This window comes from Bos mutus, chromosome 17 (genome assembly GCF_027580195.1).
Source record: "Bos mutus isolate GX-2022 chromosome 17, NWIPB_WYAK_1.1, whole genome shotgun sequence".
Classification (NCBI taxonomy): domain Eukaryota; kingdom Metazoa; phylum Chordata; class Mammalia; order Artiodactyla; family Bovidae; genus Bos; species Bos mutus.
Window position 1 is genome coordinate 8168344 of NC_091633.1, and position 142048 is coordinate 8310391.

Genomic DNA, 142048 nt, shown 5'->3' on the forward strand with positions numbered 1-142048 from the left:
GACTTGGCAGTGAGGATTGCTGCCGGGAGGGCGGGACAGGGGCCGGGAGAGATTTACGGGACGCCCGCAAGAGAGATGGGGGTGGCTTAGCTCATTCTTCTGCCAACCCCAGATTTACACGCTCCAGACCTAGTTCACTGCCCGCCACGGGACCTCCGGGGCCTTTCAGCCTCTCCTCCTGGCCTTGGGACGATTCGTCACACAGAGAGGAAGCCGAGTGTTGTGTATCATTGTGGGTGAGAGTGTGCCTGAATATGTGAGTGAGTGGGTGAGTGTGTGCTTGAATGTGTGTGTGATTTGTGTGTCTTTCTGTGTTGGCATCAGTATGTTTGCGTATCTCTGTGTATGCATGCATTCGAGTTTCTATCTGTGGCTCCATCTTTCAAATATGTATCAGTATCCCTTAATTTTTTAAACAAATTTTCTGGCCATGCCATGTGACATGTGGAATCTTAGTTTCTCTAACCAGGAATTGAACCTGTGCCCCCTGCGTTGGAAGCACAAAGTCTTAACCAATGGACAGCCAGGGAAGTCCTTGTATCCCTTTCAAACAGTAGCCTACTGGGAATTTGCTACAAGGTCCCTCCTCTAAGGAATATCCTGAAGCCTCATCTTTCCTTCCTTCTCCTCTGCTAACTTTAGCACAAATCTTGAAAGTTGTCTCTGGTTATATTTGGGGATAAATGAGAACCTGTGTTGTGACATGCCAAGAAAAGGAGCTGGGTGGTCCCAAGCCCCTCGCTGGTGAATACCCTTCTCCTTCCTTCCTGCTAGTTGGTTCTTGTTTAGAGCAAAGATGTTTAGATCCTGTGTCTATTGTCATTTTTTACAGCCCATACAGCCCCTTGATTCTCTTTTCCCTGCTTGAATGACCTGGAAGCTACACAGTGAAATGGCAGCATTACAAAAATCAAAGCAGCCTGAGTCCTTGAACCATTGCACGGAAGACCACCACCCTGGAGGGCCAGCAGACCCTCATCAGAATTTGGGGAGAAAAGAGAAAACTGTGTTGCATTAAGCCCCAGCCCTTTCTGGGTTGGTTTGTTACTGTAGCCTTAATGGGCTTACCCTGACTAATACAACACCTAAATCATCTTATATATCCCTGTTGATAGGCACAGAAACACTGGGATATACTGGGCTTGACTTCTCCTGAGGTCCTGTTCATCTCTGAAACTTGAAGATCCTGACCTTTTCTGATGGCATAATCCTAATTATTCCCCCAGATCACAACCTTGGAGTCTCTGCAAACATCAACTCTCATCTTGACATTGCCACCCAACCTCTGGAGTCTAAAGAGATAAGTCTAAAGATGCTGTCAGGCCCTCCAAGAATGGCAAAGCATGACTCCAGAGGTTTTTTTTGTTTTTGCTTTTGCTGTAACTGTGAGGCTTCTATATTTACTACCTCTGGACTGAGCCAACATCATGTCAGCCTGTGCTGGGTCACTGTTCCAAAAGGAACCCAACCCAAACCCCTTTTTCCCAGACACCTTTCTGTCATCCCAAATCCTCCTAACTATGGAACCCACTTTGAAATTAATCACAGCAGAGCCCTAGAAGGACCCTTAGGCTTCAAGCAAGCAGAGTTTCTTGAAGGGTTTATCCTGGCTTCTTGCCAGTTGACCTGGACACACACGTCCAACTGGAGTGTTAGTGCATGCGTGCGTGCTCGTCACTAAGTCGTGTGCGCAGACATGGGTTCAAATCCCAGCTCTGGCATTTCCTAGCAGTGTGAGCTTTGACAACCTCTCTGGACCTTGCATTCCTCACCTGCAAAATCCTCATAGGGTTGTCCTGAGGATATACAGAACAGTTCTCTAAGGGAATGTGAATAAGAGCAGCCCTTCGTGTAAATAGAGTAGGGAAACGCACCCGTGTGCAAAAATTCTTTTCCTCCATCATCTGGCAAAGTGTCAGTCCTCCCACTGGCATTGTTACTTTAAATTAGGATACTGCCTCCAGGAATAAACTTGACCTGAGGCAATAGCTTTTCGATTCATTATTGTTCTCAGGCTAAGATTGGCTTCTTAGACGTGTCATTGCCAGTGATGGGAGTGAGTTAGACAGGGGACTGGTGGATTTGGATGAGGGAGAGGAGAGTCAGTGCTTGGACACCGCTGGAGAAGTCCAGTCAAGTGATGAGAAATCCCACACACTGCAGAGAGACAGCATGAAGGTCATATATGAGTCACTTCTCCACATGAGAGCCCCATTTCCTCCTGAGTAAGACCCATGGATTGTACATATTGAGGGTCTAAAGTGGCTGCCACAAGTTTTAAACCATGATGGACATGTGAAATGTTATCAATGCTATTGCCTTTTGTTTTTTTGTTTTTTTTTTTTGGCTGCACCATGCAACATACTGGATCTTAGTTCCCCAGCCAGGGATCAAACCTGTGCCCCCTGCAGTAGGAGCACAGAGTCCCAATCACTGGGCTACCAGGGAGGTCCCTGTGACTGCCATTCACATTATTATGTAGCCTCCTTGTGAAAGTCCCTACAAAACCTCCCCTCCCTCCATGCTCTCCATGCCATCTCCTCCCTGGAGCCCCACACTATGTGGCTGAGTGAATGAAAAGCCTACACTCTCCAGTTTCCAGCATCCTCCTGGAATCATCATTTGTTCTCCACGAGGGTGGCTTTTAATTCCTCTGTAGGTGAGAGCCAGGCTTTCAGTTCCCCCCTCTCTGCTGTCATGGAAACCAGCGCCCTGGCAACTTGGCGTGGAAACAAGAACACTGTTTTCTTCTCTCACCAACGCAGAGGAAGAACTGGAACAACTTCAGGGCAGGCGGAGGAGACCTTCACGTTGATTCAACCTCCTTTTGTAAAGGAACAGCAACCCAGAGGATGCCAACTGGGGAAATTTCTACAAGAAAACAAGAAAGTTAGTCCAGGATTGACTTCAGGACCATGGAAAGCTCCCTGGGGAGCTAAAGGTTGAGTTGAGAGGGAGGAGGAAAAATCAGGCTAGTTCCTATACCATATCCTCAAGGGGGACAGTATGCTGTATTTAAGAATGCCAAACCACAGGGAGGAAACTTTATTGTTGATTTCACAGCTCCTCAGAGTGTGTCCCGAGGGCTGCATCAGGCTGTACCTGGAGCCTCAGTCCTTCCAATATCTGAATCACTTTCTGCAGAGCCCTGTATTGTGTATTTTAACATCCCCACCAAAAAAATAATTCTGATGTACATCAGGCTTGAAGCCAACTGATCTCACCCACATTTGGGGGGTGAGAAAATGGATTAGGCAAGATGATGGACATTTCCCAAGTTTAAGAAAAACATAGTTTTGTTTTGTTTTTTTTTTCTTTTGGCTGCACGAGGCAGTGCATGGGATTCCCTAACCAGGGATTGAACCCTGTGCCCCCTGCATTGGAAGCATCAGCATGAAGTCTTAACCACTGGACCACCAGGGAAGTCCCCATGTGCCAAGTTTAAACAGCAAGTTGGAACCAGAACTGGACCCATGTCTCCCCACTCCAAGATTTCTCTAAATCCCCCAGCATCACTTTGGATCCTACCTCCGAGACCTGTGTTGGAGGCCCGAGAGTCACAGAGACAGCCGTGCCTTCTATCATCTCTGAGTTCTCTCCTATGATGCTTATTCTCCTTGGGAGAGGCAAAGCATCTTGCTCCCTCATTCACATCCTTGGATCCTAACACACACAAATACTCGAAACATGTTGATGAATTAACTAATCAGTTCATGGACTGATGAACCAATGAATCAGTGCTGTTCACCAATGCAGGGTGATATCTCTTAGTGGAGCTATAATAATAATTCACATTTATTGAGCAAGTACCATATGCCAGTTACAGGACTAAGAAACTGACATTCATTGGCTCATTGAGTTTGCGCAATAACCTGATGAGTCAGAAACTATTATCATTCCCCCATTCAAAGATGAAGAAATGCAACTTGGAGAGGTTTAGTAGCTTACCCCCTGGGCACACAGCTCGTGTGGCAGAGCTGGGATTCAGACCTAGGTGTGCTGGATCGAAAGGCTAAGTTCCAAGCCACATTCTCTGCCTGAACCCAGGAAAAGTAGCTTGTCCTTACAAGTGGCTCTTGGGTACCAGGAAGAAGGTTAAACAAAACAAACAAACAAAAATTCATTCATCTGTGGTATATTTGGTCAGTAGCCAGAGCCTCTGCTTGGGGTTTACCAAAGAGAGGTAAAATTCACCCATTCATTTGTTCATTCAGTCATTTCTTCATCCTGCAAATACTTGTTGCCATTGTTATTCAGCCACTAAGTCACGTCCAGGTCTTTGACACCCATGGACTGCAGCACACCAGGCTTCCCTGTCTCCTGGAGTTTGCTCACACTCATGTCCATTGAGTCAGTGATGCCATCCAACCACTTCATCCTGTGTCATCCCCTTCTCTTCCTGCCTTCAATCTTTCCCAGCATCAGGGTCTTTTCCAATGAGTCAGCTCCTTGCATCAGGTGGCCAAAGTATTGGAGCATCAGCTTTGGCACCAGTCCTCCCAATGAATATTCAAGGTTGATTTCCTTGAGGATTGACTGGTTTGATCTCCTCGCTGTCCAAGGGACTTGTAAGAGTCTTCTCCAGCACCACGGTTCAAAATGTTTGTTAGTTACCTGGTATGTGCCAGACCCTGTTCTAGACACTGTGTACAGAACGGAGCAAGATAGACAAGGTCTCTGCTCTAGTCGAGGGAGATGATCAACGCGTAATGAACTAACAAATAGGTATTAGAGTACCAGGCAGGGCTGAGTGCTCAGAAGAATACAGCAGGGTCAGGAGCTAGAGAGTGACAGGTGCTGCTGCTGCTGCTGCTGCTGCTAAGTCGCTTCAGTAGTATCTTATTCTGTGCGACCCCATAGACGGCAGCCCACCAGGCTCTCCCGTCCCTGGGATTCTCCAGGCAAGAACACTGGAGTGGGTTGCCATTTCCTTCTCCAATGCATGAAAGTGGAAAGTGAAAGTGAAGTCGCTCAGTCGTGTCCAACTCTTTGCGACCCCATGGACTGCAGCCTTCCAGGCTCCTCCGTCCATGGGATTTTCCAGGCAAGAGTACTGGAGTGGGGTGCCATTGCCTTCTCTGAGAGAGTGACAGGGCACACAGGAAAACAGCAGAGTGCCGTTGACACAGAGCAGCTGTGTCTACAAGAACCCCAAACCACCAGCTGAAACATAACATGTCAGGCAACCCACTGTTTGGCATCAAAACCACCAAACCTTCTGAGTGATCTTCTCCACTGGCCTCATCTATGTTGTCTTATTTTTCTCCTCTCTTTTAACACAATTGTCCCTGGGTAGATAGGAATAGAACCTGAGGGCTGGAGGCTATGACTGCTGCTCCGTTCCCTGGCCCAGCCTGGGGCTTTCTTCTGGTGGAGACTGTGGCTCTTTGAACAGTGCAGATTGCCAGGAATGCCCGCTCAAGTCTCAGAAGGAAGAACAGACGCCTGGCTGTTGACAGCTGTGTTAGCTTTGGGGCTCTCTGGATGCAGGTAACAGAGGCCTTCTACATCTAACGCTAGGAATGAAAGGGGGCTTGGGTACAAGGATACAGAAGTGTTTCAAGGAACCCGAGGTGGGACACGCCAGGACCCAGGGGAGGCAGGAAGCCCTCCAGATGTCCAGATCTCAGGCTGTTTCTCTCTCGGCCCCTGGGATACCCAGTTTGTGTGATGGAAGAGCAGATAGCTGCCTACAGCTCCTGAGTTTTCTAGTTTTGATCAAAGTCATCCTCTGACACTGGACCTTCTTAGTCCTGATGCCAAAATCCCAGGGAAGCTTCATGCTCTAATTGGCCCATCTGGAGCTAGGGGTGCCCCACCCCCTTTGGCCTGCCAGCTCTGCCCAGAGAAGGTAGAACTTCACTGAATAAATATGGCTACTTCGCTCAGTCGTGTCTGACTCTTTGTGATCCCAGGGACTGTAGCCTGCCAGGCTTCTCTGTTTATGGAATTCTCCAGTCAAGAATACTGGAGTAGGTAGCCATTCCCTTCTTTAGGGGATCTTCCTGACCCAGGGATTGAACCCAGGTCTCCTGCATTGCAGTCAGATTCTTTACCATCTGAGTCACTAGGGCACTAGGGAAGGATACATATCCGAGGGACCCTGTGCATCAGAGGAGCAGCAGGGGAGTGGTTTTCAGGAAAAACGGTATCACAATCAGAAGCTATGCAGAATCGCATGCCCTTGCCATGACAGTGATACATCCTGGAGCCTAGAAACAGAGAAAATGTGTGCTGTGAGGGTTGAGTGACTTGGTCAGGGAAGAGTATGTTGTCGGTCCTACATGGAAGCCAGTGATGGGGGTGAGAGAGTTCAGCTAAACCCGTGAACTCTGAAAAGTACCCAAAACTCCACTCAGGAGTCATTGAAATGGCCTCCATAAAGCTGTGAGGCAGAATTATAGATCATCATTTTAATTGAGTGAAATTGGCTATACATTAATATTCATGATTATTAGCGCAGCTAATTTTCCTCTTTATAGAAAGTGAGTGGGGGACCATATCAGCTGCTACTTGCTTTCCCTCCCCTAGATTTCTGTGGGGGAGGTGAAACAGAATAAAAAGCAAGGCTCTTGGAACCAGCCATCAGTTTCTGAACACTGGGTAATTATGAAGGATTTTTAATTACTTTGACCTCTTAGCGGGGGCTATAGAGAAGCATCTTATGAATATAAAAGACAGGCTCCCATGAGCCTCTTGGATGGGCTCCTTTGGCCAGATCAAAGCAGGTTGTCTCAATGGGAGCAGCCCCCATCTATTCCTCTGTCCCATCGACCTACTAAGGGTGATCATAACAACAGCAATAATAATAATTGCCGTCGGATCCTAAGCAGGACGAGGAGGGCATTGGCATGAGGTTAGGGTGACCAGGACATCCATGCAAAGTAGGTGTGGCGGCTGTAATGGGAGAATTGTTTTGTTGATCAAACAATACATTGAGGATAAGAGCAGTCAGATTTCTCACCACCAGAGAAGAAAGTTACAAATACAGAGAGAAAACCAGCGTGCACTCCACAGTGATGGGTTAGAATCAGAGGTATTAATGTGACTTCACGGTTTTCAATACATAGGAAAAAAAATCTAGAAACACAGGTGTACGTAGACATGTACACACGTATATGCATGTGTCTAGAATGTGGGTTTGATTTTAAATCAACGCAAAAATCCTGGACATGGTCTAATTCCTTTTTTCAATGTTATTGATTGATTTTGGCTGCACTGGGTCTGCATTGCTGCATGGTGGTTTTCTCTGGTTGTGGCGAGAGGGGGCTACTCTCCAGACGCGGTGCCCCGTGCTTTTGCGGTGGCTTCTCTCGTTGCAGAGCGCAGGTTCTAGGCTGCGTGGGCTTCAGTTGCTGCAGCACGCAGGCTCCGTAATTGTGGTCCATGGGTATTGTTCCTTGTAGCATGTGGAATCTTCCCGGACCGGGGATCTGACCCAGGTCCCCTGCATTGGCAGGTGGATTCTTAACCACTGGACCACCAGGGAGGTTCAACCTTCCCTTTTGCTGTTATTTCAGTGTCTTCCATCGTAAGCCTCCCTGACAGTTGACACCACAGTTACCCAACAGAAACTTCTGCAGCGATGGCGATGCAGTGGGTCTTGTGCTGCCCAGTAGGGGAGCCACTAACCACACGTGGCTACTGAACACTTAACATGTGGCTGGAGCAGCCGGCTGACTCAAGTTTTCATTTTATTTCCTTTTACCATTCAGGTATGACCTCAATCAAATCCCTTATGACTATACAGTGGAAGTGAGAAACAGATGTAAGGGACTAGATCTGATAGATAGAGTGCCTGATGAACTATGGACGGAGGTTCATGACATTGTAAAGGAGACGGGGTTAAGACCATCCCCAAGAAAAAGAAATGCAAAAAAGCAAAATGGCTGTCTGAGGAGGCCTTACAAATAGCTGTGAAAAGAATAGCGAAAAGCAAAGGAGAAAAGGAAAGACATAAGCATCTGAATGCAGAGTTCCAAAGAATAGCAAGGAGAGATAAGAAAGCCTTCCTCAGTGATCAATGCAAAGAAATAGAGGAAAACAATAGAATGGGAAAGACTAGAGATCTCTTCAAGAAAATCAGAGATACCAAGGGAACACTTCATGCAAAGATGGGCTCAATAAAGGAAAGAAATTATATGGACCAACAGAAGCCGAAGATATTAAGAAGAGGTGGCAAGAACACACAGAAGAGCTGTACAAAAAGATCTTCACGACCCAGATAATCACGATGGTGTGATCACTCCCACTCACCTACAGCTGGACCTCCTGGAATGAAAAGTCAGGTGGGGCTTAGGAAGCATCACTACGAACAAAGCTAGTGAAGGCGATGGAATTCCAGTTGAGCTATTTCAAATTCTAAAAGATGATGCTGTGAAAGTGCGCTGTGAAAGTGCTGCACTCAATATGTCATCAAATTTGGAAAACTCAGCAGTGGCTACAGGCCGGGAAAAGGTCAGTTTTCATTCCAATCCCAAAGAAAGGCAATGCCAAAGAATGCTCAAAGTACTGTACAATTGCACTCATCTCACACACTAGTAGGAGAAGGCAATGGCAAGCCATTCCAGTACTCTTGCTAGAAAATCCCATGGATGGAGGAGCCTGGAAGGCTGCAGTCCATGGGGTCGCAAAGAGTTGGACACAACTGAGCCTCTTCACTTTCACTTTTCACTTTCACGCAATGGAGAAGGAAATGGCAACCCACTCCAGTGTTCTTGCCTGGAGAATCCCAGGGATGGCAGAGCCTGGTGGGCTGCTGTCTATGGGGTCGCACAGAGTCGGACACGACTGAAGCGACTTAGCAGCAGCAGCAGCAGCACACACTAGTAAATTAATGATCAAAATTCTCCAAGCCAGGCTTCAGCAATATGTGAACCATGAACAGATGTTCAAGGTGGTTTTAGAAAAGGCAGAGGAACCACAGATCAAATTGCCAACATCTGCTGGATCATCAAAAAAGCAAGAGAGTTCCAGAAAAACATCTATTTCTGCTTTATTGACTATGCCAAAGCCTTTGACTGTGTGGATCACAATAAACTGTGGAAAATTCTGAAAGAGATGGGAATACCAGACCACCTGACCTACCTCTTGAGAAATTTGTATGCAGGTCAGGAAGCAACACTTAGAACTGGACATGGAACAACAGACTGGTTCCAAATAGGAAAAGGAGTATGTTAAGGCTGTATACTGTCACCCTGCTTATTTAATTTATATGCAGAGTATATCATGAGAAACGCTGGGCTGGAAGAAGCACAAGCTGGAATCAAGATTGCCAGGAGAAATATCAATAACCTCAGATATGCAGATGACACCACCCTTATGGCAGAAAGTGAAGAGGAACTAGAGCTTCTTGATGAAAGCAAAAGAAGAGAGTGAAAAAGTTGGCTTAAAGCTCAACATTCAGAAAACTAAGATCATGGCATCTGGTCCCATCACTTCATGGCAAATAGATGGGGAAACAGTGGAGACAGTGTCAGACTTTATTTTTCTGGGCTCCAAAATCACTGCAGATGGTGATTGCAGCCATGAAATTAAAAGACGCTTGCTCCTTGGAAGGAAAGTTATGACCAACCTAGACAGCATATTAAAAAGCAGAAACATTACTTTGCCAACAAAGGTCCATCTAGTCAAGGCTATGGTTTTTCCAGTGGTCATGTATGGATGTGAGAGTTGGACTATAAAGAAAGCTGAGCGCAGAAGAATTGATGCTTTTGAACTGTGGTGTTGGAGAAGACTCTTGAGAGTCCTTTGGACTGCAAGGAGATCCAACCAGTCCATCCTAAAGGAGATCAGTCCTGAGTGTTCATTGGAAGGACTGATGTTGAAGCTGAAACTCCAATACTTGGGCCACCTGATGCGAAGAGTTGACTCATTTAAAAAGACCCTGATGCTGGGAAAGATTGAGGGCAGGAGGAGAAGGGGACGACAGAGGATGAGATGGTTGGATGGCATCACCGACACAATGGACATGGGTTTGGGTAAACTCTGGGAGTTGGTGAAGGACAGGGAGGCCTGGCGTGCTGCAGTCCATGGGATCGCAAAGAGTCAGACACGACGGAGCGACTGAACTGAACTAACAAATTTGAGTGCAAATAGCCACATGTGGCTAGTCGCTGCCACATTGCACAGCTCAGCTCTAGCAGCTGGAACAAACGCAAGGGCACATTCCTCTGGAATGGACACTCTCAGCCAGCTGTCCTTTGCCATGTGAACCGAGCCTCCCCCACCCCCAGTCCCCAGGGTCACCCACGGGGCTTGTCTCTCTTTGGTCCTGTTAAAGCAGTCCTTCACAAAGATGCACAGTCATTTTAATGAGAACATACAGGGCTAAATTGCATCTCTGTCTTTCTCGTCTCCTGACACAGTTATCACTCTAATAAGATTGTCCCTGGCTAACCCATTTTCTCGGCAGCTGTTCTAAAAAGCCATTTTCTGATGGAGTCGTGTCTTACACAAGGCAGTGGTGTGGGATGGGAGAGCGCGAGGCACAAAGCCAGAGGGATTTAGGCCCATTTTCTCACCTCTTTGGGGACAGCCAGATAATATAATCAAGCCAAAGTCCATTTCCCTAACGCCTGCTGCGCGGCCAACTGACCAGCACCTGTCATGCTCCGTTCTAATCGGCGATGCTGCCAGCCAACAGCACCGTGGCTGTGAGAGGCAGGCCTAGGCCCCTGGCCCCTCCAGAGTGAGCTTTCCCTTGCCTTTTATGAAAAGTGAAAGCAGAGACCTGCTTCTTAAAAGGTGAGCAGAATTCATTCTCTAATATGAGAATGTGGGAGGAATCTCCAGCCCAATCCATGGCCTGGAAAGCCCTTCAAGTACAGACACAAGTAAGCCTAGCAGAAGTAATTCTTTCTTTTATCCCTAATATCCATTCGCATGCCATGGCCTCTTAGCTTCAACCTGCAACTGACTCATGCCTTTCTCCTCAACTGAACACTGCTATTCCATCCTCTCTCACCTCCAGGAATGAAATAACCTTCTCAAAAGTCTCTTTGCTTGCGTTGTGCTCCCTAGCAACTCCCTTCCAGACCACCAGGAGTAACTGTAGCAGGCAGGACAGGCCACATTATGCTGCAGTAACAGTGATCTCCCAAATGAGTTACTTCTAATAGTCGGTTTATTTCACAGTTGTGCCCCCATTCAACTAAGACCTTGGCTCCACCTCCCCACTTGCAAGACGCAGTCTCCACCTCGAGGCAGAGGGAAACTGCACCTGGAGCATGGTTTACCAGCAATCAGATGGTCCAGCCCAGAAACTGTGACTGCTGTCGTTTCTGTCCTCAACTCATTGGGCAGAATTGGTCACGTGACCCTGCCCAGTGACAAGGGATTGGTCAATGCAGAGGGACTAGGAAGTGAAGCCCTATGCTGTACCCTAAGTGCAGAGAGAATCTTAGCACTGGATGACATCTTGGAGATGATCGAATTCGACCTGCCTTTTCCATGAGCAGGGAAACTGAAGCCCAGAGAGGAGAAGTGGATTACTGACGGCCACAGAGCAGGGTAAAGCAGACACAGAGCTTCTGCTTCAAATCCAGGGCTTCCTTCACCCATCGTTAAACATTTATGAACAACCTACTAGGTGCTGGGCACTGCTGGACAGATGGAAATTGAGGAAGACTGGCTGAATGTCCGCTCTCACCAAGCTTCCAGCCTGACCAGGGAAGCAATAAGTAAATGGTCAGTTTCAGCCCTGTGGGATAAAGCTGGGCATACACAGTGCATAACCCTGTTTATTACAACAGTGTCATCATTTTGCCAAGGATCACATGGCCAGTTCATGGACATTCCCTAAAAGACACACAGCTCAAGGCAAGGAGAAACTACACAGTGACCTCTGTAGGACACCCGTGAGCGATCTGATCTCTTCTTTAGTTATTTCCGGCTGTGCTGGGTCTTCAGTGCAGTGTATAAGCTTTTTCTAGGTGTGGCGAGCGGGCTCTACTCTCGAGTTGCGGTGCTCGAGCTTCTCATGGCAGTGGCTTCTCTCTATTGCCGAGCTCGGGCTCTAGGGCACTCGGGCTTCAGTATTTGTGGTGCACAGGCTCAGTTGCTCCATGGCACGTGGGATCTTCCCAGCCCACGAATTGAACCCATGTCCCCTGCATTGGCAGGTGGATTCTTAACCACTGGACCACCAGGGGAGTCTCTCTCTGATCTCTTAATACCTAGAGTAGGGAGAGGTCCCTACGAACATCTCACCAGCCAGGCAGGGCAGGGCTAATCCAGCTTTCCCTTGATCTGAGAAAATAAAGAACCCAGGCATTCTGTGTCACAGGGCCAATCTACATTCATTTCCAAAGTCTGGGTGACTCACTTTCTCTTCTGGGGTTAAACAAAGTGCTGGGGTGCAAGAAGAGGATCACCCCACATCCATCAGCACCCTTCGGTTGCTGGCAGTGGCTTGCCGGGGAACATAGTGTATGCTCAGTAAATCCTGGTGAATGAATGAAAATAGAAGGAAAAGCTGAAACTCCATGTTCCAGAGGGCAGCTCAGGGAGACAGAGGGGACATATCGTAAGTGCAGAAACTAATGGGACACATTTGGGTCATCTCCCTGAAGATGAATGAACTCTGGTTGGTGGTGTGTTGTTGTTTTTTTTTTTTTTTTTTTTTTTTTTTGGTCTTTGTGTTCAAGATCTAAATCCCAGGGAGTCGGCCCCTGTTGCCCCACCTCCAAACCAGTATCCCCTCTTGTCCTTAATCGATGGTGACAGCGGACACTCTCAGTGGCCAGCACAGGTGGCCTGGCCCCTGCACGTGTGCGAGGCTCCGCGGCTGTCTTCCGTCATCTGCGTGCATTTCTTCACCTCGGGGGCCTCTGGGCACACACGCAGCAGACAGAAGTACTGAGACATTAGCCCTCTGCCAGGTTCCTCCCACAAGAGGCAGTTAATTTGCCCTCCCCCACCACCGATCGTGAGCTTGGTCATGTGACTCTCGTGCCAACAGGATGCTAGTGAACACGCCACAGGCAAAGACTTAAAATGAGCTTCAGCCATCGGCAGGAGAAAAGAACGCCCCCGATACCCTGCTGGTGCCTGGTGGCCAAAGGCGTGGAGCAGCGCAGGCCAGCCGGGCCACAGCTGACTGCACCACGGATAATCGGCTTGAGTGAGACGTGGACGGCCAGGTGGTAACCACCGCTTTTCAGCGTGGTTGCCATGGATATGGGACTGATGCTTCAGGACACCTGCAGCGGCACATCCAGGCTTCCTGGAAGATGGGGGCCTTCCATCTGGATATCCAAGCTCTGCCCACAACAGCTGGAACCCCCAGAGTGGTCTCCGAGCTTCAGTCCTGCCAACCCCTCATACCCAGCAGCCCAGCCAGGGCGGTGAGGGCAGGTTTCTGGGGCAGCAGTGACCCTCTGTGCCTCTTGGCAACATTGCATCTGGGTCTCCTCCCACCACCTGCCAGGATGGAGGAGACAGGAGGCTGAGAAGGGCCACGCGGCTTCCCTTGAAGACTGTGAGACAGGCAGGAATCCGAGTGCACGACCAATGCTCCCTAGGGCCCATCACTGTCCCAGGTGAATCTGACAGTGAAGGGGTGAGGACCCTGCAGTCAGGACGGGTCAAGGCTCTCGAAGTCCAGAAGGCAGGAGGCAGCTGCCAAGGGTTTGCTGAACATGAGCCCTGGCCACACTGAGCTCTGGGGCACATTAGTGAGCAAGAAGCATCCGGAACCACACCTCCTGGAGTCTGTAGTCCAGTGGGGAAGAGTGACCACAAACAAGAAACAGCCAGGTCCAGATTTTGATGAGTATGACATCGTTCCCAAGAATACAAGCTCTACAACCAGTCGGCTTGGATTCAAATCCCAGTTCCAACTCTTATGATCATGTCACCTACACTCTCTATGCCTCAGTTTCACAGTCAGTAGAATGGGAATTTAACAACCATGAAAAAATAGTATTTGTCCCCTAGCAGAGTTGGAAAAATTAAATGAGATAATACATGTAAAGCAGTTAGCAGAGTGCATCAGACACAGTGAGAGCTATTTTAGCCTTAGCTGTTCTCATCACTGCTATTTTAAATGCTGTAAGGGAGACAAATTGATGAAGGGAGGAAGAAGGAAGGAGGAAATGCATTTAGTTAGAGTGATCATGAAAAGCTTCGCCAAAAATTTCCTTTCAGCTGAACTCTGAAGGATGAAGCAGATGGGTCAAAAGCCTGGAAGAAAGAGGGAACAGCAAGTGCAGAGGTCCTGAGGTGGGATAGAGTGGGATACTTCTGAAAAACTGACAGAATGGACAGGAGGGGCTGTGGATGGAGCACAGTCAGTTCCTCCAGCTCAGGGGCCTTTTCACATGCTGTTTCTTCCCAAAACACTTCTCCCCTCCATGTCACCACCCTCACCTCCAACTCAAACCCTTTCACCACTGAACTCCTACTTAAACTACATTTGCCAGCTCAGAAGTCACTTCCTCACAGAAGCCTTCCTTGATTTCCCAAAGCAGGTCATAATTATGTTATACCTATATTAGTTTGCATGGGTCATAACAAAGCACCCCAAACTTGATGGCCTCAAACAATAGAAATTCAATCACCCACAATCCTGGAGGGCAGAAGTCTGAGATCAAGGTGTCAGCAGGGCCCTGACCTCTCTGAGTCTCTAGGCAAGAATTCTCGCCTGCCTCTCCCAGCTTCTGGTAGCTCCAAGTGTCCTTTGGACTCTGCCTGCATCACTCTGTCCTCTGTCCCTACCCTCACGTGTCCTCCTCCCCTTCTCTCGTGCTCTCTCTGAAATAGTTATTTATGTATGTATTTATTTGGCTGCACCAGGTCTTAGCTGCGGCACTCAGAACCTTTCGTTGTGGGATGAGACCTCTTAGTTGCGGCATAGACATAACTAGTCCCTAATTGTGTACTTTCCTAGGCAGGGAACCAGATGTCTAGGAATCGAACCTGGGTCGCATTGGGAGCTCAGAGTCTTAGCCACTGGACCACCAGGGTAGTCCCTCCCCTTCTCTCTTATAAGGTCACTTGTCATCGGATTTTAATACCCACCTGGAAAATCCAGGAAAATCTCATCTCAAGATCTTTAACCTGATTCCATCTGCAAAGACCCCTACTTTTTCCCCCAAATACATTCTCCTTCAGAGCTTCCTGGGGTTAGGACATGGACATATCTTTGTGGGGTCCCCTATTCAACCCGCTCTTCCTTTCCAGATCATCTGGAACGTCCCCTCACTCCCTTAACCACGGTTTGCACTTGTGTGTTTACTTGCGGAATCATTTGGCCATGCCAATGAGGAAGCTGGAGGCAGCAAGAGAGCAGGTCTCCCAATCTGTGCTGCTCACTCCCAGCACCCAGCACACAGCAGGTGCCTGCCAGGGGTGGTTGAACCCACGGGCCGCTGAGCCCCCCAGCTCCTGGCGGATACCTCTTGTCAAAGACCCAGGCTGGAAGCCATCAGAGAGGCCTCCAGCCCGCACCAGGCTTAAAATTTTACAGCCTCATAAATCCCATGGCTGGCGGCGTGATTAGGATTGAGTCAAAAATGCAAGAAATTTAATTTCCCGATGCGCAGCCTACAGCGCCTTGTAAACTCACCCCCCAAACCAATAGCCATAAGTGTTTGATAAAACACCATCCAGGTTCCCATTTCCCAGAAATGGTTCCTGGGCCCAGGGAAATAGCCACATTCAGCCCCAGCTCAATGGGACTTGGGCGTCGTGATTCATGTTTGGTAGAGCGCTTCTTAACGGCCTGGGCTCTTTGTGGCCATATCAATACCGAAGACGTTCACCCAGCCATTGCAGCCAGCAGCAGTGGGTTCAAACAACACGAGGTCGAGGAAGGTGGCGGTGGGCTTTGTGGCGCTTCAGGCTCTCATCCTACACCCACGTCCTGGATCTCACTTGACCATGGCACTGGGTCAATGAGAACAGCAAAGCAAGAACTGCTGGCTCCGTCTAATGGAAAGTGAAGCCTGGAAGGGGAACTTTGCCAGCTCAGGGAGCTCATCAAAGCCCTAGGACCCCACCCCACATAACACATTTGAGAAGCCAGCAGCAGCATTCCCTGAGCACGCGCCAAATCAGAATGGCCTCCCACTTCCCATCACGCTGCCTGAAATGCTACCAGAGAGACCCATTTCTCTCTGTCTTTCTGTCTCCAAGATGCGTCTTTGACAAACGCATAAAGCCGGGGGAGGAATTACAGCCGGGCTTGTTTATAGATGGGTACAGCTAGAGAGGCAGTGAACTATCACTGGGTAGCTGTACAGACAGGGAAACTGAGGCCAGGAATGGAGCCGTGACCGACTTTTCTACTTTTACAGGGGGATTTGCTGACCACAGCCTGATCACAGAGACGACTTGTTTGGGGAATGACATCCAAAGGGCAACAGGACCCAGGCTCAGAGAGTGCCAACTTCCCCAGCTTGCCTGAACTCGGATGAGCCAGCAGGAGCCATGAGGACCACAGTGTGACCGATACTCTAGCCCAGACCCCGCTTCCAGTAAGCATCTAAAGGTTTCAGCAAGCCTTAGGCATCTCACTGGTGAGAAGGGAAGAGAGCCTCGTATTTCGCCCTTAAGAAATGGGCGTTGACATCTCTTCACGGTATTAGAAAAAAAATGCCCAGCCAAAAAATAAACCACCACTTTTATTTACAGTGTATTTCCCAGAACTCAGAGAAATGCCGGGCTTTTCTGCATAGACCTCGGACCAAAGCGTCGTTTATCACAATACATCATACTTTATCGTGCATAAAACTCTCCCTACCTTATAAAAAAAATACAAGGAATTGCTCACTCTTTACATAAATTACTTAAGAGCACCCTGGTTGAACACATCATTTTGAAAGGATTTCCATTACTGGGAAGAACTGTGTCTACCAGTGGTGGTCTTTGCAGAGGCTTGGGGACCAATTAAAATGGGTACGAGAGAAGGAACAGACCGCGCTGTGAGAAACAGCCCGTCCCAGATCAGCCCAGAGCAGAATGTGTTGTTCTGAGTACAAGATAAGTCACCTTCTTACTGAGTTCAGTCTTTCAAGGTGAGTGACAGAAATGGGAGCAGTGTTGTCAACTACCTAAGGGCAAGGACTGTATCTAGTTTTGCTCATCACTGTATTCCTGCCACTTTACAGATGCTCAGTAAATATGAGCTGAAGGAGGAGGGAGGGAGTCTGTACAGAGTGCAAATATAGCTGTTATCTACTGCTATAGTAATGCTGTGTAACAAACATCCCCAAACCCCACTGACTGAAAACAACTGCGCTTCCTGTTACTGCTCACAAGTCTGCAGGTTGGCTAGCAGGTTTGACCTCAGCCGACCTCACCCATATGTCTGGTGGTCAACTGGTTGTCGGCCTCAGTTGGTACAACCTGGCGCTCTCCTATGTGCCTCTCACATGCACGTGCCTTTCACATTCTGGCCTGGACACATTTCCAGCTAGCCCACACATGTTCTCATGGTGACTACAGGAGCCCATCCGAACCATGGAAATAGGCAAGCACTTTTTCCAGTCTGTTTTTGCTTTCTGTTTGCTAACATGCCTGCCAGTGCAGGAGATACAGGTTCGATCCCCGGGTAGGGAAGATTCCTCTGGAGAAAGAAATGGCAACCCACTCCAGTATTCTTGCCTGGAAAATCCCATGGACAGAGGAGCCTGGCGGGCTACAGGCCAAATAGGGTTGCAAAGTGTGGGACACGACTTAGCAACTACACAGCAACAAATGCTAACATGCTGCTGGCCAAAGAAAGTCATATGGTCCAGACCCAGAGTGGGAGGGGACTGAGCTTTAGAAAATGAATTTCATAAACACAGGTAGAACGTTAACTGGGACCATTAGTGCAACCAGCCTACCTCAGTCACGATGCCTGATTCCCACAACCCCCACCTCACCCACATTCAGTGATCTTACGCTCATTAAGAAATTGAAAAAGAAAAAAACAAATAGAAAACAAGACTGTACTGATCCTAAGCCCCCATCCCACCCTGTGTGCACAGAGGAAGGAGAACAGAGCTAGAGGACACCGTCCACAGACGGAGGAGAGGGCTGTCACCAGGAGCCAGCCCTATCGCACCCGGAGCTTGGATTGCCAGCCTCCAGAACTGTGAGTAAGATGCATTTCTGTGGTTTAAGTTCCCCTTACCTCCTCCACCCCCAGCAGTCTGTGTCTTTTGTCGTGGCAGCCCTGGCAAACTAACATAATACACAATTCCATTCGATTTAAAATATCGAACAGAGGCATGAAATAGAGAAATCCTTAACCCAGAGAAAGGCAAACATCCTGCATGTGTGTCGTGTTTTACGATTTGCCAAGCCCTGGGCGGCTGGGGAGAGGGACAGACGATGCCTCCATCTCTCACAGGAGAAGGCTGGGGCTCAGAGAGGCTCAGGGACCTGCCCGAGGTCACACAGTGACAAGAGAGCACCAAGTCAGTCTGGGGTTTGAGAGCAGCCTTTCCAGTCTGTCCCAGCATCTCCCACCTTCAACCGGGTCTGTACCCGAGGAGGTGGGGCCCTGCGTCTATCCAGTGAGACCCACCAGCCAGCCCCGGGGCCTCTTCTTTGCAGCCCCGCCCTCGGCTGCCGGAGGCTCTCCTCTGCTGCTTGCAGGGGCCAGCGCTGCCTGAGCGCGTCTCCCAGGAAGCCCTTAGCTGATGTCAGGGCCATAGTGTGGAAGCCCAGCTCTCTTCCTGGGATGTCACTAACCCGCCCGGGCTTCCCCCCCGGGGCTTTGCTGAGATTACACCTTGTCTGGTGTCCTTCCTGTCCTCGCCCTGCCTCGCTCACTCCCCTGGGACACACAGATCCTTGTCTCTGGGCCTTCTGGAAAGCCCAGCCCAAGACCAAGTCCCCTTGGCTTGATTGCCACTTGGGTGAAAGACCTCGGCTTTGGCCCCAGTCGTTGTTTCGTATGTAGATTCATTTGTATTATTTTTTTTTTAGATTCCACAAGTAGGGGATATCATAGAGTATCTGTCTCTGTCTGACTTGTTTCACTCAGCCTAATAATAACCTTTGGGTCTATCCATGTCGCTGCAAATGGCAACATTCCATTCTTTTTTATGGCTGAGTAATATTCCATTGAACACACATATATCACATCTTCTTAAGCCAGTCGTCTGTTGATGAGCACTTGGGTTGCTTTCGTGTATCTTTTCAAATTCGTTTTCTTTTTTTTTCTGGATACATATCCGGGCGTGGAATTGCTGGTTCATGTGGTAATTCTGTTTTTAGTTTTTTAAGGAAGCCCCACACTGTTTTCCATGGTGGCTGCACCAGTTCACATTCCCAAAGACAATGTACAAGGGTTCCCTTTCCTCCACATCCTCTCCAACACATATTATTTCCTTGGAAAAATATCTATATAGGTCTTCTGCTCATTTCTTGATTGAGTTGTTTGAGATTTTTGATACTGAACTGTTTGTATTAATGTATTCTGGAAATTAACACCCTCTCAGTTGTGTTGTTTGTAAATATTTTCTCCCATTCTGTAGGGTTTTTTTCATTTTGTTGATTGTCTCTTCTTTAATATTTATTTATCTGGCTGTGCCGGGTCTTAGTTGTAGCATGCGGGATCTGGTTCCCCGACCAGTCCAATTAGATTGCATTTGTTCATTTTTGTTTTTATTTCTTTTGCCTTGGGAGGCTGATCTAAGGAAATATTGCTACGATTTACGTCAAAAGAATGTCTTGCCTCTGTTCTCTCCTAGTTTTGTGGTGTTGTCCAACATTGAGGTCTTTAAACCATGTTGAGTTTGCTTTTGTGTACAATGCAAGGGAATCTTCACATTTCACTGTGTTCCCATAGCTTTCCCAGCACCACTTGTTGAAGGGGTTGTCTCTTCTCCATTGCATATTCTTGCCACCTTTGTCAAAGATTAACTGCCCGTAGGTGCATGGATTTATCCCTGGGCACAGTCACACGGAGGGTAGCCTGCACTCGATCCCCCAGGGAGGACTGGGGACACTGCAGCTGCCCCAGGTCAGAGGCGAGGGAGCTGAAGTATTTACGCCCCGCCCCCGACACCACACCTCTGTGTCATTGACTAAGGGCTGCCTGGGGAGTAGGGAAACCTAAATTCCCAGCAGAATGGATTCTGGCAGCATGAGGGTAGTGTGCCAGTAAAGGGCACAGGTGCTGGTCGTTGGAGACTTCTGGAAGGCAGTGCGTGTGAAAACAGGAAAGGGACCAGGGAGGTGCACAGAGCACTGACTGCGATGGCTGGAGGCATCAGGAAACGTGCACAGGGGTTTTGGGGTTGGCAGTGATTGGGGTTGGTGGTGGGGGACTGTTGGCCTATGACACCCAAGGACCAAGGATGCTAAACGCTGTACAATATCCGTCCTGGTCCCACACAGTGAAATGTTACTTCCAACCCCTCATTTGACAGGTGGAGAAACTGAGGCCCAGAGAGGGACAGTGACTTGCCCAAGGCCACACAGCCATAAAAGATGCAAAGCTGGGGAACCAGAACTCTAACTCGCTTCCCAGTAGCCCTTAAGTCGTAATTCCTCCTGAAATGTAAAAGAGAACGTTCTAAGCCCCAAGTGCAGAAATCCCTTCTGGAATTCTCGCAGGGGCAGCCAACCCCCTGTCCTGCCTGGGCACAGTGAGGAGAAACGAGACTTGAAGACCTCAGAAGCTAGTGCCCAAAGCAGATGTGCAAACACAGATAAGGGAGACAGAGTTTCCACCAGACAAATTCACACCCTGCTCAGTTTAGACATTAAAATGAACTAACTTAATTTCATGCCATATGCAAATCCTTACCAGCTGTCGGCTCTGTAATCACAGGAGACTTAATGTAATAACTAAACAAGAACAAAAACGCAGCGAATGCAGGCTCTGGGCAAGTCCATTGACAGCGGGTTTTATGTTCCTGGAAACCCAGTGAGCACACAGCATTCACGGGGGACAGCTGGAAGCAGTGATGTGCCCGAACTCCTGCCGTCTCTTTCAGAAAAGTGCCTGCAACGATAATAAATAGTGGCCGAGGACTGGTCTGGCCGCTGTGTACCCTGAGCCCTCGTAGACCGTGAACATCTCCATCGAGATGTCATGGCTGCTCTCCCGTTGTCAAGGTTCAGCTCAGTCCAGCCATCCAGATCGAGGACTCAGAGGAAACAAAAGTTGTCTTGGGTTCAGTGGATTTGAGTCCCATCTCCTTCCCCCGCTCACCAAAGGGGCAGGAAGATGGCTGCTTGGGGGCTGGGGGCAGGGCAGGTGGGCTTCCTGCCAAGGACCCCGGTTCCTCTGGCTGTCCCAGCTCATAATCATTGTAGCCAACATTTATCAAATGTTCACCGTGGGCCAAAAGCCAAGCACACTTCCTATGCATGGTCTCCATGTTCCCCAAAGCACGGAGGATGATTTAAGGTCATTGGTTCATTTATTCATTCAACAAACCTTTGCTAAGCATCTGCGGTGTGCCAGGCACTGGGCTGGAGCTCTGTCAGAAAGCAAAATACACAAAAATTCCTGGCCTTGTTTAAGAAATTTAATTTCTGGGACGATCACTTTTTAAGTACCATTATAGTGTATGGAGAAGGAAATGGCAACCCACTCCAGTGTTCTTGCCTGGAGAATCCCAGGGACGGGGCAGCCTGGTGGGCTGCCGTCTATGGGGTCGCACAGAGTCAGACACGACTGAAGTGACTTAGCAGTAGCATAGTGTATGTTAGGGAAAACCCCTTTGAATCCCATGATGTCACCAATATCACTGCCTTAGGATGAAACTCTGTGTTTAAAGGATGAGAAGTCCAGTGGTTAAGACTCTGCCTTCCGCTGCACGGGCTGTGGGTTCAATCCCTGGTCAGGGAACTAAGATCCCACATTTCATGGGGTACGGTCAAAAACTGGAGGGGAAAAAAGTAAATCATAGAACAGATGATTTAAGATGGAAGGCAGGAGGAGAAGGGAGCGGCAGAGGATGAGATGGTTGGATAGCATCACTGACTCAATGGACATGAATTTGAGCAAACTCCAGGAGATAGTGGAGGACAGGGGAGCCTGGCCTGCTGCAGTCCGTGGGTTCACAAAGAGCTGGACACGACTTAGTAACTAAACAACAACAACAAAATCATAAAACAGATGATTCACAGATGGGCTAAAAGCATGATGGGGTTTCTTCTCCGGTGTGTGCATGTGTGCGTGCTTAGTCGCTCAGTCGTGTCTGACTTTTGCAACCCCATGGACTGTAGCCCACCAGGCTCCTTGTCCATGGGATTCTCCAGGCAAGAATACTGGAGTGCGTTGTAGTTCCTCCTCCAGGGGATCTTCCCAACCCTGCACGGGCACACAGATTCTTAACCACTCAGCCACCTAGGAAGCCCATTCTTTTCGCATGCAGTCCTGATATAGGTGTTATTGTTAGCCCCACTTTACAGCTAGAGAAACAGGCTCGGGCAGGTGGAGTCAGTCGCCTGAGTTGCATAGCTGGGACATGGTGGAGTTCAGATTTGAACCCAGGTCAGTGTTCACAGTCAGTGTTTTATCCACCAGGCTGGGCCAAGGCCATCCATCTGTGGCCTGTGTCATTCTGACACTCAGCTCCCTGCTGCCAGCGACCAAAATTCCCTTCACACATGGTTTGTATCTCTCGAAGGGAAACCTCATGGACGAACATGAAGGGCCAGGGTTTGTGGCCTCAGAAGAACCTGCCTCCTTCCATCCATCTCCAACCCCGGTGGCTAATTTGGCAGCTGTACCTCCAGACATAGCAAATTGTTCTTAAAGAGAATGGAGATGCCTTTGTCAGAGAAACCATGGAGAAGCTTAAGGAAGCAAAGAAGAATAAAAACACTGAAAGGAACCAGTCACAAAAGACCACGTATTGTATGATTCCATTTCTAGGAATTGTCCAGAATAGAGAAATTTACACAGACCGAAAATAGATCACTGGGGGCTGAGGAAGGACAGTGGGGGAGAAATGAGAGTGACTGCTGAAGGGATGGGGGTTTCTTTTCAGGAGGAGTGATAAAAAGTCCTAAAATTGACTCTGGGGATGGCTTTACAATTCTGTGCTCAGTCACCTCTGACTCCCTGCGACCTAATGGATTATAACCCACCAGGCTCCTCTGCCTAGGGGATTCTCCAGGCAAGAATACTGGAGTGGGTTGCCGTGCCCTACCTCCAGGGGATCTTCCTGATCCAGGGATCGAACCCAGGTCTCTGCATTGTGGGGATGGCTTTACAATTCTAAGTGTATTAAACAACCATGGAATTGCATACCTTTAAATGGGTGGACTGTGCTGTGCAAATTATATCTCAGAAAGCTTTTTTTTTTTTTTTTAAGTTGCCTTGGCTCTAAGCTGATGCCTCTAATTCCTCTAAGAGCTCCAAACCCTCCACCATCTCCCTGATTAGGGCTGCACTCATTTCACAGTAATTTTTAACGAGCATTTCCTCAACACCTGAAAAAGAGGCTTTGATGTCCCTCCAAACGCCTCCTAGGAATTCTTATCTATTTGAAAGAGAGGAATGGGTTTTAAAAGCTTGGTTTTCTTGGCTAGCAAGGGACCCATGTTAATTCCCATGTCAACACGTTACTATGGCAACAGGAAGCTTTCACGGAGAGTTTTTAGGATGCACCCAAAAGGCCTGCTCTCTGCACCCAGGTGGTCTGCAGCCTTCTACCCAGCATCTCCCAGGCACCAGATGCCTGGCTGATGGACGTGGCGGGAAGGGCAACCTGGAATCAGGTGAGGCAGGGAAATCTGAGGATGCAGGCGGTGGCACCTCAGGGTCCACACTCCATGCTGGTTAGTGGTCACCCTGAGTCACCATCACCGTGTGGGAAGAGGAGCGGGTTTTAGCCACACCTTTTAGAAGCTGTGATCCAAAGCAGGGTCTCGAGTATCAGAGCCGGTCTCCACATCGACATGACCATGTTTTCAGGCAGGAGTAGGCAAGGCAGCTCCTGGGGCCAACGAGAGTAACATGGCTAGAAAGCTTTCATTAAACAGCTGGAGGAACGGCGGTTGGTGACTGGGATCCCACTGTTCTCACAGGGGGAGAAGCTCACACCTGCAAAGACTCCCTGCCGGGGAACCTGCAGTCCAAGCTGTCGGGCTGTTGGGCAGACCTCTTGGAACCGAGGAAGGGCAGGGGCCGTGGGTGTAGGGTCGGCAGCTTCCGAGATGGTCCCCAGTGATCTCCACTTCTCCATTAACCTTAGGTAGTCCCCTCCCATACTTTTTACCAAGTGTGGTCTGTGTTGTGACCAGTAGAGCTTGGCAGAAGTGACAGTGTGTGACTTCCCGTGTCTTAAGCTGCTAAGTTTAGGGGCTATTTCTTACAGCAATGGATAACTGAGATGGAACGGATCCAGAAATTGTCTTGAGAATAAAAGATGGCTTTTAAAGAGTTTTCCCTCCTTGCTCCTCACTCCTTTTCCCAAAGTACTTTTACCTGAGAAAGTGTTGTGTTGGTGGATAAGGAATCTAGAAACTTGGATTTGTGTCATGGCCCCGTCTTTCCTATCAGCCTCGGCTTCCACCATAAAATTGAGGAGTTCAAGTGTAACCTGTTGGCTCTGAAATTGTAGGGTCTCCTAGTGGTTAAAGGGCCTCCCTGGTGGTTCAGATGGTAAAGAATCCGCCTGCAATGTGGGATACCTGGGTTCAATCCGTGAGTTGGGAAGATCCCCTGGAGAAAGGAAGGGCCACCCAGTCCAGGATTCTTGCTTGGAGAATTCCATGGACAGAGGAGCTTGGCAGGCTACAGTCTGTGGGGTCCCAAAGAATCGGACACGACTGAGCCACTTTCACTTTCACTTTTCACTAGTGGTTAAAACTGTAACTTCTGAGTCAGGAAGACTGCTTGCAAACCTTGACTCTGCCACGTGCTTGCTGTGTGACATCAGGCTAGTGCCCTGTCTCTGAGCCTCCGTTTCTCCTTCCATAAAGTGGGTTTAAGGATATCTACTTCATGGCATCATTACAAAACTCCATTAAAATAATACATATAAACCACTTAGCACAGTCAGTGCTTAATGAATGGTAGTTGCCACTACTAACAATGAGATAATGTGACAGCTACAATTATTTCCTCTTCTAGTTAAGATGAGATGATTGATGAGATGGTTGGATGACATCACCGACTCGACGGGCATGAGTTTGAGCAAGCTCTGAGAGTGGATGATGGACAGGGAAGCCTGGCGTGCTACAGTCCATGGGGTCACAAAGAGTCGGACATGACTGAGTGACTGAACTGAACTAGTTAAGATACAGAGAGTTTGAGTGGTTGCTTCTGGTGGGGGATAGGAGTAGGTACAGCGATTGGCAGCTTGAGAGGGAGTTCCAGTAATCTCTCTCTCTTAAGGAGCTTGCATTACACTAGAAAATACATTAGTCAAAATCATCAATGGTAGGCCTAAAGATTTGTAATTTTATTGTATTTTTTAAGTAAGCAAATATTGAATCCTAGATAATAATAAAAATCTGTTAAGAATTAAGGGGAGTTTTGGAGGACTTTATTGGTCTGCATATTAAAAGCAGAGACATTACTTTGCCAACAAAAGTCTATCTAGTCAAGGCTATGGTTTTTCCAGTAGTCGTGCGTGGATGTGAGAGTTGGACTATAAAGAAAGCTGACCACCACAGAATTGATGCTTTTGAACTGTGATGCTGGAGAAGACTCTTGAGAGTCCCTTGGACTGCAAGGAGATCCAACCAGCTCATCCTAAAGGAAATCAGTCCTGAATATTCATTGGAAGGACTGATGCTGAAGCTGAAACTCCAATACTTTGGCCACCTGATGCAAAGAACTGACTCATTTAAAAAGTCCCTGATGCTGGGAAAGATTGATGGTGGGAGGAGAAGGGGTCAACAGAGGATGAGGTGATTGGATGGCATCACCGACTCAATGGACATGAGTTTGAGTAAACTCCAGGAGCTGGTGATGGACAGGGAGGCCTGGCGTGCTACAGTCCATGGGGTCGCAAAGAGTCAGACATGACTGAGCAGCTGAACTGAACTGATTGATCTGGAGCAGGCCAAGGTAGGGGTGCTATTTACTTATTTATCTGGCTGTGCCAGGTCTTAGCTGCAGCATGTGGGATCTAGTGCCCTGACTAGGGATGGAACCCAGGCCCCCTCCACTGGGAGTGCAGAGTCTTAGCCACTGGACCACAGAGGGATCCAGTCCTAGTAGGGGTATGTCTTTAAAAGTTCCCCAGGTGATGCTTTGAGAAACTGCCAGAGAGAAACTTCAACATGTGTGCCCTGAAAGTGGTACAAGAATTCCACTACAGTGCCGCTTGTAATAGAGAAAGATTACTTGTAACAGCAAAAGATTAGAAGCAATCCAAGTGCCCATGGACAGGTAAGTGGAAAATTGCTGAATATTATTTAGAAATACATACCTATGAATGAAGGCAAGAGGCCATGCATGAGTATAATAAGCTTTGAATTCAAGATAGTAGTTCCCCCTGGGAGGGGAAGGGTGTGTGGTCGGGGAGGGCCTCCATGGGGCTTTGCACGGTGCGTTTGTAATATGACATGGTGTTTCTTAAACTGGGTGGCAGGTATGCAGGTTATGCATGTGTTATCCATGCATTCTGGGTGCCTGAAATCTTTCTTAATTTAAACATAGGTGTGCCTAGAAAAATATCAAGGGTAATTGTGCATGGGTGATTTTCTTCTTATTGTTTTTAACTTTACCAATTTTCTTACCTACCATCTTTCTCCCTTTATTTTTTTAAAGTTTATTTATTTATTTGCTTATTTATTTATTTTGGCTGGACCAGGTCTTAACTGCAGAATGCGGGGTCTTTTAATTATGACAAGTGGGATCTAGTTCCTTAACGAGGGGTCAAACCTGGGCCCCCTGCACTGGAAGCATGGACCACCAGGGAAGTCTCTCCTCATTGTTGTTTATTTGTGCCTTCTGTTACATCTATAATAATCCCATCTCGCTTTTAAGAAATAGTGTCATTGATTTGTTAACAAGAAAAAATAAGTTTAATTTTTTGAAAGTAGGACCTATGGCTTCCCCAAGAGACTTGCTCTGAGAACACTTCCTCGCATGTCTGAGATCCATTCAGTGGTGAAAATCAATCCAACACCGGATGATATGAGAAGCGTCCTAAATCCAGGGCACGAGCCATCAGCCCAGGGACACCTACACGGGGTTTTCAAACTCCTGTCTCTGGGGTAGGAGGGGAATGCCTCAGAAACTGGGCCTGACCGCACTGAGCTTAATAAGAAGGACTGATCAGTAATCAGAGAGAAGGCCTGCTGGGGCCTCTTCAGCCTCAGGTTGTGTTAATCACTCAGTCGTGTCCGACTCTTTACAATCCCATGGACTGTAGCTCGCCAGGCTCCTCTGTCCATGGGATTCTCCAGGCAAGGATACTGGAATGGGTTGCCATTTCCTTTTCCAGGGGACCTTCCCGACCCAGGGATTGAACCCAGGTCTCCTGCATTACAGAGTCTTTACTACCTGAGCCACAGGGAAATGAAAGAAATCCAGGCAAAGGAGTAAGAGTGAGGAAAGAGTCCCAGCGCAAGAGAATTTTCTTTTAAATGAAGTCGAGTCATTCGGATTTCACCTCTGCCAGGAGGAAGCATTTGACTGCTGTTTCTTAAAGATGCATAAGGGCTTTCTGTTTTGTTTTGTTTTGCATAATAGACACATCTCCCAGGCAGCCACTTCCCAGGTTCTTTGTCAAGAGTCAAGGTAAGCGTTTATAAAACCGCACCATGGACCACGGGGAGGCAATTTCCACCAAATACAGAGTGCTTAAGATGGAGAAAGCCCACTTTTCAATACCGCTTCAGGGACCATATTTTGTGCACAGCTGAATGTAGACAGAAAATTGAGTGGGATCTCCTGACGGGGGATTGAATGGAAGAAGCGATGACAAGTGAGGTGCTGCCCCCTGGTGTCCATAGACAGTAGTGCCTCCATTTGCTAAAAAGGTCTTGTGTGTGAAGGAAATGGCAACCCACTCCAGTGTTCTTGCCTGGAGAATCCCAGGGACGGGGGAGCCTAGTGGGCTGCCATCTATGGGGTCGCACAGAGTCGGACACGACTGAAGTGACTTAGCAGCAGCAGTGTTACCAGTAATTCTGTGTTCTCTACCACTATCTCCGCATACGTTTTAAAAGCCTACAACAGGGATTACAATCTGGCAGCCCTCTGTAGCCAGTGGGCAGACAGACCAACTGTTTAAAATAAATAAGGACATTTTGCTTTAAAATCTAGGCAAATCTGTCAACTTTGGGGCTGCACCCAGCATAATCAACGTAGGCGAGATGGGATCTCCCTAGTGGTTAAGACTCCCAATGCAAGGGGCCTGGGGTTCAGTCCCTGGTCAGGGAAGTAGAAGGCTAGAGCTGAGAACCGCTGCCCGCTTTGGACTACTGTTCTCACTTTCTCCACACTCCCCACCTCTCCCTCGTGTCTCACTCCCAGGCAGTATTTCTCATTATTGGTTCTTGTATGGCTTCCAGATTTGCTACCACGGTCCTAGCTCATTGAAGAGTTTATACTTGGTGTTCCAAGGAAGGGAGAGAGGATGATGTCTTTAAAAGCAGGTGATTACATCCCCTTATGCCAGGCAGGGGATGGGGTTCACAAGCTCCGTGATACCAGCTCAGCAACAGGGTCAGTGTCCTGCTCAAGATCGTCCAGCCAGGACGTGAAGGACCCTGCACTTGAATACATACATCTGTCCAGCCCAGAGCCTCACCGCTTTCCACTCCATCCGCTGTCCCCCATAATTAGCTGTCTGAGAAGGCCCTCCTCTGGGGAGGGTTTCTTACAAGGACGTCACTGCACCATCCAAAGTGAGATTCAAGGGGAAGTAATAATGTTCATGGCCTTTGTTCAAAAGGGAGAAACAAGAAATAACCACCATCCTGATTGTGCTTCCTAAACACTCCATGGTTTGTCCTGCTTCCGATATTTCTTGTTCAAGTCCACAAGATTTCTCAACCTCTGCTAAGTGCTCCACCCCATGCCAAGGGCGGGGAGTTGGTGGAAATGGGGGCCAGTTAGCAGATATAAACAGGGACCCAGAGGGCCAGGGTCAGAGCTGTTGGGTCCCTCACCTTGCTGTGTGCCCGCTTTGTGACAGTGACCTGGACGCGTCCCTCTGTGCTCTGGGTCAATGGCTTCGCTAAACTAGAAACAGGCTGACACCCACCAAAGCACAGTGGGCCCTGTCCCCACTGACTGGAGTGGCCAAAAGGGAAGTCCATGGGGCCAAGACAGTAGCTTAATGCAACTCAGTTCACAAGTAGTAGAGCTGGAATTTGAACCCAGGGCTGTTGACTCCACTGGTGACACAGCCACTGCTGGGAACTGGTTCCCAGGGGGAGTGTGAGTCACAGAGGAAGGAGGTCGGATCTTAAAGTGTCCAGCCTACTGCAAATCCCAAACTCGAGGGTAAAAGGAAGGAAGGTTGCCTCCATTTTGCAGATGGAGACACTGAGGCTTGGAGTCACTTGCCTAAGCTCACATGGAGCAGAGAGAACACAGTCTGAATTTGAGCCCAGGTCTCCCTGACTCCAGAATCTGTACTGCTAACAACTACTTAATGCCTGGCACTTTGGGGCATGTCTTGCAGGTTTGATTTTAATATTTGTGAGTTAAGATGGAGATTTCCACTCTCTGCTGTCAGATAGGAAAGTCTAGATGCAAGAGTTAAATAACGCTATTCGAGGACACTGCTTCCTGAGGGGGTTAAAAATTCCTCCCACGAAGTTTGGAGAAATTCTGGCAAAAGATTTGAGGCGCCTTCCACCAAAGGAGGGAGCTCTGCTCCAGTGCTGTGGACAATCCTCTGATGTCCAATAAAACAAATGCCTCAGACCAGAATATAGTATCAATTTTGAACTTTTTTGATTGAAAGAGGCTGTGGCGGTGGAGGGCGGGGGGGGGGGGGGTGGTCCAAGAGAAAGGCAGAGTTCTCAGCCCTCTGTGAAATACTCGGTTCTGAACTCTCACAGGGATAGAGAGACTTGCTCCCGGACAGAAAGGAAGCTCTAGACTAACGGGGAGTCCTGGGGGGATGGCTGGGTTCTGCCACATTCAGATCCCCGACTTTGGACTCATAGCGAAACTCATTTAGGAAGCTCTTAGAGGAGACAATGAACCTCTAGACTGAAACCTTAAAGGATAAACATCCGGAAAACCAGCTCCATCCTCTCTGGATCAGACCTTATGAAGAACATGATGGGGAAACACAAACCATGCTTGCCACAGAAGAAAAACCGGGACCAAGATCATCCAAACCTTGGCTGGTTCCAGAAGTTCCACTGACTTCTGCAAGGGGGCAGGGAGCCCCTTATGGAATCTCAAGTTTCTTCTCAGAAAGAAGCTGAGAGAAAGAAGTTGAGGTGAGCGCAATTGCTGCAGAGGTGGCAATTGCCTTCTGGTAATCCTCAGAAGGCAATTTGCTTTTTTCCTTAATATCTGTTTGTTTATTTGGCTGCGCCAGTCTCGGTTATGTCATTCAGGATCTTTCATTGTGACCCGCGGGCACAGTAGCTGTGGCACGCAGGCTTAGCTGCTCTTAAGCATGTGGAATCTTAGTCCCCCGACCAGGAATTGAACCCATGTCCCCTGCATTACAAGGCAGATTCTTTTTTTATTTTTATAGATTTTATTTATCATTATTTTAAAATTGTATTTCTTCATTTATTGGCTGCACTGTCTCTGTTGATGAGCACCAGCTTTCGCTAGTTGCTGCAAACAGGGGCTACTCTCTAATTACGGTGCATGGGCTTCTCACTGCGGTGGCGTCTCTCTTTTTGTTTTTTAATTAATGTTAATCACTTTACAGAATTGTGTTGGTTTCTACCAAACATTAATATCTCCTGTTGCTGAGCACAGGCTCTTGAGCGCACACGCTCAGTAGTTGTGGCACATGGGCTTTGTTGCCCCGAGGCATGTGGCATCTTCCCCAAGCAGTGATCAAACCCATGTACTCTGCGTTAGCAGGTGGATTCTTAACCCCTGGACCGCCAGGGAAGTCCCAGAGTGCAGTTTAATTAATTTGTTAGTGATAGCTTTCAGTGAATGATGTCAAATTCGTTATCTCCAAAGATTTAACTTCGGGACGAGGGACCAGGCTTGATCACTCAAGAGGTTTTGTGTAGCAGAGTTTTATTAAATTATAAAGAGGGACAGAGAAATCTTCTGACACAGACAGCAGAAGGGGGAAGGACAGTGCCCTGCTTGCCAGTCTTAGCAAGGCCTGATATACTTTCACCAGACCCACTCCCACAACAGACATCTTAAGACAACAGTATTAGTCAGAAGTTTCTTGTTAAGAAGGAGATATGTGTCCTTGAGCAAGATACATTGTTGTTACATAATCATTAGTCCAGTTCAGTTCAGTCGCTCAGTCATGTCTGACTTTTTGCAACCCCATAAATTGCAGCACGCCAGGCCTCCCTGTCCATCACCAACTCCCGGAGTTCACTCAAACTCACGTCCATCGAGTCGACAATGCCATCCAGCCATCTCATCCTCTGTCGTCCCCTTCTCCTCCTGCCCCCAATCCCTCCCAGCATCAGGGTCTTTTCCAATGAGTCAGCTCTTCGCATGAGGTGGCCAAAGTATTGGAGTTTCAGCTTCAACATCAGTCCTTCCAATGAACACCCAGGACTGATCTCCTTCAGAATGGACTGGTTGGATCTCCTTACAGTCCAAGGGACTCTCAAGAGTCTTCTCCAACACCACAGTTCAAAAGCATCAATTCTTCAGTGCTCAGCTTTCTTCACAGTCCAACTCTCACATCCATACATGACCACTGGAAAAACCATAGCCTTGACTAGACGGACCTTTGTTGGCAAAGTAATGTCTCTGCTTTTTAATATGCTGTCTAGGTTGGTCATAACTTTCATTAGTCCAGAGCTTAAGGAAAAACATACCCTTGAGCAAGATGAGTTGTTTTGTTGTGTAATCATGAGCTCTGGGCTTAAAGCAAGTTAGTCTTAAAGACTATTGTCATAACAACTCAGAGTTTAAGAAAAAACGCTTTATGTGACTAAGACAAAAGTGAAGTGAAAGTGAAAGTCACTCAGTCGGGTCTGACTCTTAGCGACCCCATGGACTATACAGTCCATGGAATTCTCCAGGCCAGAATACTGGAGTGGGTGGCCTTTCCCTTCTCCAGGGGATCTTCCCAACCCAGGGATTGAACCCAGGTCTCCCACATCGCAGACAGATTCTTTACCAGCCGAGCCACCAAAGAAGCCCAAGCAATGTAGGGGGGAAAAAATGTCCTTTTCTCCTCTTTGAGAACCCCAGACCCCTTTCTCCTCCTCAAGGGCCCTGGACTCCTTATCAACCTACCTTAAGAATTAACTCTCTCATTAGGTTACCAGGATGATTCTTCTCTTGTTACACCTTCTCTTGGCTTCTACCCTCCCAGGTCTGGAAGGACAATTCAGCGACTACCTACTTGGGCCAAAGTGTGAAAAGTGCTCATCTCTCTAGCTATTGGACATGTCATCCAAAATCTTTTTTCTGCATTGGATCATGCTGATTCCTTGATTGTGCCTCTCATTAATTTTCTGACTCTCCCTAACTTCACTTTGTCTTAACAAGCAAGGCTATGCTAAGTCGCTTCAGTCATGTTGGACTCCTTGTGACCCCCATGGACTATAGCCCTCCAGGCTCCTTTGGCCATGGAATTCTCCAGGCAAGAATACTGGAGTGGGTTGCCATTTCCTTCTCCCTCCACAAGCAATATATTGGGCTAATAAGAAAATTTCCTGTCCCCTGGTTTTTTCTTGACTAAGCTGAAATTTGGTCCTCTCCTTGTGATCTTAGATTCTAAAGTCATGTTTTGTTTTTTTTTTTTTTTGATGTTTTTTTTTTTTTAAGTCTGTATTGAATTTATTATAATATTGTTTCTGTTTTGGTGTTTTGGCTTCAAGGCCTATAGGATCTTAGCTCTCTGACCAGGGATCACACCCACATCTCGTGCATTAGAAGGTGAAGTCTTAACAAGTGGGCCACCAGGGAAGGCCCTCTGCTTTTTTTTTTTTTTTTAAGACCCTGATGTCTGGCCCCAGCAAGGTTCTACTTGGTCAAGATATTGTAGAAACTGTACTCAGTTTTCCCAGGCTATGTTCCTTCCATAAGAACTTCAGTTCAGTCGTTCAGTCGTGTCCGACTCTGTGACCACATGGACTGCAACACGCCAGGCTTCCCTGTCCATCACCAACTTCCAGAGCTCACTCAAACTCCTGTCCATTGAGTTGGTGATGCCATACAACCATCTCATCCTCTGTTGTCCCCTTCTCCTCCTGCCTTCAGTCTTTCCCAGCATTAGGGTCCTTTCCAATGAGTCAGTTCTTTGCATCAGGTGGCCAAAGTATTGGAGCTTCAAATGTCTGGCATTCTGTGTTCCCCCTCAGGCTACATCTTTGCGGTTTCAGTTACCAATCTTGGGCCTATAAATGCAGACAGCTGGTATGTAGGTGGTGATTGTTTATTGGGATCAAAATGTTGACTCGAATCTGGGAACAAGAGAATATTTTCAAATGAATGGTGCTACATGGTTTGATTCATCAAGCTATACCCCTTCTCGGCAAGAAGGAGCCAGAACGGTTGTTGCCTTTATTAAGATTAAGGAATGATCCAAAAATAGGGGCAACCGTGGGTCGAATCTATTTCATCTGCCTCCACTAAGGTCATTTTAAGAGTTGTGTGTCCCCCAAGCGTAACTCAACGTGGAGCATGGACTGTTCGCTGCTCAACAGCTGATAAAGAAGCAACACTGATGGAACAAAAGTTTGCTTTATTTTTGTTGCCCGCAACCAGGGTGGTGGAGGAAGGGTTTCAGCCCACAGGCTGACTTCTCACCCCCACCCGCCACAAACAGTGGGAAAGAGCTTCTACAGGTGGAGGAAGGGGGCTGCACGTAGAAACAGCACCGTCAGCTCTGACAGTCATCTTGACACTGGTTGTATGGCAGTCTGACCAGCATCATTTTGATTGTTTTAGGTACAATTAATCTTCAGGTCCAGGGTCGGTTTGTCCCCATTTTCTTGAGGCCGGTTCTTGGAACCGCGGCAGCTTATGTCATGGCTATTTGGCCATCAGGCCGTTAACGTCTTCCACTGGTGAGGCTTTCAGTATCCACCAGACAGCTCATAAGACATGCCTTACAATATTATCTATAGCCCACGAAAGGTCCTTGACTGTGCATAATGACAAAGCTATTATTTAATCTGTTGGACTCTCTTCCTCTGTGTCTGCATTTTCTCACTTCTCCGATTAAACTCATTCTTGGTGAAAGTTTCTCCACGGACAAAAGGCAGGCAGGGGGCATGGGGAGAAGGACCATAGGACTCTGCTACGTGTCACAAGTGCCTGTAGCTAAACAATAAGATGTTTACCAGAGCCGGAGTCAGTTGTGTCTAGATTGAACTGAGCTGGTTGAGATGGGTTAGGATCACCCACCCTTCACCTGGGCATGGTGAGGGTCCCTCTGTGACCTTTTGAATGTGTGGAGGCCTGGAGCTTAGTTACGCCTGCACAGAAACATCATTTTCACGCCTTCTTCCAGTTACCTGCCCCATGGTCCCCATGCCTCCAACCACCCAGCAGCTTTATTCATCTCGTAAATACCCTGAAAGTGAAAGTGAAATCGTTTACTACAGATTGGGACTTAAACCCACATGCTGGGACTCGAACCCAGTCTAAACCCAGTTTGGGACTCAAACCCATGGGGCTGGGACTTGAACTCAGCCAAAACCCTGCTTGGGACTTGAACCCACATAACTGGGACTCAGTTCAGTTCAGTTGTTCAGTCGTGTCTGACTCTTTGCAACCCCATGGACTGCAGCACGCCAGGCCTCCCTTTCCATCACCAACTCCTGGAGTTTATTCAAACTCATGTCCATTGAATCAGTGATGCCATCCAACCATCTCATCCTCTGTCATCCCTTTCTCCTCCTGCCTTCAGTCTTTCCCAGAATCAGGGTCTTTTCAAATGAGTCAGCTCTTTGCATGAGGTGGCCAAAGTATTGGAGTTTCAGCTTCAGCATCAGTCCTTCCAATGAATATTCAGGACTGATATCCTTTAGGATGGACTGGTTGGATCTCCTTGCAGTCCAAAGGACTCTCAAGAGTCTTCTCCAACACCACAGTTCAAAAGCAACAACTCTTGGGTGCTCAGCTTTCTTTATAGTCCAACTCTCACATCCATAGATGACTATTGGAAAACCATAGCTTTGACTAGACGGACCTTTGTTGGCAAAGTAATGTCTCTACTCTTTAATATGCTGTCTAGGTTGGTCATAACTTTTCTTCCAAGGAGCAAGCATCTTTTAATTTCATGGCTGCAGTCACCATCTGCAGTGATTTTGGAGCCCAAGGAAACAATATTTGGGACTCAAATCCAGCCAAAACCCTGCTTGGAACTTAAATACACATGGCTGGGACTCAAACCCAGCCAAAACCCATGGTACCTGGTTTCAGGACCTAATGAAGCTCGGGTTCTTGATGTCTCATCACAGAAAGAATTTGGTAAAAAAAAAAAAAAAAAAGAATTTGGTGAGAGACAAAATGATAGGTAAGTAGTGGATTTATTTAGATATAGAGATAAGCACACTCTGATAGAGCCCAGCACAGACAGAGCATGGGCCGTCGCAAAGGGCGAGTGCGGTGCAAAATGTGGCATGGTTAGTTTTTATAGGCTGGGTAATTTCATATGCTAATGAGTGGGAGGATTATTCCACCCATTTTTGAGAAGGGGCGGAGATTTCCAGGATTTGGGCCACCGCCCACTTCTTGGTCTTTTGACAGTGCCTTGGAACTGTCTTGGCACCTCTGGGTGTGTCATTTCACTTGCTGATTGAGGATCAAGGGCTAGTTTTGTCTGCCATCTTGGTCCCACTTGATTCTAATTGGTTTATCTTGTGTCCTTGGGCTATGTCATTCTTTCAAAAGTTGTGCCCTACCCCTTTCCCTCCTGTTAAAAAAGTCGCTCAGTGTTTGCAACCCCATCGACTATACAGTCCATGGAATTCTCCAGGCCAGAATACTGGAGTCGGTAGCCTTTCCCTTTTCCAGGGGATCTTCCCAACCTAGAGACTGGACCCAGGTCTCCCACATTGCAGGCAGTTTCTTTACCAGCTGAGCCACAAGGGAAACCCAAGAGAAACTCAAGTAAATACCCTGAGCCCCTGGCTTTCAGAGAGAAGGATCTGAGATTTGTTCTCCTGTCTCCTCACTTGGCTGCCTTTTGAATAAATCCTGTTTGTTGTAAACCTCAGCTTCTCAGCATTTTGTCATGCTGTGCAGGGGATAAGAGGAGCTGATTTGGTGTCAGGGCTTCTGCAAATCCCAAACTTCAGGGCAAAAGTGAGGCAGGCTGTTGCCCCCATTTTACAAATGGGGGAACTGAGACTTGCCCAAGGACACACAGAGTGGAGGTGACAGAGTCTGAATTTAAGCCCAGGTCTCTCTGACTTCAGAATCTGTAGTAGTAACAATTTTTTTTTAACCTCATGTACTTAGAGCTTAGCATTTCTGGATACATCCTGTATGTTTAATGTCAATATTTGTGACTTAAGATGGAGGTTTCAGCTCTCTGCTTCAAGGAAAACTTCTGTCAACTGAAGAAAAAAAAAAAAAAACAGAAACCATACAACTTCAAAGCTGTTTTCTTTGGGCACATTACTGAGGACTATATGGCCCAATGCACAGTCTCTCAGCTCTGAAGAACTGTTCCAAACAGGTAAGGAAGGAGCTAGGATGAGTTTTTGCTGGGGCCGTGTGGAGGGGGTGGTGGGGGAGAGATGCAGTTGAACATCCAAACATGACCGTTAATCACAAAAACAGACACCTCAAGTTAATGATTTTAGTGCTCTCCTCTATATGAGAAGGTGGAAGAATCTAGGCTCGTTGAAATTATTCTTTTGATTGCATCTGAACTGTCTGGGCCCCCTATCCTATTTTTCCCCATCCTGAATTCCCCTCAGGACACACCCTCTGGGCAGCCGGTTGATGGCTTCTGGGATGGCCATAGTCTGTTGTTTACAGGAAAGGCAGCAACATTCTTTGTTTACTAAAATGGCAGGCAACATTCTTTGTCCACACCGGGCGGCAGGAGAACCAGGCTGGCTCTTCTCAAGAGTATGTAAACTTAAAACTTATGAGGAAAAGAAGGTGAGAGAGAGAAGCCGGCAGCCCTGGTAGCAGAGACCAGGCTGTGAATGCGGGCTGGGAAGTCAGACACAGGTTTAAACCATCAGCCTCCTCATTCTACACCTAAGGAAACTGAGGTTCCCTCCTTCCCAGGGCCCTTTTTCATCCTCCCCTGGGCCTAAGGGAAAGGCAATCGGAACATCGTTTCCCAGTTGCTACCCAGAAGGCCCCAAAACCGCCTAGGCGGGGGTTTTCCCCGCGCCCAGTACTCCCGCTGGTCGCCCTGGCCCCGCCCTCCCTGTTGCTTATTGGCTCTTTCGAGCACGAGACCGATACAGGAGTCAGCCAATGGGAGTGGCCCACGGCGCGTCTTTCCCGGGAAAGCGGAGGCCGACGCAGGGACCCGGAAATGCGAGACGCCGACAAGTTGAGAAAGCCAATCCGCTGCGAAGAGGCTGGCGGGCCGACCAATGGCGAGCCGCCGAGGGCGGGGCCACGGGCCGGCGGCGGAGGTCCTGGGAGCCGGCCGCCGGCCAAGACTGCGAGCGCTGAGAAGGCGGCAACAGGGCCCCGCAGCGGCGCGAGGTGAGGGTGGGGTGCGTGGGGTGCGTGGGGAAGGGAGTAGCGGGGCAGTGAACCCTGGGTGGGATTCGGAACGGGCGGGTCCCCAGGATGACCTTAGTTCAGTGTCCTCTCAGGTCCTCAGTTTCCCTCTTCCTAGCTAGTGAGCATTGAGATTTCTTGCCTGCCAGGAACGCACTTCCTCCCTGGCAAGCTGCAGCCCGGCCGGAGAGCCCCGACCACCTGGACGGAGCAGTGACCCGCAACCTCTTCTGTACCTCCCCATTAGAGTTTGTACCAAGCCTTTCAGATGTGCTGTATCGATAAGCCAGGCCCCCCTGAAACGTCATCAGTTCTGGGTCTTGGTCTAGTACCACGAGCAGGTGCTTGGGCCCGGGTTGTGAGTTAAGACCTAGGTACTCTAGACACAGATGCACTGGGGATTCCTTCCTGATGCCTGTTTACTTCCTGTGGGTCGTCTGGGTATTGACTTAATCAGTGTGCTAGTTTTCCTCAGCTGAAAAGTTAATGCCTGGGGCAGCTTACCTCCGTGGGATGATGAGGGGGGAGATAAGGCGCAGCTGGTACTCAGCTCAGTACCCAGCACACCATAGTTGCCTAACAAATGCTTATTGTTAGCATGATGGTGCTTGCAGACTGGACTCCTCCGCTCCCACTGCCAGCCCCAGGCACCTGCTCATTGTCACAGAGGGCAGTCAGGGTCTCAGACCCAGAACCTGAGTTCCTCTTAAGACTGCCCAAACTCTAGGCCAGATGCCTGCTGGACAGGCCAGAAAAGGAAGGCCAAAGCGGGAAACAGTATTGTGGGTAATGTCAGGGCCAGAGCAGGGGGAGGTGGTTGCCCAGGTGGCACTAAATCAGGCCCCCAAACAGCTGTACTCCTCAAACGAGCCTCAGAACTGCCCTAGTTGTTCTGGACGTGTCTTCTGTATCCAGAACACCCAGTGTCGGGTCTGAGGCCACAGAGATTTGTGCCTAAGTGGGGAGACTAGATGGGTTCTGCACTCAGGTCCCAAAGCCCTCACTTGCTGTCCAGGTGCCTCTGGGCAAGGGCCTTCACTTCCCTGAACCTGTCTCAGCTGCAGAGCCAGGCTTCTGCTTGAAGACCACAGGAGAGATTACATGAGGCTGCCACCAGGGTTCAGCACGGGGTCTGGCACACAGCAAGTGTTTAGTAAGTGTTGAGCGGCAGCAGCGTTCCTTTTCAGTCGCACCACCCTGGACGTGGCACCCATCTTCGCCTTGCCCCTACCCCCGGTCGTCAGTTAAGAGGCGTGGGGGTGAGGGGGTAGGTCTCTGAGACTCTGCTGAAGCCAAACCTGTGTCCTGAAGGTGTCGTTCCCCTGCTTCACCTCCTGCAGGTCCCGCTCTCCCCCAGGCCCCTGTGGATGTGTGCAAGGGGCCTGCCCCTGGGCCCAGATGACCCTCATGTCGATGGCTTCGGTGATGGCAGTGACTGAACCAAAGTGGGTCTCAGTCTGGGGCCGCTTCCTGTGGGCGATGCTGCTGAGTATGGTGCTGGGCTCCCTGCTGGCCCTGCTGCTGCCGCTGGGGACCGTGGAAGAGCACTGTCTGACTGTGCTCAAGGGCTTCTACCTGCTCAGGAGCAAGCTGGAGCGGGCACAGCCCGCTGTCATCAAGTGCACCAGGCCGTCCACGGAGCTCAGTCTCACCTCCAGGGGTGCGGCGCTGCTGGCGGTCAAGACCAAGGCCTCTCCAGGTAAGACTGACCATTCAACAACCATTGATCCCACAGGTGTTCAGCAGGCCTGCTATGTCCTGTGTGCAGGGCACATGGTCGCCCTGAGCTCCAAGCTAGACAAGGTGATAGGTGGCCAAGATTTGGGTAGTGCTATGGAGCACAGGGAGCCAAGGGAGCACGCCAGGAAGGCTCCCTGAAGGAGGGGACGCCTGCAGAGATCTGAGGAAGATGGTATGAGAGGAGAGTGATCCAGGTGGAAAGGGTAGGAGGGTGCTGCACCCTTGAACTAAAAGCCAGCCAGTAGATGTGGCTGGCACTGAAGGTGGGAGGGCAGCAAAGGGCCAGGTGTAATGGAGGGTCTGGTTGAAAACGGTTAGGTCAAAAGGTCCAGGGATGAGGAAGCCCCCCAGGGCCTAGCAGCCGTGGGGAGCCCCTCACAGTCAGGGTCTAAAGGGGCCGGGTGGATGCAGGGAGAAGGGTCCGTACCTCCAGAAGTCACTAGAGTGGCTGCGAGCTGGAGCAGCTGTAGGGGAGGGCCTCCTGATGGGCACTGCGGCCTTCCAGGAACATGACCGCTCAGAGTGGGCCAGGGCACCCAGCTGATGCCCGCATGGTAGGGAGTGGCTTGGGGACTGAGTGGACAATGACCAGCCCAGGGCCCCACAGGGCTGCAGAGAACAAACCTGTCTGCACAGGCACACGAAAGGGCAGGTACAGCCTGGTTGGAGGGGGCCCTGAGGCTGTGGGGGAGACAGCCCAGGTGATATACCCCCTGAACGTCCTCTGCCTGCCCCCATCCTCCCTGACCCGGGCCTCTGGCTCTTTTCTAGCAGGCAAGTTGGAGGCCAAAGCAGCTCTGAACCAGGCCCTGGAGATGAAACGGCAGGGCAAGCGGCAGAAGGCCCACAAGCTCTTCCTGCACGCCCTCAAGATGGACCCGGGCTTTGTGGACGCGCTCAACGAGTTCGGCATCTTCTCGGAGGAGGACAAGGACATCATCCAGGCGGACTACCTGTACACCCGCGCGCTGACCATCGCGCCCCACCATGAGAAGGCACTGGTCAACCGCGACCGCACACTGCCGCTGGTGGAGGAGATCGACCAGCGCTTCTTCAGCATCATCGACAGCAAAGTGAAGAGGGTCATGTCCATCCCCAAGGGCAACTCCGCGCTGCGCCGGGTGATGGAGGAGACGTACTACCACCACATCTACCACACAGTGGCCATCGAGGGCAACACCCTCACGCTCTCGGAGATCAGGCACATCCTGGAGACGCGCTACGCCGTGCCGGGGAAGAGCCTGGAGGAGCAGAACGAGGTCATCGGCATGCACGCGGCCATGACATACGTGAACACGACGCTGCTGTCCCGCGTGGGCTCCGTCAGCATTGGCGACGTGCTGGAGATCCACCGGCGGGTGCTGGGCTACGTGGACCCCGTAGAGGCCGGCCGCTTCCGCACCACGCAGGTCCTGGTGGGCCACCACATCCCGCCCCACCCGCAGGAGGTGGAGAAGCAGATGCAGGAGTTCGTGCAGTGGCTCAACTCTGAGGACGCCATGAGCCTGCACCCGGTGGAGTTCGCGGCCCTGGCCCACTACAAGCTCGTCTACATCCACCCCTTCATTGACGGCAACGGCAGGACCTCGCGCCTGCTCATGAACCTCATCCTCATGCAGGCGGGCTACCCGCCCATCACCATCCGCAAGGAGCAGCGGTCTGAGTACTACCACGTACTGGAGGTCGCCAACGAGGGCGACGTGAGGCCCTTCATCCGCTTCATAGCCAAGTGCACGGAGACCACCCTGGACACCCTGCTCTTCGCCACCACAGAGTACCCGGTGGCACTGCCAGAGGCCAGGCCCAACCACTCTGGGTTCAAGGAGACACTGCCAGTGAAGCCCTAACACTATAAATCCCTCCTTGGTGGCAAGGGATGTCCCAGTGGAGGAAAAAAAACTCCACATTTCTAGAAACCTAGTCATCTCCTAGAGCAGGAGGAGATGGGTAAGAAACTGAAAACATTCTTTACCTCCAAATGTCTCTGTAAAGAAGAAAACTAAATTATTAAGCCTTGCCCCCAAGATAACTTATAACTGAGCCAAGTTATTTATTTTCCTTTGACCTGGCACACGTGTGGTGTTTGCTGGTGGCTCTGACCCCTGGGGTGGTCCCAGCAGCTTCAGGGGCATCCATGCTCGTGTGACCAGAACACAGGTTCTGGAGCAAAATTTGCACTAAGGTGAGGAGTGTGGGCTGAACCCTGGAGGAGTAACTCCTTCCAGCACTTTCTGGAACCGGCTGAGAGGGTCTGTGCCTCCCTGAGACGCACGGCTGAGGAGGACCCGGTCGCAGTTGAGAAAGGATTGAAAGCTTTCTTGCTTACAGGCGTTGGCTCCCCGACAGAGAGCTTAGTATAGTGACTAATCTCACTGGTAGAGCAGATTTCTGAGACAGGAAGTGAGCATTCACCATGTCTCTAGTTAGACACCTTGCTTAGTCCAAGGAACATGCTTTGAGCCAGTTTCCAAACTCTGGTCCTAGAGGTGGCTGTTTCTCTAAGAAGAGGTGTGGCTAGCCTGGTTTCTATTGATGTTTCTCATATTTGCACCAATTCAGACCAGATGTTTTAGTCTAAAGGTTCTCTGGGTTTGTCACCCGACAGTTAAATCCTGCTGCAAATCAAGTGTTAGGACACATCAAAGAAGACAGATGCCAAGTCAGTGCCAGACAAGCGTTTGTGATGAGTTAGGATGCCGCTCTGTGGGAACCAAGAAACACCCTCAGCCACAGCCAGGATGCGTCCCTCTCGTCTACTTAGCGGCCCCACGGCCCCTGTCCCCTCGGGGGAAGCAGCATAGATTGTCTTGGCGTGGCCTTATTTTTCTAGCAACTTGTAAAAAGATGAAATATTACATGTAACACACCCACACTGTCGTTACGGAGGCAGAGTCTTTTCGGTCATTACCTGACACAGATGCCAACACAACTGCTGCTGTTCAGTCCAGAGGCTGGACACCATCGAGCCCCTTTCTGGGGACCGAGCTGGTGATGTCCAACACTGGGCTGTCAGCGTCTGAATGAGGGTGAATGCCCACCGAGTGTTGGGTGAGGAGACAATTCAGATCCTGACGGTAATGAAGACCCTCTTCTGATGTAGTAAGTGTTTCTACAGTTATTTACTTGTATAACAAGCAGAGTAGTTTTCTAAAAGATAAGTGAAAAGATATATGAAATGGCCCCAAATGAGTTATTCAAACCTTGATAAAAGATATTTTTCTATTTGTATGCCATAAGATATTTCTTAAACCTTAACTCTTCTACCGTTTTGCTTTTTGTAAGCACACCAAGGAAGCCTGACTGAAGGGCTTGCCTTGTACTAGAGGGAGAAATTTGCACTTTAGCTATATTTGAAGGGTGTTATTTTAAGAAATTACTAATAAAGTATTTTGTTACATAAATGCCTAAGACCTTGCTACCTTCCTCAAGAGATGTTCCCATCTGTCCTAGGGATGAAGGAGGGACTCTTTCAGAACTTTAGCCCTGTATTGTTGAGAAAGAAAAACAAGAAAGACCCAAGACGGTAACGTCACGAGAGAGAGACAGAACTGGTTGGTATGCCACCGGGGATGAACCACTGCCCTTGCACAAAGACTGAAATGACTGAAATGGTTTTTCATGTATCTCTTCACCATCAGTTCCTCCTCCACCCCACCCCCCTCACCCCCTGCCAAGCCGGGGACAACACAAACCCACTCCTATGTTCCTGAAAATCTGTTTCTGGAACAGTCGACAGCCTGCACCTAAATGAGGTCCGGCTCAAGTCTGAAAGGCCCACCTCTAACGAGCTCTGTGTACACCCGAGGACGAAGTGAGGTCAGAGGACTGGAACAGCAGGAGGACACCACCGTCACCTAGTGCCCTGTGACCTGGACCGAGAGCGGAGGCTCACGGCCCCCTGGTCCCACCTGACCCACAGCCTCTCACCCACAGAACAGGCCTCTGCACGGAGCGGACGGCCAGCCACCCCCAGAGAACACAGGCTCTTCCGACAGCTTTAAAGCTGCTGCCTGAATTCAAAAACACCTAACAAGCGTTCTGTGTAAAAGATGAGGTACAGAGAACCTACAGATTAAAAGGGTTATTATGAAACAATAGGAAATTGGCAATTTGTCTGGATGGCTGACATTAGCACTACTCATGTTTCTAGAAATAACGATAAAACCATGTCTTTAAATCCGTAGAGACAGGTGCTCCAGTAGCAGGGGCACTGTGATGTCTGGGGTCTCCCTGTGGGACCCGGGGGTACAGGAGAGAGGTGGAGACGAAGACGGGCTGAGCAAGGCTGAAGCTCGATGGCAGGCGTGTGGGGTTTAGTTTACTATTCTGTCCACTTCCCTGTTTCAAATGGTCCATTAAAAATGTTACACTAAAAAGTACAGTAAAGCCTGACTGATGCATAAAACCTTGAAAAACAGATAAATGAGCCAATTTTTCATCACCAAGGAAAGAATTCCAATATTTTTCCCCAGAGTGCCTTTATAAAGTCAGTTTTCCTACTGAACTGGCAACGTCACTTTCAAAGGAATAAATGCTGGATAAAAGAGGAGGGGTAGAAAAGCTGTAGGCGCTGAACTGCTGTAAACTGGAGGTCTCACAGCTGAAATGGTTTAAAGCAGAACAACCGGATTTGACGTATAAAAGGTCTATTTACACATCTATCAGGTAAAGCAAGGTACACCCATTTCAAAGTACATATTTGAACACACATCTGAGTACCTTTTTGCAAGATGGTTTTAAGAGAACTTCAGTTTAATAAACAAAGCTAAATGGAGAGAATTTAAGTTTGCACTTGACATGGTATTTAAACAAAACCAAAGGGCTGAAACTCAGTATTTAGACAAAGAACACAGCTCACTAGTCACTAGGCAAAGAAAGTGGGCCACACAGATGGCGCGCAAAGCTCCTACACAAAACAAATGTCACAGATATTTTGCTTTGAGGCAAACAAAACAATGGGTTGACAAGTCATTTACAAATACATAATATAAAAACGCACAGCCCCCGTGAACAAAACTCCATCAGATGTTGTTTAAGTGACGTCCCCTCCCCACCCCTTTACTAAAATAGGCCATTCTGGTGAATTACTAGCATCTGCCATTTTGTCTTTTAAAAATTAAAAGAGTGACGGGCACATGTGCTGTGCAGGGTGTACAGAAGTGTCTTATAAAAAGGGACCAGAGTTGGCCAAAAATACTTGGACAAGTGGGTCTCAGAACAGTGTGTTCGAGTTTCACTTCTGTTTCTCAGCTCTTTCAAGACACACAGGTATCTCAGAAAACTGCACCCTGCACCCAGCCTGTGGAGTGGTGGTTTTCGTCCTTTTGCCCTCAATATGAGGGAGCACTCACAGCCTCTTTGCCTGGACACCCTTTTCCAGTCCTGCCTAAACCAGAGGAAGCGCGTGGCCGCGCCCTGCACCTGGCCCTGCATGGCCAGGGCCCTGCTGGGCACCAGGTGTCTTCCCGGCCAGCGTGAAGTAAGGCATTTCCCTTCTCGCACCGTCCCACTCACTTTCTCAGAAGCAACTTGGCGAAGTCGGCATTGGACATCTTGGGAGCCTCAGTGGTGGCCGGGGTGGCGGGGCCATTCTCAGCCTGGGCGGTGGCGGCGCTGGGGCGCTGCAGGGCGCGAGGCAGCAGAGAGAGCTGGGTCCTCCCCTTCCCCCGCCTGGAAGAGCAAACACTGCATGGACCTCCCAAAGCGACAACTGGTGGCGTGAGCCAGGACCACCCCAACACAAGAGGTGAAAGGCGACAAACAAGGCTGAGACGAGCCCTGAGCTCCCCGACCCCGGCTATCAGGTGACAGTGACTTTAACAAACTCCGCCTTTTCCACAACTGTTTGGCCAGGGCCACACCTGTACAACACCGTCACACGTAGGGTGGACAGAATGGCTGTGACCGTACAGACCTCACCAGACAACCTTGCGACCTCGCTGCCTCATGCCCATGGGCTGAGGACACAGCTCTGCTGGGGTTACAGTTGGTGAACACCCAGCTGTCAGGTTTGGGACTCACACGTGGATCCACCTGCCAAAGGGGACTTCAGAGTGACCACCATCTTTTAAAAAACTTTTTAACACTTAAATAAACCACTGGTGTAAACCAGTGTAGACGAGGGAGGGCCCACTTCTGGGCTGGCCCTCAGCGTGGACTTGCTGGGGAACCCCTGCCCCGGGACGGAGCAGGCAGGCCTGACCCTCTGTCTAACTCACTGCCCTAGAGGGAAACAGGGTCACCGTGGCGCCACCACAAGGCCTCACCAGTGCGCACGACACTTACGCCCCGTAGACCTGCCGCGGCAGCAGGGCACTCCCTGGGGCCTTCCTCGCCTCAGGCTTCTCTGGAACCTTCCTCTGCGGCGGGTTGCTGATGGCCACTTTGATGACGTTCTCTCTGATGGTCATGCCGTCCATCTTCAGGACGGCCTGCGATGCCTGCAATTCATTCTCATACTCCACGTAGGCCAGGCCCTGAGGGTGAGGAAGGCCCAGCCAGGTCAGCGCTGCAAGCCAGGACGCGGCTCCCCACTCAGGCCCCCGGGCCAGTTCAGAGAGCCCCTCCCTTGGGTTTCCCTGCCCCACCGCCACCTCCCTTGGCCTATAGGTTCCTTCCCTGCCCTAGTCTCCCGTATTTCTGCAACTGACTGTAACTTCAGACAACTCTTCAAGTTCTATGCACCATGTGCCAGAGATGGGCCAGCATAAACCCAGTAATGCCCATATATTCATCAGCTCTCAATTAACCTGGACAAACATGAAGGGGCCTCTCTTAAACCAAACTCTTTTAAACAACTGCTCAAAACGTGGTCAAGGATTTCACAGGAGGTTGAGGAACCAGAGGGGAGAACACAGTAAGGGGGACACCAGGGCAGGGATTCAGGGAGATGCCGGAGGCCTCGTGAAGAGGGGTCCGGGCAGGAGGGAGGAGACTGCAAAGGGAGGCACCGCACCCCAAGGCCCCACAGCCTGGGGCCACACTGGAGCCCCTGCTAATTTGTGGTAACGTTTCTTGCAACACCTTTTTCTTTTCAATGTAGTTATCTACATACAAGTTAACCTGACTCCAAATGCAAAGAGCCTAGTTCACCTATCCTTCTGTTAACTTCTTGTCTGTTTCTTAGCAGACAAACCAGAAACCACTCTAGAACCAAGTAATCTGAACAGAGGCTCCCCCGGGCTCCAGGCTCAGACACCGACCTTGGGTTTCCCAGCCCGGTTGGTGACCAGCCGGATGTCTTTCACGGTGCCGTGGGCCTTGCAGATCTCCTCGAGTTCCTCTTTGGTGCAGGAGAAGGGCAGGCCCGACACGAACAGCTTGTGTTTCTCCAGGGCAGTGCTGTACCTGAACACCTACGGAGGAGGGAGAGGACTCACACCCCGGGCCCAGCCCAGCTCCCCACACGGCAGGGTCAGGCCTCATCCACAGGCTGGGCCAAAGCTGGCTCTGGGTGCGAAGAACTGCTCACTCGCCCTGGGCAAGTCCCTCACTTCTCGAAGCCTTCACTTCCTCCTCTGGAAAATGGCCAGAATAAAGGCCACCATTCTCCAAGTCTGGGTGAGGGTCGAAAGGTAACACAACAGACGCTGGGCGCAGCCCCGTCACTCTTAACCACCCCACGGCGAGGAGCTGTTACACGGTGCCTACTGCTACCATCACTTGTCAACACCAGCAGCTCAGTGACCAGCCCCGCGTAGAGACCTCAGCGAACCAGTTCTGAACGGACCCAGTTAATTCAGGCATTTCACTCCGAACAAACGTTCCACTTAGATTCTAAAGACGGGAGGCTGCAGCAAAGAGCATTTAGTCTGTCCCACTGCAACCTATGGAAAGGCAGGCTTACCCCCCAAACCAACCTTGAAGTCAGGGTTTTTGCTCTTGTCCACACAGGGGGAGACGAACATGGGCCGGCCCTCGACACTCTGCCGGTCCAACTGGAGCGCCTGCAGGGCCGCCGCCTCCTCTCTGAACTCCACGTAGCAGTAGCCGCGGAAGTCACCGCGGTTACTGAAGATGGGGCGCACCTCAACCACATCCCCACAGGCCTCGAAGAGCGGCCGGAGCGTGGCGGCCGGCTCCCCCAGCCCGTAGGGCAGGTTGCTGACGAAGACGGTGACGCCGTCCTTGCTGCTGTCGTGCGGCACCTTGGGCACATCCCTCCGCCGGGCACCCCCCCGCACCTCCTTCAGCTCCGAGGGGGGCTCCGTGGCCGCGGGGGCGCTGCTCCCGGAAAGGTCTGCTTCGGAGCCCGGCTCCGCTTCCCCGGCAGGAGGAACGCTATTCTCCACCCTCCTGCGCTTGGAGGGCTGCTCTGTGGGTCATCAGGGCAAAGGATGGTTAGGTAACGGTCTCCTGGCACTGAGCTGAGCCAGGGCACACCAAGCAGGGAGACAGCTCTCCCCACCAGACGCCTGGACCCATGCAGACGCCAGGGTGCATGCCCCCAACCTTCTGGCAGGTCTCTCCCGACCCTCCAGGCACATCCCACTCCTTGCCAGGCCCCAGTGACATCCAGGGGAGGGGACAACTCAGGTGCAAGTGACATCCTAAATGCTCATCGTCCATGCTCAACCATACAAGAGATAGAGGTTGGGGGTCTCCACACTGTCCCGGCAAATCCCTAGGACCCCTCCCAGAAAGCCCAGGGCAGAGAGGAGGATGGAGCCCAGGGGCACGCGTAAACAAGCACCTCAGTGACCCGGAAGTGCATACTCCCTGGGCCACCCTGGAAGTGGTACAGAGAGCTAGCTCCTCCCCACATTCATGACTGTCCCATGTCCTTCCACAGAGCTTCACAACACCACTCTACTCCAATCAACACTCCCCAGTGCTGCCAGGGGGACAAGACTGAAACCAAGCAGCATGGGCCGCCTGTTGCCAGACCTTTCTGTCAGTTCCCCAATGCCCTCCAGGTGGGGCCTGCCCTCAGCACTCTGCATTAGAGACCACTGGTGGGCGTGCTGGCCTGCCTCACCGACCCCAGCACCCTGCCCCGACCAGGGTCAGGCCCAAGGCTGCAGAGAACAGCGGGCCACACTGTGCTCTGCAGGCCCCGGCCCCCTCTCCCCCTCTCTCTGGACACTCACTCGCCCTCCCCTGATGCCCAGGTGCAGTGCCACTGCCCCACAGGGGCGCCACCTCACCGTTTTGGGCAGCCCACTGGCCCCTAGTGCTTTCCCCAGCCTCCACCATGACTCTCACCCACAGCTCCCCGAGTCCCCATGACATGTCACTGCGGTCACAGGTCCCCTGTGCCTTCCCCTGCTACACCAGGACCCCGAAAGGGCAGTGAGCTACCCACGATCATTTCTGAAGGCCCCAAGAAATGAACAATGACTCCATCACTTTTGACTCTGGCTGATAGCTCTGCACTTGGAAAATGCTGAGCCTCCTTTAGCATCTAGAGACCACTCTTTACCTTGACTGAGTTTGATGAAATAAATCTGACCCACACCTGCCCACACGTGAAATGGCAGGGGTGACAGAAACACAGTCCAGAAAATTCTACAACTCAAACCACCAAGGGGGAGTCAAGTGGGGGGGTGGCACAGTATAGGCGCAGAGCAGGGCAGCAGCCAGGTGCCAGGGATTGGGGGTACAGAAACGTCCACACCTGGTGAGGCGGGGAGGCAAAGTCCGCAGCGGGGGAGAAGGCAGGCGCCGCTCAGGAAGGGGACAGTGGGGGACGGCACGCCGGCAGGGGTGGCGCCTGGGGCAGGCCTGGGAGCCGAGCAGGGCAGGGGGGCGCCACCGCGTGGAAGGGAGGCAGTGACAGGGAAGGCGGCGGGCACTTCGCGTATGTTACTTGCTCTACTGTGTCCCACTCTGTGCCACCCCATGGACTGTAGCCCGCCAGGCTCCTCTGTCCACAGGGTTCTCCAGGCAAGATACTGGAGTAGGTTGCCATTTCCTTCCCCAGGGATCTTCCTGACCCAGGGACCAAACCAGCGCCTCCCGCACTGACAGGGGAATTCTTTATGGTCTGAGCCACCAGGGAAGCCCTCCGGGACCTTATCCTCAAATGGTTCCAGAAAGAAATTCTCTGTGCTGTTCGGCACCCTGTCTGGAAGTCTAGGATGTTCCAGGTATGAAAGTCCTGCCAGATGCTACCTTCCTCATCGTCGCCCCACTCCTTTTCATCGTCCTCGTCGGCTCTGTGCTTGTCCGCCCCTCTGGTCTTTTGCTTCTTCTTCAACGCTTTCTTCTCGGCCCGAGCCCTCTTCCGTTGCTCCACCTTTTCTTCCTCTTGCTGGGCAAGGGCTGCTTCCTTCTCTGCAGCCTGGAAGGCCAGGACACGGTGCGTCAGTGGATGTGGCCGCTACACGAAGTCCACTGACTTGTGACGGCAGAGGTGAGCACACCAGAAGGTCGGCCACCCCCAGGAGACCAGGAAGGGTGGGCTGGGGGGGTGCTAAGTCCCACCTTTTCAGGCCCTTAGGGAGCTGCATCTCAAGTCTATATTATGTCTCCCAAGATCCCCAGGAATGACTTACCAGTAAAAAGGAAAACATCTATAAAACGGGCCCTGAGTCATCTGGGGGCGCTCACGCGCCAACCACTAGGCTATGTCAGTCAGGCTCCTTTTTTATCTTCTTCGTCTATTTCAGTAACCTTTAAGTACTCCACTACCTAAAGGATTTACTATTGGGGCTAACATTTTAAGCCAATCTAAAAAAAAACATAGTCTTAAACACCAATCTCATAGTTAACACACTGAATAAAATACACTTCTTAGAGGATGACCCCAAAGGTTTTAACAAGGACCATTCATACCAAACACAGTCAGAATTACTATCAGAATTTTAAACCCACTATACTCCAATAAGAAATTAAAAAAAAAAAGCTTTCAGAGGTTCAAAGACTTGAAACAAAGAGCATCGTTACCTTAATTCTCTGCTCGTTGACTCGAGCTAGTCGCGTTTCGGTTTTCTGAACAGCTATATCCCAGTCTTCTAAAGTACCTTGAGAGGAAGGAGAAGCAAAGTTTCACTTCTCTGGATTTTAAAGGATATAAAAACATAGATTGTCTTAATTTCCCCACACCTCTGGAAGAGAGCTCTTCATCAGCAGTAGCACCTGGAGAATCGGTTTTCCATTTTAAGATCTCATTTGCACAGGTTCCAAGTTTCAGAACTCAAATAGTTCTTCCAGGCGTGTTTACATCACCTTCTCTTTTAGAAAAGAGACTTGAAAACCAGACTAGGTTCTATTATAAGCTCTCTGTGGCAAAGATTATTGAAAACATTCTAATGCAAAAGGTACAAAACGTTTGTACTGAGATCAAAAGATTTTAAGAGCTCCTCAGATGATAAATACTGGGGTGTTTTTCTTACTGATGCTGCTGTTTAGGTGTCTATTTCCAGTTCTAAGGGACTCTTAGTACCCAAAATCCAGACTAATGCCTGTGGAAACTGTATACGGAGGCTCTGAAATTCACCAGGGAGGCACACGTGATCAGAGAGCAGTCTCGCCGTGGGCCTCGCCGCGCTGTGCTGGAACACAGGCTCTGCTGATCCAAGGGAGCCCTTGGCAACGTCCAGAGACGGTTCTGCTCGTCTGGACTGGGGGTGGGAAGAGCGTTCCTGGTACCCAGCGGGAAGAGTGGGCCCAGTGAAGCCGCACACGACAGCAGCGCCCCCATGCCCGAGAGGCCTGTGCTAGAGCCCCGCCACGGGCCCCTCTGCACGTGCAGTGTGAGAAAGGCAGCGGGACTCCCCTCTCAGTGGCAAGCACCGCACGATGGTCTCATCGCAGAGGCCCCTGGGGCGGGCTGGTAAACACATGTGTCCTTACGCCTACTGCCCTGAGACCACACTGGCCTCAGGGACAAGCCCCGAGCCCGAGGCAGCACCGAGGTCCCCACCTTCTGTCCTCTCCATGGTGAGCAACACCTCACAGACGTGCTCCGGGTAGTCGCTGGTACACTGGACGGCCCGGTGCAGAGCCTTCCTGCAGTGCTGCGTGTCCCCATGGGCCCTGGGATGGAAAACACAGAGTTGGGGCCACAGGGACCCAGCAGAAGACACGGTGGGGGGGGGCACCTCACACAGCTAACACCATGGCAGCAAAGCCTAGCGTCACCTTCAGCGCCGAGGAGACACCGCGCTCTTCGTGCCAATAGTTTTAATGCTTCCTCCTTGTCTCAGAAAGCTCCCTAGTCAAAAGTGAAGGCTTTCTTCTAAACCACTCTTTCCCTCAGAAGCCAGTGCTGGTGCAAGAGGCACCTGGGAACAGCGGTCCACAGCCAGGCCTTCTGCTTTTGCATGTGCAAGGTGTGTGGAAAGACCCAAGAGCTGGGGCGACAGGGCAAAGTCCCCAGAGAGATTCTAGGATGTCACCCCCTTGAGGGGAAAGCCACCAACACAGCGACTAGCAGGTTTCGTGCCCAGGGTCACACAAGTCTTCCCACACTGACGTGAAATGAGATGCTGCTCGACACAATAGTTACAAAACAATATTCTGTTCATCCCAACCGTTATAAAACACTATATTCTCCTGTTTAAAAAGTTTTTATAAACATACATAAACACTGTAAATACACATTAGGACACTAAGAAAAAATTTAGGGCAACAGTTCTCAAAGTATGATCCATGGACAGCTAAGGGTCTCCAAGACCCTTCCAGGAGGCCTGCAAAGTCAAAACTACTTTCATTTATACACCGACATACTTATTGGACTTTTTCACTGTGCTGACATTTGGACTGAGGATGCCACAGCTACAGTGGCCCTTGGCACAAATTAAGACAGTGCCATCTTGGTGATATTCTGGGTGACAAACGGAAAGCACACATCAAGCACCTCTTCATACCCAAGTGCAGGGCTTGGAGCAAAGAAATCTCAGGTTACTGTCTGAGCTGCAAGCTGAACTGCTTCCTTTTTTTTCATGGGACATTATTTTCACTTGAGAGGACAGTTGAGTGACAAAAACTACAGTGACTCAGACGTGTGTATTTGGCAGACGTTTTCAAAAATTAATGAAGTGAGGCTGTCACTTCCAGAAAAACCTCTTAAGAGTTTTTGTTGACTGATAAAACTGGGGCTTTCAAGTGAAAATCAGAACTTGGAAAACCTGCATCTGCCACTGTGAGTCTGACAGCCTCCTACTTTAAAGCCCTTTCTGTGAAGATCAGTGCAGATACAAACAAATGGGATAATGAGATGCATCAGTATTTAGAAGAGCTGCAGTACTTGATGGCTCAGCATGTTCCACACACAAGGCATGTCACGGAATCCTGCGTGGGTAAAGAGGTCTGCTCGGTGCAAGACACACCACTGGGTGTTAACAGAACAGTCTCATAGTCTCCAATGAAAACGTCGCCACAGAGAGGGTGCAGAACCAGACAGGGGAATCCAGCTGTCTGCTACTGAGCCAGATTAGAGAGTTTGTAAAAAGTATAAAACCAGGCCACTTTCTCACTATGTTACTTTGGAGTCTGGAAAGCAGTCCTTTCTTATAAAAATACGTTATTTTTGTTAAATGTCTTCACAGTGAATTTTAAATGAATAGGTTTTGGGTTTTTTTTTTAATTTTTCAGTTTCATTTTCTAATATGGTAAATGTTAATAAATATACCTCACATAAACAAAAGCTCTTGAGGTGGACCTGAGACCAAAACATTTGAGAACCACTGATCTAGTACAATACTCAACAAGCTTTAATTGTGGTCACCTCTGGGGAAGGATTTTAAGTAACTTTCTATCTCACATTCTGTAAATGTTCTATTTTAACTTGAGCACATATTATTTTTTTAAATTGGGGAGGGGCAAAATATTCAAAACAGAAAAAAAATAAGTTTAGTGACATGCAATACCCAAGATACCCCTTCAAGGATCACCTGCCTTCTCGTGGCAAAGGGCTTGTGTAACTCAGTGAAGCTACAAGCCATGACATGTAGGCCCACCCAAGACGGGGCGATCATAGTGGAGAGTTCTGACAAAGCGTGATACACTGGAGGAGGGAGTGGCAAACCACCCCAGGATACCTGCCACGAGAACCCCATGAACTGTGTAAAAGGAAAAGAGACATGACACGGAAAGATGAGCCCCCCAGGTCAGGAGGGGTCCAACATGCTGCTGGGGAAGAGTGAAGGACAGCTACTAACAGCTCCGGAAAGAATGAAGCGGCCGGGCCAAAGCGGAGACGGCGCTCAGCTGTGGACGTGTCTGGTGATCAAAGTAAAATCTGATGCTGTAAAGAACAACACTGCATGGGAACCTGGAATGTTAGGTCTGCGCATCAAGGCAAATTGGACGTGGTCAAGCAGGAGACGGCAAGAGTAAACATCGACATCTTAGGAATCAGTGAACTAAAATGGATGGAAAGGAGTGAATTTAACTCAGATGACCATTATATCTACTACTGTGGGCAAGAATACATAGAAGAAATGGAGTAGCTCTCACAATCAAAAAGCATCTGAAATGCCATACTTGGATGCAACCTTAAAAGCGACAGACCTCAGTTTGTTTCTAAGGCAAACCATTCAACATCACAGTAATCCAAGTCTATGTCTGAACCACCAGTGCCAAGGAAGCTGAAGATGATCAGTTCTATGAAGACCTAGAAGATGTCCTAGAACTAACACCAAAAAAAGATGACCTATTCATCATATGGGATTGGAATGCAAAAAGTAGGAAGTCAAGAGATACCTGGAGTAATAGGCAAGTTTGGTGTTGGAGTACAAAATGAAGCAGGGCAAAGATTAACAGAAATCCACCAAGAAAACACATTGGTCATAGCAAACACCCTTTTTCAGCAACACAAGACATGACTTTACACACGGACATCACCAAATGGTCAATACCAAAATGAGACTGATTACACTCTTTGTAGCCAAAGATGTAAAAGCTGTATATAGTCAGCAAAGACAAGTCCTAGAGCTGATTGTGACTCAGATCATCAGCTCCTCAGAGAAAAACTCAAACTTAAACTAAAGAAAGTGGGGAAACCACTGGCCAGTGAGGTATGACTTAAATCAAATCCCCTATGAATCCCTTGAGCTTCCCTGGTAGCTCAGCTGGTAAAGAATCCACCTGTAATGCCGGATACCTGGGTTCGATCCCTGGTTTGGAAAGATCCCCTGAAGGGGGGCATGGTAACCCACTCCAGTATTCTTGCCTGGAAAATGCCCACGGACAGAGGAGCCTAGAGGGCTGCAGTCCATGGGGGGGGGTCACAAAGAGTTGGACACAACTAAGCAACTAAACAATAAAACACAAATGAATACACAGTGGAGGTGATGACAGATTCAAGGAATCCGATATAGTAAACACACTGCCTGAAGAACCATGGACGAGGTCCACAATATTGTACAGAGGCAACAATAAAACCATCCCGAAGAAAAAGAAATGCAAGAAGGCAAAGTGGTTGTCTGAGGAGGCTTTACAAGTAGCCAAGGAAAGAAGAGAAGCGAAAAGCAAGGGAGAAAGGGAAATTACACCCAACTAAACGCAGAGCTTCCGGGAATAGCAAGGAGACCCAAGAAGGCCTTCCTGAGAGAACAGTGCAAAGAAGAAGAGAGAAACACAAAGGGTAAGACCAGAGATCTCCTCAAGAAAACTGGAAATATCAAAAGACCATTTCATCCAAAGATGGACACAATAAAGGACAGAAATGGTGAAGACCTAACAGAAGTAGAAGCGATGAAGAAGAGATGGAAAGAATACACAGAAGAACTGTACAAAAAGATCTTAATGACCCAGATAACCACAATGGTACAGGCTCTCACTTAGAGCCAGACGTTGTGGAGTGTGAAGCAAAGTGGGCCTTGGGAAGTACTGCCGTCAATAAAGCTAGAGGAGGTGATGGAATTCCAGAAGAGCTATTTAGAATCCTAAGAGATGATTCTATTAGCTACACTCAATATGTCAGCAAATTTGGAAGACCCAGCTGGCCTCAGGACTGGAAAAGGCCAACCCTCATCCCAATTCCCAACAGATCAGTACTAAAGAATGTTCAAACCGGACAATTGTACTCACTTCCCATGCTAGTAAGGTTACACTCAAAATCCTCCAAGCTAGGCCTCAGCATTATGTGAACTGAGAACTTTCAGATGTTCAAGCTGGGTTTACAAAAGGCAGAAGAACCAGAGATCAAATTGTCAACATTGACTAGATCAGAGAAAGCAAGGGAATTCCAGAAAAACATCTACCTCTTGTTTCACTGATTATGCTAAAGCCTTTGACTTGTGGATTATAACAAACTATGGAAAACTCTTAAAGAGATGGGAATACCAAACCATCTTACCTGTCTCCTGAGAAACCTGTATACAAGCCAAGAAGAATCAGTTAGAATTTAAAACCCTCTATGGAACAAGGGTTCTGGTTCAGAATCAGGAACTGGTTCAGGATTGAGAAAGGAGTACAGGACAGTTTACTGTCACCCTGTTTATCTAACTTATACACAGAGCACATCATGATAAGTGCCAGCCCAGACCGAGTTACAAGCTGGAATCAAGACTGCTGGGAGAAACATCAACAACCTCAGATGCAGATGATACCATTCTAATGGCAGAAAGAGAAGAGGAAGAACTAAAGATCCTTTTGATAAGGCTGAAGAAGGAGAGTGAAAAGGCCGGCTTGAAACTCAGTTATTAAAAAAAAACTAAGGTCATGGCATCTGGTCCCAACACTTCATGGCAAACAGAGGGGGGAAAAAGGAAGCAGTGACAGATTCCCTCTTCTTGGGCTCTGAAAGAAGATCACTGCAGATGGTGACTACAGCCATGAAATGAGAAGCAGCAGCTTCCTGGCAGGAAAGGTATGACAAACCTAGACAGTGTGTTACAGAGCAAACTCATCACTTCGCCGAAAAATTAAAAACAGTCAAGACTATGGTCTTTTCGTAGTCATGTACGGATGTAAGAGCTGGACAATAAAGAAGACAGAGCACCAAAAAATTGATGCTTTTGAACTGTGGTGCTGGAGAAGACTCTTGAGAGACCCTTGGAAAGCAAAGAGATCAAACCAGTCAATCTTAAAGGAGGTCGACACTGAATTCTTTTTGGAAGGACTGAAGCTGAAGCTCCAATACTTTTACCTGATGCAAACAGCTGACTCATTGGAAAAGCCCCTGATGCTGGAAAAGACTGAAAGCAGAAGGAGAAGGGGGCAACAGAGAATGAGACGGTTAGATGGCATCACGGATTCAATGGACATGAACTTGGACAAACTGCGGGAGGTGGTCGTGGACAGGGAAGCCTGGCATGCTACAGTCCATGGGGTCTCAAAGAGTGAGACGACTAAACACTTGGCAACGGAACACCACCACCATCCAAGATACACTGAATTAAAAAGCTGATCATATTCTTTATATCTTCCCTCATGTTATAAATATCATTTAAAATAATTTTAGAGATTTAGAATATGTATACTGTAATTACATCACCATTTCTTAAAAATTTAAGCACAGGAAAAGTCTCAAAAACATACCCAAACCATTAGCAAACAGTGGTTTTATGTGGGTCTGACACTGCAGAAAATGTGGGGGTTTTTTTCTCTTTGCTTTTCAGTATTTTTAACTATTATAGACAAAGCAAACATGAAAAAAAATACAGCTCCCCAAGAAGTCAAATAAAATATTCATGTCCCCAAATCAAAACAAACCAAAATAAGTGGCCAGTAACACATGGCCATAAGAAGAGCCCAGGCACAGAACATCACGTGTGGTTCTCTAGAGCCCTGCCCAATAAGCCGAGGCACTAGAGACAGGACCATAAAGGGAGCAGCGCCCTGTGAGCAGCAGTCTGAGCTGTATGGGCGGGGTTCGAGCACCAGCGCCGAGGCCGGTCACACCTGATAAGCGCCTCCCCTCACCCCGGGCTGTTACCTCTCCAGGTTGTAATACTCGAGCCACATGTTGGCGAACTTAGCGTTCCCTCTGGTCATGATGCTGTCCCAGAGCTCTCGCGCTTTCTGCATGTTGTTGCAGAGTCGAGCCTGAACGCATGAACAGACCAAGTTAGGAAAGGACTCGGGCCTGACGACGTCAACACCCGTTACAAAACACACTTCAGACACTGTGCTGAAAACCTCCCACCCCAAATCCGTGCTACTCAGCCGCTCAGATACTGCCAGGCGCCCCGCCCGCCCCCCCGGGTAACAGCCTGGCCCAGGGACCCGGCCTTTCTACAGCGTCAAGCCTCAGGCTGTCTGCCCATGTTCACCCCGAGAACCACACGAGCGAGCACACAGGCATGGAGGACAGTGCTGGCCAGGCATCTGATTTTATTTTTATCAAGCCTTAACTCTAAGTGTTTCATCCGAAGGCCAAGGCAAGGACAAAAAGACCACCAGGAGCCGACGCTGCCCTTAACCTCTGCGCCTCGGCTGCTGCATCCTTAATGTGGTTTCAGCACAACCATCCCATCCACCAACAACCCGACACCGGACTCCCCTCAGAGAACAGGACACAGGGGCAGAGTCCACGTCTGACTCACCGTGGGGTCCACGATCCAGCAATAATATTCAACTCATCATATCCACTAACTATCATCTGTCTTCCACATTAAGTTTCAAGTCTTTCTAGCACAGGGACAGGGTTTATTTCATCCCCAGCCCACAGTGAAAGGCCTGGCAAACTGCTCACGCCTAGAACACGCTCATCACTGGGCTCCAGAGCGGGAGAGAAGTAACACACGAGTGAGCACCTGGAACGCAGACAGCTGCTGCGCAACCTGGCTGGGAGCCCGGATGCCCCCAGACACCAACAAACACGTGTCGAGCGAGGTAAACAACGCAGAGCCCTGCAGAGCCTAGGTGGTCATCTGGGACCCCGACTCAGCTTCAGCCACGCTATGGGACAAAGGTCCCGCAGAGGTGGGTGAAACTGACAGGTCTGTGAAAACATTTACCTCGATCCGAGCCCAGTTCTGCATGATGAGGCAGCTCGGATCTCCACTTTCACTGAAACCTTCAAGAAGAGTAGTAGACAAAATTAGAAAGTAACCGAGGGACTTCTCCCTGCTGGTCCAGTGGTTATGAATCCACCTTGCAACGCAGTGGACATGGGTTCGATCCCTGGTTGCGGAACTAAGATCCCACATGCTTCAGGGCATCTAAGCCCGAGGTCCACAACTAGAGTCTGTTGTGGACTCAACACGTCATGCAACACAACGTGTTACAACTAAGATCCAACACAGGCAAATGAATAAACATTAAAAGCAAAGAGAATAGCGGAGAGGCAAACCGCCTTGGTATGAAAAGGCCCCACGACCAGAAGAGGAAGCACAGGCAGGCAGGGCAGGAGAATGCACTTACGCTCCTCCACCTCCTGCTTCAGGTACTCCAGGGCGCGGGCAAACGCAGATCGCAGCTCCTCCAGCTCTTTACTCGAGTCTGTGAGAAAGCACAGGGCAGGTTCGACTCTCGGACATCACATACCACGTCTTCTAAGTGCTCTCCAATCCCACACTGACACCCCCTGGGCTCACGCCGGAGACGCCAAATACAACACTGCCCGTTCCTGCCCTAATCACACACGGTGGGTGGGGTGGGGGAGGCAGGCAGACCCAAGACAGAGCACGTCACAGACGGTGCAAAGACAAAGGGGCCAGGGAGCCACGTGGGGCCAGAGCAGAAGGGTCTTCCCCGAGCCGGCAAAAGAACCAAAATCCACCTGCATGCGTAACAAGCACCAGTGGGGCGGCGGGTGGGAGCACGGCGGGGCTCTGGTTGCTCTTTATTTTTTTTTCCGGGAGGGAGGAAGGCAAGGGATCCCATGAGGTGGAGGGTCAATGACTTAAAGGGAACACAGCTGTCCCACGTAAAAAACTATTCAGGGCACACAGAAGGGAGAAAAGAGGCTGAAGAGGTTGGCAGGGGCCAGCGTAAAAGGTAAGGACCATTCCTCTCTCCCTTTAGCATCTGCGGCGTGACTCCCTACAGACTGAAGCGGCTACAACGTCCACCAGAGGCTGGTCTGCACCGCTTGCCCCGTCGTGAGGTACCTGGGCCACTGCCTCATCCCACCAAAAGACAAGCGAAGAAACAGCTCAGTTCCAACAGGAAACACGGGAACTTTAATACCTTGTTTGAAGTCGACCCTTCTCCTCAGGTAATCAAGGTATGCCTGCCAGATCTCCACATAGTCGGTGGCCTGAATGAAGCCAGCGCTGAGAGCTTTCTCAAAGGTCACTAGAGTTGAAGAAAAGGCCAGGATTTGTTGTCAATTCAAAAAGAAGCTAATATAAAATTATCGAGATCATTATAAAAGCCTCTTATAAAATACTTATATGGCTAACAGTAATAACGGGATGCAACGAAGTAAAATGAGCTAGAGAAATATTCAGAAGAAAGGCTACCACAGTGGTGCACAAACTGTGTTCTGCAGAAAGGGCAAGTCCCACAGGGGGCCCTGCGGGAAAGTGCTCCAGGTCAACTGGGCTGGAGAAAAGCCGACGACTCCCAGGAAAATCATGACTAGTAAAACATTAAAAGGTTTTAAGAAGTCAAAAATACAACTAGTTTATCTCTCACTTAGAGCCCTTTTTGTCACTAACACCAAATATTCCAAAATAAACCCCCGGGGAAGGCTGAGTTAATGACTCTGTCACAGCCCAACGTTCTTGACTTGGGACAAAAAGCTTAGACATCTTCCCACAAAAACAATCCGCACCCGAAATCACTCGGTGTTCAACTCCATGTCTCTCCAGGGCCAGGAGGTACCGACTCCACAGGGCAACCGTCCACGGGCAGTTTCGAACAGCGCGACTGTGCGCAGACAAAACCAAGTCCTTTACTTTCAGCTGCCGGTCCTATGATAAAGAATGCCAGGGTCAGCAGAGAAAGTTTCATTCAGACGTCACCATTCACAGACACTCTCAGCAAAACCAACCAATAAAAGAAATTTCCTTAACATGACTGGTGTCTTCAACAAAGAAACCGCCAGGGGTTTGAGGGGAGAACAGAGGTACAGAAAAACCTACAGATCAAAGAGCTTTAAGAGACATCAACCAGTCCTAACGTATGGACTTAGTTGAGATCCTGAGTCAAACCTCTTAATACACATGAACTGAAACAGTTACCATCAAAATGGGATCTCTAGATTTGCTTCAGAATAACATGGAAGGGGGGAATAGGTAAGGAAACAGATAAAAATAGTTAAGATTACAGACCAAATTAGACTAGTGCCATTAGTTAAGTGTTGAAGATGGGTGATGGGTATTTGTCATTTCATTTTACTAATCTGTCTATATGTATTTAATTTTTCCATAATAACATGTTAAAAGAAAAATTAATCTGTTGTAAAGTCCTCGATAGTAAGACTATGCCAACTTTTTTTCAGTTAGTCATCAGTATAAAATAAAACACGAGAACACTTCCTTAGTGAATCAAGCAGAGAGGGGCAGCACACCGCCAACTCCTGGCGCTCTTTCTGATTTTAAGTAGAACCTAAATTGGTAAAAATAAAGTGAGATTAGAACAGGTAGGTTATCTTACTAGGTACTGACTGTAACGGATCCATAAGTCTGGAACAAGGCAGTTCTCAACCAGGGCGCGCTCAAAGATCAACTGAATGCGGGCGGGGTCGCCAATTTTCATCTCAAAATCGATGTACGCTTGATACTCGGCCAGCCTGGGTGCTTCAGCTTGCAGCTGGGGCAAAGGAGAATGGCAGTGAAGTTGCAATGGGCTACGTGACACTGTCAGAGAGCACACACATGTCCATAGTAAACCATGGCGAGAATGGCCACAGAAAGGTAAGGATCACCAATCCCCACTCTCAGAACCTCCGCACATCGGATCTATAAGTCTGACGGACAGAATTTGAGTCCAAAGTGCCACCTCGTGGCAAGAGTTACAGAGGCTCCATAATTCCTTTTCTAAGTCTACTCCTAGATCACAGAGAATTGAAACCACCCTTCAACCAGTAATTGCATGAAAGAGAAATACATGGCCAATGACCACTGCTAGCCATGTTCCAAAACAGATACCACTTTCTTGGCCTACTGAGTGGGGTGAATGCAACCACACCAGAGTGACTTGGTACCCTGGGTCATTTCACGTTTGTCGTTCCAAGTATCAGCTCCTGCCAGAGTACAGGTACACGCAGGAGACAGAAGAGATAATATATGATCAATGTGTACTGATCCAAAGACGTACAGTCAAATTCTTTTTAGACAAAATCCTCTTATTCAATTTATTCTCTCCTCAGCCACTCTGCTGATGGTCAAAACAAAACTCAGCTGGCCAAGGCTTTCATGAATGAGGCTCTTTGTGAAACAGTGGCTCTGTGTTAGTCACTCACTTATGTCCAACTCTTTGCAAACTTCATGGACTGTAGCCCACCAGGCTCCTCTGTCCATGGAATTCCCCAGGCAAGAATCTTAAAATGGGTTGCCATTCTCTTCTCCTGGGAATCTTCCTGACCCAGGGATCAAACCCAGGTCTCCTGCACTGCAGGAAGATTCTTTACCATCTGAGCCACCAGAGAAGCCCCCAGTGAAAGACAACTAAATGCCAATGATCCACATGTGAAAAAGAGAGTGCTCATGTGGGCCAGCAAGAGCACACACATGCTCTGACCTTAGAAAGATGATACTGCAGAGGCTCAGTTTCTACTAAAGAATGACGAAAATCAGTTACCCAGACACACCGTGCCACTGAAAATGGTAGAAAACACTAGACTGAATATTGAAAAAAAAAAAAATCTTGCAAATCAACCAACTGGGAAAGAAACAAGGAATACCACAAACAAAATCTAAATGAGAAGGCGACGGCACCCCACTCCAGTACTCTTGCCTGGAATATCCCATGGACGGAGGAGCCTGGTAAGTTGCAGTCCATGGGGTCGCTAAGAGTCGGACACGACTTGAGCGACTTCACTTTCACTTTTCACTTTCATGCACTGGAGAAGGAAATGGCAACCCACTCCAGTGTTCTTGCTTGGAGAATCCCAGGGACGAGGGAGCCTGGTGGGCTGTCATCTATGGGGTCACATAGAGTTGGACACGACTGAAGTGACTTAGAAGAAGAAGCAGCTAAGGGAAGGCTAAGCTTTTGCCAGTTTAAGAGATAATATTAAGAATTTGATCTTTACAACAATCCCAGGCGGCAGTTATCATTTCAATCCCATCTGACATTTGAGGAAACCAAGTCAGAGGAGTAAAGTCCTAGCCCAGAGCTAAAAGCTGTGTTCTCACTCATCAGCCCATTAAAGATACCAAAAGCAGAGCCAAGAAGTCCAACAAACCTTAAGCAGGATAAATACAAAGAAACCCACACACCTGGCCCTACTGTAACCAAATTGCCGGACATCAAACCAAACCAAAGACATCTTGGGACTTCACTGGTGGTTCAGTGGTTAGGACACTGCTCTTCAAACGCGGGGAAAGAGGGTTTGATCTCTGGTCAGGGAACTAGAATCCTATATGCACAGCAAAAAAATAGAGAAATAAAACAAAAACAAACAAAAGACAATGACATCTTAAAGCTGGCCAGAGAACAAACAAGAATTTCCTTTCAAGAAGCAAGAGTTAAGACAGCTGACTTCTCAGCAGCACAACAGAAGCCAGAAAGACATATTTAACTGCTCAGAGAACAGAACTGTCAGCCTAGAATTCTATATCCTGAGAAACTCTCAAGGAGAACAAAGACCTCTTAAATAAAAACAGAAAATGTGTTACAAGCAAATATCCAAGCACATGACACTAAAGGGTGGACCTGAAGCAAAGGAAAAGTGACTCCAAGTGAAAGATCTAGGATGTGATAGGAGGAAGCAAAGACAGTGGGCAACGTATGCAGTACATGTGGCCACAGGTGCTGCAAAATGCAGCCCAACCGTGACTTGGGGGTCAACTGAAAGATAAGAAACACGAGAAAACAAAAGCACAGGTCTGAGGAGTGGTCAATGAAATAAAAAATATTCTAAGGCCAAGAAAAGGGAATAAAGGCCATTTATAATTAATACTGTGTGTGTATTATTGTCAACACAGAAAATTCCTCCAAATCTGTACATTACCAGTATTGATAAGGACTGAACAAGTTTGATTAAAATATCACTAAAAAATTTCATTTTATATACCCGGAACAAACAGCTAGAACAGAAAATCTTTTAAAAGATATTGATTACAACAGTATCAAAAACACTTAGAAATACATCTAAAAATGTGTTCAAGGCACTGGATAAATTTATAAGACCTCATAGAAAGATAAGACCTAAAGAGCAGAGGCCTATACCATGTTCATGAACTAACACCAAAAAAAGATGTCCTTTTCATCACAGGGGCCTGGGATGCAAAAGTAAGATGTCAAGAGACACCTGGAGTAACAGGCAAGTTTGGCCTTGAAGTACAAAAGGAAGCAGGGCAAAGGTTAACACAGTTTTGCCAAGAGAATGCACCAGTCATAGCAAACACACTCTTCCAACAACACAAGAGATGATTCTACACATGAATTCACCAGATGGTCAATACCAAAATCAGGTTGATTATATTTGCAGCTGAAAATGGAGAAGCTTCATACAATCAGCAAAAACAAGACCTGGAGCTGACTATGGCTCAGACCATGAGCTCCTTATTGCCAAATTCAGACTTAAATTGAAGAAAAGTAGGAAAAACCACTAGGCCATTTAGGTATAAACTAAATCAAACCTCTATACACAAGAAGTGACAAATAGGTTCAAGGATCAGATCTGATAAGACAGAATGCCTGAAGAACTATGGACAGAGGTTCGTAAAATTGTATAGGAGGCAGTGATCAAAACCATCCCCAAGAAAAACAAAGGCAAAATGGTTCTCTGAAGAAGTCTTACAAATAGCAGAAAAAAGGAGAGAGGAAAAGGCAAAGGAGAAAAGATAAATCCATCTGAATGCAGCGTTCCAAAGAACAGCAAGGACAGAAGAAAGCCCTCCTAAGTGAACAATGCAAAGAAAGAGAGAAAACAAAAGGGAAAGACTAGAGATCTCTTCAAGAAAATCAGATGCCAAAGGAACATTTCATGCAAAGATGGGCACAATAAAAACATTATGGACCGGACAGAAGCCGAAGATACTAAGAAGAGGCGGCAAGAACTGTACAAATAGGTCTTAATGACCAGACAACCACAATGCTATGATCACTCACCTAGAGCAAGATATCCTAGGGTGTGAAGTCAAGTAGGCCTTAGGAAGTATTACTGCAAACAAAGCTAGTGGAAGTGATGGAATTCCAGCTGAGCTACTTAAACTCCTAAAAGACGCTGCTGTTGAAGTGCTGCACTCAATATGCCCAACAAATTTGAAAAACTCAGCAGTAGCCACAGGACTGGAAAAAGTCAGTTTTCATTTCAATCCCAAAGAAGAGCAATGCCAAAGAATGTTCAAACTACCACTGCATTCATTTCACATGCTAGCAAGGTAATGCTAAAAATCCTTCAAGCTAGGCTTCAACAGAACGTGAACTGAGAACTTTCAGATGTTCAAGCTGGATTTAGAAAAGGCAGAGGAGCCAGAGATCAAATTGCCAACATCTGCTGGATCATAGAAAAAACAAAGGAATTCCAGAGAAACATCTACTTCTGTTTCGATGACTATGCTAAAGCCTTTGACTGTGTGAACCACAACAAACTGTGGAAAATCAAGAGATGGGAATACCAGACTACCTTACCTGCCTCCTGAGAGACCTGGATGCAGGTCAAGAAGCAACAGTCAGAATCAGACATAGAACAACAGACTGGTTCAAAATTAGGAAAGGAGTACGTCAAGGTTGTATATTGTCACCTTGTTTGTTTAATGTATATGCAGAGTACATCATGCAGAATGCTGGCCTGGAGAAAAAGCAAGCTGGAATCAAGACTGCCGGGAGAAATATCAGTAACCGCAGATCTGCAGAAAACACCACCCTAATGGCAGAAAGTGAAGAGGGGCTAAAGAGTCTTAATGAAGGTGAAAAGGAGAGTGAAAAAGCTGGCTTAAAGCTCAACATTCAAAAAACTAAGACCATGGCATCCAGTCCCATCACTTCATGTCAAATAGATGGAGAAACAATGGAAACAGTGACATACTTTATTTTTGGGGGCTCCAAAATCACTGAAGATGGTGACTACAGCCATGAAATTAAGACACACTTGCTCCTTGAAAGAAAAGCTATGACAAACCTAGACAGCATATTAAAAAGCAGAGATATCACTTTGCTGACAAAGCTCCTTATAGTTAAAGCTATGGTTTTTTCAATAGCCATATACAGATGGGATAGTTGGACCAGAAAGAAGGCTGAGCACCAAAGAATTGACACTTTCAAACTGTGATGCTGGAGAACACTCTTGAGAGTCCCTTGGACAGCAAGAAGATCAAAGCAGTCTATCCTAATAGAAATCAACCTTGAATATTCAATGGAAGGACTGATGCTGAAGCTCCAATACTTTGGCCACCTGATTCGAAGAGCCAACTCATTGGAAATAATCCTGATGATGGGAAAGACTGAAGACGGGAGGAGAAGCAGGCGACAGAGGATGAGATGGTTGGATGGCACCATCAACTCAATGGACATAAGTCTACACAAACCCCAGGGGATAGTGAAGGACAGGGAAGCCTGGAGTGCTGCAGTCCATGGGGTCACAAAGAGTTGGACACGACTGAGTGACTAAACAACAACAACATACATGTTCATAGATTGGAAGATTCAATATTTAAAAGATGCAAATTCTTCCCCAAATTCATCTACAGATTCAATGCAATTCCAATCAAAAATTCAAAGGAATCCCCTGGTGGTCCAATGGTTAGGACTCTATACTCTCACTGCTAAGGGTCCGAGTTCCATCCCTGGTCAGGGAACTAAGAACCTACATGCCGCATAGTGTGGCCAAATAAAAAAAAAAAACAGTAACTATACTATCATTAAGTAGAACCTGAAAAACCGATTCTCATCCTTAACGGAAGCATTAACAGCTCAAGAAAGCCAAGGCCCTCTAGAAGAGGAGCAGCACGAATGGGACTCATGCTACCGAAGATCAAAACTTAACTGTAAAACCATCACATCATCACAACAGTGTAACATGAACCAGTGGGGTGGAACAAAGAGCCCACAAATAGACCCACACAGAAATGGACAGCTAATCCCTGACAGGCATGGGACAACACGCGAGTGAGGGCGGGGGAGAATCATCAAAGTCAGCAATGAACAACTGTTTTGCTACATAAAAAACAAAGTTAGCCCCCACCTCAGACCATGCCCAAAGATCCATTCCAGATGAAAGCTGAAAAACAAACAACAAAACTATAAATTTTCAGAAGAAAAACAAGAGCTAAGTCGATTAGTATCCCCAGAGTACGGAGAGAATTCTTAATCACAAATTCTAAGGGAAAGAATGATAAATCCAATTACATTAAAATTAAGAACTGCTCACTGGGCTTCCCTGGTGGCTCTGTGGTAAAGAATCCGCCTGCCAATGCGGGAGGTGTGGGCTGGATCCCTGGTCTGGAAAGATCGTACATGCCCAGGAGCAACTAAGCCTGCGAGACACAGCTACTGAGCCTGCCCTCGAGCTGGGAGCCACGGCTACTGAGCCACGCGGCCTAGAGCCTGTGCCCGCAACGAGGGAAGCCACCACAATGAGAAGCCCACGCACCGCAACCAGAGAAAAGCCCATGCAGCAACAAAGACCCAGCACAGCCAAAAATAAGTAAAATTACTTAAAAAAAAAACAAAACTAGTCATCAAAACATGCCACTGCGGGGAAGGGGGGGGGGTGGGATGGCAACAACAAGCCACCAACTTGGGAGGAAGAAATTGCAATACATGCAACCAAAAGTATGCATTAAGACCCAGGACACCCAGATATCAGAAAAAATGTGACAAACCAAAAGAAAAATGAGGCAAAGATTTTAACAGCTACTTCAAAGGTTTTTTTCAAAAAGGAAATCTGAGGTTTGAAAAGACACTCAACTTCATTAGTAATGAAAGGGAAATGCAAATTTAAACTGTACTTTCAAATTCATGAAGACTGGCTAAAATGTATGTCAACATCCCAGCTGGCGCGCAATGAGAACGCTGACACCGCCGGCAGAAGCAGCGACTGACAGCCTGGAAACAGCTCAGCTCTGCCTCAGGGCCCAGCACTTCCTTCCACTGTGATACATGTTCCTCAACAACTCCTCCATATGTGCCTACAGAAACCCTTCTTCACGTGTACCAAGAGATACGTCTGAGAATCATCGGAACAATTCTCCTCCTCCTAGCAAGACACTAGATACAACCCAACTGCCTATGAACAGGACAGTTTATACACAGACAACTTTACAGCAGTGAAAACAAATGGACTGTAACTACACTTACCAATGTGAGTAAAACTCAAACACATCTTGAATGAAAGAAAATATACAGCCTGATTCCATTGTACAAAAGCTCAAAAACAAGCAAAATTAAACTATACATTAAGGATACGTTCATAGGGTGTAAAACTATAAAGAAGAGCAAGGGGATGATGATCACAAGTCAGGAAAGTGGTCGCCTCTCGGGAGGGGCGGGGAAGCAACTGGAGAGGGCACAGAGGAGACTCCTAAGGGACTGGCAACGCGCTATTTCTTAACCTGGGTGGCGGGCACATGGACGTTCACCCTATTATCAGGATGTAAAGTGAATGTACACATTTATCCACCCTACACATTTCATGACAAACAAAGATCCTGTTTTACTCACAACTGTTGACTTAGGGAAAGCTGGGAGACAGACATTTAATGTAAAAGGGGCCACACTCACCAGGGCTTCCTCGTAGGGTTTGTATTTCTCCAGCTGCTGCAGGGCTTTGTTGTAGCTCTGAATTACTGACTCTGGAATGGGGTCTTCAGACCATTCCTCATACTCTGCAAACGTTGCTTCCATATCTATTGAGAGATGGAGTCAGTCTTGTGGGTCTGACAGTTGGGTTTTATCAACTCAAACACAGAGTAAACTCTGAGACAGGTGCCCCGGGCCCCTCCCGCATCTCTGGCCATGGGCTCTTACTGACTGAACCCTGAGCTCTTCTGCTGAGCCCTGAATTGGCCCCAGACTCTATCCTGAAGAACCATCCTGGGCAGCCCTACCAGCTAATCCAACCATCAGAAAATGAAACTAACAGCAAGGCTATAACCACACTTACCTACTGCTTCCTATGTTCTAATACTTCACATCCATTATCTCATTCAATCCTCACAATTCTGCAAGGGAGGTTCTACCGTGATTCCCACAATGCAGTTGAGGAAACACAAGCAGAGGGTCACATCACCCGGCCACAGTCAATGGCAGAGAGAGGCTCTGAACCCAGGCAGTCTTCTGGCTCAAGTTCACGCTCACTCACCATGCTGCACTCTCTCACACTGGTATGTGAGGTGAAATGTACAAGCCAGCTCCGCTCTGGCCTTTTCTGCTTGTCATCAAGGATTCAACTGGAGAGCCACTTTATAATTTGTCAAATCAAACCCAAATAAACCAGGAAGTAAAAAGAGAAGTAACACCTGGGTTCAGAGGTTCCGAAGCTGTGCGGTGCATAACCGCATCCAGGGAACACGCAAGACGGTGGCCTCGAGCTCCTCCCACGCTTGGGAAAGTCCTCTCAGTGCTTCTTGCGTTCAAAAAAGGAGGTTTGGCTTGCCAAAGTATGTTCACACGAAAAAGAATCTTTCCCAACCCCCAAAAATTCAGACAGAGCTACTCCAATCAACTGTGCTCATGAACCAAATCACCTCCACAGAAGACGTAACGTAAGCCCACGTCAAATATCCACCCTGTAATGGAGGTTTCTTCTGAAGAGAAGATGCTTATGACAGAACTCTCATTCCCCCAGAAAACACAGGGGGTCAGCTTCCCTAGTCCTCTCAGAGACCCTGTCTCTGCCCACCCCCGCACCATGTCTTAACATGGGAAACTGGGAGTCCCGCCTCTGACCTCACAACTCTCCTGAGCGTTAACAATCCAAGATACATTTTCACCCAGGGCCTTGTCAACAGTGACGCTGTCCAATAAGAAAACAAACGCCAGCCACGTCTGCCTCACGAGATGCTGGGGAAGGCCTAATCATAACACGCCCCAAAGCGCCGACTGCTGACGGGGCAGTTTCTCTTACCGTAGAGTGGGATCGCCAGCTGTCGCCGGAAGAGACTGTGGACTTTCTCCAGCTGTGAATCAAAGGTTTGTTCCCAGTCAGAAGGGGAAAGGAAGCCAGCCATGGGCTAAAGAAGCAAACCCGTAGTAAATGACAAACTTTGGTTCTGCCTACTTCAAAACTTATTTCAGCACATTTTTAGCTCACACTAAAAAAAATTCATAGGACCCCTTATACATGAAGTATTATGCCAAACGTTGTAAGAGGCTCAAATGTCAATGTTATCTCTACCAACTGATGGTGATGGGGAGAGCAAGAAGGAATCTAAGAAATGGACCCAAATGACTATCATGAGATAGGACAGAGGCATCTCAAGTATCAAAGGCTCGTGGCTTGCTTCAGGCTGGTTTTTAGGGCTGTCTGCAGCTATCCAGGGAGGAAGTTAGGAAAGACTCCTAGAGGAGCTGGCATTGGGACACGTCTGCAGGCTCTCCGGAACTAATGAGACAGAAACGGACTCCCGGATGAATGAACAGCATGAATCAAAGCACAGAGGCAGAAACTGCAGGAATACTGAGGGGAGTGCAGGACCAGAGTCCACATGGGGTCACGACTGACACGTGTCAGCCAGAGGCTCTGCCCCGGCACCTCAGGGAGGGTGGGGGGCAGGCATCACTGCACGTTCTTCAACAGGGACTCAGTCCAGAAGGGCCTGGGCTCTTGTAATCATGATGATCCAAGTAATACAGGGCTCCACCGCGTACCAACAACAGTGTGGTCACACACGTAGTGGGAGAGACACTGGGCGTGGGCTCTCAAATTCTATAAATCATAGTCTAATCTAAAAACTGCAATTATGATGAGGTCAAATCTCCCATAGTCACTATGGGACACGCTCTATATATACAGTGTACGAAGATAACCAAGTCACCCCTTCAAAACTATATATATTACATATAACTTATATTTATATTAACATATTTATATTTTAATACAAATTATATTTTTTATATTACATTAGTAGATAACATGTATATATTAACATAATCTATATTTATATATTATACTAATATAATATTAATACATAATTTGGGGGGGTGACTTGGTTATCCTTGTACATTCACCTGGAACCATAACTAAAACAGCAGTATTTTTAAACACTACGAAAAGCCTGTAGGGCATCTGCTTTTTAGTCAAGGAAGACATTCCTGCTATTCCACAAAGATACTTCATTTTATTTACTTTACTGCCCACACACCAAGGGATGGGCAAAGACCGTTTTGTTAATTGTGTCCTTCCGAGACCACTAACAAAGACTGGTAAGCGGCTGATCGAAGGCAAGCACTGGGTACTCACCCGGGCAGCTTCCACGATGGCACTTTCAAACTCCCGGTATGCCTCCCAGATGGCAAGTCCCTTGGTCATGTGTAACCCGACGGACGAGAGGGCCCTTTCAAACACAGAGCGGACTTTCTCAAGACCACCTTTCTGACCAATCCCGCCGACTGAGTACTGGCCGTACTCTAGCCAAATGTTAGGACCTAAAAATGAGAAGTATATTTAGGATAGGAAATGCCCAAATGTCAAAACTTTTGTTCTGATGCAAACAGAAGAAATGAGCCCACTGAAAAAGTGCTCATTCATAAAGAGAACAGCATCACTGACAGGCACCCCAGGTCACCTGTATCAACACTGCAGCCTGAGAAGGAAGTCCACCTAACGTTCCTACCAAGTATCGTCAGAGAGACCTGACTATGTAAGCAGTACATGCCAGGTGGCAATACGTAATCTTATGACTGGTTATAAAGCGGATTTATTAAAATTGAAGGAACCCTTAACAGATTTCAAAGAATATAATTAGAAATCTGAATGATTTTTCTGAAAGATTGCAAAGCCTAGACTGTTCCAACTTTTAAATCTTGATTCATTTTTAAGCCTTCTGATTGAAATGAAAAAAAAATTTTTTTTAAATACCAATCCTGTTACCAAAGATTCTAAATCTCTAAAACACAAGAGACCTGGCTGCCTTGTTTCTTTCCCTCTTTAATAAACTTTCTATATGCTCACTCCTGCAGCTTTAAAACTAATGAATTAAACTCTTGATAAATGCATTGTTTTTTACTAAATACATTTTGCCTATTAAGTCATTTTTCAGAGATCTGAAAATAAGTTGATGCTTATACACTAATCTTGGAAAATAAAAATTCTAAAAGATAAAGCTAACATGAGAATTCCTGCATGTTTTCCTGAGGCTTGCTTTTTCAATGAAATAAATCTATTTCAAAGAATTTAGCTAAAGTTTGTCAGCTGCTCTGTTTTCCCTCACCAGCACAGAGCTGCCACGTGGGCTACGGAATACAAAATGAAATGAACGAGCTCTTGAAGCAGAATCCTCCCTTAGTGAGGGTTAGTCAGGTTTACAGGAGGGTCTACACTTCTCACAAGGGGAAATGCCCACACAGGGAGTGAGGACAATTAGACAGGGAAAAGGGATATTTAATTAACAATGGGGACTTTTTTTAAACACTTTTTTAAAAACATTTTGTCCACAGCATTGTCTGATACAGTCCTCAGTGTCTGCCGAGAAAATATTTTAGAGACTTATATACCATCAAACTGGATTTAAAGAGAGAGAAAGCGTTCACACTTCACTTTCACTGTTAAGACCAACAGACAAGGCAGATCTCCATGGTGATGGATGATTCTGTAGCTCGAGGCAGTGGTGAAATAAATATCACAAAACTATTCGCACACATTGTATGTACCAAGGTCCATTTCCTTGAGTTTGTACTGCAGTCATGGGGTTTCCCTGGCGGCTCAGTGGAAAAGAATCTGCCTACAGTGCAGGAGACGCAGGTTCGATACCTGGGTTGGGAAGATCCCCTGGAGGAGAGCATAACAACCCACTCTAGTATTCTTGACTGGAGAATCCCATGGACAGAGGAGCCTGGTGGGCTGCAGTCCATGGGGTCGCAAAGGGTGGGACGACTGAAGTGACTGAGCACGCATGTACTACAGCCATAAGATACTGGGGGATACTGGATCAAGAAACTACACAAGACCTCTCTAAGGGTGGGACACGACTGAAGTGACTGAGCACGCATGTACTACAGCCATAAGATACTGGGGGATACTGGATCAAGAAACTACACAAGACCTCTCTGTACCATCTTCGCAAACTCCTATAAATCCATAATAATTTCAAAATTTTTAAAGTTTTTTAGTATTGGGGGAAATCAAGCATCCTGTCCAAAGCTTCTAAAATTCCATTCAATACATAAAAGGTAACCTTTGCTGCTGCTGCTGCTGCTGCTAAGTCGCTGCTAAGACTCTGTGCGACCCCAGAGACGGCAGCCCACCAGGCTCCCCCGTCCCTGGTATCCTCCAGGCAAGAACACTGCAGTGGGTTGCCATTTTCTTCTCCAATGCATGAAAGTGAAAGTGAAGACGCTCAGTCGTATCCGACTCTCAGCGACCCCATGGACTGCAGCCTACCAGGCTCCTCTGTCCATGGGATTTGCCAGGCAAGAGTACTGGAGTGGGTTGCCATAGTCACCTGGAAATAGCAGCTAAGTTCTCCCTGGAGATAAATGCTGGGGGAAAGTCTATTCACCTCCTCCCTTCATCTGTTTCTTCCACATGTATTGTGAAACCAAAAGCCTCAACTGAAAACCACAGACAGTGATAATAATAACCGCACTCCAGTCTTTCCCACTGCTTTTTGAAGGACCTTCCTGGGGGCAGCGCCTCACGGTGTGGTCCCAGCAACCGAGAGGGACACGAGAGGGACACGAGAGGAGCCTGCCAGACACGCTTGGGCCGGCCCGCAGGGGACTCACAGATATAATCCTTCACCGCTCTCTCGAAGAGGTCGTACACGTGCTCCCGGTCCAGGCCGTCCATGGCCATGCTGATCTCGTCGTGCAGCCACTCCAGCCAGAGCTCTGCAAGACACCCGCGCCCTGCATCACTGCCCATCCCCCAGCCCCGCCCAAAGTCGTGTGCTGATGCACCTCTAGGCATCAGCATACAAAGGTTTCGTCTGCCCCATACACCCTGGCCCAGTTCACAGAAATTCAGTTCTTACAACCTGCACTAAGCACACACGAGGCTGACGCTTCCAAGTAAGAGCAGATCACTGAAGTCATAATATCCCTCCAGCTACGGGGCAGTTTATATTCTGCAAAGTACTTACACACTTTCTCTTTCAATATCTATCAAAATCCTGAGAGGCAGGCAACAGTAACATTAGTAACAATGGCATCTATCCAAGAATTCATGACACGCCGAGCACGTGTTAAGCAAGGCACACAGAATGCCTTGTGTGCAGAAACTACTGTTACCCCATCATACTGCTGGGAACACTGAGCCTCAGGACGCTTATATGATGGTCTTAATGTCACAAAGCCAGAAAGACATCTGAAAGGCAATCGATTTCAGCTTCGACACTCCACAGTCATGCTTTGTGGGAGGGAAAGGGGGACAGAGCTGGATCTAGGATCTGTGTTAACTCACTTGTCCCTAAAAGATCGATTACATATACTCATGGAGATTTAACTACAAAGATGCTTGGCATAATCACATTTCATAAGCCAAGTTAAGAAGAAATAACTTAAATGCCCAACTACTGTGGAACAAATAAGGTATGAAACATTTAAATTAAACCTGCCTATGAAAGTGTAACTATACTATAGTTACAATTATCCGTTTCTGAGAGAACAGATTATATACATAAATACCAGAATGGGAAGCAGAAAGGGAATGGGGAAATTTTAATTATATAGAAATATTTTATCATAACATTACGATAAAGAAATCAAGATTTGAATTGTGGACTTGGTATTGCATGACCACAACTATGTTTAGCAAAATCCTAGAAGATGATAAACTAAAAGTCGCTGACTTTGGATGGATTTTCTTCCTTCCACTACACTTATCCCGAATTTTTTATAAGGAGCATGTCCCACTTTCAGCACGGGAAAAAAGACCCTTCAATTCTCTGTGTTTATGAAAGTGGCTCAACTGCGGAAGCACTACCTTCGGTCAAAGGGAAGATCTCGCTCATCTTCTGGCGTGCCATCCTCACTTTGGTCAGCTCCCCTTCCAGCCGGAGCAACCGGATCAGGTCCACGTGGCAGTTGTAGTCATAGACGTTGATAGACAGCTGGAAGGAAAAGGAACACAGGTGGAAATTCAGAATGCGATCATCAAATAACTCAGCTTCTGTCACCACTGGCAAAAGCGCACGCCTGCTACAAGCACAAAATACGTGTTTTCTGGAAGAGACACAAAAACAGCAAGGCAACACTTCCCTCAGGAAGATGGAGAAAAACATACAGGAGACTTTTTTTTTCTTACCACACCACTCGGCATGTGTGATCTTACTTCCCTGACCAGGGATTGAACCTGGGCCCCTGGCAGAGTCCTAACCACTGGACCGCCAGGGAATTCTGAGAGACTTTTTAAAATAAATGTAACACTCGGAGCCTAGTGGGCTGCCGTCTCTGGGGTCGCACAGAGTCGGACATGACTGAAGCGACTTAGCAGCAGCAGCAACACTCCTTCACATCTGTTACAGGCCCCAGAACACACTTGGTTCTCCCAGAAATACAGGCAACAGGCTAACGAAACAAACACAGTGTGACCTGAGGCAAGTCACTCACTTTTCTAAGCTTCCATTCTCTCATCTGTAAAATGGGATACCCCGCCAGATGGTGAGAATTCTGAAAGGTAATTCAGTATCACACCGCAGCACATGCCAGGGACATGTAATTAAGAGCGCTTTCCTTTTACTGAACAAACAAATGAAAACCCACCAGGAGAAACAAGAATGATGACAGACTAGTACCAGGTGAAGCTGAGTGACAGGCACAAAATGAGTCATTTCAAACTTTTCAAACTAGAAGCTAATAAATTAAGATCACTGCTTCCAAAGGTACTGGACATCTGAAACAAAGGAAAACTAAAGGAATCTGTCACTAGCAGGCTTTTACTCTTAAACAGCTAAAGGAACCTCTTCAAAGAGAAGGAAAATGGTAAGAGAAATCTTGGAGCATCAGGAAGGAAGAAAGAGCAGAAATACAGGTAAGCACAAGTGAACCTTCTCGACTCTTCTAAATTGTATGCGATAACGGAAATAATTTTAAGACTATCTGATACCCAAAACAATGACAAAGGAAAAATGGTAAAGAGACCTAAATGGGAGGAACATTTCAACACTTTACTCAGGGATAAAACACAGATACCATGTAAATGAAATACACTGAAATACTCAAAGCAACTACTAAGAAACTATATAGACCAAGACTCTAAACCTTCATATGAGTAACCAACCTGGAATCCACAGAATGTTCAGGTAACCCACACAAAGGTGAGGAGAGAGAACCCTGAGAACAAGAAACACAGGAAACAAACAGAAAAGAATAATGTCGGGCTTTAGACCTAATATATCAGTTCAGTTCAGTTGCTCAGTCGTGTCTGACTCTTTGTGACCCCATGAATGGCAGCACGCCAGGCCTCCCTGTCCATCACCAACCCCCGGAGTTCACCCAGACTCACATCCATCGAGTCAGTGATGCCATCCAGCCACCTCATCCTCTGTCGTCCCCTTCTCCTCCTGCCCCCAATCCCTCCCAGCATCAGAGTCTTTTCCAATGACTCAACTCTTCGCATGAGGTGGCCAAAGTACTGGAGTTTCAGCTTCAGCATCATTCCTTCCAAAGAAATCCCAGGGCTGATCTCCTTCAGAACGGACTGGTTGGATCTCCTCGCAGTCCAAGGGACTCTCAAGAGTCTTCTCCAACACCACAGTTCAAAAGCATCAATTCTTCGGTGCTCAGCCTTCTTCACAGTCCAACTCTCACATCCATACATGACCACTGGAAAAACCACAGCCTTGACTAGATGGACCTTTGTTGGCAAAGTAATGTCTCTGCTTTTGAATATGCTATCTAGGTTGGTCATAACTTTCCTTCCAAGGAGTAAGCGTCTTTTAATTTCATGGCTGCAGTCACCATCTGCAGTGATTTTGGAGGAAAGAGTGAATGTCGACATTCACTCTTGCCATCTCCTGTTTGACCACTTCCAATTTGACTTGATTCATGGACCTGACATTCCAGGTTCCTATGCAATATTGCTCTTTACAGCATCGGACCTTGCTTCTGTCACCAGTCACATCCACAACTGGGTATTGTTTTTGCTTTGGCTCCATCCCTTCATTCTTTCTGGAGTTATTTCTCCACTGATCTCCAGTAGTATATTGGGCACCTACTGACCTGGGGAGTTCCTCTTTCAGTATCCTATCATTTTGCCTTTTCATACTGTTCATGGGGTTGTCAAGGTAAGAATACTGAAGTGGTTTGCCATTCCCTTCTCCAGTGGACCACATTCTGTCAGATCTCTCCACCATGACCCGCCCGTCTTGGGTGGCCCCAAGGGCATGGCTTAGTTTCACTGAGTTAGACCAGGCTGCGGTCCTAGTGTGATTAAATTGACTAGTTTTCTGTGATTATGGTCTCAGCATGTCTGCCCTCTGATGTTTCAGTAATTTGCATGTCAGGTGGTCTGGTATTCCCATCTCTTTCAGAATTTTCCACAGTTTATTGTGATCCACACAGTCAAAGGCTTTGGCATAGTCAATAAAGCAGAAATAGATGTTTTTCTGGAACTCTCTTGCTTTTTCGATGATCCAGCGGATATTGGTAATTTGATCTCTGGTTCCTCTGCCTTTTCTTTACTGAGCCCATCTTCGCATGAAATGTTCCCTTAGTATCTCTAATTTTCTTGAAAAGATCTCTAGTCCTTCCCATTCTGTTGTTTTCCTCTATTTCTCTGCATTGATTGCTGAGGAAGGCTTTCTTATCTCCTCTTGCTATTCTTTGATAATATATCAATAATTACCTTTAAAGGACCTGGTCTAAACACGCTAATTAAAAGGCAGAGAATAGCAGAGTGAATAAAAACACAACCTACCTGAATGCTGATTACAAGAAACTCACTTCAAATTCAAGTAAAAGGATGGGGGGCTTCCCTGGTGGCTCAGTGGTAAAAAAAAAAAAAAAAAAGTCCACCTGCCAATGCAGGAGACGTGACTTTGAGCCCTGACCCAGGAAGATCCCACACACTGCACAACCAAGCCCGTTGCTGAGCCTGTGCTCTAGAGCCCGGGCAGCCACAGCTGCTGAGTGCTCCTGCTGCAATTACTGAAACCCACGTGCCCCAGGGCCTGTGTCCACGACAAGAGAAGCCACCGCAATGAGAAGCCCACACACCACATTAGAGAGCAGCCTCCACTCACCACAACTGGAGAAAAGCCTGCAGAGCAACAAAGACCCAGCACAGCTAGAAATAAATAAGCAAATAAAAGTATACAAGGTAGAAGGATGGGGAAAGATCCAGCATGCGACAAACAAAAAGGAGCAGAAGTGGCTATATTAATATCACATAAAGTAGACGTTAGAGCAAAGAAAATGATCAGAGATAAAACAGGACATTACGTAATGATGAAAGGATCAACCCACCAGGAAGACAAAACAATCCCAAACGTGCAGGCACCGAACAACAGAATCTCAAAATAGAGAAAGCAAAAACTGATACAGCTAAAAGAAGACACAGACATAGCCACCGTTACACTGGGAATCAGCAGCCCCCACTCAGAAACTAAAAGAACTATCAGATTATCAGCAAGGATATAAAAGAACTCAACAACACCGTTAACCAACATGATCTAATTGCTATATAAAGAACACCCTACCCAACAATAACAGAGTAACACAGTCTTCTCCAGTGCCCAAGGAACGTTCACTGGGACCGTATCCTGGGCCATAAAACAAACCTCAACAAAGTTTTAAAACATTGAATCACACAGGGTATGTTTTCTGGTAAGAAGAGAAGCAAACTAGAAATCAATTACTGTAGGAATCAATCTCTCTAAACACTTGGAAATTAAGCAATAAAAAAAAATTTTTTTTTCCTTTGGCCACATCCTGCAGCACATGGGATCCTAGTTTCCGACCAGGGACTGAACTCGCAAACCCGGCACTGGAAGGCAGAATCTTAACCACTGGACTGCCGGGAAGTCCCAAGCAATACACTTCTAAATAATCTATCGATCAAGGAGGAAATCTCAAAGAAAATTTAAAATACACAGAACTGAATGAAAATGAAAACACAGCAAATCAAAATAAGTAGACTGCAGCTAGCACAGTGTGGAGAGGAAACTTAGAGAACTAAAGCCAATGTACAAAAAGAATTACACACCATGACTAAGTGGGAGGCATTCCGGGTATACAAGGCAAGCTCAATCTGTAAAATTAAATCACTGCATTCCACTGTGTAACACAGTAAAAACAAAATTCATGATAGTGATTAATACAGAAAACAAGCGTTCACAATAAACACTCTCAACCTTTGGCTCTGGAAAAGGCTGTCGTGCTCACGCGAGCTCAGCTCCTGGTCGTGTCCGATTCTTTCAACCCCATGGACTGTACAGCCCGCCAGGCTCCTCTGTCCATCGGGTTTGCTAGGCAAGAATTGTGTCTGCTGCTCTGGCAGAGATTCTTTACCACTGCACCGCCTAGAAAGCCCTGTAAAAGACTGTTAAGAGGCTGCAAAGACAAGCTATAGGCCGGGGGGTGGGGGGTGGGGGGGTGGGTGTATCAACCAAGTATCTGACGAAGTTAACATCTAAAAGATATAACTCCAAACGAGTTAAAAAACAAACAATCCAAATAAAAACTGGCAAAAGACATGAACCAAAAATGTATATCCAGAGAAGACACAGATGGCCAGGGAGTGCAAGTGAGTAATGGTCAATGTCAGCAGCTGTACGGAATGCACAGACTGACACCGCAGCGAGCTGTCCGTAGGTGTGTAAACCTAGCAGCATGGCCGAAGGCGGACTTCCTGGCGGTCCAGTGATAAAAATCCACCTGCCAACGCAGGGGACACAGGCTGGACCCCTGGTCCAGGAAGACTCCACGTGCCGCGGGGCAACTGGGCCTGGCTACCACAACCACTGAAGCCTGTACGCCTAGAGCCCGAGCTCCTCCAGTGAAGCCACCACAAGGAGCCCACACACCACAGCTAGAGAGTGGCCCCCCTGCCGCAACGAGAGAAAGCAAGGGGTCCCAGCACGGCCAAGACTACATTTTTTTAAAGAAAGAAAAAAAACCAGAAACATAACCAAGAGTGGCCAGAAGGGAAAACGGGGGCACCACCAAGTGCTTGAGAAGAGGTTAAAAAATACCAGTTGCCTTTAAAATTCAACATACAACTACTGTACCACCCAACAAGTGCACCCTTAGGCATTTTTCCAGAGCAGTAAAACCTGGGTTCACACAAACACCTGTATAGGACTGTGCATAACGGCTGTGCTTCTAACACATCCGGAAAGAAGTCAGAGGTCCTTCAATGGGTGAGTGGGTAAACGAACCATCGAACACCCACGCTGTGGAAAACTACTCAGCCATGAAAAGGAACAAACTAATATACACACATACCTTGGATGAATCTTGAGGGAACTGTGCTAAGTGAAAGAAGCTCCTCCCCAAAGGTTACATACTATATGACTCCACTTATGTAATATTCTTGAAGTAATAAAACTAGAGAAGTAGGGATCAGCTTAGTGGGCGTCAGAGGTCAGGCTGTGGCTCCATCCAGGTTGCAAGAGGGGCCTGAGGTGGCAGAGCCCATCCGTGTAATGACGCTGGCAATGTTAACACAAGGGCTGGGAAACTGCACTCCGGTGCACCACTGGGGGAACCCGGATAAAGGGCACACAGGAGCTGTCTATATTATTTCTTGGAACTGCAAGGAAACCTACAATTACCTCAAAACGAAGTTTCATTTTTTAAAAACAGCTTTCAAATGAGTTAGGGTATGAGTTACATTAGGTCTATACACCAAAGGACTTCCTTGATGGTCCAGCGGCAAAGACTGCACTCCCAATGCAGGGGGCTCGGGTGTGACCCCTGGTCAGGGAACTAGATCCCACATGCCTCAACTAAGACCCAGGGCAGCCAGATAAATAATTTAAAAAAAAGTCTGGGGACTTCCCTGGTGGTTCAGTGGTTAAGAATCTGCCTGCCAATGCAGGGGACACGGGTGTGATCCCTGGTCCAGGAAGGTACCACACACGGAGGGGCAACTAAACCCACGCACCGCAACCACTGAGCCCACAATCTGCAACAAAAAAGCCACCGCAGGAAGGCCGTGCACCGCAACCAGAGAGCAGTTCCCGCAGCCAGGGAAAAGCTGCTCGCAGCAACGAAGACCCAGCACAGCCAGATAAGTAAGTATTTTTAAAAGTCTACACACTGAGACTAGGTTAGTATCTACTCTTCCAACATCTGCCACATTTCAGCAATAAATATTTCCCTCTCCAGAGATGACAGATGAATGATAATTCATTCAACTAACACTGCCATCTGACAATACACTCTTAGTAATCCAGACACTAGCTGCTGCATTAACCTGCACAGAAGAGGCTCTGTCTCAGCAGATGATGAGTGAGACCGTGGAACAGACACAGGACAAACCGGCCAACAGAACACTGGAGTGTCAGAAACAGACCCCCGCACACAGAAAGCGCATCACAGAGGGACACTGGGGCAGCCACCGAAACGGGTTCACGACCCATGACCATGAGCCCAGTGTGAACGATACTGGTTCTCACACAGCTTCAAGAGCGGCAGTTTATCAGTAACAACGTTCCTTGTGCTAGTCTGTATTAGGGGGAAAACTGCAGGCAATTCAAACGCCAGAACAACGGAGAAGCTGTGTGCTACTCACACCCTGGTGTACTGAATACACAGCAGTCAAAATGGGTAACTAGAAGGAACGTGGCGGAACCTCAGAGACACCTCTGAGTGGAAAGCACTCCCAGATTACATACTGCATGATATGCTTTCTTAAAAGCTCAGAAACAAACAAAAATATCTGCTCAGGGCTGCAGACTTAGCAGATAAAATTATACACTTGAAAAGAGAAGGAAGCAGAAGTCCATCAGGTTCAAGAAAGCAGTCACCCGGGTTTGGGGGTGTGGGGCAGTGGTGAGCATCGAGGCAGGGCAGTGGGAACGGTAGCAGCCGTCTGGACAGGCAGCATCACTGAGGAAGCCTCCCTGAGCGTGAGCAGCAGAGCAAGGGTGTGCATCTCTTTACCACCCTTCACAATTTACAGACGTGAACTGATCTGTATACAGCAAATTATACATAAACAGGGACTTGGTGGCCCAGTTGCTAAGCCTCCTCGCTCCGGGTGCAGGGGGCCCAGGTTCAACCCCTGCTCAGGGAACTGGACCTCACAGGCGGGAACTAAAACAAAAGATGACACGGATCCTGCGTGCTGCCACTAAGATAAGCCCACGACCCATAATTTTTTAAAAAATCTTTAAGCAACTGCTCATGATTGATAAATCCTGACAGGCTGAACCCACCCCATGATTACGTGACGGGCTGAAAAAGGTCAGAATGCGGTCAGGACACAAGTGTTCTAACGCCCCCCAGTTCTGTTTCCCTACCTAGACTGGAAGGCACTAGAGTGCACCTCTGGATCTCAAGTGGGCTCCCGTGACACAGCGATGTCTCAAAATCAACATTCAAGCGTGTCAACAAGTAACAACAGTGAAAGAAAAGAAGATGGTGAGAGGCGCACTGTCCTCATGAAGGCGTAGGCATGGCTCTCCAGGTCACCCCATCACTCCAACTCACCTGGGGCTGAATGTGTTCTCTGAGCATGAAGGGGTGGGGAGTCCTGGGAGTAACATCTACGCAAGCCCTCCTGTGACCACCACAGGAAGGTCAGCATTGAAATGTACAAAATCCACTGAAGAAATGTCTCTAGGATGGTTTTCGTCTAAATTTCTGATTTTTAGGCCCAAATGATGAAGATACTGTATATGGAGAGGCACTCTGGGAGTATGTACTTTAATATACAAGGACATGCATTGTAGAGACCTTTCAGAGTTCAACCAGAGCTGACAAATGCGCACACGTGCCGATCTAGTCCCGTCTCAGAACATCGCCAAGGACAAAGGACACTTCAGAGAGAGAGGTGGCCTGGCCATCGTGCAAACGCTCTGCGACAGGTCTCCTCACGCCCTGACAGCACGGCCTGGACTGGACTGGGGAGGGCGGGACAGAGAGGTGACAGAGGCGCCTGGTGGGGACCACACACGGCCCAATCACGGGAAGGGACCACAAGGTGCCGCTTCTAGTTTCAGCCATGACCACACACACAGTCGGACGTCTTCACTTCTGTTATCTGGACAGATTTCATAGCCGACTGCGAGCTTCCATAAAAACACTTGGGGTGAGAAGCGGAATTCAAACACGACAAGGCCGAGCACTTCGCGGGCCTCTCTGGAAGTTACTGACCATCACGCTCCACCAGGAGAGTCGTTACAGCAAGAACTAGAGGCTGGGATTAAGAGGACGTGGGAGGGAGTTTTGGAAACACTGGAAAAGTCCATTTCTGGACCCCAGGAAGAGGATAAAGCCAAAGGCTCTTCAGTTCACCATCACCTGCCGGATCCCATCCTGTGTGGTGGCCTGAGGTAGGGTTGGCAAGTACACACCACCAGTGGCAAGGAGACCTCTGCCCTGACCCGTCCTCCACTCTTGTAAGCAAAATACCCTCATCGAGGGTTTAATCCCTCCACTTTCGGGCCTCCCCTTCCCCTCAACAGGTAATTCTATTTCCCCGACTAAGCAAGCTAACGGCTCATTGAAAGGCCAAAGGCCAGAGCAACAGACTGCCACCAGGACAGAGTCACAGGCGGCCTGCCACCTCACATTACGCTGCAACTGTTGAACGAATAAGAGAATGGACTTCGGCACGCTTGTTTATGAAAGGCAGAAACAGTAACCACCTGCCTACCCCTGGTTGGTTCAGATGGGATGACAAACGAGACAGATATACCGAGAGAAGATATAACTACTTCACAACTTAACAGGAACGTCACCACCAGAGAGGACATTATAAGGAATCTCACACCCAGCCAAGTTAACTGAGAAACCCAGGCTACCAACCCCACATCACTAAGTGATCTCATAGCCACTGTGGCATTCGGTCTACAGACAACCTTGAAAAGTTCAAATGCTTTTAGGCCTGACTCAGACCAAAACATTTCATCAGTCCTTTTGAGTCTCCGGGTCCTCGTCTGTAAAACGAGATGGAGCTCCATCTCTTCCCCTCCAAAACTACTCCACTCTCTCCCCTCCCTGTCCTAGGACCCACCGTGTGGACCACATCCATAGGGGCTCTGGGTCTCAGGCTTCCAGCAGGATTTGCCCAGTAGGCCATGTGGCTTGTGAGGCAGAGGTAGGTCAGGGTACTTCTTGCCCACCCCACTCCCTGATGGGAACGGGGGCTACCTCCCTGGAACAAACGTCTCAACTCCTCTCAGGGGTCCTCTCCACGAACTATCTAGAAAACCAGTCACTCCATCACCTCTACAGGACTAAAGATGGACACCTAAAGGTCCTGCTACTACTAGCCCTGGGGAACCAAACCTTTGCTCCTGACTTCCCTGCCCTAGACTCAGTAGCCTCTCCATTGCTGTGCTGTGCCCAGTCTTGTCCAACTCTTTGTGACCCCACGGACAGTAGCCTGCCACGCTCCTCTGTCCATAGGATTTCTCAGCCAAGAATACTGGAGTGGGTTGCCATTTCCTTCTCCAGGGGATCCTCCTGACCCAAAGATCGTCACCACTGAGCCACCTGGGAGGCCCGGTCTCTCTACGGACCTTTACTCCAAACTCTCCTGACTTGAATGTGCCACCTATTTCCTGCTGGGATCCTGGATTACATAGGACACACCACAACCTGTACCTCCTAAGGTTACAGATTAGAAATCACATAGCTACTATTGCCAGGCCCCGAGCCCTGATGACCGTTACAACTATTCTCTGGGCGGGAACCGTTTTGTCCCAGTTTACAGAGTGGAGGATGAGAGACGTTAAAATATCGGCCCCAGCGCACGCAGGTGTGGAAGAGCTACAACTGGGGCCTTAGCCTCCAGACGCTATTCCGTTTCTATTATCACCGTCACGGTCACTATTTTCCCTACCACGCCAGAGCTCCTTATCTTCGTCATTCCTACAGGCAAACAACTCTTCTTGGAGGAAAAGAATCTTATTTCTAGGCCTGGACACAGTTGACCGGTATGGCTAAGAGCGGGAGTTGCGGAGTCGATTCAAAGTTCAAAGCCTGACTCGCCACTTGCAGGAAGTGTAACGGTGAGCAAGAGAATTCCCTCCACCGGGAGCCTCAGGGTCCTCCCACAAAACGGGAAATACAGCAATTCCCTCGCCGGGTTCTGGCGAGGGTTCAATAGGATAACGCTTGCGAAGCACCTGGCGAGCAGTAAGCGCTCCGAGGACCGGAGACGCGCTGGGAAACTGAGGTTTGGAGGCCTTGGCGCTTTTTATTACCTCCGAGGACCGAGGAGGTGGGCTGGGGCCTGGGAACCCGAGGGAGAGAGCCCGCCGCCCCCGCCCACGCCCGCGCCCACCTGCTCCTCCAGCCGCTCTATCTCCAGCTGGTTCTTCTCTTCTTCGTCGTACCCCCACTCGTACTCCCCGGGGGAGCTCTCGGCCGAGGAAGCCATGGCGTACTCCTCATCTCCATCGCTCTCACTCACGCCTTCCTCCTGCTGGTCCCACTCTGGCCCCATGGTCTTGTACGTGGCGGGGGCCACGGCCCGCGATAACACCTTCCTCCTCGCCCGAGCCGCCTTAGCCTCATCCTGCTCTCCCTCAGCCTCGGGCCCGGCCTTGGGCTCAGCCTCCGCTTCAGAAGCCGATGCTGCGGCCGCCGTCGCCATCTTGGACTTTCAGAGACTCCCGGGTCCTCACTTGGCCGCCAAAGACCCGCAGTAGTAGGAGCTGCCCGCAGCGCGCCTGGTCAAAATCCCGCTCGTCTGCCACCTGAAGAGAAACTATGCGCCTTGGATGACATGGAAATCTCTAGATACACGAGATTCATGTTATTTTATATACTTTCAGTAGCTCTTGTTCGGAAAAGAAAGCTCACCAACAGGGCATGCCTTCCGGCACAACGTCGGACAGCACTTGGGCCCTTAGGCAGGAAGTGGAAGCCATAGAGGCAACCACGGACTGAGCGTGATGGTTGTAGTTAAGGGTTTGGCGCCATCTTGAGAAGGTCAAAAATGATTCTTGGAATAAATACCTTGCCACCTAGTCTGACCTGGCGCGTGATTCAGTCTCCCCAGCAATTGAGCCTCAAACGCGCAGAAAAGTCTTAAGTCCTCAGGGAAGGATCGATTGCACCATTAATGAGAATAACTCATTTCCCAGAGATTCCTTCTCTTTATTTAATGCCTGGCGCCTAGCACTTAAATACACGTGTGAGTTTTGATTTTTAGGATCATATTCTGCAAACCAGTATCAATAAATTACATTAATAAACATTTACTTAGAATCTCTTCATTGCTATATCTTGTGATTTAATCTGTGCCACTTTGCTTTTTAATAGAGACATAAACATATACACTTTTTAAAATCAGAGCAACGTATTCTTGCCTTTAGTTAAGCTTCTCACTTTAGAGATAGAAAAGCCTTGATGGGTCTATTTATTGCCTTGCTCCCTCATTAGCAAGCTTAATCGTGTCGTTTTGGGTTGTTTTCCCAAAGCACCCTAAGTAGATACTCAACACAAGATTTGCTCAATGGATTTAGAACTGTCCTTGAATTAGTACAAAAAAGATCGAGGTTTACAAAGACGCTATCTTTCACCTAGGAGCACACAGCCAGTTAGGAGCAGAAACGAGATTCTAACTCAGGACTGTTCAAGTCAGAATCCCAACTGGGCCCCTCTGCGCAACCTAGGGCAAGTTACTAAACCGTTCTGATCCTCAAATTCCTAAACTGCAAAATAGAGCCAAGAAGGGTGGACTGATTGATCCTCTGCGCCGAATTAGCGGGGGAGCTTTGTGAACGCAAAGCTGGGTCCCAATTTCCAGCTCAAGGATCCTCAAGATTCAGAACCCAGCTAGGTGGACTAGCCCTCAAGTGATTTCAAACCTTGAGGCTCCGCGCCCCGGGAACAAAACGGGGACACGTGAACGCAGCGGGAAAGCGCAGGCGCAAGGTCGCCGGGACGTTAGAGGGTGCGCGCTCCCAGCTGGGAGCCGACTCGCGCACGCGCCCCTCCCCTCGGCCGCGCGCTCCACCTGCGCAAGCGCAAGCCCGCAAGATGGCGGCGGCTGGAGCGGGCCGTCTGAGGCGGGCGGCGTCGGCCCTGTTGCTCCGGGCCCCGCGCCTGCCCGCCCGGGAGCTCTCAGCTCCCGCTCGGCTCTATCACAAAAAGGTAAGAGCGGCTGGGGGGTCCGCACCGGGCGGGGCGGGGCGGGAGTGTGACGACTACCCAGAGAACTTAGGGGTCCTAGCGGAGGCCCAGCCTAGTGACCCTCCCGGCTCTGCGCGGCCCTGGAACCCCGACTGCAGCCCAGGGCCCTGGCCGCCCCCAACTCTGGATGGAGGGGCCCTCCTCTCAAGATGCCGCCTCGAGTGACTCCCTGGCTGCGCTGGGGCAACTAACCGCGCCTGAAACAAAAATGACAGCTCCGCTAGCCTAGCGGCAGCTGCCCTCAATCTGAAACATCCCTCCAGCCTTTAAACCTCCCGACTGCCCAGGAAGCAGGGTCCTGCTCTGTCCGGGCTAGTCGGACACACAGCGGCCGAGTGACCTTGGGCAAGTCACTGCCCCGCGCTCGTCAGATGGGGTCTGGGCAGCGCCCCGTACGCGAGACCATTGCCTGCGGAGTCCTGGGCAGGACGCTTGGCACAGGGAGGCCACTGAGGATTGATGTTAGTGTTGCAGGAGCTCAGAGCCTCCGAGTGGACATGGACGTGTAACCCACAGTCGTCACGTTTTTGTGTTTGTTTTGGCTTGGGGGTGGTGGGATGCTGTGAGTTAAGAGACAGGTTGGGTAGTGGGGAGCCACATGAGACGTCTCACTCGGGAACCGGTTAACTACAAAAAGAATGCGGTAAATCAACCCCGGGGCAGAAAGTCCAGATTGGATATTATCTTACAGATCCTTGGACTTGGAAGTCAAAATCCGTGGTCGGATAGGTCGGGGGAAGGGGACTGGAAGCTCGGAATACTTAACGACTAACTGGGAAACAAACGCAAGGTTGTTAAAGCCTCGAGTGTGCCAGTTTGAATAGATGTCTACTCTGTTCTGGCTTCCAAGCGTTTGCGCACAGACCTCACTCCCCGCGGACCCAGGGCTGTGTGGTGTTGACAGTACACGCGGAATGACCTGGCGCGCGCAGCCTTTCCGCCACCAGGGCGCGCTGCGGCACCGCGGATTTCAGGGCCCCGAAACACAGTCATGGTTACTATTTATCAGTGTACACAGATGGCCGTATTCCATAGCCTTGTTAGTCCCGTAACAGTCTCCTTGAGGCTTCTGGAAAGTCCTTCCCTTTCTGGACCATACATACGTATAGTTTTTTGAATAGTAATCATTCTTTTGAGAATGGATTTTGTTCCGAAATTACAAAAGTGCTGTTTGAGCCCAACTCTGTGACTTGGGTGGTTAGAGGTCAAGTAATTATTTGTGGTTCAAAACCCCACAGAATTAAGACATGATTTTGCTGATTTTTCTCCAGGATCCCCATATGTCTTAAATCCAGCCCAAGTGAAATTTGGTATTAGGTGATGGCCTGCCAGGTCCAGCTTGCTGACTTGAAGGAGCTTGTCATCAAAGTCGGGGAGATGAACAGCAAAAAAGAGTGACTGTGATTTGTCTTCACTCTCATTTCAGGTTGTTGATCATTATGAAAATCCCCGAAACGTGGGGTCCCTTGACAAGACATCTAAAAATGTTGGGACTGGATTGGTGGGGGCTCCAGCGTGTGGTGATGTCATGAAATTACAGGTATCCCTGGTTTCCATCTTTACTGGTGGTAACGGTTACCCCTTTGCTTGTACAGTGCTCTGTATTTGACAGAGCATTTACACGTCCGGCATTGCCTCTGGTCCCCATCTTGATTCCTGTGAGGTGGGATAAGTCAGTGTTACAAATGATTCCAACAGGGGCTGAATCCTAGTCCTCCTGGTAAACTGTGCTGACCCCTTCTGACAGAATAAACAGATCTCACGTTCATACTCACTGTATCAGTTAGCAATCCCCAGAGGGATAGGAAATGCGATAAATCAAACTCTGCCTGCCCCCACTTTGGAAGCGCCTGGCACTCTGGTAAACCATAGCTTTCTCCACATCTCCTTCGTCACCGTGGTGGGAAGCTGGCCAGACGGCTTCATGCCTATCTTGGAAAACAGAAACAAGACAGGAGGGAACCCGCTACATGCAGTTTGACGTCAAAGGAAAAAGCACTAACCGGTGGCCTTTACTGCCAACTCTCGCAGTGTTTTAAGATGCGCACTGGCCCAGCAGCTGGGAAGCCAGAAGTCAGGCTTGGGAGTGGGAGGAGACTGGGCAGGAGCCATACTTTTTGGCTGACCTTTGCCAGCGAGGCCCGTATAATTCTGTATAGTTGTTCCTGCTTGCAGCTTTTCATTGCTGAACTCTTTGAAACAGAGGGGCCTCCATAATCAAAGCCCAAACTTTTAAGTATGGAAAGCAGGACCAAAGCTCTTAGGAAGTGCCCTGTGGGCCTCCCTGAGTGCCAGGTTATGCAGGCAGCACCAGAAGCCTGCTAACTCCTGCCTCTTTTCTAGATTCAAGTGGATGAAAAGGGGAAGATCGTGGACGCCAGGTTTAAAACATTTGGCTGTGGTTCTGCCATCGCCTCTAGCTCGTTAGCCACCGAATGGGTAAAGGGGAAGACGGTAAGGCTCCTGAAAACTAGAACCTGCCTCTTGGTTAAGGGAAGGGTTTAAACAAACACTATAATTTTTTTCTAAATATTCCAAGGATTTTCTTTTTAATTTCGCTTACCCAGATTTTTATCAAATTCTTCTCCACATTGGGAATTATGGATAATCTTAACTTTTTTTAGTTTGGGGTTTTCTGTTGTTGTTGACCATTTTTATTTGTTTGAGGGTTTTGGTGATGTTTTAACTAAATCAAAAAAAGGTGCCCACCTACCCCTTGAACACAACAGAAGTGGAGAGAAATCTTTGGCTTTCTCCAAGGTCACAGATATTATCATTTCTTAGAAGTCTACGTCTGCTAGGGGGTGGGTGTACCATGGTTTGTTTTGTTTATTCCTTCCCATCCAGTTTCAGGAAGGATTGCAGGTGGCTTACAAGGATTCATGAGATAACAGACTAGCCTTTCAAAAGTCCCGTCCTCGTTAAAACCTCTCAGTAAAGCCAGACTGTAAGTGCTCGTCCTTGCAGCCCCAACAGCCAAAGTTTAGCAAGCTGAGTCACGGAGGCCTGTGCCGGGCAGCTCTACAGCCAGGCCGCCTGCCAGGCCACGTGCCACCAGCCCCCTGTGACTCAGGGCCTCCTGGCCGGCAGGCTCCTCAGAGCCAGGAAGCAAAGACCTAGCTTGTGCTGGCCAATCTGTCCGGAACGATCCTCAGGGGAGGAGGGCATGAGGAGACAGGACACCTCAGAAAGTGGGGAGAGGGCCTTTCTCTGACCTTGAGAGCCTCCCATCTGAGTTTGCAGGAACAGAACTTGAAGCTTAATTCAGTTGAGTTAGCAGACTTGGAAGACTGGGAGACAGGCTGGGAAAATGCTTTCCTTAAGCCAGCAGGTCGTATTCCACAGAGGCCTGCCTCCTGCTCTGCCCTCGGCTTGAGACAAACTCCAGGCATCCTTTCAGTCCACCTGGAGGTGAAAAGTCCTCCTACAGGCAGGGGATGAGCCCCAAGGTCTCCTCCCAGGAGCTGTCTATGCTGCTGGCCCTGGCCCCGCCCACCTCCCTGACACCATCCAGCTCGTAGAATCGATGGACGTCAGAGAAGCTCATAGTCACACAACCAACGCAGGAAATCACTGCCTTTCGGCAAACAGGTTCGAGGGGACTTCCTGGTGGTCAAGTGGTTAAGACTCGGTGCTTCCACTATAGGGAACGCAGGTTCAGTCCCTGGTTGGGAACTATGCTCCCTCGTGCCATTTGGCCAGAAAAAAAAGGCTGGAGTTTCTGGCCTCAAGCAGATCCCTCCGAGACTCCCCAGGCTCTGCTACTGGCTGAGACAGTGTCTCTGCAGGCCGGGCTCACCCCAGCCCAGCAATGTTTGCTCTTCAGTTCCACCAGACAGCATCACTAAAACTGCCCATCTGTCCTGTCTGCCTCTCAGGTGGAGGAAGCCTTGACCATCAAAAACACAGACATCGCCAAGGAGCTGTGCCTCCCGCCTGTGAAACTGCACTGCTCCAGTACGTGTCGCCTCCAGCATGCCAACAGGCTTGGACTGGGGGTGGGGGTGGTATTGGGGGTTTTCCATAATGGTATCCACGTGCATTTGGACAGGGGAATGGTGAGTCCTTTGGGGTCGTGGAATCCACCTTTATAACCTCTGAGGGTTAGAGCTCGGGTTGTCTTCACAGCCTCCAGAAGGTCGGGGCCCCAGGCGGGTGCTGTGGGTTGGGCATCATGCAGAGCTGGTCGCAGCCTCACTTCTGACCTTTTGGAATATCCTCCAGTCGTGTCATCACCTCCCCTCACAGAGCAGCAAATGAGGGCTCAGGTTCAAGCGGCCCAGCCTCACAGCTCCTCAGGGAAGGGCCAGAGTCTAAAGCCCAGACTTTGATTCCGTATCTGTGCTGTTCCCACCCCACGGTGGTGAAGTTGGCACCAGTGAAAGAGAAAATGCGGCTTCCAACATAATCCCATCTGCCGTGCGTTTTATCGTTTCCTTTCCAGAGGCCGTTACTCTCAGGGTCTGCGTCTGTGTATATGGGATGACTCAGCCCAGCTGTGCAGTAGCCCCCTCTTCACTGTCCTGAGAGAAAGCCCAGATGCTGAAGGCTTTTACTTGGCTTTCCCGTTCAGTCTAAAGCCTTAAAAATCTCACCCTTCTAGGGGAAGGAGGGAATGAGACACAGTAGCCTTAACTAAGTGATGGAGGTTTACTGACCAAATTAGTTAAAAATCAGCAGAGAGCCAGGCCTCCTGCCAGGGCAGGACTCATAGGGCAAGACGTGTGTGCTGGGGCCTGGATGGAGGTCTGCTGAGACCCAAGTTCTTTCCACTTGAGCTGGAGTCTCAAATACCCAAGAATAAAGGCCGTAGCTTGTAAACATTTTCATGTGGTTTCAGAGAAACCCCTGCCTTTTCATCAGGCCTTCATGGGCGCTGGAACTTGAGCCAGTGTTCTCAGCCATCACTCCAGCTCTCTCAATGTTTGTTTCCCCCAAAGCCTCCCTTTTAATACCGACTCCAAAATAAAAGCTGCCGAACTTGGGATCACTAGAGTGAGCCGGCAAATGCCATCCCACCCCCAGACTGCCGCGACCCAAGTTATGCCAGCCAACATCACCGACATCCACCGCGCTTTCCCGACTCCACGTGAGCAGCTGAGAACTAACATCTGTTGTGTCCTTTCCCCCCCGCCCCCGCAGTGCTCCAGACACTATGTATACAGCCCTCACCCTACCCCAGCGAGAGGCTGAGTAACGTAGAATCCCAGGTTTGTGCCCCAAGTCTGTCCCCAGAGCCGCCCCAAGGGAGTGGCTCAGGAAACGGCCAGATGGCTCCTGACCCTGCACCCTGGCGAGGTGACTGTCAAGCCCGTCCCAGCACCACTGTCTCGGCTCTTAAAGATGTAGAAACTTACAGGCTGTGTTTTGTTCCGTTAACCTGCAGTGCTGGCTGAAGACGCCATCAAGGCCGCCCTGGCTGATTACAAACTGAAACAAGAACCCAAAACAGGAGAGGCCGAGAAGAAATGAGTGCCTGGTGATGGATGCCTCAAAGGGCCCACAGGCTGCCAGCGTCCCCAGCCACGCGGTCACATGGGTGTTCAGAAGCCCTCGCACTACAATAAAAGCGCTCTGAGATCACACAACCTTTGCTGCTCACGTTGCGAATCTAACTCAAGCAAAATACACAGCCTAGTTGTTCTGAACCCTGGGGTTTCCTGCAGCTCACTTTCATCGCCTTAACCTCGTGTGTGTCTGTACCTCGCGTGTGTCTATTTCGATTTATGTGTATGACCCCAAAACTGAAGTTAGTAGCGAAGTCTCAGGTTTGGGTAGTCGTGAAGTGCACAATATCTAATTCTACCTGAATCTTTTGAGGGAAGATTACCAATAGAAAGCCTTGGTAAGATTATTTGGTAGGACCAAATAAACTACACGTACTGTACATAAAACAGATTTTGCATCTATATAATAAAGCAATGTTGTAAGACAGTGTCTCTGGTAAGCCTTGTCACTGGGGCCCCTCCCTCCCTTCACAGGACTGCCTTCAGCCCCACGGGGTTCATTCGCAGATGCTAGATGGGGTGACGACCGAGGCTCCTCTCCAGGCAAGCTGGGTGGCAAAGACCACGCGTGGAGGTCTTCACAAAGCCAACGTCAGTACTGTCTTCTGAAACAAGGGGGAGGGGAAAGGACATGGCCATCACTCTTCATTGTTCTTTACAAAATAACAGGTTGACAACTCAGAGTGACTCCAAGATTCTTTTTGTAACTTCCCTGGTTTCTGAAATCTGAGAAACTCTGGCTTGGACTCTACCCTAAAGCTATGGACCGAAAACAGATAGAGGCCTGAAGAATGAGCTTTAAATATCAGTTTCTAGGTCCAGGTTCTGCTCCAGGTCTGGCCAGGCAGTTCCAATATGTGACTTTGTTTTTAACTTTTTATTTAATGGAGTATGGCACCCCACTCCAGTACTCTTGCCTAGAAAATACCATGGATGGAGGAGCCTGGTGGGCTTCCGTCTATGGGGTCGCACAGAGTCAGACACGACTGAAGCAACTTAGCAGCAGCAGCAGCAGCAGTGACTTAGCAGCAATAGCAGCAGCCAATTAACAATGTTGTGATAGCTTCAGGTGGACAGCAGAGGCCCTCAGCCATACAAATACACGTATCCATTCTCCCCCATATATCCATTCTCCCCCATGCCCTCTCTCATCCAGGCTGCCACACAACGTTGAGCAGAGTTCCCTGTGCTATACAGCATGCCCTTGTTAGTTATCCAATTTAAATATAGCAATGTGTACATGTCCATCCCAAACTCCTTACTTGTCCCTTTCCCTATCCTTTCCCCCACCAGCAGCCGTAAGTTTGTTCCAATACCCAACTCTTGAGAACCTCTTGGGTAGTTTTGTGTGGAGGCGATGAACCAAGCCATCAGGAAGAAACCTCTTTGGTCCACACCTGCACAGCTGTGATACTTAAGTAGTTCATTCTGAACAGTCTGTATGTGTACAGTGATCTAAAGTTTTAAAACATCCACCTCTGACTCAGGGACAAATAACAGCCTCATCTCTGTCCGCCTATCCCATCTGCCCCCAGGGTAGACAGGCGATGGGTGGGGGGTCATGCAGAGATGCCCTCGGTCACGCAGCAGCTCAAAGCCCCACTAAAGGAGGTCCAATGGTCTAGTGAAAACATGACCTCAAAATGCCAGCTAAGACTCAGATCTCCAACTTCAAAAGTAAGATGTCCTGACTTTCAGGCATAGGCTAGCTCTGTCTTCTCTTAAATATACCTCCTTTGTTTAAAAAAAAAAAAAAAAATGAAACGAAACTCCTCTGCGTTCTGGGGAAGGGCATGGAACTTCAAAGGCCCTTCCCCTGCACCCGGCGGGGAAGGCCACAGAGCAAGGCCTTCATCAGAACCTCAAATTACAGCAGCCGGGTGGAACCACGTCACGTTGTCCCGTGTGGCGTGTCCTGCGGTTTAATCCACGGTCCCTGTAGGCTGCGCTTGTGTCTTCAGTATATGTGGCCGCCCTGCAATTCCCCACCACTGTTCTTTGTGACTTTTTTAAAACGAGACATTTTTGTCCCAGTTACACCCTTTGAGAGCCGAGCCTAAATTCTACACATCAGAAGCTGTTCGTAACAGCCACGGCGATAGCCCAAACCTCAAAATATGTGGTCATGTAGCTGAAAGAGAAGAACATTCGGGTTGAACTTCCATGAGAGACTGTCCTTGGCCCAGACACAGCTAGTCTGAACCACAGGGGGGCACCATGTCCCCGTGGGCGAACTCAAGTCTTGAGATCTTGACATCCCAAGAATCTTCGCGTCTCCACGTAAACTCTTCCACGGGAGATCCCAACATGTAAGTGACAAGCTCTGTGCACTCTTGCGTCGGGCCAGGCCCTCATGTTTGTAATCCCCTCCATCCTCAGGACAGCCCTCTGGGGCGGGCATCGTTTCAAAGAAGCAAACTGGCTTGGGAGGTCAGCTACTCCCGGCCACGAGGCTGGGTGTGGGCTGGGCGACCTCAGAAGCCGTGATCCTTCTGCCCTGTTTCTCCCCGCAGAACTGACGCCACCGGAGGCTCCCCTGTGCCTTGAGCATCAGCGGGAGGTGACCCCCAACACAGAGCGAGCCCTAATCCATTCATTTGGCCAACTTGCCACCAAGCACTGTGCCTGGCCCCAGCCGTGCCTCAGTCATCCGGGAGCCCAATTTAACCCCAACATCTGATTAAATCTGATGCTTTGCGGGTAGGGCCTGGGCACGGACGTTTTCCCAAAGCTCCCCGGGAGTTTAGCAGAATGCAGCCCTGAGAGAGAACCACCATGGAGTGCTCTGCACTTTGCCAAGCAGTTTGCTGAAATTATTTCCGTGGAGGCTGACGCTCCTATGAGAAGGGGTCCCTTTCCAACTCTCTCTCCGCCCCTCCCACCTCATGCATCTGCCTTGGTCTGGGACTCTATCATCTCTCTCCTGGCCTCCCCACGGGCCTCCCTGCCTCCAGCCTCACTGCTGGAATCCAGTCCCCACTCTGACCCTGTCCCTCCTCTTGAAACCTGTCCCTGGCTCCCTATCACCCTTCAAACACATCCAAACTTCCTACTACACCAATCCATCTCTTTGATCCAGGCCCACCAAACCTTCCTTTCAGCCCTGTGCTGCTCCCCCGACTAGGAAGGCCCCAGCCAGGCACCCTCCCTTAACTTCCACTCAGCCTGGGAGCCTCATCTCAGACACTGCCTCCGCAGGGAAGCCGATCCCGACTCCCCCAGGCTGAGCTAGGCACCATTGCTGCTCCCAGAGTGCCTGCCCTTCCCTGATCCTTCCCTCATCCTTCCCTGATCCTTCCCTGGTCCCATGCATATTACGGATGGTTTTTGTACTCTGCTCTTGCCTTGTCTTTCTGTATCATTACTCAGAAACTTGAGTCTTTTTTAAATAATTTTTTTCATATTTAATAGGTAATATACTTTTTTTAAATTCAGGACTTTCCTGGGAATCCAATGGTTAAGAATCCACCTGCTAAAGCAGGGGACATCTGTTCAATCCCTCATCTGGAGAGATCCTACATGCCGTGGGGCAACCAAGCCCGAGCTCTAGAGCCCACAAGCCACACAACTACTGAGCCTGAGCACTCCAGAGCCTGTGCTCCGCACCAAGAGGAGCCACTGCAATGAGAAGCCCTGCACCATGGCTGGAGAGCGGCCCCAGCTCGCTGCAGCTGGAGAAAGCCCAGGCGCAGCAGAGAAGGCCCAGTGCCAACAAGAATAAACAAATAAAAATGTAAAAAATAGTAATAATAAATATAATTAACTAATTCAAACAGCCTGAAAAGGAACAGAATGATATATAAGCTTCCTTACCACCCCTACGAATTCCCCAGTCTCCCTCCTCATAGGCAATCTCTGGTATTTGTTTCTTAGCTGTCTTTCCAGAAATTTCCAAAGCATATCCACATAAACATGTGGATATGCTACCACATGTTTATGTAGCATACTACACATACTTCTGTATCTTTCTATTTTCCTCTTAACCATATTTCTCCATTTCAATTCCTGTAGACCGACCTCATTAACAGCTACCCAGGATTCCATGTAGGATGGTTCATAATTTAGCCTTCTATTGATGACAGTAATATCAATTTATGGCTTCCCTGAAAGTGAAAGAGGAGAGTGAAAAGGTTGGCTTAAAGCTCAACATTCAGAAAACCAAGATCATGGCATCTGGTCCCATCACTTCATGGGAAATAGATGGGGAAACAGTGTCAGACTATTTTTTTGGGCTCCAAAATCACTGCAGATGGTGACTGCAGCCATGAAATTAAAAGACACTTACTCCTTAGAAGGAAAGTTATGACCAACCTAGATAGCATATTCAAAAGCAGAGACATTACTTTGCCAACAAAGGTCCATCTAGTCAAGGCTATAGTTTTTCCAGTGGTCATGTATGGATGTGAGAGTTGGACTATGAAGAAAGCTGAGCACTGAAGGATTGATGCTTTTGAACTGTGGTGTTGGAGAAGACTCTTGAGAGTCCCTTGGACTGCAAGGAGATCCAATCAGTCCATCCTAAAGGAGATCAGTCCTGGGTGTTCATTGGAAGGACTGATGCTGAAGCTGAAACTCCAATACTTTGGCCACCTCATGCGAAGAGCTGACTCATTGGAAAAGACCCTGATGCTGGGAGGGATTGGGGGCAGGAGGAGAAGGGGACAACAGAGGATTACATGGTTGGATGACATCACCAACTGGATGGACATGGGTTTGTGTAGACTCCGGCAGTTGGTGATGGACAGGGAGGCCTGGTGTGCTGCGGTTCATGGGGTCGCAAAGAGTCAGACACGACTAAGAGACTAAACTGAACTGGTGGCTTAGTGGTAAAGAATCCCCCTGCCAATGCGGGAGATGCAGGAGATGGAAGTTCAATCCTTGAGTCGGGAAGATCCCCTGGAGAAGAAAATGGCAACCCACTCCAGTAGAAATCCCATGGACAGATGAGCCTAGCAGGCTACAGGCCATGGGGTTGCAAAGAGTCTGACACAACTTAGCAACTAAACAACAAATGTCCATCATGGGACCCAGCCTCTGGCCCAGCTCTTGTCTTACTAGGGGCTTCATGAACGCCTATTTAGTGAACGGATGGAGAGAGGAAGGATGTGTGAGCAGATGGACAGGTAGATGGAGGGGGTGGGTGGAGGGTGTGTGAGTGGATCGATAGATGGGTGGATGGATGAAGGACAGATGGAGAAACAGAGGCTCAGAAAGCTGAAATGACTTTCCTCAGATAGCACAGCGAGGAAGTGGTAGGTTAGAGCTCCAGCTGTGGTCCTCTGCCCACCTCCCACCCCCTTCAAAGCACCACACCGTGGCTATGACCACATCTGTAGTCTAACCTTTCCTAGATGTTATTCCTGGATTCCAGCCACTTGGGACCACATCAAAATGCACTTTTACAACTTCCCATTAAGCACTGTCCTGCCAAAACTGGCTATCTGTATCATGGAGTCTTCTTAAAAAGCCAAGCAATGAGAGGTGATCAAGGCCCCTTGAACTTGAGACAAGAAGGGAGCAGACTCTGTGTCCATCTTTGTGATGGGACAGAAGATTTCCGGGTCCCACTGAATCTTGGCAGAGTTGGGGGACCCTGTGGATGAGCTCCAGCCCCAACCAGAAGATGGATGTGAGTACCTCTCTCATTGGTGGCTTTGTGGCCTGTCTGCTTGCTTCCTCCATCCCTCAAGATGACATCAGCTAAGCCTTCAAGGAGGGCTCCCCAGAGAAGACCTTCTCCATCCAGGGAGCAGCAGCAGGACAGAGCAGGGTGAGCTCAGAGCCTTGGAGTCAGAAACAGTGGGTTCAAATTCTGCCTAGCCCTGTGTGACCCTGAACAAGAGACCTCAACCATCCCAAGTCTCCATTCATTCATCTGCAAAATGGGATAACAGTGTGACCTACCTGGTCTGGTTGACGTGACCATTAAATGAGATGAAGCGTGTGAAGCTCGTGACACATAATGTTCATTGTTACGGTCACACGGCTCTTTAGCCCCAGAGATACACCCGGCACAGTTGCTGGGCATTTTAAATAGATGAGCTCATTTACTCTGCGCAGAAATCCTAAAATTCTATGATCATCCCATTTTACAGATGAAGAAACTAAAAGGTAAAGGCATGTGTCTGAGGTCACAGAGTCAGGACGTGGCCGCAGCGGGGCTCCAGCCCGAGATCTCAACCCGTGACTGGCCTATTCTCTCTTACGGCCATTATTATTACTGTTAACATCAGTCTTATTACCATGACTCGTAGCAATGGTTACTATTACTACCATTGTTACCACTGCTGTTATTACTATTTTTAAAATACTACAAGGAATTCCCTGCGATTCAGTGGTTAGGACTCGGCACTTTCACTGCTGGGGCCCAGGTTTGATCCCTGGTCAGGGTATTATGATCCCACAAGCCATGGCAAAAGACTAGAGTGACACGAAATAAAAATTAATAAAGTAAAATAAAATACTATAACTTCAGGCTTCCAACCTATGGTCCTTAGGATGAGCCCTCACAGCATGGCCTCCAAAGTTACACAAGTTGTAGTCTGCCTGCCCCTGTGCAGGGGACACACAGACGTGACTTCTGTCACACGTGGCTTGACAGGCAAGCTCACTCCACTGTACTTGGTCAGCCACAGAGCACAGCTACTCCCAAGGCCCGGCCTCAAATACCACCGGCACCCTCCCTGCCCAGCTATCTTTGGAAAGTCCTGTTGGGCACTCCAGCCTGTGGCCTCACCTCAGAGAAGCCCACATCCCAGAATAACTCTGGAGGCCCCCCGGGTGAGGACAACGCTTGATGCCCTGGAGCTGCTGGTGCAAAAAAGGTCCCGGGGGCCTCCATCCCCCCCGCCCCACCGCTGGGGCCTCAGGCTGCTGGAGCAGAGGAAGCCCCAGTGGGGAAGTCAGGCTGGACCCCCCTCCCCACCAAACACCTCTCCACCATGCACAGCCCCTTTGAGCAGGACCACAGGATATGAGGAAATAACCTTGGATGGGGATCTGGGGACTTGGGTTCTAATCCCAGCTCTGTCATGATCTCTCTATGTGACCTTAAGCAGGTACTTAACCTCCCTGAACTTTGATTTCCCTTCCTGAAAAATCAGCAGAATACTAGCTCCTAAGTGATAGATTTGTTGTAGGGATTAAAAGAAGGATCACAAGTGGAAAAAAAAAAAAACACATTACCAGGAATGCAATAAGCACTCAATGAATGTTAGCCATCATCATCACCCCCATCAACACCACCATTGTCATCCCCATCACTATTATCATCACCCCCATCATCAACACCATCACCCCCATCATCACCATCATCATCACCATCACCACCATCCCCATCTTCATCTCATCATCCCCATCATCATCCCATCAACCCCAACATCACCATCACCCCCATCCCCATCATCATGAAAGGTTACTGCTGAATCACGCAAAGATGCTGGGATTCTTGGGCCTCCGGAGAAGAATTCAATCCAGGGCCAGAGATGAGGCTTGATCGCTCAGAGCTTTCGTGTAATAAAGTTTTATTAAAGTATAAAGGAGATAGAGAAAGCTTCTGACATAGACATCAGAAGGGGGTAGAAAAAGTACCCCCTTGCTAGTGTTAGCAATGGAGTTATATACTCTCCAATGAATCCAAAGAATGTCTGGAGGTTGTAAAGATCTCACCAGACCTACTGCCATAATTTATATTTTAAGATAACAGGATTAGCTAGAAGGCTTAGTCCAGAGAATGCTCAAAGAATGCTCCAACTACCGCACAATTGCACTCATCTCACATGCTAGTAAAGTAATGCTCAAAATTCTCCAAGCCAGGCTTCAGCAATACATGAACTGTGAACTTCCAGATGTTCAAGCTGGTTTTAGAAAAGGCAGAGGAACCAGAGATCAAATTGCCAACATCTGCTGGATCATCAAAAAAGCAAGAGAGTTCCAGAAAAACATCTATTTCTGCTTTATTGACTATGCCAAAGCCTTTGACTGTGTGGATCACAATCAACTGTGGAAAATTCTGAAAGAGATGGGAATAACAGACCACTTGACCTGCCTCTTGAGAAACCTGTATACAGGTCAGGAAGCAAAGTTAGAACTGGACATGGAACAACAGACTGGTTCCAAATAGGAAAAGGAGTACGTCAAGGCTGTATATTGTCACCCTGCTTATTTAACTTTTATGCAGAGTACATCAGGAGAAACGCTGGACTGGAAGAAGCACAAACTGGAATCAAGATTGCTGGGAGAAATATCAATAACCTCAGATATGCAGATGATACCACCCTTATGGCAGAAAGTGAAGAGGAACTCAAAAGCCTCTTGATGAAAGTGAAAGTGGAGAGTGAAAAAGTTGGCTTAAAGCTCAACATTCAGAAAACGAAGATCATGGCATCCGGTCCCATCACTTCATGGGAAATAGATGGGGAAACAGTGGAAACAGTGTCAGACTTTATTTTGGGGGGCTCCAAAATCACTGCAGATGGTGACTGCAGCCATGAAATTAAAGGACGCTTACCCCTTGGAAGAAAAGTTATGACCAACCTAGATAGCATATTGAAAAGCAGAGACATCACTTTGCCAACAAAGGTCCATCTAGTCAAGGCTATGGTTTTTCCAGTGGTCATATGTGGATGTGAGAGTTGGACTGTGAAGAAAGCTGAGCACCTAAGAATTGATGCTTTTGAACTGTGGTGTTGGAGAAGACTCTTGAGAGTCCCTTGGACTGCAAGGAGTTGCAACCAGTCCATTCTGAAGGAGATCAGCCCTGGGATTTCTTTGGAAGGAATGATGCTAAAGCTCAAACTCCAGTACTTTGGCCACCTCATGCGAAGAGTTGACTCATTGGAAAAGACTCTGATGCTGGGAGGGATTGGGGGCAGGAGGAGAAGGGGACGACAGAGGATGAGATGGCTGGATGGCATCACCGACTCGATGGATGTGAGTCTGAGTGAACTCCTGGAGTTGGTGATGGACAGGGAGGCCTGGCCTGCTGCAATTCATGGGGTTGCAAAGAGTTGGACATGACTGAGCGACTGAACTGAACTGACTTAGTCCAGAGACTGCCTTCAGGCAGGATACATTATTGTTACATAATCCTTGTAAAGACCAGACCTACTCCTATAATTTACATTTTAAGATAACAGAATTAGCCACAAGGTTTAATCCAGAGACTGTCCTCAGGCAGGATACATAATCCTAAGGAATGTAGAGGGAAAAAAAAGTTTGTCCTTTTTTCCTCCTTGAGAATTCCAGACCCCTCTCCCCTTGGGGACCCCTAGACTTCTTATCAACCTACCTAGGAAATGATTCTCTCAGTCACCATCCCCATCATCCCGGTCATCACCATCATCATCCCCATCAACCCTATCATCATCACCTTCCATCATCATCACCATAATCATCCTCTATACTATCACAGTTATTCTTGTCATTATCATCACCACGGTCACCACCATCATTAGCAACATCGTCACCACCATTAGCAGTAGTGACAAATGTCACCATCATGGTCACTGCCATCGTTATTGTCACCATGATCATTGCTATGGACTATACTGTGTCCCCTCTCCCAAAACGCATATATTGAAGCCCTAACCTCACTGTGACTATATTTGAAGATAGGGTCTTTCAGAGGTAATTAAGGTTAAAAAAGGTCATAAGGGTACAGAGGTCTCCTCACTCATGCTCAGAGGATAGGCCATGTGAGGACAAAAGAAAAGTGAAAGTGAAGTCACTCAGTCGTGTCCAACTCTTTGCAACCCCGTGGACTGTAGCCTGCCAGACTCCTCCATCCATGGGATTCTTCAGGCAAGAGTACTGGAGTGGGGTGCCATTTCCTTCTCCAGAGAATCTTCCCAACCCAGGGATTAAACTCGGGTCTCCCACATTGCAGGCAGACGCTTTACCATCTAAGCCACCAGAGAAGTCCTGTGTGAGGACAAAGTAACCATCTAATAGCCAGAAAGCTCCCACAGAAATTGAGCCCTATTGGAAACTCGATCTTAGACCTTCCAGCCTCTAGAACTGTGAGAAAAGAAACTTCTATTGTTTAAGTCACGACATCTGTGGTATCTTGTTATGGCAGCCTGAGCAGACTGGCACATCAACCATCATCATCACTGCCATCATCAGTATCAATGTTTTCACCATCATGGACATCACACCATCATTACCATTGTCATCAGCAGCAGTATCAACATTACCACCATCTTCAATACCTTCATCATCACTGTCATCATCAGTACCAACATTATCATCATCATTATCATTGTCATTATCAGTATCAACATTATCACCATCACCAACATTATACCATCGTCATTAGTATCAATGTTATCACCATCATCAATATGATTATGACTGGTGTCATCATCATCAGTATCAACATTACGACCACCACCAACAGCCTCACTATCATTGTCATCACCAGTATCAACATTATCACCATCAGCATCATCATCAGTGTTATCATCAGTACCAACATTATCATCATCATTATCATTGTCATCACCAGTATCAACATTATCACCATCAGCAGCATCATCAGTGTTATCATCAGTATCAACATTACCACCACCAACAGCATCATTATCATTGTCATCACCGGTATCAACATTATCACAATCAGCATCACACCATCAGCATCAGTGTCATCATCAGTATCACCGTTACCACCATCATCAGTACCATCATTATAACTGTCATCTTCGGTATCAACATTATCACCTTCATCATCAACTTTATAACCATCATCATCACCTTCAGTATGCTAGGTCAGATTCCCCAGAGAGTTGACCCTCAGGTGGAGTTAACAAGCAGGGCATTGATCTAGGAGTGTTCCTGGGATTGACACCTGTGGAAGCCTGGTTAAGCAAGCAGGACTGAGCAGAGGGAGAAGATGGGTGGCAGGGTAGCCCCAACAAAGTCTCCAGTGACCCCATGGAGAAAAACAAAACAAAACTCTGATGGCCCCTCAGAGTTGTTCAGCATCAGGGCCCCTATCACTTACAATCTCTAAATTTTATCACAATATTGGGTTTGCGATATCATCTTCTCACTTTTCTCCAAAGGGGATTTGCATCTTACAAAAGAGAAGCCAAAAGGAAGGCTTGATAACACCACCAAGTAAATCACTGGTGGAATTCCAGGCATCTGCTGGGCTTACTATCCTGGGGCAAAGAGCCCTTTGGGAGTTTCTCACACTGTCCCATTTGCCCTCCAGCCCCAGATTCTTGCTCACTTTCCCATCACAGCAGAGCCCCTGGGGACCACCTCCCTTCCAGTGGGTGCTCATCCATTCCAACCCCAAAGGCTCGGGCCAGCATGGCCCTGCTTCCTGGCAAGTCTTCTTGGGCGGCAGCCGGGATCAGAGTCTCCTCTCAACCTTTCCCACTCTTTTCTTCAGGAGCTGAACCAAAGGGCAAGCTGTTCGTGCAGGCTGGTCCTTTCCCAGCTGAGCTAACCAAGCAGAGGGTCTCAATGAGGGACAGAGCCTGGGCCAGGGATGCCTGCGGAGAGCGACCATGAGCAAGCGTGGGCCTCTCCCATCTGTCCTTCTCCAACAGTCAGCCTGGGAGACACTGCCACATGATGAAACGAGACCATGTGGACGAAGGGCCCAGGACAGCTCAGCACACAGTAGGGGCTTACTAAATGCTCATTCATGCACAGGAAAGGCCCTTAGCAGGCAACACGGGGCAGGAGAAGGGGTCACAACAGGGATCACGCCCCTGACGCAGGGCAGGCAACAGCTTCCCACTGAACCTCTCTCTGGTCTCCAAGGTCCTGCCTGTCCCCCTTATGCCTCCCTCAGCCCCCTGGCCTCCCTGCTGTGTCTCAAACTCACCGAACTCATCCCCACCACAGGACCTTTGCACAGACTGGCCCCACTGCCTGCAGCCCTCTTCCCAGAGCTTCTCCTCCCGCATCTGCAGCTCACTTCAAATGCCATCTCCCCAGACAGGCCTCCCCCATCCACCCCAACATCACACTGTCCATATATTTGTCTCACAGCATAACACTCTGAATTTCTCTTGCTCAGGGAAAGCAAGTCAGAGGATTCACCATGAAATCTCAGTTACCTAGAACAGTAACCGCGTACAATACAGGAGGCGGTGCCAAAGGCTTATTTTGGCCACCATCCCTGGAAAAAGCTATGAGGCAAGAGATCCATTCCTTACTTTCTGGGCAAAACTTTCTCTCTCTCTGTATTTGCAGTTCCTCTGTCTGCAAAATGAGGGGACTGGACCCGATGAGTCCATACTCCCTTCCAGCTCAAACAACAAGATTCCACATCCTTGGATAACTTCTCATTTTAGCCCATAACCAGCTCCCGCCAGGACATGATTCATCTCTGCCGATTCTGCCTAGCAACCAGCCCTTCTCCCCACATCCCGAGCCAACCCGCCCCCCCTTTCAAGACAAATTCCTCCCCCACCACACACCCGCCGAGCTTCCCCCCTCCTCCGGCATCCTGGGGAGGAATGCCAGGCTTCAAGATCCTCCCCTGTCTGTCTGCCACCAGCATTTTAAAGCAACCTCAGAATGTCTCGGGCTATGTCTGGAACCAGATAGGGGGGAGCTGGTCCCCCCGGGATTAGTACAGGAAACGGCAGCAGAAGTCAGGCAGGCGGAAAGCGCTGACCCAGCACGGGAGATCATTTCTATTCTGATGCCTCGCCCTCCTCTACTGTCCAGCTCCCTGGGCCTGGAAAAGTGTCTGTGTTTAGGTAAAGAGAAAGGGACAGAGAAAATGGATGAGAGAGAGAGAGAGAGAGCGAGTTTCCATGCTTGAGACAAAATCAGTTCATTTGGACTTTCCCAGGGAGGTCTTCATACAGTGCCCCACGGTGAGAAAAAAGAACCATCTCACCTGCTGGCTCAGTAGTAAAGAACCCCCCCTGCCAATGCAGGAGATACAGGTTCAATCCCTGGGTCAGGAGGATTCCCCGGAGAAGGAAATGGCAACCCACTCCAGTATTCTTGCCTGGGAAATCCCATGGACAGAGGAGCCTAGCGGGCTACAGTCCATGGGGGTCGCAAAGAGTCGGACACGACGACTCAACAACAACATCATCTTTGTAGATACTGGAAAGCATTTGATAAACTTCACTGTCCATCTGCAACTCAAAAATCTTGGCAATCTAAGAATAGAAAGGAATTTCCTTAACTTGAAGAAAAGACATTTACCAGAAAACTACAGCAAACATCACAGGAAAACTTTGGAAGCACTCCCATGAGGATCAGGAACAAAGCAAAGATGTTCACCACCACAGCCACCTCCACACTGACGTCACCACCTCCAGCACCATCCATCACCCACCCCCACCACCATCACACAGAAAACAAATGGCACGCAGGGCACAGACTGGACGTAACGAACCTGCCACTGATGGATGGACCATCTCCCTAGAGATCCTTCTTGAATGACCACGGACGGTCAGCCTACCTGGGGACCTGCCTTGATCTTTTCTGGGCAACTTTGGGTCTCAGTTTCCCCACTTAGAGCTGGAGTAGTGGGACTATACCAACTGTTTGCAAACTATAAGCCCTAGGAGCCCCTGAAGAGGGGGAAGAGGGGCAAACAGTTACCTCTGGGAATCCCACCCCTCCTCCAAGAGGCAGCTTTGCTTTCATTCAATTTATGTTAGGATTCCTGCTGCTGCTGCTGCTGCTGCTGCTGCTAAGTCGCTTCAGTCATGTCCGACTCTGTGTGACCCCATAGACGGCCTCCCACCAGGCTCCCCCATCCCTGGGAATCTCCAGGCAAGAACACTGGAGTGGGTTGCCATTTCCTTCTCCAGTGCATGAAACTGAAAAGTGAAAGTGAAGTCTCCCAGTCGAATCTGACTCTTAGCGACCCCATGGACTACAGCCCACCAGGCTCCTCCATCCCTGGGATTTTCCAGGCAAGAGTACTAGAGTGGGACGCCATTGCCTCCTCCGATGTTAGGATTCCTAGGAAGTTTATTCTAACAAAGGATTTTATGGTTCAAAAAATGTTGAAAACCAGTGCGTACCTAATCAATCAACACGTGGAAACTAAGGCCAGAAACAGGTCATTCATAGGAGAGGAACTCCATGGGGTTAAAAGCCCCTCTCTCACACAGATAATCAGAGAACCAAAATGAAAATAATGAAATACCACTCCTCATCTCTCTGATTGGAAACTCACACTGCTGGCAAGGGTGTGGGGAACCTGAACCACTCTTAGACCTAGATGGTGGTGGAAACTGGTGACGCATTTTGGAAAAGTCGTCTGGCAGCACTGCTGAAAACGTGATGCCTCTATCCCTGGCTTTGGCAAGGCCCCTCCAGCAGGACCTGGTGTCTGCAAAGACATCCACATGCAGGATGGCCTGGTGACACAGGGCCCTCCAGCTCTGCCGCCTGTGGTCTCCCCTTGTGAGCTCACCCAGGGCCTGCTCTGCCCCCATGCCTGACCTGGAGGCACCCTGAACTGGTTCCATTGTCGGGGTGCCCGAAGCCCAGGTGGCGGAAGTCTGGGCTCACACTTCCAACAAGTGACTCCCAGGCATGAATCCATCACACCAGGGCTGCCCTTTCGCTCATATAAGACAGACTACAGACCACAGGAGCAATGAGCTGCCAGACCAGACCCAGGACCTGAGCCCTCTCCCCAGCTCACCCATGGTGTGACAAGTCCTCTCGCCCCTGGGGTTACCACATCCGTCAACAATTCTCTGAGCATGGGTGCTTTCCTCACTAGCTCAATGAAGCTGATGGAATCGGCTTCACAGTGATCTTTCAACATGAAATCATTCACATGAAAACAAATTAGGACATGTTGACGACAGTCCTTATGTCCAGACCCTTCTCCCAGAAGCAAATTCTCTCTGAATGTCCTCTTGAACTCGACAGGACCACCATCTCCCTAACCCTCCCACAGCGATGGGCACTTAAGTCATTTCCCCTTTTCTCATTTATTTGCATCAGCGCTAGCACCAACCATCTTTGTAGGCCCATCTCAAGGCCCATGCAGAAGTATTTCCATAGCACCTTCTGGAAAAGAATCTCAGGGGCAAACACATGGACAAGCTTGGTCGATGTGGCCCCACCACCTTCCAAAAGCCTCCTTCTATCTCTTTCTGAAGTCTACTCAAAACCAGACAGTGCGGGGATCAGATCCGGACAAAGTCGAGATGTTCTTATCTCGTGAGAGGCCAGGGGAAAAATTCAGAAGAGTTTCTAACTGGCTCGCCCATAGCTGGCCCTGTCCTCCCAGCCAGAGCTTGTGCTGGGGGCTCCGCTGGGGGAAACTGGCCCTCGGGCCAAGCCAGTTCGACTTCCCTTAGGTAGAAAGTGGCTTCTGAGAGGGTTTGTTCAGATGCTGGAGAGGCAGTCCGAGAAGCTGGGACACCTCTTCCAGGGGTCTCTTAAGGTGGGGTGGCGGGTTGGGGGGGTGCCGGTGGTTGCTCTCCCCACAATGGATTCAAGAGGGTAAAAAAACGCCAGGTTCTCCCAAGATCTTCTCATCCAAGAATCAAGTGACTCTTTTTACTTCAGGGAAAATGGCTTCCTGCAGCCCTTGTCTCGGCTGCTGACAATCGCCGCCTCACACGGGAACAATTTGAGGCCCACCAGCTGCCTGAAATCTAGATGTTGCCTCCTTCTTTCCTTTGTGGGAGAAGCAGCTGAGGGCCAGAAGGAGTGAGTGACTTCCCTCAGAAAGCACAACCAGGACAGAGGCAGAGCCAGACCTTCACCCCGGGGCCCCAGACCCAGAGTCAGTGCCTGCCTTGGGCCCCCCACCTTCAAGTTCACGCCGCCGGAGAGCCCAGGGCCCATGGGCTAGGCCCCAGAGACCTGGTGGACTCTCGGCGTCGACCACATGCAGCATCCTGGGCAGGGTCAAAGCATTGGTTGGAGCCCAGCAGGCTAGCTTGGTCATTCCCCGGCCACGTGGATTGGAAGGCCACTTCAGTACACTTGGTAACACCGGGAGACCGGCCCCAGGTGGTGGTGGGAGGTGCAGGGACGCCAAGCTCCGCCCCCTATCCAGACCCCGCCCCCAGGCAAGATGTATGCACGCGCAGTCGTTGCATCGGTTCAGTCGCTCTGCTGTTTCCAACTCCTTGCGACCTTATGGACTGCAGCACGCCATGCTTCCCTGTCCATCACCAACTCCCGGAGCTTGCTCAAACTCATGTCCATCCAATCGGTGATGCCACCCAACCATCTCATCCTCTGTTGGTGCATAGGCGGGGCCCGACCCCGTGGCCAGTTTCAGTCAAAGCACTCTTTGCTGCCTTTCCACCTCGTAGAACCACAAGGATGCAGTACCAACAACTGAGATGACGTCCCTGCCACCAGCTGAGCTGTGGCGGTCACATGGAAGTCTGGACACTTTGGCCTCGGGCCCCATCAACCCCGTTGTCCTGCATTCATGCGCTCATTCATTCACTCATTCCTTCACCAGTAAGCTTGCAGGCAGCGTGGAGCTGTGGTTAGAGCCCTACTTACGGGAATCTCGGTGCCTTCCCAGGCGGAGCTAGTGGTTAAGAGCCTGCCTGCCATTGCAGGAGATATAAGAGACACGGGATCGATCCCTGGGTCGAGAAGATCCCCTGGAAAAACGCATGGCAACCCACTCCAGTGTTCTTGCCTGGAGAATCCCATGGACAGAGGAGCCTGGCAGGCTACAGTCCACGGGGGTCTCAAAGAGTCGGGCACGACTGAACCAACTTAGCACGCACGCATGGGATCCCCAAAAGCCCAGGAGATTCAAAACCAGGCTCATGTTCTTTCTGGCTATGTGACCTGCCTCCACTTGGCCTCTCTGAGCTTCCATGCCTCCCTCTGTATAAGGTGGATCATACCCGTGGCACCCTCAGCTTTGTGAGAACCCAGTGTGTAGAAAGTCCTCAGTGCCACGCTTGCTACACAGTGGGTGCTGAAGAAGTGATGGAAACACCCTCATGGTGGGATTTAAATTCTGAGGAAGGCACAGGTGGGGGACTTGGGGGTCTCCCAAGTGGGCCACTTGCTCAAGGAGCATTGTTCTCATCTAAGCCTCACAAGAGGGCAGGACCTAGTTTCACAGGTGAAGTGCTGAGAGAGAGCAGAAACTGCCCAGGGTTGAGCAGCCTGGAGGTGGGATTCGAACGCTGGGATCTGCACCCCAGTCTTTCTGGGATGCAGACACCTTCCGCCCTTCCCCCACCGCGCCTAGAGAAATTTCTGGCCAGTCTAAGCATTTGGTTTGTTTTATACTGGATACTTCCCTGGAGACTTCCCTGGTGGCTCAGAGAGTAAAGCGTCTGTCTGCAATGCAGGAGACCCGGGTTCGATCCCTGGGTCGGGAAGATCCCCTGGAGAAGGAAATGGCAACCCACTCCAGTACTATTGCCTGGAAAATCCCATGGATGGAGGAGCCTGGTAGGCTACAGTCCATGGCAGTCCATGGGGTCACAAAGAGACTGAGTGACTTCACTTTCACTTTCATACTGGATACACAGCAGAGAGGGAAGGAGAGATATTCCAGGCCACCTGGCAATTAATCCCACTGGGTCCCCCTCACCTTTCCAACCCCCTAGAAATAGCCCCAGCACCTGCCCCGCCTGAGTCCCTGGGCTCCCCAGCCCATATAGACAGCCACGTCTCCAGCTGTACCCACCAGACAGTATCCAAACCCTGGCTGGGGACACCACACCCCAGAGGGAGACGGGGAACAGCTGCCACATGACCCCTGGCCCCCACTGGGCGCCAAGCCCCTGCAGAGGGGCACATGGGATGGGGGTGGCTTTTCACCCCCAAAAGGCCACAGCACCCTGTTTCTGTCTCTGGCTGCATCTGTCGCCCTCTCCCCAGAGTTCACAGGACTTTCCTGGCTGCTGGTGGTGCTCTGAGTCCACCAATCCTTCTAGCACCCTCTGCCCTGCCCCTCAAGAATAGATGTTTAAAATGTGAAGTTCCAAGCCTCTAAAATCACTGATCTTAGGATACTGAAGCTTCTAAACCTAGACCTGGAAAGAAGTGACTCCCAGAACAACCAGACATTTAGAGACAGAAGTTTCCCTCTTTTCCTGAGGAATGGCACTTCACAGTTTACAGCAAACAGGAGCTCACATTCAATGAGCACTTGTGGCGGATTTGCTCTACGAGAATGAATGCAACTCCCACCTCAAGCCTCCGAGGTTCTGTTTCACAAATGAGGAAACTCACTCAGGCCCAGAGAGGTTAAGTGACTTGCCCAAGGTCACACAGCTGAGAAGTGGCAGAACTGAGATTCCAACCCAGGTCATCTGAACCCCTAACCACCAGACGACCCTGCCCTGCACATTGTAAAGTGCGTTCACATCCATTCTGGGGAGATAGGGCCCCAGCTTTACAAGCAAGGAACCTACAGTTCAAAAACTTGATATGCCCAAGTCACACAGCTAAGAGGACCCTAACTAGGTCTCTTGGTTCCCTATTTCCATGTCCACTACAACCTTCTCCCCTCATTGTCCCCAGTCCGGCCTGTGCAATCCTAGTCCTTTCCCCCTCCAGGCCCTCCAGCTGAGACCAACTCTCCAAACCCTAAGGGAGAGGCCACAGGTGACCACCCTAGACCTGGACCCTCCAGCCTTCCAGGGCATCGTCAGCGTCACTGCAGGGCCCCAGAGGGTGGGGGGACCATGCTGAGCATTGCAGAGGCCTCTGGCATCAGGGACCTTGGCAAGAGCAGATTTACGAGCAGAGCTATTTTATACTTTGCAGCTGCCACCATAAACCCTGCACCCGCCTGGGAAGGGGGAGCAGCTGCGGGGGAATCTCCCGCAGCTTGCCCTGGAGCCAGCACCAAATCCTTCCTGCTATTTCTGAGCAGCCGGAGGAATCCCGAAATTAAAACCTCCTGAAAAAATGACAAATCCCTGTCCCACCCCAGACAGATCCTTCCCCCAAACCAGATGAAGAGGCAGGATAAAGCAGAGTGGAGCTGGATACAGTGCAAGACTGCCCAGCAGAACCCCGAATTCTCACCCAGCTCTAGATGAGACCCAGCCTGTCTGGTCCTCAAATGCCCAAGTATAAAATGAGGGCCTGGTCTGAGTCTCTCTCAACTTTAGAGGTTCCCTAAAGTCACTTAGCTCAAAAATTCTCACTCTTTAAGATTCTATGCTCCAACTACTGGCTGTGTGACCTTGGAAAAGTTACTTGACCTCTCAGAGTCTCCATGTGTCTCATCTGTAAAATGGGGAGCACTAACAATCATCTCTTTAATAAGGTTGGGAGGGAGAGATAAAATAACATCCAGTAGTTCATAGCTTTTTTTGTAATAGCCAAAGCCGGAAACCACACAAACATCCATCAACAGGAAAATGGATAAGTTTTCATATGCATATACAAGGGAATACTGTGTGTGTGTCTGTGTGTGTATTCAGTTGTGTCCTACTTGTTGCAACCCCATGGAGTGTAGCCTCCCAGGCTCCTCTGACCATGAAACTTTCCAGGCAAGAATACTGGAGTGGGTTGCTATTTCCTACTCGAGGGGATCTTCCCGACCCAGGGATCAAAGCCACGTCTCTTGCTTCTCCCACACTGGCAGGTGAATTCTTTATCACTGTGCCCCATGGGACGCCCACAAGGGACTACTGCTCAGCAATAAAAAAGTGTGAAATATTGGTAGATATAATAACACGAATAAATCTCAAAATATTTATGCTGTGAAAGAAGCCATACACAAAAACAGAGTACACACTGGAGGTTCCACTTACATAAAACTCCAGAAGATAAAAGTGATTCACAGTGACAGAAAGCAGACCAATAGTTGCCTGGGGACTGGGGTGGGGGTGGGGGAGCAGTAAGGAGAGATTACAAAGGGTGATGGGTATATCCATTATATTCATTGTGGTGATGGCTTTAAACACGTGTCAAAATTATCAAATTTCACCCTTGAATATGTGCGTTTTATTGTGTGTCAATAACACCTCAGTAAAGCTGTAAAAAGTAATATGGGTAAAATGCCAGACACGTGCATAACAGTCCACTTATAAATGGTGGCTATTTCCGTTATTAATCATTGTGGTTGCATCTGGATGATTCTTTGATGAAGTTTCATTTCCTCTGCTAGAATGTAGCCTCAGATCTGTTTTGCTAACAGTTCCTCCCCAATACATGGCACAGAGTAGGTGCTCATAAAGAACTGTATTTGGGATACAAAAGATCTATGACCCTGCTACACACTTCTGGGCCACCTCAGAACTCAGAGGGTTACATCATCCCAGGCAAGGCAAAAAACTGGATGATTCCAAGAATCTATGAATGAAAACAAAGACAGGCAGTGGGCAGTCACTGTCATCACCCCGGGAGGCAGGGTGGGGTCAGAACAAGGAAGGGGGACCCAAGATGAAATGCAATGGATACAAAATGCTCGTGCCCACTCTACCATCAGGGAAGGGGCTCTCCCTTTGGGCCACGAAGTTCTAAAATGAGGTGGGAGGCTCAGCACTGAAGAGTCCAGGCTGAGAAGCCAGACAGACCTGGGTTCAAAGACCAGCTATGCCCTGCTGTGTGACTTTAGGTAAGTCACTACGCCCCTCTGAGCCTCAGTTTTCTCATCTGCAAAATGGGGGGAGGGTAATGATATTGCTCCTCTCTCCGTGGAGAGTGTAGGAAGGATTAGATGTGGTTATGGATGTGCGGGCACCATCCCTCCTTTGCCTTACATGCATGTGCACACACAGAGCGCTTGCTATGTGCTAGGGGCAGTGTTGAGTGCTGGAGAGACAGTGGTGTTCAGATCCCTGGCCCCTCTCCCGGTGGACTTTGCATCTTGGCTGTGACAACTGCCTGGCTGTACCCTTGGACACTCTGATTTCATTGGTCTGGGTGGGGGCCAGGTAGAAAGGAGTTTCTGAGCTCCCAGGTAATCCCGCTGGGCAGGTGGAGAACACTGCGGGCTGGAGTGGGTTCATCTTCTCTTTATCCACAGAGGCCCAGAGAGGCGAGGGGACTCCCCCAAGGCCACGCAGCCAGGCAAGCAAGTGTGGAGCTGGCACTGACTCAGGTGGTCTCACCGGAGAGCCCAGACCACTGTGAGAACCCCAAGGGGTAACGATGATGAGCCCAGCACAGAGCAGCCCGGCAGGTGTGGGTTCTGTCCCTCCTGTTTTCAGCAAAATGCCAGCCAGAGTATGCCCAGCCTGTCAGACGATCAGAGCAGGGCAGGACACAGGGACGGGGCTCTTCAGCACCCCACCCCACCTCACGTCACCTGAAGCCCCATTCCCACACCAGCTGGGGTTCACGTCTCAGGGTGGTTTTGCTGGCCCTCCCCCTCCCCCTCAAAGGCGGCCGTGGGCTGGCCCCGGGGCAGACTCCCCGACTGGGGGCAGCTGTGGGGTTTTACAAGGCCCGGGACAGGGGGGGCCTGTTCCTGCCCTGGCAGATACCGGGATCCCTGGGAACGCTGGAACCCCTCACCCTACCCGCTCCCTTAAGCCGTGCTGTCTCCTCCTCCCTTGGACTCGCCACACACATCCCCACCGTGGTCTCCCTCCGCGGCTCACTCCCCGCTGATGCCGGCCAGATGTGAGCCCACCAAAGGCCCCTCCTGGGTGACTCCATCACAGATGCGGGGGGCAGGGCGGAGGGGCTCCAAGCCTTAGAGGTCGTGCAGCCATTCTGTCCTCCCCAAGGGCGTCCTTCATTCAGTCACTCGTTCATTCATTGAAAAAGCAGTGGAGCCCAGAGAACTCAGACTCCGGAATCAGACCGCAGGGCTGGAATCCTGGCTCTGTGATCTGGGCAACTGACTTCCTCTCTCTGGACCTCTGTTTCCCCAGCTGTGACATGGGGATGACGACAGTGCCTGGGTTGCCATGAGTTGATGATGTCCACTGCTTAGAGCCGTACCTGACACATAACAGATACTCCATAACTAAGCGACTATTGTCATCCTTGAGCCCACAGGACTGTAGAAGAGAGACTGGGAAGGAGGGAGGGGGGAGGAGGGGATATCTAAGCCAGAAGCTAAAAGATGAGAGTTAACGGGAATTCTCTGGTTGTCCGGTGATTAGGTCTCCGAGATTCCGCTGCAGGGCGCACAGGTTCAATGCATGGTCAGGGAATTAAGATTCCGCATGCCGTACTGCATGGCCAAAAAGAAAATTAGAGTTAGCAAAGCAAGGGAGGGGGTGGAAGGGTGTCTTCGGCAGAGGGAATAGTAGCTGTAAAAGCTCAGCGGTGAGAGGTCAATTCCTGCACTGTGGCTCAGACCCCCTCCTTAATCTCCTCCCCAGTCCCTGGGGAAACAGGCTGTGGCTAAAACTGCACACCCCACGTCCTCTGGAGGGCCCAGTGGACACTAACGGTGAGCCACTGGCCAGGCAACTGCTGATCGGAGACCCAGCCCTGCCTGCTCCCCAGGGATCTCCAATGTCTGCTGCTGTCTTACCTGGGTTTTGCCTGACTTGGGGAAGCTTCATGTACTTCCTAGCCACACCCCTGCGCCTAGGACCCCGCAGGAGCTCAGGAACAAGCAGAGGGCTCGTCACACCCAGAGAGGTGGAGTGACTTGGTCCAAGCCACACAGCATCCTGGTATTCAGTATTTGTATTTCAATTCTCCCTACGTCCTTGGGCGGTCGCCTGTCTGGGCTGAGAGGGAGAGCCCTTCCCCACTGAGCCAGACAGTGGCCATTGTGTGTTTTGAAACCCAAACCCCGGCCCTCTCCGGATGGATGTGGGGTCGGAGGAGGAGAGGGGCTGCAGGAGGTGGGGATAGCCTCCCGCCCCCATCACCCCAGGGATCCAGCACATGCTCCCAGCCCAGCCACGTCTGGATTCCAGCTGGCAGCTGGGGTAGCAGTGGCCACAGGAATCGCCATCAAAGGCAAGGAGGAGCCTGGTGGGTGAGGAGACAAAAGGCAGGGACGGCCTTCCACCCCAGGCACCGCAGGCCAAGGGTGCGGCCAGTGTGGTGCTGTCCCTGAGACCCAGAACGGCCCTCAGCCATTCTGCAGGGAGAGGGGGAACTACAACTTTGGCTCCAAGCCCCTCCACGGCCCCTGTCTCCTGGGGGAAACAGAGGTGGGTGGTTCTCCTGCAGACACCGTAAGCAGCAGAGGCGCGAATGGACGCTGCCTCGGTGGCCATGAGCCCAGGGCTTCTGGGGCACAGACTCTGGCCCCTGTTCCCATGCGGCATCCATCCCTCCCTCCATTTCCCACACCCACCCGGCCCCCAAGGCCAGGTTGATTTGTCCCACCCCTCCAAAAGTTGCCCCATCCCTACAGAAAAGCCCAGAGGAAATGCCCCCCAACCTCCCAGCAGACTCCTTCTCCCCACCCCCAGAAAACCAGCATGCTCAGGCCTGAATAAAGGTTTATTGTGCTGGTTTGTTATATTCCAGCACCTGGACAGCTGTGCAGAGGTGGTGGAGCCTGGACGGAGGAATAGAAACAAGAATCCCCTCACAGGGCCTCCCCAAATCCTGGATGAAGCTCAGGCTCCCTTGTTGAAGACTAAAGAATGCTGTGGGCACAGGCTGCCAGGCGTGTGTGTGTGTGTGTGTGAAGGGTGGGGGGCCATGGACCCCTGCTTCCAGCCTGGGTGTCGGAAGCCCTCCCCCATACCTTCAGACCCCTCCTAGAATGGGGTCCCCTCACACACCTAGAAGCACCTCCCAGCCAGCTTCTAGGTCGCTTGGAGTCCCTGGCAAGAAAGGTGAACTTCACTTGCCCCATCCCTACAGCCGTAAGTAGCAGGATGAGAGGCCGAGACCCCAAACCCCACCACCCTCACCCTGGACCATCCAGAAACTGGGGAGGGGGCACCCCGTGGAACATTTAGAGCAGTAACTTCCAGAGTGTTCTCTGCAGGATTTTACTCTGTAGCTGTAAAACAAAACAAAAGTATTCCAAGGTCAAAAGCAGTTTGGGAAAGGCTAAGCGAAACCGGATTCCATGGGCGCCTTTACTGCAGGACTTGTCAGAGCCTTGGAGGACTTTCGTTAGGCAGGTGAGGGGAGAGACGGTACACAGAGCAGAGAAGCAATGTTTCCTCGACTCGTTCTTTGGCCCTCAAAGTCCTTCCAGGGAAGCCAGTTTGGGAAATGCCCGTGCTACGCGCAGGGGCCCCTCACAGAAACCTCCTGATGGATCTTCTGTGGTACCTCCAGGCCCCTGTGCGTCTCCCCATTCATTCAACCTCTTCCAAAATGTCTATTCTGTTCCTCTTTTCTGCCTTGATGGAAAGCAGCGGCGTCGGCACTGTCACAAGGGACCTGAGACTTCTGTTTCCCAGCGGATGTGTCTGTGACTGGGACACCCCCCTCCCAGTCCCAGCCCCTAGAGGAGCTGTGCCTTTCGGATGAGCCCCTTGGGGCTGCGGGGACAGATGTTCTGGAAGTCGGTGAGATTCCTGAGGTGGGACAGAGACCAGCATCTCCGCCCACTGTAGTAGGGTCAGACACGCTGGGATCTGCAGCGGGGAGTGGCCGGGGAAGCGGGGTGGTCAGAGCGCGGTAGGGACCAAGGGCCTTTCTATGCCCAAGGTGACCGCTAGGGGTCCAACAGTCAGGGCCCGCAGTTCGAGAGGGGGCAGTTAGATGCTGGGGGGGACACTGCCGCAAACACAGGGGTTTTCGGGGGGACCAGCTGGGCCCCCGGCTTCCTGGGCGAGTAAGGGAGCCACGTCTGGCTCTCCTTGACCTTCATCGGCTGCCGCGGCGCCTGCAGCTGCGTCCGCCTCCACTGAGCAGGGCTCCTCCGGCAGAGGAGGCACCTCGGGTTTATCCGCCGGAAGCGCACGTCCCTGGGCTTCCAGGTCCGCCTCCCGGGGGCCTTTCTCCTCTTCCTCTGATCTGCCCTCTGGTGCCCTGGCTAGGTCTCCACTGCTTGGGGCGGCCCTGGAGGGAGACTTGAGGTTCTGGGTGGCGGCAAGGATGTGAGCCTGGAGCTGCTGTGAGGAATCCAGGGTCTCCTCAGGCCTGCCGTCGGGAGCCCGGTCGGGGACCTCGCTGAAGGCCCGGGGGCCCCCTGCGCGGTCGCTCTGGTCTACGTACTTCTTCTTGGGGAAGGATGAGGGGTAGTAGGCAGAGGCCTTGTGCTTCTGGCGGGTGATGACAGCCGCACAGACGATGAACATCAGCAGGAAGACCAGGGAGCCCACCACGGCGATGAGCATCACGTACTGGCGGAAGAAATCCACGATGCCGTCCAGGAAGTTGGTGGGGGGCTTAGGGCCCGCCAGGGGCGTGGGCTCGGGCCCCACCAACGTGGGGCTGAGGGCCGGGGTTTGCGGCGGCGGGAGGCTAGGGGAGGAGGCCGACGAGCCCTCGGCCTCCCCGCTGCCCCCCGTGTCCTCAAGGAAGCCGGCCTGCAGGGACACGGAGTAGGACACGGTGGGCAGGACCCGCAGCAGCAGCAGCAGCAGAGACACGGCGAGGCTGGGCACCGCTGCGGAAACCATGTTGCCGGGGACCTGTGGGGAAGGGAGGCAGGGGAGACATCAGGGTGGGACCCCGGGGCCTCAGGGGACCCCGAGGGGGTGCAGGGGACACAGAACCTCTTCTAGCCAATCGCTTCCCTTCCCTGGGCCTGAGCCTCCCCACTGTGCAATAGACCCCATCCCGGGGTTCACGTAGGTTCTCCCCTGCCCCCAACGACTCACTTCAATCTGAGCTTCTAGAGGGCACAGGCTGAATCTTAGTCATCTGGGCAACTTCAGGGTTTTGCATTATATCTGGGTCCTGGACGCCACAGTAAGCACCCAATAAATGCATTTTGATGGACTTGGCTCAACGAATAAGAACTTACTCTTTCATTGCTTGCCATGTGCCAGGCCCTATTTTATTTTAGATGAATTTCTCTTGACTCCTGGGAACCACCTGCTGGGGGTAGTACTACATTCTCCCCATTTTCCAGGTGAGGAAATTGAGGCTCAGAGGGATTCAAAGACTTGCTAAGGAAGAGCTGGAGTTTGGATGTAGGCACCGAGGGAGGGCCAAGTGAGTGAGTGAGCAAGCTGACCCCCTCCTCCAGGAAGCCCTCCCCACTGCCCCTGGCCTATCTGCGGTCCTGTCACCAAAAGAGTCATAAGTTTTGAAGCATCCAGATTCTGAGCTCAGCAGGGGCCTGAGTGAGCATGTGCCCCACGGCTAACCCCCACCTCAAGGCCCCCCGGGGGAACCCTTGTGCCTAAAACAAAGCTGGAGCCGGAGTCCTGTGGCCGCCACCAAATGGGATCCAGATGAACTCCGCACCTCCCTCCCCCACGGGAAGGCTGCTCCCTATTTGAACCCCCAGACCCTCCCTGGCCCAGACAGCCTGGATGACTAATAAATTCCTTATGGCCTAGCTTTATGGAGGAGCCTGGCTTCTAAAGCATTAACTCTCCCAGCTGGTGTGAGTTGGCCTGGCCTCTCAGACAAACCCAGGGACCCCAGGCCGCCCCCTGAGAGCCGCTGCCTGGCCCAGCAGAGGGCTCAGGACCCTGATGCTGGATGAGGCTGTATGTGCCAGGATGGGAAAGCCTCACATGCCCCTGACTGTGGCGCCCCCTCTCGGGGATGCAGATGGGAGAGACAGAAGCCCAGAGAAGGCAAGGGGCAGGCCTCAGGCCACACAGCGAGTTCCTGGGCTGAAGGAGTCAGGTGCCCAACATCTTGCAGCAGGTCCCCATGAGAGCCCAGGTCTCAGGCCCCGCTCTGCAAAGCAGGTGACGGTACCAACTCGTGGTGACTTGGGGATACAGGAAGTGATGTAAGAATGACATGGAGCCATTGACTGGCTCGTTCCAAGTGACCTGGTGCCTCCCAATATGACATGAATGCAGACAAACTGGCTCAGATAGCAAAATACAAAAGAAATTTCCAGGACATCAGACAAGGCAACACTCACCCAGAGGCTCTTTTAAAAAAAATTGTGGGGGATGCTCCATGGCATGTGGGATCCTATTTCCCTGATCAAGGATCAAACCCGCATTGGAAGCAAGAGTCTTAACCACTGGACCATCAGGGAAGTCAAGAGATACATTTTAAATGAGTAGGTCACCGTGTACATTTACCACAGGTTGCTCATCTGAGCCCCTTTTGTGGGTGCAATTCCAAAAAAGCCCAGAACACTAGTATTGTCTCCATTTTTCAAATGAGGAATTGGAGGTCCAGAGACAGACAGTGACCTGCCCAAGGACACACAGATGCTAAGTGTTAGAGCTGGGATTTGAACCTTCCTTCTCTGTGATTCTGAGAATCCAAACACTCACTCACACACACACTCACACTCAGATGTGCCCCCGGCTGACCCAGGAATGGGCTAACACTCCCTGGTTGACATCACTTGTCAGCTGGGACCAGAATTTGAGCAGTTCCACGAGCTTCAGGAGCCTTCCCCTGGTACTTGTTAGCCTAGGTTCCTACAGACAGCCTTGATCTTTGGCGGTTTTGCCCCTCCCTCAGCAGTCACCTCCCTGCCTGCTGCTTCGAGTCAAGCCCTGGAATGACCTCTCATGGTGGCAGCTGAAACTTCTCACTATAGACTGCCGGCCGGGTGGGGCCTGAAGACCAGGGGTCTTCCCTGCGGCAGCGGCCGTCAAGGTTCCGCCCTGAAGCTCTGCAGGCACCGGACTGAGAAGGCCAGTTAGGCCGGTATTAGCTTCCTGGTTCCATCTGGGTCTGGCTCTGCTGCCCGGCTCCTCTGGGCCTCACTTTCCCCATCTGTAAACTGGGGGCGGGGCAAGGAGGTGAGCACAGGGCTTGCCTCTCGGAGCTGTTAGGATCAGATGAGACCACAAGTTCAGAAAGCGCCTGGTACGGAGCTGCTGCTCCCCGGTGGCAAGGGCAGGGGAGGGGGGTGGGCGCGGGGGAGGGGGGGGGCGCGGGGCGGGAGGAGATGGAATTCAGAAGCAGCCGAATTTCTACGCCAGCAGGGATCCAAGACCAGCCGGCACTCTCCCACCGCCACCCCCCTCCCTGGACAAATGATGATTATCCTCACCTGATGTGTAAATGTGCTCACTCTTTCCCCCCATCCTCCAGGAAAGACCAAATTTGTATTAATACCTCGTTGAGTGAAATCTCCCCAAGCTGTAGCCAACGAGGAATCCAGGACCAGACACACACAAACACACACGCACGCACGCACGCACGCACACATACACACATGCACAGCAATGAGTCAGACAGAGTGAAGTGTTCCTTTCCCCAAGAGCCTTGGGGGCTGGGGCAGAGGATACGGAAAGAGGCCACGCGAACTACTTCTGGCTCTTCAAGACTGAGACCTTGACTCTCCGAGTCCGTTCATCGCCCCCACGACTCTCCTCCCCGGGCTCCCTGGGAGATGTGCAGGCCGAGTGCCGGGAGCCGGCGGGGCTTCACAGAACATGACTGTGTGACCCTGCTGGACGAGCCCTGACCTCTCTGGGCCTCAGTTTCCAGTCTGTAGAATGGGCACGTTGAGCTGGGCTGCTCTGACATGATTGTCCTGCCCATCAGCTGCCCCCAGCTCCTCCCTGCTCCTCATTTTTTTTTCCAGGACGCAGAAATTCATGGGCCATGAGGAGGTGGGGTCAGGCCAACCCCTCTCATTTCATCCAGGAGGAAACCCAGGCCCGACACTGGGAAAGGCCTGCCCAGGGTCACACAGTCGGTCAGGACAGAGCCTGACTGGAGAGGTGGCTCTGAACACCCGGGTGGAGGTCATTTCCCAGCTGTGTGTCCTGAGGTCAGGCATGGCACCTCTCTGAGCCTCAGTTTCCATATCTGTACGATGGTGATAAGGTCACCTTCCTGGACTATCGTTAGGACAAGAAATAGCAGTGGCTGGCACAGCGGAGATGTCAATTAGTAGTACCACATGATTATCCAGGACTTCAAGCTGGGAGCAGGGCCCCTCTCCAGAGCCCATCTCACTCACAGTTCATTGTTTTCAAATGTGATGCCCCCACTTGAGGTCAGGAATAGGCAGATACTTCAAATCCATCCCTAGGGCCAAGGTACCCCGCCAAGACCTGAGGCTGAGGGGCCGGGGCTGCCCTGCCCCCATTCAGGGACTGGTGGCCAGAGGGGGAGGGGAGCCCACAGAAACCTGGCTTCAATTAGTGGCCTTGGGGGGAGGGGTTCTGGCTGAAGCTCTGAAGCCCCTGCTCCAGGGCAGCCAAGGACAGGGCCCTGGGCCCCTTGGAGGGGAGGCCTGGGGAAGGACAGGAGTCTTTCCCTGAAGTCTTGAAACCCACACACGTACACACAATTCACAGACACACAACAGGCACAAAAGACACAGATGCACAGCGTCTCGACACCCCGGATGGCTACACGGACCCGCAGCCCAGACACACAGAGAACACACACGGACGCACGCAACACGTGCACACACGTACCCCCCGACCCGCTGGGGAGCCCCACAGGTGGGACCACCCTCGTACACACCACCCTCCTGCGGACCCTGGGAATACCCACCCCGACGCCCACTTTCCAGCACACCCCCTACAGCAAGGCCCCAGCTGCACACACATGCCCCTCTCTGGCCAACACAGCACCGCGCTCAGGACGCATCATCCCCGGGCACACACAGCTGGCCACCCGTCGTGTTAACACAGGTCACACACGTACTCAACATCCGACACACACTCAAGGCTCACACATACTTAGAGAAGCCCCCTAAAGCACTCACGCCGGCCCCCTGAACTCCAAGACACCCCGGGCTCCCCGAGAGAGGCGGGGGCCCCAGGACTCACCAGCTCCTCTGCACACAGGGTATCCCACCAGGTGGAGCAGAGCGAGTTGGAGTCCGTGGCGGTGCCCAGTGGCCGCGGCTCTGGGCTGCCGCCCGCCCTCCCCCGCCCTCCCAGCCTCCTCCTTCCCTCCCTCCCTCCCTCACTCCCTCCCTCCGTCCAGCTTGATTTCATTAAGTGGGTTTGGGGTGGGGACAAGGGGAGGGGCGGGGCCGAGCCCGGCCACACGCAGTCCCCCTCCCCGCTCACACTCACGGACACCCCCTCCTCCACGGGTGCCCCCTCCACAGCCCGGGACACCAGATGCAGCATTTCCTCCCTGACCACGGGTCCCCAGGGCAGACTGAGGCCGACAGACACACACAGCAGGGCCGTCCTGCCGAGCACCCCCGGGCCAGCAAGCAGGGATCCTGCCTCCCAGCCCAAGGGGACGAGGTCAGGGAGGCTCCGAGGCCCCTGGAAGTGAGGAGGAAAATTCCCTGTGCTTGGTTCCAGCTGTGACTCAGGTTTTCCGAAGCTCAGGGCACAGAGTGGGAGCTGGGCTGTGCTTAAAGGATTCGTGGAGGGTCAGGCCTGAGGCAGGGAGGGAATTCAGACACCCAAAATCAGAGCCTTTTCTTCTGCAGGCCTCCGTTTCCCCATTTACAGGGATGGGTGGGAAGCTCTGTGGGTTCCCTCTAACATCCTGAGATCCACGGCCTCGCGATACCCCAAAATGAAGTGGCCAGAACACGGGTTTTCATGGCCCCGTTTCACAGACTGAGAAAGTGAGGCAAGGTGCATTCAAGAGGCTCCTCCAGGGAACTGAGATAAGTCAGTTGTGGGCACGGGAACCAGGCCCTCTGGCTGATCTGAGGAGTCCAGTGAGTCAGCAGTCCTTGCATTCATTTATTCCTGCGCTCATTCATTCATTCGTCCATCAAATGCTTAATGAACACCTATGTGCACCAGACCCGGTGCTAAGCAGGTTTCAGAGGTGAATCAGACCAGCCTTCAAGAAGCTCACAGACTTCCAAGCAGAAGCATACATACATTAATTGCTTTTTTTAAGAAACAGAAATGGGTCCACGGCGGGAGAGAAGCCAAGAGCTCAGGGAACCCCAGGACAGAGACAGGTCCACTGAAAGAAGCAGGGGAGTTGTCCTAGAGGTTGTGACTGTGAATGAGCAGAGACCCAGGAAGGTTATTCCCGGAGGAAAGACCAGTGTGGATGAAGGCAGGTGGCTGAGAATGCTGCACACGGACAGGGGACTGTGACGAAACTGTGCTGGAGCATGAAGTGGATGAAAGGGAGGAGCGAAAGAGGAGGGCAAGGGAAGAGCAGAGCTAAAGGCTCAGAACAGCATTCATCAGGGGCAACAGGGAGCCAGGGAAGGTCTGGAGCATGGGGAGTACAAGAATCAACAGATCATGCCCACCTTTTAGGAACCAGGGCCCTAGATTGTAACTACTCCCTTTGATGGTCCCAGCAGCCCCAACTCGCCTCCCCAAAGAGGAGCCAGCTGTTTAGAAAATAAAACCAGAGAAATTACCCGGCCAGTGACCCCATTAGACAGCTATCAGACCATCTCTCTCTCTCTCTCTCTCTCTCACACACACACACACACCCCTTAAGCCAAATATCCCGACCCACAATCTGAAGAGAGAATAACAAAAACGTCAATCACCAATGGGAGGGAAAAAGATCCCTGAGTTCCAGCCCCGGCTCACTCATCAGCTGTGAGTGGCTGGGCAACTCTCCGTCCCTCTCTGGGCTGCAGCTAAGTGTGGGGTTGTTCTCGATGCCCTTTGCAAGGCTGCCACCTCTGAAGTTCCAACGCTGTGACATTCTAAATTGTATTCAGTCTACAAATATTTCTTGAGCACTGAGTTTACACCCAGCCACTGTCAGGCCCTGGAAGACAGTAATGAGCAGACATAGGCTCAGAGAGAGGAGACTTGCAATAAGCAAGTAAACAAAGCAATGAATATCTAACTGCAAACTGTGCTAAGAGTTGGAATGGGGCATTTCCAAGGCTCTGAGAGGCCAGTCTGGGGGGCATTAGTCTGGTCCTGGGGCTCATGGGGGCCTTCATGAGGAGGTGGAAGTAGAGCTACTGGTGGAGGTCTTTTGGGAGGCAAGAATGCACGAGGATAGCATGTGCAAAGGCCCGGGGGTAGACAGGAAGCCAGCACCTTCAGAGCAGTTCCTGATCATCATCAAGCAAAAGTCCATGAACTAGGCCTGTGGGGGGACCAGGACCTCTACCTGTTTTGTGAGTGGCCGTAACTCCAGCATCTAGGGCGGTCCCTGGAACACAGGAGGTGCTCAATAAATGCTTGTGACCATGTCAGTGCCACTCTGCTCTCCACTCTCACGTTCCTAGGATCTAACCACTCCTCATCCATCCTGAAGGACTCACAGTCCACCTTCTCCAGCTCCAGGACCCATGGTAGGGCCTGGCCCGGGTGATCCCACGGCCCACAGCGCCACGCATGGCTCCAAGGGTGGGGGCGGGCAGGCCTGTGGCTTGGAGGGGGCCAGGCCGCTCACTCACAACCCACAATTTCAGAAACAGAGCAACGGGTCCTCTGCCCAGCCTGGAAGCAATTCAGAGCCCCCACCCTGTGCCTAGCCTGCAATTAGCAGCTGTGACCACCCCCACCCCCGCCCGGCTGAACAACCAGGACTGAGGAGGCAGGGAGGAGGAGGAGGAGGGAAAGCCTCACCCAGGCTTGAGTCTCTGCCAGAGTGCTCCCCGGTTGAGCCTGGGCAAGCTGCTTGGCCCACCGCAGCCCCCAGCTCCAGCCTCTCGCGGGCTCAGAGCCGCTTCTAATTACACAGCCCCCGAAGCCACCGGGGCCTGCCTTCTGGGCAAAAATATCGCAAGATTTTCATGTAGCTGGAGAGACCTGGGCTGCGGCCCCATCACAGCACGGGCCTGGCCTGCGGGTGGACACCCATGGAGTGGCCCCTAGTCGGGGGCTCCAAGGAGGTAGAGTGGCCAGGGCCCAGGTGTGCTGTGAAACCTCCCCATGCCTCAGCTCCCCCATCTGTAAACTAGAGACGTTCACTCATTCCACAGCTCTTTACCGAGTGTCTCTGTGAGCCAGGAGCTGCCCAGGGCCTGGAGAGAACTGTGAATGAGACAGATGCTGAAGCGACTTGCCTCTGGCTGTTCCCTCCACCTGAAGCACTGCCCTCCATGCGCCCCCCTGGCCTTGCATCTCTGTTATCACCACCTCCAGGAAGCCCTCCCTGAACCCCAGCGTCTGGGGAGGGAGATGAGCAGCTCCTTCTGTGTTCCTGCACCCCTGGTGCCCTGTAAGGACTTGTTTCTATGTGTCTCTAGACTGTCAGCTTCTTGGGTCCAGAATAAGGGCTTCTTCTGTCACCATATCCCTGGCACCAGTGCCTGGAACACAGTAGGTGCTCAGTAAATGCCCTCCACCGGCTGAATGACTCTCGTCCAACCTGCCCGTGTTCCAGACGGGGAAACAGGCCCAGAGAGGGGATTCACTGACATAATATTGCTCTGCCTCAAGGAGCTCCTCTCAGGGTAACCGGTTAAGAAGCAAGTCAACTGGCAGTTCAAGAAGACACCCTAAAAAGGCCGAGGAGACAGGAAGTAGCTTGGAAAGGGTCGGGGGCAGGTGTCCGGTCATCTATTCTAGTGATTGTGGTCAGGGCTGGCTTCCTGGAAGAGGTGTAAGCACTGACATGTGCAGTAAGAGCAACCAGGCACTCCAGGAGCAGGAGGAACAGCTTCCAGGGCCAAGAAAGCCAACAGCAAGTTCAAAGGCTCTGCGGTGGAAAAGGGCTTGGCACCAAGCGTCTTATAGGGAAACCAGAGCAGGTGCTGAATTGGTTCTCGCCCAGGAGTCACTCAAGCTCAGAAACCGAGAGACCTGTCTTCTTCACTCCCAGCTCTGCCCCTCCCACATGCACTGCTGTGTGAGCCAAGCCTCAGTTTCCCTTCCCACACCAGGAGGAGTCAGCCGAGTTTCCTCTGAACTCTTTTTGCTGTGTGATTCTAAGTGAATTTCCCACTCCAGCAAACAACCCACCACCACAGTAGGGAGAAAAATACCGTAGCCACTTTGGAAAACAGTCTGGTAGGTTTTATCAAGTTAAAGATATGCTTCTCAATGACCCAGCAAGCTCTTCTCTGGGTATTTCCCCAAGAGAAATGACAACACACGTCCACATGCAGACAAGAAAGTCGGTTTATCCATAAGAGCCGAAAAAACACCAAACGTGGCAAGTACCCAGATGTCCACCAACAGGACGACGGACGCATAGACTGTGGTCCGTGCAGTGACACTGCCCCGCAGGGGGAGGATGAGATGGGAGGCAGACGGTTTGGACAAATCTCATAGACACACGGAGCAAAAGAAAGGGACTCCACAGAACACAGACTGGGTGATTCCATTTACAAGTTCTAGAACAAAGTCTAAACCAGGCTGTGGAGACAGAAGTCGGAAGAGCGGATACCCAGAACTTCCCTGGTGGTGCAGTGGCTCAGGCTTCACGCTCACAGTGCCAGGGGCCAGAGTTCGATCCCCGGTCAGGGAACTAGATCCCACGTGCTGAAACTAAGACCTGGTGCAGCTGAATAAATAAAGATACATTTTTAAAAAAGAAGAAGAAGAAGAAGGCAGTTACCCTTGGAGGCGGGTATTGACTGGAAGGAGACTCAAAGAAATTTCTGGGGCTGGAGCCGGACAATGTCTGGGTGGCGGTTATGGGGGCACGTGTGTATGGGAAAATCAAGCCTCACACTTCAGATGGTTATGCTTTACGTAGGTTATGACTCAAAGTTGTCTTTAAAAATTAAGAGCCCTGCCTCCCTCTTGTTATTATTATTTTTTTTTGGTGGGGTGGGGGCACCAGAGCCGGTAGGATCTCTGGCTTCCTGTGTCCCTGGTGACCTGGCCAGCCACACACAGCCTTGTAAACATTTACATTCCCCAAGCCCAGTGCAAGCAGCAGCTCCGTGCAGCCCACGTGGGAGCCCAAGTGTCAGAGGGTAGGGGTGTAGATGCGCAGACCTGGCCTGGCTCTCCCGCTGTGCCAGCTGCCCACGGGGTGCCCTCAGCAAGGTGCCCTCCGGCAGGCCGTTCTGCAAGAGCCCCCTGCTGCCCCGCCCCACCCTCCATCAGGAAGAGGAATTGAGATGGTGGTCCTGAACCGCCTTGGCAGCACTGTAGGAAATCGAGGGGCGGGGTGGGGGGAGAGGGGTGCTGCCCATCTTTGAGCAGAGGGGCAGAGTGGGGAAGGCCCGGAGCTGGACTTCGGGGCCCTGAAGTCACCCAAACAGTACATCATCCTGTGTGTCTCCTGCTCTGCGACCCCTCCCTTTACACTAAGACCATCTGTCCTATTTTCCCTCTCTCTCCCTTCTTTCATCTTCTCCTTCCTTCCTCCTTCCTTCTCCTTCCTTTCCTCTTCCCTATCCTTCCCTTCCATTTCTTTCTTCTTGTTCTCTCTCTCTCAGTCCTTATTGAGCACATGCAATGTGTCGGACACTTCCCACCGCTGGGGCTACAGCAGAGAGCAATACAGACGAAAAGTCTCTGTCCTCGGGGAGCTTGCCTTCTGGTGGGAGCAGAAGGCCGTTCAAAAGATAACTCTGGGACTTCTTCCCTGGTGGTCCAGTGGTTGAGAATCCACCTTGCAACACAGGGGACGCAGGTCCGATCCCTGATGGGGAACTATGATCCGACATGCCCTCAAGAGTCTCCGCGCCTCAGGGAAAGATCGCAATGAAGAACCTGAGTGCCGCAACTAAGAACAGCCAAATAAATACACAAAAAGATAACGCTGGGACCTCTCTGGTGGTCCAGTGGTTAAGACACTTGCACTTCCATTTCGGGGGCGGCGGGGCAGAGGTTCCATTGCTGGTCAGGAAACTAAGATCCCACATGCTGCCCAGCACAGCCAAAAAAGAAGATAGCTTAGTAATTACATACAGAATGATAGATGGTGATAAGGAGTACTGAGGAAGGCAAAGCAGGGAAACGGTGATGTCCAAGCAAAGACCTGAAGGACGTGGCGGAGCGAGTCAGGGAGATGATCAGAGGAAGAGCGGTCCAGGCAGAGGCAAGAACGCTTGCAAAGGTCCTGAGGTAGCAGGTGCTGGGTGTGGTTTTTTTTTTTTTTTTCAATTTATCTTCAGTCAGTGAGAGGCTTGCAAGAGATATCATAGAGAATCTTTTCTCTTTTTTTGGCTGCACTGGGTCTGGGTTGAGGCACCCAGGATCTTCAATCTTCCTTGCAGCATGCAGGAGTTTTCATTGCAGCATTTAGCTAGGGGATCTAGCTGACGATGGGGAAGGGGCTCCATGGAAGGCCCCTGTGAAGCCCACGCAGATCCCCACAGCCCCTCCCCCAGCCACCGGCTTCTGACTCAGCTGGGACCCGACACTTGGCTCCGGGGTCTCCTAATGAACCTCCTCTCCTGGCAGCTGCTGTGAGCCACCTTCTGCACCCGAGCCCAGGGACAGCCTCACGGAGAGGGTCTTCCACAACCCCCAGATCCATCCACCAGGAGGGAAAGGGCCCCGTGGGGGTGACAGCAAGGAGGGAAACTCAGCCAGGGTGAGCTGAGACCACCTACCCTTCAGGGCCTCTGGGTTCTGCTGCTTCAGAGCCGAGCGACCTTGGGCTAAGTTCCTCCGCCACTCTGGCCCTTAGTCCCCTCATCTGTAAAATGGGAGCAATAGGAACATTTCCCTGGGTTATTGTGCGAATGTAACGAGCCCTGGTTATCTGTTACGGTTGTTGTTTAGTCGCTAAGTCACGTCCAACTCCTTTGTGGCTCCATGGACTGTAGCCCACCAGGCTCGTCTGTCCATGGGATTTTCCAGGCAAGAATGCTGGAGCAGGTTGCCATTTCCTCCTCCAGGACGTCTTCCCAACTGTAGGATCGAGCCTGGATCTCCTGCTTTGGCAGGTGGAAGGACTCTTTACCACTGAGCCACCAGGGAAGCCCTTACAGGCTTGGTGTGTATGTGTGTGCTAAGTCACTTCGGTCGTGTCCAACTCTGTGCGACCCTATGGACTGTAGCCCGCCAGGCTCCTCGGCCCGTGGGATTCTCCGGGCAAGAATATTGGAATGGGTTGCCCTACCCTCCTCCAGGGGATCTTCCCAACTCAGGGATCGAACCTGCGTCTCTCAAATTTCCTGCACTGGCAGGAGGGTTACCAGTAGCGCCACCTGGCACTAAATACATATGCTAATAATAACAACAGCAACGCAAGTGGTGCCTCGGACTGAGACTCCTTCTCACAGCATCTGGACAGCAGCGAGAACAGAGGCTTGGCATACAGCAGGCGCTCCACAAGGCTCCTGAACCGAAAAAGGCAGAGCGGTCACCCACCCAGCCCCCACTCGCTGGCAGGTCAGCTGGCAAGGCGGCCCCCATCCTTAGAGGGGTGAGCCCACAGGCCCAGGCTGGCTCCTGATCCTGCCAGGGCCCCCGAGTGCATGCTCCGATCCATCTCCCCCGGGTAGAGTCCGACCTCCCCAGGGCACATGCAGGCGCTGGCCAGGGGAGGAAGGGCCCCAACAGCTGGAAACATCTGGTTTGAATTGTCGGTTGGAAGCACCGACCAGGCAGCCATGGAATTTGTGAGCTAATTTTAGGCCAAAAGACGGCGTGCTTAGCAGGGCGGGGGCTTGCTCCCCAAACCACAGGGGGGCTGGACTTCCAGGCATGGGGGGATGTGGAGGCCCCACGGTGCCCCTCAGAGGGTCTACGCCTGCTCCCATAGCCAGGGACTGCCTCTCTAACGTGGGCCCTAGTTGGTCACCTGAAGTGTGCCAGCCATGTCACAGCTGTATGAATAGCAAGGGCTTTTCTCCCCATTTCACAGGTATGGAAGCTGAGGCTCCCAGAGGTTAGCCTTGCCCGACATCCAGAAATAAGCAGCAGAGCAGGGATTGAAACCCAGGCCTGACCCTAAGCCTTAAAGCTAAGGCTCTTTTGATTTCTGCTTCTGGTGCTTAGATTTTTGCCAGTCCCACAGCTGTCTCTGCATCTTCACCCCCTTGCCAAACTCCCTTGCCCATTTGTCAATGCGGTCCATGTCTTCTGAACCCCTGCGGACTGCCAGGCACTGTGCAGTCATAGAGAGAGTGAATGTGAGGGACAGAGGCCCCGCCCTTGCACAGCAAAAATCCGTACATCCACATGGTCATCTGGCTTCCCAGGTGGCACTAACGGTTAAGACCCCCGCCCACCAGTGCCAGAGACGTGAGAGATGCAACTCAGTCCCTGGGTCAGGAAGATCCCCTGGAGAAGGGCATGGCTACCCACTCCAGTATTCTTGCCTGAAGAATCCCATGGACAGAGCACCCTGGTGGGCTGCAGTCCACGGGGTCACGAAGAGTCGAACACGACAGCACGAGCTCCACCACCACCACCCTGAAGGGGAGCAGGGGGTTGTCCTAAACAAAAGTGGGGGCAGGGCCGCAGAGAAGGCCCCTCTGAAGAGGCGACATTCACGCTGAGACACAAAGGATGAGAAGATGCTGGTCCCACAGACCTCTGGCCAGAGAGCACTAGGCAGAGGGGCAGCAGGTGCAAAGGACCCGGGGCAGGAGAGTGCGAGGAAGAAAGAACCAGCAGGCTCTTGGGGCCTGAGCCAAGTGACAGTGAGAGATGACAGCTTTCCTGCCCTCATCCAGCCAACACGTCTGCCAGTGGGTGAGACGGGGGTCCAAACAGGCAGGGGTTGGCTTCCAGAAGCTTCGGCTGCTGGCGGGATTAAGGCACCCTACCGTCCTACAGATTCATTTATAGCCAGTGATTTGCTGAGGGGGCCACTGAAGCTCTGGGGGAAATCCCCTGAAGGCCGGAGGGGTCCAGAGGCCAGACACAAGGGAGAACGATTCGTCTCTCGGAAGGACTGCCCCAAGGGAGGGGCAGCCCGGAAGCAGTGCTGGGACCGGAGGGGACCGTGCTTCGCCCCTGGCAGGGTTCACGTGCCCGGGAAAGGGACTGCATCTTCGCCCCTTTGGTGCTCCTGTCTCCTGCCCTGGGCCCGTTCCTTTCGGCTCCTTTCCTCGGAAAAGCAGCTCCAAGGCTGCCGCCCTGCCAGGTTCAGCAGCAGCATCCTTACTGTGCCAGGCTTGGGCATGGGGCACTGGCCCCGTGGGACCCCAGGGGGCAAAAGCCTGAGCAATTATGGCTACAGGCTTCCAGCCACCAAGAGGAGACACAGCAATCAAGCTCATGGCCACACAGTTCGGGTTTCCAAACACTTTTGAGAAGGGGAACTCCAAGGGGCCCTCACTGCCAAGTGGGGAGAGCAGAATTTCTCCACCTCAGGACCACTGACATTTGGACCAGACCCTTCTTTGCCTCGGGGGACTGGCCTGTGCACTGTGGGATGTTTGTCGGGGTCCCTGACCACCTACTAGATGCCAGCAATGCTCCCCCAAGTCATGACAACCAGCTTATCTCCAGACATTGCCAGATGTCCCCTGAGGGGGGCAAAGTTGCCCCCGGGTCAGGACCACCAGCTCAGAGCCTTCCTGTGTGGGCATTCATAGCTAAAGAGTGGATGGTTTTACTCACTAGCTGGGGAGACCTGGGACCCCCAGACTTCCTAAACACTTATGATTTTGTTCTGCCCATTGAAAAATATTAGGAAAACACAGGAAAGTCAAAAGAACCAAATAAAATTCACTTATAATCCCACGCTTGGTGGCTAATCTCTCTTAACGATTTGGTGTACTTCCAGTCATTTTTCTGTATCTGAAAATGGTTTATGGAGGACATATCTTGTGCTTAGGCATCAGGTAAGACTTGGTTGGGTGGCAGGCAGGGGTGGGGTATGGAGGAAGGTTTGGGGAGCCTTTGTCCAGATTGACAGCCAGATGAAGCACCCGCAGGGCTGGCAGCAACCCCCCTCCAAAGGGACAAGAGTAAATTCAGCATGCCACCCCCTGTCCCCCATTTCCTGTCTACCCTCCTTCCTTCCCTACTGCCAGAGCTGAAGTCAGCGGAGTCTGGTTTCTCAGCAGTGCAACTTGCTGAAGTCAGTGGCCCAGCTTTCTGAACCTCAGTTTCTCTAGCAGAGAAGTGGGATAATAATTGTCCTCACCTCACGGGTTGTTGTGAGACCTGAATGCGATCAGGCAGATAAAGCATTTGCCGTGGGGCTGGGCATAGACTGAGTGCCCAGGAAATGCCCGTGCCTTGGTGCAGCCCCCTCTCTCAGTCTTGAATCCCGGGTCTGCTCTGTGCCTGCTCTCTGCAAGCTGGATTCAACTTCGTCATCCCGGGGCTTCCCTAGTGGCTCAGACAGTAAAGACTCTGCCTGAATGAAGGAGACCCAGGTTCGATTCCTGGGTCAGGAAGAGCCCTGGGGAAGGGATTGGCTACCCACTCCAGTATTCTTGCCTGGAGAATCCCAGGGACAGAGGAGAGCCTGGCAGGCTGCAGTCCATGGGGTTGCAAAGAACTGGACATGACTGAGCAACTAACAAGTCCCAGCGCCTTCTCTCAGCAACTGGGAGCCACAAAGGGTGGCTGAGGGGACTTCCAGACGCCAGGACAGGTCAGCAGGAGTGGGAGTTTGGGGCACGGGATTCCCCCAGAACCCCGCTATGATCTCAAGGACCTCATGACTTAGTGGTAAGAATGTGTCTTTCTGATTCAAGCCTAGATTCCAATCTCAGATCCTTATGTATGATCTGGGACATGTGACTGCACTTCTCTGAGCCTCAGTTTCCTCTTCTGTAAAATGGGGAGACTCCTAGTTCCTTCATAGGCTGTATAAGGGGATCCATGGAGACATAGCAGATATTCGTGTTCAGTGGATGGATGGGGCAATTCCTGGGGTGATGTTCAAGGGCAAGGGAGGTCCAGACAAGTGGAAGGGCACACTAGGATGCAGGAGCCAGCCTATATCAGGCTCAGATCCAGTTGTCAAATTTTCAGAATTATTTGAACCAGTTGTTACATAAAATTAAGTTACATTATGTTAAAAACCAAGGTCTTCAATACTTAAAACTCATCGCTTCCGCATGATCTTACTACATCCTACATCTATGCCATTGGCATTATTTACATTTTTTGTATGATCTACTGTATAAATGGCTGGCTCAAAATCAGCCATGGGAGTATTTACAGCAAAGAAATTGGCAAGCACTGCAAATCGTGCTTTGGGCACCAATCCACCTGCGAAGCCAGCTGATAAATATATACCAGCACCCCACTGGGTTTGGAGCTCTGATCTGGCTCCATCCTTCCTTCATCCTCCGAGACTGGACCAAGCGAAGCGCCAGGCTGCCCTTGGCTCCACTAGCTGGTGGTGGGCGCCCCCTGGTGGCATCTTCAAGCATTCGCCATCTCCGCTGCTGACGAATCCTGCACCTTGAAGGGAGGGCTGCCGAGAAACGCTCTTCTTCCGGTAGAGACGGAAAACAAACGTGCGGGAGCAGGGGTGCTCCCCGGGGCCCTTAGGGGAGCCCGGAGACCTGCTCTCTGCCCAGACGGACGAGGTAGCGAAGTCCCAGAGGAACTGCTCAAATGTCCCCCAAGTCCTCCAGCCTCTGGGACCCCACCCCAGTGATGTGGAATCCACCAGCTGAGTTTTCTGATCCCTGATAAAGGGGAAGTGAAATCCTGTTGCTGTCTTAGGACCCCACCTTCTCCAGGGTTGGCTATCCCCGCCCATGGCGGATACCCAGCTGCACCAGCGCCCCCACCAGAGCACCTTGAACACACCTTCCTGTGTATCACAGCTGTTGTAGAGGTTCAAGGGCAAGGGGGCAGGGGAGGACAGAACCAGGCAGTTCTCCGCTTATCCTGACTCTGTCCCCTATGGCCCTGTTGCTTTTCGTGTTCCTCCTCCCTTTCCCCCCATCCCTTTCTCTGAGTTGCAGCCAACAACCCCCACTTCCCCTGCCCCAATTAGACCTTTTCTTTGAATTCTTTCTCTGCAGGTTATGCCACTGAGTGGAGGGGGTCCTGAATTCCCAAAGAGGCCCTTGGAGGCATTTTTCTAGAAGAGAAAAAGTCCCCTGAGATGAATGTTCTAGAAGGTAGAAGTGTGTGTGTGTGTGTGTGTGTGTGTGTGTGTGTGTGTGTTTCCTTCCCCGTGTACAGAAAGGACTAAAAGGCATTAGGAAGCAAAGATCAAAAGTCTGAAACCCTGGCTCAGCCATGTCAGGAAGTAAACCACACCCTTCTCCTCTCTAAGCCTTTGTCTTCCTGATCTGACCCTCGGGGTCCACGTGGGTTTCAGTGCTTAAACAAGGCCACTTGCTGTCCTAATCTGCTGGAGCCAGAAACCTTATATCCCACTGATATAGGACTTTCAGTGCTGAAACCAGGAAAGTCTCAGGACATCTGGTCACCCTACACTGAAGTCAGGGACAAGCTAACTTACAGAGCCTGACCCAGCCTGCTGCCTTAAAGTTTCAACAGAATTCAGCTAAACCCCTTCATCCATGACTCAGAGTCAATCGCGGCCTTTATGCCGGATGCCAGAGTTGAGAAGATGCGACAGAGACCACGTGAGCTGCCAAACCTAAGATATTTATGATCTTGCCCTTTAAGAAAAAGTTTACTGGGCCCCAGACTCTCTATGCTGGAGAAGGAAATGGCAGCCCACTCCAGTATCCTTGCCTGGAGAATCCCATGGACAGAGGAGCCTGGCAGGCTACAGTCCAGGGGGTCGCAAAGAGTCGGACATGACTGAAGTGACTCACTTCATTTCTTCAAACTCTGTAAGACAACCAGTCAGTTGTAGGAAGGCCTTGTGGGGTGTAGCCAGGCTCCCCCTGTGAGGAGGGGGCCCCTGGGTGTTAAGGGGAGATGAGCCTCATGCAGAAGAGAGAGGTCAGGGTGGGCTTCTGGGGTGCATGGCATTGATGTTTAGAGGGGGTATCTGGCAGAGATTTGGGGTGCGGGGGGACCAAATTCTGCAGGCTTGAACTATGTCATGGGTGGCACTGGACAAAGTGGTTCCTGGGGCCAGCATTCTCTGCCCCTCGACAGCCTGAACCCCTCCCGCAGCGCCCAAGGATACACCAAGGTGCCCCCTGAAGTAACCTTAATAGCCTGTGCAGGGGGCTTCCTAAGGGCCCTGGGGCTGGGGGAACAGCAAAAGGACCCACTCTCCACCTGAAGGAAGCAGCCTGAAGCATTCACTCAGCCATCACTTGTTCACCACCAAACATTTACTGACCGTCATGGGGTTGCAGAGAGTCGGACATGACTGAGCGACGTGTGTGTGTGTGTGTGTGTGTGTCGTCCTGGGCCCTGAGCTGGGCGCCGGGAGACCTCTGCGAGCACCTCAATCAAGGCCCCGGCGGGGGGGAGGCGAGGGAGGGCAGGATGGGGTTAGGCTGGCACTAGACAATAGCTTGTAGGTCCACAGAGTCCCCTAAGGAACCTACCCAGCCCCCACAACTCACCGTGGGTTCCCTGAGAGATAGCCCAAATGAGGAGCGGGGGTGATAGAAAGTGAACTAAGGAATCCAGTTCAGAGTACCCCCTTCCTGTGCAGTGACCGTAGAAGGAAACGGTAGTGGGCATGGCAGCAGGGACGAACTCTGAGTCCTCCTGGGTGCGTGAGAATGAGACTCCAGTGGCCAGGGAACGGAGGCGTTAGAGGGAGCCCAGGACACACGGGGGCTGGGCAGGGAGCTGGGGGGGTCGTCTGCAGCCTCTACCGGAGATTCTGTTTGCCAGGCCTGCTTCAGTGCCTGGAGCCTAGCTGCTCTCAGTCTTGTGTGTGGCAGCCCGGGTCCCCGCCCTGCAGATTCCCGTCTCCAGGGGGATCCAAGGCAGCCCGACCCAGGGCTTAGAGCCTCGGCATGGGCCTTGGCTCAGCAGCTCGGGAGCTAAGGGAGGAAGCTGTGCAGGGTGAGGTCATCCCCTTCACGGCCCTCCCTCGGCCCCGCCTTCCGGCCCTGTTCCCTGGCCTTGGGCAGGTCCCCGTTGGGCACGGGCGCAGGCCCCTCGCCCCGCTCGGGCAGCAGAGATGAGATGCAGACCATCTCGCTGGGGGAGTAATCGCGCACGGGGTACAGGTGGTTCTTGCGGGAGAGGCGGATGGCCAGCACCACGGTGCACACGAGGAAGATGGTGGCCAGCAGGGCCAGGATGAGGATGGCCAGCAAACACTGCTTCACGGGGCCCGGGTCTGGCAGGCCGTCTGCGGGGAGTGGGGCCACAGAGCTCCAGGGAAAAAGGCTGTGATCTTTGTTCCCAGTGAAGTCATCAGACAAGTTGCCAGCTGCCACAGTGGTGCCCTTGGGAGTATCAGAGGCCACAGGAAGGGCTGTGGTTAGGCCCCTTGTGGTAGCAGGTCTCGTGGGCAGGGCCTCCACAGTGGTTGGATCTGTGGGCAGGGCTGGTATGGTAGTGGGCTCCCTGAAAGGGGCTTCTGTGGTGGCCGGTTCCGTGGGCAGAGTCTCTGTGATTTTGGGTTCTGTGGACAGGGACTCTGTGGCTGCGGGTTCTGTGGACAGGGCTTCTGTAAGCCTGGGTTCTGTGGACAGGGCCTCTGTAAGCCTGGGTTCCGTGGACAGGGCCTCTGTGGCTGCGGGTTCCGTGGACAGGGCTTCTGTAAGCCTGGGTTCCGTGGACAGGACCTCTGTGGCCACGGGTTCTGTGGACAGGGCTTCTGTAAGCCTGGGTTCTGTGGACAGAGCCTCTGTAAGCCTGGGTTCTGTGGACAGGGCCTCTGTGGTCACGGGGTCCGTGGACAGGGCCTCTGTGGCTGCAGCCAGCTCTGTGGATGGATCCTTCACTTTGGGAGGGATTTCAGTAACCAGTTCTCTGGTCAGCGGGACCGGTGTGACCAGTTTTGGACTCAGTTTTTCGGTGGTTGCCCCTGTGGCACTCAGGACAGCAGAGTCCCTTGTGGACACCTCCAGAATGAATGACTCAGGAATCATAGGCCCTGCAGACTCTCTCTGCCCCAGCGTTGTCACCATAGGCAGAAACTTGGGGACCTCAGTGCTACTGTCAAGCATCTCTGGAGGGTCCGTTTGTCCTATATAGTCATAGTCTTCATCGTCTTCTGGGTCTCTCTCCTCACCTGGGTATAGGGGGCCTGGAGCCTTCACAGTTTCATTCGTGCTGGTCTCCCCCAGCTGGTGGCTGCTGCCAGGGCCCAGCAGGGCCAGAAGCAGCAGGAGTTGCAGAAACATGGCACCTGGAGGGGGGACATGGACAACAGGGCGTCAGGATAGCTGCACCCCTGGGCCCACCAAGCACCCTTGACCGCGACCCTGGACATCCACATGGTAACACATCTGGTCTGGAGCATCCTCAGCACCCCTCACATGCCTGGTGCACAGAAGCCCCTCCACAAATAGCAGCTGTTACTACTTACCAGGATCAGTGAATCCATCTGGGGGCACTCCTCAACTCCCTTGACCCAGTGCACAGAAATGTATTAATATTTGCCTCAGACCTCCCTGGTGGTCCAGTGGTTAAGAATTCGCCTGCCAGTGCAGGAGACACAGGTTCAATCCCTGGTCTGGGAAGATTCCACGTGCCACTGGGCAGCTAAGCCCGTGCACCACATCTACTGAAGCTGTGCTGCAGAGCCCCTGAGCAACTGCTGCGGAGCCCACACTCCACATCTGCAGAAGCCTGAGTGCCGTAGAGCCTGTGCTATGCGACAGAAGAAGCTGCCACAACGAGAAGCCTGCACATCGCACCTGGAGAGCAGTCCCTCCCGCAAAAAACTAGAGAAAGTCCAAACTAGAGACTAGTTTTATCAAAACTAGAGAAAGTCCATGTGCAGCAGCGAAGACCCAGTGCAGTGTGGGAAGACAGTCTACTGGGGTGTGGAAAGATTACATTAGATCTTCTACTTATATGAACTTCTGTGTCACTTAACTTCTATTTGTGTACACATTTACAATGTCTCATGAGCACAGTGGTACCTGTACACAATTTGTAAATATATCAATGTACCTATCTTGTCCACCGATGGGGTTCATGAGCAAGAGTTTGGTGACCACGGGACTACAGGATAAAGATGCTCGTTTGGCCCTCTGAGGCCTCTTGGAGTGTGATGCTGACTCCTCTCTCTGCATCCCTCTGTTCCAGTTTCCCTTATCTTGGCTCCCATCTCACACAACCCTGGCCTGTCCCTCAGATTCTCAGTCTTCTCATCCTTTCTCCATGTGTTGGCTTGATCCAGTTCCCTTTGACTAGGTCCTCGCTTATATGATGGGGATGATAGCACCTACCTGTAGACTACTGTGAGGATAAAATGAGGTGATACCTACAAAGCCCTTAGCATTTTGCTCCTATCTCCAGCTCCTGCAAATAGCAGCTACTTCGGTTCTTTCAGTAAATCTATCCTGTAAGTCCTCGAGGGCCCAGAGCCATCAACTGCTCTATCTGGGGCCAGGAGAACGACTCAAATCTGTTGTGAACAGCCTGTCCTCAGGGAGCTGACAGTCGTCTCGTTTGCCTGTGGGTAGCAGAAGTGACTGTCTGTCTTTGTATTACCCCTCAGCCTCCCGACCAGGGAGCCAGAAAGGGCAGTGCCTCTCCCTTTGGCCATCTGATTGGTCTTTCTTCTTGGCCTTGTGAACACTCATGCCTCCTGGGTTTCTCTCTCTCCCCTTATTCTCCCCCTGGCAGTGGCTGGTGTTTGTGGGATTCAAAATCTTGCAGCTGAGAATCCTGTGGTGACCAACAGCTGTGTTTTGGGCTGAGATTCCTCGATTCCCTGACATAGTACCCTTCCACAATACGCAATCCAAGGTACTGTGGAAGGGGCCAGGTTGTGGTCCCCAAGGTGGGCTTTCCCCCCAACCCACCCCAGCACACAGAGGCAGCCCAGGGCAAAGGAGGGAACACTGAGCTGCTGTGTAAACTGAGCAGATTGCTTCACCAAGTCTGAGCCTCACTTTCCTTATCTGTAAGATGGGCAGTATTGTCTCAAAGATGAGAATGGAATGAAATGCTGCAGGAAGGACCCTGATGCTGGCATCCAGCAGGGGGCTATGGACAGAGGAGCAGAGGAGATGAGGGGTGCCTCTGACTCAGGAGGGTATGGAAGTGGCGACCTCCCTACCTCCCCACGTTAGGGAAGCTGCAAAGACCTGTGTGAGAGCAGAGACCTCCCTGCCTGTTCGGGATGCAACAGGGAGCACTGGGAAAAGCCAATATCTCCCTTCCTGGGACTAAGCCAACCAGCTCATGCCAGAGTGGAGCAGAGCCTGGATAATTTTCAAAACTTTTCCTTGTTTTTTTTTCAGTTGGAGTATAATTGATTTTACAATGTCGGGTTAGTTTCAGGTGCACGGCAAAGTGATTCCAGTATACATTTGTTGATACATATATCTACTTTTTCAAAGCATTTTCTCATTTATTCAATACCTTTCCTTGTACTTCACGTAATTCAGAGCAGAGAACAGTTGTTCATCATTTGTTGAATATCTGTAACTCACTCATAGACCCTCTGCTTCTAGACTCAATTCAACCTCTCACATGTTAGTTAAAATTATGATGGTTTCTAAAATACCAGTCTGATCTTACCTTAAAATAATTTCTTAAACTAAACAATGATATTTGCACCAGACACATCTGGCTTTCACAGATATCCTCATTTTACTGAGGAGGGTGAAGCTCAGAGAGGTAGAGCGACTTGCCCAAAGACACACAGCTGCCAAGTCACGGAGACCAGATTCAAAGCAAGCGAGAACTCAGGAAGGCTTTGTGGAGAGACCTAACCTAGCTGAGAGAGCAGAAGGTGCAAAGCCTTGGAACCCAGTTAGGAGAGGGAGGGCAAAGAAGGAATCAGGAGGACCTTGAAGGCTGTAACACCCAGAAAGGTTGGTGCTCTCTGTACTGGGTACTATGCAGGGCACAAGGTTGAGAGCACAGATTTTCAGGTCCAACAAAAGGATGGTCAAGTCTCAGCTCTGTCCCTTACAAGTGAAATCACCCTGACTCAGATCTTTGCCTTTCTGAGCCTCAGTTTCATCATCTGTAAAATGGGAACAACAAAGGCCACCCATCTCATAGGGTTTTGGGGAGAATGCAATGACATAATGAATTCAAAAGTGCCAGCTTGCAGCTCGTGCTTAATAAATGTGTCATACACGTGTGCGCACACACACATTCTTTGCCTCTGAATTTGCCTTTGGGAGGCAGACATTCTTTGCACCTCAGGAAAGAGTATGTGGCCTAATCTTGGCCCCACTTTCCTGACAGCAGGGGACTTTAAGAAGAAGCCATGTTTAGGACATATTTCGTAACTATGAGCTTGGGCACTACCCCCACTACCCCCACTTGGGCAGTTCTCGGTTCTTGGAAGGCAGAGCGCTTAGCCACTTCCTGGAAGCGGAAAGGGAGAACAAAACAGAAGACCCAACCCACCAGCTCCCGGGTCAGGGAGGTACCTGGGTGAGTCAGGGAGATTGGGAGGGTACTGTGGAAGGGGCCAGGTTGTGGTCCCCAAGGTGGGCTGTCCCCCTGCACCCATCCCTTCACACGGAGGCAGCCTGGGGTGGAAGAGAGACCACTGAGCTGCTGTATAACCTGAGCAGATCGCTTTACCAAGTCTGAGCCTCGGTTTCCTCATCTGTAAGATGGGTGGTATTGTCTCAAAGATGAGAACAGAATGAGATGCTGCAGGGAGGTCCCTTGATGCTGGCATCCAGCAGGGGGCTATGGACAGAGGAACAGAGGAGATGGGGGGCGGGCCTCTTGACTCCAGGAGGGTATGGAGGTGGCGACCTCCCTACCTCTCTACATTAGGGAAGCTGCAAAGACCTATGTGAGAGCAGAGACTTCCCTGCCTGTTCGGGATGCAACAGGGAGCCCTGGGAAAAGCCAGTATCTCCCTGCCTGGGCCTAAGCCGACCAGCTCGTCCCAAATGTTCCCAGTGTTAGCACTGACCATCCCTCGTCCCCATCAGTCTCAGGCAACCAGGACCCTGGGACCTGCCATACTGTGGGCTTCAAGAGGAAGGTTACCGGGGATACAGCACCCTGGAGCCAGGCTGCAGCTGGGCAGGCCTCACCCATATGACTGAAACCCGCACGGTTCCCAGAGGCTCTGTGGCTGCAAAGAGCCTTGCAGGTAACAAGGAGAGGAGCAGAGTGCAAGCAGCATCTGTGGCAGGTAGGATAATGACTTTCATCTTTGCTAGGACACGTGTACCCTAACGAAACAAGACGGCATAAACCCCCACTGTGGATGGATCGTTTCACCAACTCATCATGTGGGGGACCCGTTCGCCTACCCACCCGGCGCGGGCCGCTCTGGTTCCTGTTACACAGATTAGGGAAGCGAGGCTGAGGGTAGTGAAGCCATTTCCTTCAGCCCCCACCTTTTGCCTCTTCTCTCCTCTGATGGCAGGAAAATAGTCACTTACCACCGGAGAGGGGTGGGTGGGGCACAGAGAGGGGCAGAGAGATGCCACATCCTATTTATCTCATCGCTTGCCCGACAGAGGTGATCAGACACTGCCCGTTTCCTTCCACCCTGAACTGGGGTACTTCTGCCTGAGCCGCTCTCAGGCAGTGTAGACTAGAGAGCTGCCAGGGGCCACCCCCACACCCACCCGAGCCCCAAACTCTGCACGGCTGCCCTGGACCACTCAGGAAAGACACTCATGGGACTCAAGACATTTGGGACCTCCCAGCTGGAATCCTGAATCCCAGCATTCAAAAGCTTGAAATCTGAGGATCCAAAGGATGGAGCATCTCAGGGTGTGGGTTGAGCAGCCTCAAGAGAGGGGATCCAGTGGAGGCCCAGGCGTCCCCCCACTCCCAAGATCCCAGCTCAGGTCTGAGTTCTGCTGGACTGGACGTGTGACCAAGGAGGACCCTGTGGGGCCTTCTTAGGACAGACACTGCACCCCCTCTCCCCGCATATTCTCTGCTTTAGCTCTTCCCTGAAGTACCTAGATAACAGTACCTGATGCACATTTCCTGAGTTGTTTTACAGATGCTAGATAGCCCTTCTCCCACCAGGTGGATGAACACGTAGCCCCCAGACCTGGCACCCGAGGCTTGATGATGTTAACCTCTGTGATGCTGCCCTGTTACCTAACCATCAACCAGTCAGAACTGTGCAACTCTCT

At 50.3% G+C, this 142048-nt stretch overlaps 5 protein-coding genes across 7 annotated transcripts in view; 2 read left to right on the forward strand and 3 right to left on the reverse strand.

Annotated features, from left to right (window-relative positions):
* Positions 1–34129: 34129 nt before the first annotated feature.
* Positions 34130–42744, forward strand: FICD (FIC domain protein adenylyltransferase). Of its 2 annotated transcripts, XM_070385970.1 has the most exons (4): positions 34151–36686; positions 37029–37681; positions 39040–39398; positions 40211–42744. In XM_070385970.1, exons 2-4 carry the CDS (start codon positions 37506–37508, stop codon positions 41284–41286), a joined length of 1611 nt encoding a protein of 536 aa, XP_070242071.1. In that variant the 5' UTR covers positions 34151–36686; positions 37029–37505; the 3' UTR covers positions 41287–42744. The 2 variants fall into 2 exon arrangements, with proteins under 2 accessions (XP_070242072.1, XP_070242071.1); XM_070385971.1 differs by having other exon boundaries at positions 34130–37681; positions 40214–42744.
* Positions 42745–44068: 1324 nt separating this feature from the next.
* SART3 (spliceosome associated factor 3, U4/U6 recycling protein) lies at positions 44069–85475 on the reverse strand. Of its 2 annotated transcripts, none has more exons than XM_070385969.1 (19): positions 84951–85475; positions 74475–74601; positions 73277–73381; positions 70794–70978; positions 69459–69564; positions 68114–68238; positions 60878–61033; positions 60054–60192; positions 59465–59572; positions 58697–58774; positions 58291–58349; positions 57267–57376; positions 51306–51418; positions 50327–50403; positions 49553–49721; positions 47299–47753; positions 46642–46794; positions 45725–45915; positions 44069–45109 (listed from the first exon to the last, which is right to left on the reverse strand). In XM_070385969.1, exons 1-19 carry the CDS (start codon positions 85260–85262, stop codon positions 44950–44952), a joined length of 2928 nt encoding a protein of 975 aa, XP_070242070.1. In that variant the 5' UTR covers positions 85263–85475; the 3' UTR covers positions 44069–44949. The 2 variants fall into 2 exon arrangements, with proteins under 2 accessions (XP_070242070.1, XP_005909698.2); XM_005909636.3 differs by having other exon boundaries at positions 69459–69510; positions 84951–85409.
* Positions 85476–86610: 1135 nt separating this feature from the next.
* On the forward strand, positions 86611–92738 carry ISCU (iron-sulfur cluster assembly enzyme). The gene is made up of 5 exons (XM_070385972.1): positions 86611–86767; positions 88233–88346; positions 89150–89260; positions 90685–90763; positions 92193–92738. Exons 1-5 carry the CDS (start codon positions 86654–86656, stop codon positions 92276–92278), a joined length of 504 nt encoding a protein of 167 aa, XP_070242073.1. The 5' UTR covers positions 86611–86653; the 3' UTR covers positions 92279–92738.
* Positions 92739–115617: 22879 nt separating this feature from the next.
* TMEM119 (transmembrane protein 119) lies at positions 115618–122110 on the reverse strand. The gene is made up of 2 exons (XM_005909552.3): positions 121986–122110; positions 115618–117734 (listed from the first exon to the last, which is right to left on the reverse strand). Exon 2 carries the CDS (start codon positions 117720–117722, stop codon positions 116856–116858), a length of 867 nt encoding a protein of 288 aa, XP_005909614.1. The 5' UTR covers positions 117723–117734; positions 121986–122110; the 3' UTR covers positions 115618–116855.
* Positions 122111–132848: 10738 nt separating this feature from the next.
* SELPLG (selectin P ligand) overlaps positions 132849–142048 on the reverse strand; it is an 18609-nt gene continuing 9409 nt past the window's right edge. Inside the window, exon 2 of the mRNA XM_014482877.2 lies at positions 132849–137145. Coding sequence (XP_014338363.2) covers positions 135827–137140 — 1314 coding nt within the window. The 5' untranslated portion in view covers positions 137141–137145 and the 3' untranslated portion in view covers positions 132849–135826. The remainder of the gene's footprint in view (positions 137146–142048) is intronic.

Bases quoted from the DNA above. Each gene is read 5' to 3' on its own strand.
- FICD (XM_070385970.1), top strand. From the start codon at position 37,506: ATGCGAGACGCCGACAAGTTGAGAAAGCCAATCCGCTGCGAAGAGGCT. The intron at 37,682-39,039 runs GTGAGGGTGGGG...CACCTCCTGCAG, and splicing joins GGGCCCCGCAGCGGCGCGAG to GTCCCGCTCTCCCCCAGGCC. The intron at 39,399-40,210 runs GTAAGACTGACC...GCTCTTTTCTAG, and splicing joins CAAGACCAAGGCCTCTCCAG to CAGGCAAGTTGGAGGCCAAA.
- SART3 (XM_070385969.1), bottom strand. From the start codon at position 85,262: ATGGCGACGGCGGCCGCAGCATCGGCTTCTGAAGCGGAGGCTGAGCCC. The intron at 74,602-84,950 runs GTGGGCGCGGGC...TTTTCCTTCCAG, and splicing joins TAGAGCGGCTGGAGGAGCAG to CTGTCTATCAACGTCTATGA. The intron at 60,193-60,877 runs GTAAGATAACCT...TCTTTATCATAG, and splicing joins TCCGTTACAGTCAGTACCTA to GACCGGCAGCTGAAAGTAAA.
- ISCU (XM_070385972.1), top strand. From the start codon at position 86,654: ATGGCGGCGGCTGGAGCGGGCCGTCTGAGGCGGGCGGCGTCGGCCCTG. The intron at 86,768-88,232 runs GTAAGAGCGGCT...CTCTCATTTCAG, and splicing joins CTCGGCTCTATCACAAAAAG to GTTGTTGATCATTATGAAAA. The intron at 89,261-90,684 runs GTAAGGCTCCTG...TCTGCCTCTCAG, and splicing joins AATGGGTAAAGGGGAAGACG to GTGGAGGAAGCCTTGACCAT.
- TMEM119 (XM_005909552.3), bottom strand. From the start codon at position 117,722: ATGGTTTCCGCAGCGGTGCCCAGCCTCGCCGTGTCTCTGCTGCTGCTG.